Genomic DNA, 144,179 nt, shown 5'->3' with positions numbered 1-144,179 from the left:
CTAATTCTCCGATATCTATTTTCTAGAAATATAGCAACCCATTCAGTCACTCTTTTTCTAGTCAAATTGCAGACATTGTTTTCAGTAGTCTCCCATGATCCACCCTATCAAATGCTTTAGACAGGTCAATCGCGATACAGTCCATTTGACCTCCTGAATCCAAGATATCTGCTATACCTTGCTGGATTCCTACAAGTTCAGCTTCAGTGGAATAACCTGTCCTAAACCCGAACTGCCCTCCAACGAACCAGTTTTTAATTTTGCAATCATGCCTAATATAATCAGAACGAATGCTTTCCAAAAGCTTACATGCAATGCATGTCAAACTTACTGGCCTGTAATTGTCAGCTTTATGTCTATCACCCTTCCCTTTGTATACTTTTTTTTGCATTAGTCTCCTCCTCTATCTGGACATTATCCTTGTTACCAACAATCTTTACATACAGCTGACTGAATACTTCTGCCTTTTGAAGATCCTCACATACACACTCCTCTTGTTCAGTAATGATTCCTGGAATACCCTCATTGGAACCGGTTTCTGCCTTTAAATATCTATACGAGCCCTTTCATTTTTCACTGAAATTTGGATGACTGCCAATTATGCTTGCCGCCATGTTAATCTTAGCTGATTTCTTTGCTAGATTATATTTCCTAGTAAGTTCGTTCTATTTCTCCTTACTTCCACAACTATTTCTGTCTGTACCGCCTACATAGTCTCTTTATTTCTCTATTATAATAAGGTGGGTCATTATCATTTCTTACCACATTTAAATGTATAAACCTGTTTTAACATTCCTCAACAATTTCTTTAAACTCATCCCAGAATGTGTTTACATTTTTATTTACCGTTTTCCACCGATCATAGTTACTTTTTAAAATCTCCCTCATGCCTTCTTCATCAGCCATTCCATTCCTTCCTTTCTATCACATTTGTTTTTAACTATAATAAACAGCTTCATGATCACTAATACCATCTATTACTTCAGTTTCTCTATAGATCTCATCTGGTTTTACCAGCACCGCTTCCAGTATATTCTTTCCTATAGTTGGTTCAGTCACATTCTGAATCAGCTTCCCCTCCCATATTAACTTATTTGCCATTTTTTGTTCAAGCTTCCTGTCGCATTACGTTCCCAATTGGCATTAGGTAAATTAAGATCTCCCGCTACAATCACATGCCTTTCCATGTCGTTTCCCACATGGCTGATTATCTTATCAAATATTTCTGAATCAGCATCAGGGCTACCCTTTCTCGATCTGCACACACCAAAGACATCTAGTAGCCTATTATCTTTAGAAATGAGCCTTACACCTAGAATGTCATTTTGTCATCTTTAACTTTTTCGTAGCTTACAAATTCTTCTTTCGCCTAAATGAATACTCTCCCTCATACCATTCCTATCCTATCTCTACGATACACACTCTAGTTCCGTAAGAAAATTTCTGCATCCTTTATATCATTTCTCAGCCATAAATCAACTCCTGTTACAATATCTGGTAAGTATATAGAGTTAAATTACTTAATTCTATTCCTTTCTTTACAATACTTATACAGTTCAGCACTGACATTTTCATGTCATTCCTGCTTGACTTTCAGATCACCGCTCCCTAGACCACCCCGTTTCTGTGAATATACCTCCCATTCAAAGGCATATCTAAAGAAGAAAACCGCGAGGAAAGACAGTGTGCAGAAATATTGACACAATAATAAACTCACAGTAGACTTTAGGTAGAGATGAAAACCATCCAGAATGTAGAAAATAAATAAAATATCTTGTAATAATGATAATTAGGGCTCGGGATTTGAGGAAAAGTTCTTTTCTTCTGGAGTATTCGAAGAGATACCCAGCATAATACTTCTTCATTCTGGGTCATTGTAGGTAAGAAAACGGTGAGTTTTATTTATCCCTTTTTTACCTTTTTCGCCGTTTTTTGTAACTTTCTTCGACTATATTTGTACTGCCCATTCTCAATTATAATCATCATTAATTCATCCATTACCCTTTATTCATATTTTATCTAGTAATAGAGGATGCGAAATACTGTAAAAATAAAATGAAACTCACGCTGGAAAGAATCCAATGATGTGCAAGATAAATAAAATATTGAAAGGCGGAAATTTTGATTTGAGTGCTTTTGAAGAGGAAGATCTCACTTGCTTCAAGTATGAAACATTAACATCCGTCAATGTGCAGAAAATTTTCTGGATATTTTTCAACATGCTGTCTGAAAACAGACGATATATTACACCTAAAAAGGTGGAGATGATTATTGTGATATACTGCAAAGCCATCTAAGTTGTTTCCGAATTCCAATTTCTGTAACCCTAGTGTGGTTGAGCTAAATATGATTCCAGTTTTACTCATTTTAATTTCTTTCTTCAGATGTCCGTTGCGGGTGCGCTGAATTCATTCTAGGCGTAAAAAAATATTTGTCATTCTAAATTCTGCAAGTAATTTTCCAAAACGCTATTTCATTTTTAAATTATGTTAATCTAAAGACATATAATGTCCGAAATAAGAAGCATTTCACTCATATATTTTATACTATATCGTCGTTGCCGGGACGAAACCTCCTATGTGATAATATTTTTGGAGATATACTGACCCGCAGCACATACGTTAGGAAGAGCGAGAATGCCTTGGCAGTATTCACACAGTATTGCACCTTAGATGACAGACCTTACCGGTCAAAGTTCTAAGCTAAAATATTTCACATAGGAGGTTTTGTCCCGACAGCGACGATATGTTCCGTAACACCAGAATTTTGCTTTTAAAAATATTACATTCCTTCATTAAATAATTAAAACTAAAGTGAGTAGTTTTCATCATATTTTATGTCTTTTTTCAGTTTTAAGTCCTTTTTATGGATAATTTGAAGTCTTTTATGGCTCTCTTTTAGTCAATTTTTATGTCTTCCATTTCCGAACCGTACTGATAATAATGGAGTCCACTTTTTCATTGAGACCAATTTCCAGATAAAACAAAAATACGTTGTTGGATAGTGAATGGAACAAAGTAGCAATTAAAAGTATGGCTTGTATGTATCATGTCCGTGTGCTGGCTTTAGGTCTAAGACTTCGCAAAATAGAACAACTGTCATCCATACAGCTCATCAAACGCTAGCAAAATTGCATTAATTTACATCTTACTTTTAATTGCTTAGTTTTCATGAGCGGTTTCACTGCCTGTCATATGATACAAATCCTCTGTAAACCTCGCGCGACTGAGAAAAATCTCTTCCCAACTATTTTTAGTTTTTCTGTTGTTGCACTGACTCAGGTAGGTCTTATGGCGACGAGAAGGACAGAGAAGGGGGTGACCGAGTCTTTAAGTATGATACAGCTCCTGGTGTGAAAATGATAAACCAATTAAAACCATCTCCAAGACTGACGACAGTGGGTTTTAGAACCCACTATCCCCCGAGAGCAAGATCACAGCTCATGGCCCAAACAACGTATCAAACTTGCTCGATTGTCTCAATACTCACGCCGTGAAATAATACTCCTCGACGAGACAGGAATCAAACCCGATTACAGAAAACACCAACAACGAGAATAAGAACATAATGCAATCTAACATACAACTTTCCAACGTAAATACTGTATTACCATTATTTCTTGAATAGTTCTAGTTCCACCGTGATGAGTGGCTGAGTGAGTCCCAAGTTCGCATCTTGTCGGTGTTCAAATACGCCAGCTACATCTTCATAGATTTATAAGCTCGTAAAATAGAACAAAATTCGAGCACTCGCTGTCTTAGTAAATCGTAAAAGTAGCTACTGGGACATAAAACCTATGTCCTTAAAATATCTCTAGTTCTATGAACATATTCTAAAAACATGGCGTTTGGGGATCGTATGAACATAGAGGTAGGTGGTGTGTCCATAAAGTCAGGCTGAATATAAATATGGTGCATATGATATGTGGGCCAACTACGTTATATATGGGTAGCGTGACTGACTCTTACCATAAGGCTCCGGGTTCGATTCTAGTCACTCTAGTTAATTCAGGGATTCTAATTCTGGACTGAGGGTTCAAATGGGTTTCGATCGGCCTCGTAATACATTAAGAAGAAGGGAGGAGTCAATCTACCAAGGCGAGGCTGGCATATTAAGCAACTTCAAATACCAGCGGACTGAGCCTAGTTCGAACCCGCCACGTTTTGCACAGAAGGCCAGCGCTCTACTGCCGGAGCTACTCATCCCATGTCGTCACATAAAACTGACTTGCAGTCCGATATGAGTAGAAGCAGAGCAGAGATGAGGATGTCATCATAGTGTCTTCGTGAACTCGAATATCCGCGTGCCTTGTATCTGGGCAGCAGTCGTCTTGGTAGTCTAAGTCACTTATTGGGTTGTTGCACCATGGAATTTCCTTGTTTTGTTTTGTTTTGTTCTTTTGGTTTTGTTTTGTTTTGTTTTGTTTTGTTTTTTTGGTTTTGTTTTGTTTTGTTTTGTTTTGTTTTGTTTTGTTTTGTTTTGTTTTGTTTTGTTTTGTTTTGTTTTGTTTTGTTTTGTTTTGTTTTGTTTTGTTTTGTTTTGTTTTGTTTTGTTTTGTTTTGTTTTGTTTTGTTTTGTTTTGTTTTGTTTTGTTTTGTTTTGTTTTGTTTTGTTTTGTTTTGTTTTGTTTTGTTTTGTTTTGTTTTGTTTTGTTTTGTTTTGTTTTGTTTTGTTTTGTTTTGTTTTGTTTTGTTTTGTTTTGTTTTGTTTTGTTTTGTTTTGTTTTGTTTTGTTTTGTTTTGTTTTGTTTTGTTTTGTTTTGTTTTGTTTTGTTTTGTTTTGTTTTGTTTTGTTTTGTTTTGTTTTGTTTTGTTTTGTTTTGTTTTGTTTTGTTTTGTTTTGTTTTGTTTTGTTTTGTTTTGTTTTGTTTTGTTTTGTTTTGTTTTGTTTTGTTTTGTTTTGTTTTGTTTTGTTTTGTTTTGTTTTGTTTTGTTTTGTTTTGTTTTGTTTTGTTTTGTTTTGTTTTGTTTTGTTTTGTTTTGTTTTGTTTTGTTTTGTTTTGTTTTGAATGCCAGGTATGGACAGAGATATTTGAAGTCGACGAGTCAATCTCTTAAATTCGATCGTTAATGCCATGATACTAATTAGGACTTTATTGTAATTAACGTTTGATTTACTTCATTCACTAGGATTGAAATATATGTTTCCTAGAATATATCTTTGCTTGTCTTCAGTTGAAGCATTTTATGTACGTAACTGCTTCCCCAAACTCACCAACATAACCCGTCAGTAGCTACTTCAATAATTACTAGATTATGCAATAAAGTTCAGATATCGAATATAATCACACAATTAATTTCCACAATTTGCAGTTGGGCGAAGTTTGCAGACAGAGGACCGTATTTCCTGGTTGACGCTAAGCAGCGGTCGCTGTGTTTTGTACTAAGTAATGAGAACTTACAGTGTCTCCAGCCGCAGACGGGTTACGGAGGGGTACTTTATCGTTGTTCTTGCTGCAGCTCTCAAGTGAGTTCGAAGTCTCGAGAGGTTAAATCCCAAGAATCCAACAGGGCGTGGGAAGACACTATCGTTTATTTGGTACATATTGCAAGATTAAGGAAATCAGAAAGCATGACTTCCGCTTTCCCCTCACTGCAGAGAAACCGGCAGGTAAAACACATGAAATGTTTGACTACTCCAACAAAATTTAATTCTTCAATGAAAACTTAATCATCTACTCTAACTTTTCTATATTCATGAAGGTACAATATCCTAAATTACACCTCTGTTCCATACCGCTATAAACTTAAATTGTTATTTTTTAATATGTCTATACCTAGAAAGACAAGGTCTACATACTTTTTCTATTTTCAAAATGCTAGGATTGTTAATTCGATAAATAATAATATTTTGAAGAAACTTCAGTTCGCTTTCCCATAATTAGAGGCTACCCACATTGGCTAAGTTCACAATAAAATTTAGTTCAGTATTTTAATCATGTTTTAAAAGCACAAACAGTAGTTGAAAATAAAAAACGTAAAATTACACGCTTAAAATAATAATTGATCATTATTTAGATGATACCAAAATCATATAATTATAAACTAAAATACTTTCCTTTAAATATCGTATGACTTTAGTTATCGCGTTTCCTACATGGACATCAAATATGTCACCAGAAATATTTTATATGGAGTGCTGAATGGACCTCCTTCCATCATTCAAAAATTAGAATACTTCTGTCAGACTGGACCAGCGATCTTGGGATGAAGAGAACAACATTCTACCACAAATCCACCATGGGAGCTAGTCTATAAGTAAGGAATTCCGTGAATAGTATGTGTTTATGAATTCAGATTTAAGTGCTTTGGTTCTAGTACATTAATAGTAAAAATACAATTAATAAGTAGGCCCTACATGTGATGAAATCTGCGACATAAAGAAATGTTTGCGCGTGGGGACAACATGGAAAACCTTTGAAAATGCTATAAATGTTGTCTTCACTGGATCTGCTGAGAATTTAAATTCTCTCTATTAGACAAAAGGATTCGAGTTTTGGTACTGTTAATCTAAGCCGTTGAAAAGTGAAAGATTATTAATACACCCGATTCCATCGAAAATTTAGGGCTTTATAATAGGCCTACACCTCCATGGGCGTAATGGACTTACTATTGGACTGCACCATCTAGGAAGGTTTTCATTTTCCTGTCGTTATTAACTGCTCCTTTATTTTCCGATAAGTTTATTCTTCGGAGGACCGAGTGAGTTAGCCGTGCGCTTAGGGTTGCGCAACTGTCAGCTTGCGTTCGGTACATAGTGCGTTCGAACCCCAATGTTGTCTTTCCGTAGTATTCTATTTTCACATCAGGTAAATGGTGAGGCTGTACCTTATCTAAGGCCATGGGCGCTTCCTTCTCACACCTAGCTCTTTCCTATTCCATCGTTAACGTATGACCTGTCTGTGTCGGTGCGACGTAAAGCAAATCGTAAAAAGAAAATTCTTCACTGGATCAGACCCGATCGTCTTTCTGACGCAACTAGTGTCGAGGGTAGTTCATTATCTTTTTTATTTCCCTTTAGGACAATAACCTCTCGACTCAGAGCATTAGTTTTGTCAGACCTAAGACATCTTTCGTTCTACTTTTTTCATGACCCGCTTTTTCATAACAGATATATTTTTTTCTTCTGGGAAACGGAACTGTCGTTTCGTCTCCTAAAATTATTGTTGGGAGTAGAACATAATACCATTGTTGTGTCTCTAATAATATTAATAATGATAATGAAGCGTTATTTGACAAAAAAGCGCTAGTTATGTGATATAATTTGGACAATCAACTGTCTACGCAACACATGTTTAAAATTTGTCTCTTTTCGGCGCTAGTAATCTTTGGTAAATTATTACATTCTGCTATTGGACCTTGTATTCGCGGCCTAGTGCCTGTAAATTGAGCTGAGACTGGAATTCTACACTAGTTGAAGTATTGGATGACTAAACCTTGTATCTGGTGGACTCTGGTAATTTAGTGCAGGAGCGCTTTGATCTGTTAGCCTACTGGTCATCTACTCAGTCTATACGTGGCTATTGTGACTTTTCGTCACATAGTTATTCTGTGTGTTATTACCTCTAAGGGTATAATTGTATTGTGGACAGCTACACGGACTATACGCCATCTATGAGAGTACATAGTAACTACAGTGTGTGTTTTGGTGGTCTCCGCCAGAGCGTGTAGCGGTGTTAGACGGTGTCGCTCCATGTGGCGAAGTGCGGAGTGTAGCTTTCGGCTGTTGGAACTGCTCGAGTGTAGACGCTGATGGCCATGTCTAACGGCTGTGCTGCTCTTAATATAATTATGACTGAATCGTTCGGTATTGGGTAATTAAGGAGGGTATACCTCGCCGAGCGAGGAGGACAAAATGTGTTTTAAAGTATCTTAGTTACATTGGAGTTAATTCTGTAAAGTTTTTTCTAAATTCTTACTTGTGAGTGCCGTAGTAATTAGGTGAAACACGAGGGGGTTACCTGGGAATAATTGGTCACCATGAAGGTACGCCTTTAGGATTTATTACTGTAAATATTATTGTCTTAGTACGTGTTACTGTATTCTATGAGTGTATTTATCATAATCATCATCTGTTTACCCTCCAGGTTCGGCTTTTCCCTCGGACTCAGCGAGGGATCCCACCTCTACCGCCTCAAGGGCAGCGTCCTGGAGCTTCAGACTCTTGGTCGGGGATACAACTGGGGAGAATGACCAGTACCTCGCCCAGGCGGCCTCACCTGCTATGCTGAACAGGGGCCTTGTGGAGGGATGGGAAGATTGGAAGGGATAGACAAGGAAGAGGGAAGGAAGCGGCCGTGGCCTTATTGTAGGTACCATCCCGGCATTCGCCTGGAGGAGAAGTGGGAAACCACGGAAAACCACTTCCAGGATGGCTGAGGTGGGAATCGAACCCACCTGTACTCAGTTGACCTCTCGAGGCTGAGTGGACCCCGTTCCAGCCCTCATACCAGTTTTCAAATTTGCGTGGCAGAGCCGGGAATCGAATCCGGGCCTCCGGGGGTGGCAGCTAATCATGCTAACCACTACACCACAGAGGCGGTGAGTGTATTTATTTTAGCTGAAATTATGTCACTGTTTGGTGATGGTTTTCAAACTTGAAGTGAGTATTGTGTATAACGGCGAGTGCATTATTGTGTTCAGGTAACTTGAAATTCTCCATTGTCTTTGTTTAAATTTTGTTTCCCGTTGATTTATTCTAATTTTTGGTGTATCTGCGTGTATTTTCCTTCAGTATTTTGATACGTGTGCGGTTACTATTGGTAAATTTCGTATTCATTGCTGTTATTGCTGTGTTAATTTGGTGTACATTATTGTGTTTTCTTTGATATTGTGATTCTCATATTATTTTTTTGTGCATCATTTCGTGCGTTTCGATATCCTGTTACCCGTGTTCCAACCTAAGTACTACATTTGTACTAAACACCACCCTTTTAAAAATATTATAATTATTATTATTATTATTATTATTATTATTATTATTATTATTATTATTATTATTATTATTATTATTATTATTATTATTATGATATTTCGTAGATTTTATTATTTGCTTGGTACGTATAGTTAGGGATTAGGATTGTATATGTCAGTATTTCTGTGGGTGGTTTTATTAGATTATTGTCTTTATTAAATTGGGTATACCTGCATTAATTTCAAAGATGTAGTTCCTTAATAATGTAAATTTTGGGTTTTAATTGAGGATTTGGGCACCCCTAGTGTGGAGCGATCGTCGCTGGGGCCGTATCTACTCTTCTGATTGTTATTTGCTTATCTTATCGTCATGTGGCAGTTACTGAAATTGGGCATTATTGTCTCTTCTGGATTAGCGTCCACTGGTGTGTGCCGCTGTGAATATAATTATGAATTGTTTGGTGGTATTGAGGCGAGATCGTGTATCTTCTTTCTTGTGGTTGCTTGTTCTGCCTCATTATATTATTTACATCGGGTTGTGTATTTGTTAATTTCCTTGTCTCCTATATTGGGTGATTTAATTCATTATTTATTTGAGTTGATGTTATTTTAATTTCGGTGCGGTATGGTGTTTATCATATTGGTCCGTTTGGCGTGGGGTTGCAATTTTTGGTGATGCGTTGTTTGATCTACTTTATGTGGGTTTCACGGGGAATGATCCTTCCACAAGGGTGTGTCGGAAGCCCTCTCTTAAGCAATTTTTGTTACTTTAATTAAAATTTTAAATTTGTTTAAGGATATTTACTAGTAACTTGTGAGGTTTTAAGCAATCCGGTGCACCAGGATTTTCTTTTAAAATGAAAAAATGATTTTATTTTAATGAATATTATTTTAAATTATATCTAAAGTATTTATGTGCAAACCCTTAAGTATGCTATTATCATTTACATTCTTTCAAATTTATATTGTAGTGTAAATATTATTTATTAATTATATTTTTATTTTAAAAATTATGAATGTTGGTGTCGTTTTGGTGAATTCCTTCGCAATTCCTAGTGATCCCCACCTCTAATTTTATTTTATGTGTAGCTTCTTGCTCTCTTCCTTGCTTCCTTGCTTCCCTATATATATATATGATGTGTTATTATCTGATTTATTTTGAATTATTTCCTCTTTTTAGGTTGTCTTCGTGCGCACTTCCCTATGACCTTCTCTTCAGAACGTCATTCTTCATCATCGTTAGTGGGTGTTGCAATAATAATAATAATAACAATGCCAAACTGCGACACAACATCATAACCATTTTATGCAACTGAAATGCTGGCATTGTGCAAGAGAGCATGCATACAGTAGGAGAAGGAGGAAACAAGAATCTTGAGACATATATGGGACAAGGTGAAATCTGGGTACACATATCAAGGCAGGAACTATAAGAGAGTATAGAACCAATCTCGAGTGTGATAACGAACAGAAGGTTAGGATTTGTTGGATATCTCATGAGGATAGATGACAGTAGGCTGACGAAAAAGGTATGGAATGCAACCTACCTTACTGGAAATAAGTGGATGAAGGGAGTCAGAGAAGATTGGGAGACTATTGGCATAAAGGAAAAATATCCAGTAATGACAGTACGGGATAGGTCCAAATACAGAAAGCTCGTTGAAGGTCGAAGATGGACGGACACCAGGATCCAGATTCAGTACACGGAAAGAGCAGGAGTGAGAGAACGAAGAGGTATTGGGAAAAAAGAAGACGTGCCAAAAAAGCCACTCGTGATCCTCAGAGGTCGTAACGAACTGAATAGAATAATAACAAGTTTGAAACAGAATTCCGACTCACTCAAAACTTAAACAACAAAAACTCCATCTCTCGAAATGCAAAAATACGTCATTGTCGAACTGTAATTAGACCATATACACCAGAATGTTTAATACTTCGAACGCACAGCCTGCTTGAAAAACTGTCGAGAAAAGGAGGATTAACCGAAAATTTCTTGGTCGCAATCTCAGAGATAGTGTTTACATACTTTGGAGTAACATAGAAATATACACCCACACCTAAAATATATCAATGGTAATCCGGAAAAGAAGGATAACCTTTTACGCTCGCCTCTTCAGATTGCCACCTGAAACAATATGTAGACATTTGTTATACCACTTCAGAAGTCTGAAAACGACTTCTCCTTGGTTGGTGGAGATCGATAATGATATTCTAAAGTATGGAATCTCATAAACATATATTCCAATACGAGCATCACTCAAACACAAATTTTGGCAGGTTCATCAAGAAGAAGTCCCAACTCGACTGAAGCATGTCCATTCTGATGCATGGAGAAAGCACACTCCGAAAGGATGAAAACCTGGTGGGCCCATAAGAAGACAAACAGTTGAGTTCTAACAGTCCTTAGTGGCCCTGAAGATGAATAATAGTAATGATGATGATAATAATAATAATAATAATAATAATAATAATAATCATCATAATAATAATAATAATAATAGCCTGTGGTCTGAAGAAGCTTGGTGCAAGTCTTCGTAGTTGAACCGCGTGTTTGTGAGGATGGGACCCTTCCTGTGATGAATTCTAACCCTCTAATCCATGATTGTTTTTCTTTGCGTTTGGTGACGAAAATTTCAAGCTTTAACGTTCAAATTTACAGTAGTGCAATGTCAACATTTACTAACAATTCTTAATTGGAGCTGTTACGGAGTTATCTGTGGAATGCAGAGGTGAAAGAAGGTGCGGGCTGGAATGGGTAAAACTACAAGTCCGAAAGATGAATTAAAATTTCAATAAAGGTTGTATTTTCAATAGACAACAAGATTTAACAAATTTTCACTAGGTGAAATAACAATGAAAAATCAGGTACAATTATAACTTTACAAACGAAAGCACAAGTTAAGGGATCTTTACAAATTCTGGGCTTCGAGCCCCAAGTTTATAATTCCTGAGCCCTCAGCTCACAACCACAAATTACCAATGGGCAGAAAACACCTCATTACATTGAGCACTTGCTCCCACCTAGTAATGTCAAGCCTCCTAGAGGCACCTTTCAAAACACCATAAAGAGCTGACCCGCTCGCAATCTTTCAATCCTATTAAAGGCAATACAATGCTTTACAATCATTTGCCATCGAGGCGCAACTTACAAGAATTAAACAGGGGTACCTTGTACCCAGCCTACAGGACCTTACAAGAAAAATAATAGGTTAATTAAATGCCCCAGAATACCAATATGAATGGAGGCGTAGCTTGCGCTCCTACATGAAACCTTATAAAACCTAAGGGGCACTAGGCCGATGACACAGGGGCTATTCCCAAACTAGGGAGGTGACTTGTATAAGAAAATTTTAATACATTAAGAGTAGAAAATCGGTTATGAAAACGTAGTCACCTAAACTCAAAATGAAGGGGAGCTCGAGAGGGTAAAGCACTCTCTATCCCCGATTTACAGTTAAAGTAACAAGAAACATTTACATAAGACGGCACTAAGTTACATTTTTAGAAAGGTAGGTTACATTGAAAAGGTTTCGGACCTTCCCCGAGGGCTAAACTGCTGAGCTAGCAAGAAATAAAGATGTTAAAAGGCCATTACCTTGTAGAAGAGCTGCTGGCGGATGAAAGAGGCGCTTCCCGCCTCCTGCTATACTTCCATACACTAAGCTAGATGTTGTACGAGTGGTGGAGAGCCAGGAAAATCAGCAGTTTTATACTGTCGGGGAAGATTCGAGATCTTTCATGAATGATAAAGACACACCCACAGTCGTTTATTGGGTAGCTTACAGTTACACAGCAACATTGGGGAAGAAAGACGCCATTGGCTGAAAATTAATGACAGAAATTTACGGTTGGCTAATTTCAAAACTGGCAGAAAGAAAGATTAATATTGCCAACCGACAAATGAAAGAACAACATTTAGTAAAGAACAAACTTATGAATACAAAATATCTTCAAGAAAAGTTCCTTCACTTCGCACCAGGGTGCATGATCATAGTTTTTGGTAGAGACATCTGTGAGAGAATGTCCACACAGCTCGATAATTAGTAAACAAAAACGATTCGAAATTAACACAGTGACACCTTCTGATAAACGGTTGAATTAATTTTGTTTTAAAGTTCAAAGTTTCAACTGTAGAGGAGTACTTTAAGGCGGAAAATTCAAATGTGCGGCGTATAGGTGTACCAATCGATACAGGAGCTAATACGTCAACACGATTTTCTGCGATTACTACGCTACGATTTTAACATTCGAAGACCGATCATTTCTGTCTACTGGCCATGGGTGTATATTGCAAGGCGCAAGCACGCTTGCACGACCGTAGGTGGTGGTGGTGGTGTGGTGGTGGTGGTGGTGGTGGTGGTGATTATTGTTTTAAGAGGAAGTACAACTAGGCAGCCAACCTCTATATAACACTAATTAGAGAGAAAATATGGAAGGGATCCGACACTTCGAAAAATGAATATATCGGCTAAAGGAAGGCAAGGGCCAAGAAGGGCGTGAAAATGAAAGACTCCCTAGCTCTCACAAACCTAATAGCGTCGGAGTTGGAAAGGAACAAGATTTGACCAAGAGAGGTCGGATAGGATAGATGAAAGTGAGGAGCCTGACACAAGTAAGTGGAAGCAATGCCAGGACTCAGCAAAGGGCCCCGTGGTCGCCAACCCACGCTCCAAATTTCAGAGCCCCTGGGCCCCTTTTAGTCGCCTCTTACGACAGGCAGGCGATACCGTGGGTGTTATTCTACCGCCCCCACCCACAGGGGGACACGACCGTAGGTCGGTTATGTCTTTGAGGTTGAGCCGGAGGTACTCCTGTAGCCTCTGGTAATATAATAGGGAAGTCCCACGGAAGATAAACGGTTGTTGGTACGAGGGGAAGGAGTACTTTTTGTTGTTGGACTGTTTTGTCGTCTGTTAGGTAAGAAAAGGCATCACTGGCATATATCGCTGTTGCCTGGCCAGAAGCTCCTATTTGATAATATACACAGACTGACAGAGCAAATGCAACACCAAGAAGGAGTGTTTCGAAAGGGATGAAAGTTGGGGGAAAAACAGAGACGGCACGGACGAATAATTGATGTTTATTTCAAACCGATATGCAGGTTACACAATGCGCACGGCATCGACTCAGTAGGATGTAGGACCACCGCGAGCGGCGATGCACGCAGAAACACGTCGAGGTACAGAGTCAATAAGAGGGCGGATGGTGTCCTGAGGGATGGTTCTCCATTCTCTGTCAACCATTTGCCACAGTTGGTCGTCCGTACGAGGCTGGGGCAGAGTTTGCAAACGGCGTCCAATGAGATCCCACACGTGTTCGATTGGTGAGAGATCCGGAGAGTACGCTGGCCACGGAAGCATCTGTACACCTCGTAGAGCCTGTTGGGAGATGCGAGCAGTGTGTGGGCGGGCATTATCCTGCTGAAACAGAGCATTGGGCAGCCCCTGAAGGTACGGGAGTGCCACCGGCCGCAGCACATGCTGCACGTAGCGGTGGGCATTTAACGTGCCTTGAATACGCACTAGAGGTGACGTGGAATCATACGCAATAGCGCCCCAAACCATGATGCCGCGTTGTCTAGCGGTAGGGCGCTCCACAGTTACTGCCGGATTTGACCTTTCTCCACGCCGACCCACACTCGTCTGCGGTGACTATCACTGACAGAACAGAAGCGTGACTCATCGGAGAACACGACGTTCCGCCATTCCCTCATCCAAGTCGCTCTAGCCCGGCACCATGCCAGGCGTGCACGTCTATGCTGTGGAGTCAATGGTAGTCTTCTGAGCGGACGCCGGGAGTGCAGGCCTCCTTCAACCAATCGACGGGAAATTGTTCTGGTCGATATTGGAACAGCCAGGGTGTCTTGCACATGCTGAAGAATGGCGGTTGACGTGGCGTGCAGGGCTGCCACCGCTTGGCGGCGGATGCGCCGATCCTCGCGTGCTGACGTCACTCGGGCTGCGCCTGGACCCCTCGCACGTGCCACATGTCCCTGCGCCAACCATCTTCGCCACAGGCGCTGCACCGTGGACACATCCCTATGGGTATCGGCTGCGATTTGACGAAGCGACCAACCTGCCCTTCTCAGCCCGATTACCATACCCCTCGTAAAGTCGTCTGTCTGCTGGAAATGCCTCCGTTGACGGCGGCCTGGCATTCTTAGCTATACACGTGTCCTGTGGCACACGACAACACGTTCTACAATGACTGTCGGCTGAGAAATCACGGTAAGAAGTGGGCCATTCGCCAACGCCGTGTCCCATTTATCGTTCGCTACGTGAGCAGCACAGCGGCGCATTTCACATCATGAGCATACCTCAGTGACGTCAGTCTACCCTGCAATTGGCATAAAGTTCTGACCACTCCTTCTTGGTGTTGCATTTGCTCTGTCAGTCAGTGTATTTGGAGATATACTGACCCGCAGCACATACCTTATGAAGAGCGAAAATGCCTTGAAAATATTCACTAATATTGCACCTTACATCACAGAACCTTACTGGTCAAAGTTCTAAGACAAAATCTTTCACATAGGAGGTTTTGCCCCGGCAGCGACATTGACTTTTGTAAGTCGAATAGGTGATAGGAAAAATGTACTATTAAGAATAAAACTAATAAATAATGCATAAGAATGATGTCCTCATGCACAACAGTGCTAATGTAGAAGACGGCACACACACGCAGTCACCGATCCATTGGAATTAACCAATGGAAGTTAAAATCCCTGACTCTGCCAGGAATCGAACACGCGACCTAAGGACCAACGTCCAGCACGCTTACCATTTAGCCATAGAGCTGGTCACAATAATAATGATTATATCAAAATTAAGCTCCTACTTGAAGCAAAATCGTCTACGGTATTTTACTTTGAGCCTGAACACTGCACAGATTATCTCCCACAAAACAGCTGAGTCCTGCTCAAATACAGCACAACTTGGAGAAATAGCCTGATTACCATAGCAAAGAAATTCAGAAGTAGAGCAGCGCAGCTGGCGAACGCAGACACAATAAAGTGCGTCTCGGTGAGACACGCACTAAATATTTGATGCTGTATACATATTTACTGCCCTCCGTTTATTTTTAAATCATGAACACTTGTACGTAGAGCATTGTCTTCGTGTCTTAGCTTAAATTTCTTCATGAACCAAATTATCCAGCCTCTGTTCCCAGCTGATAGGAAATCTGATTTATCATTACTGTAATCCCCGTGTTTATACGGGGTCGGCACAACTGTTTATAATTATTTCCCCCTTGGTGGTGGTATTGATGATTCTTAATTGGCAACAACCCTTAACAATGATTAGGAGAAGATATCGAAGACATCCGAAACGCTGAAAAACTCTTTTGTCAAAAGGTGGCGAAAAGCTACAGATGGTATGAAATGTAGGACTGGATAGGTCTCAGAAACCCAACATCTTCGAGGTCGAAAATCAAGTCGATTATAACGTGTATTATCGATTACTGGACAGATTCCTCTGAAAAGACTAAAACACCGCCAAATAAGAGAACCAGAGTTGATTAAGGTAGATCGAATCGGGAAATAGAAAATATAATTCTGCTGTAAGTACAGTAAGTTCAAACTAAAAGTACCACGCTCGCCAACCCTAATTAGAAAGATACAAGTGTCATTGGGGCACTTTAAGTAACCTTTTACATCTGCACATGGTCTATAGACACTGAAATTATGGACAATACTTCTTAAAGCCAGTCACTAGGCTAACAATTCTAGGAACTAATACCCTGAAGTATTACAAAGCACCCAGATAGTCGTAAAATTCCCATTCATTAGTCCAACAGAGATTATTAAGAAGGAAACTTTGTACGAGTGCCACAATTATCCGATTTTTCAAATTAATGATGAAGTTCCAAGACTTCAGACCCTGTACTTATATTTCGTACACATTTCTTTTTAAACACAGAAATGTCTTGGTTTCAATTTTTTGTTCTATATCCGGATACAGACAAGTAGGTTTTAACAGGAAAATCCATGCAATTTATATTTATATTATACTTTTAATTTGACCGCAAGCTCCGGTCGGTCAGGTTTATCTATCTCTCTCTCCAAAAGTAGTTACTTTCCTCCTCTTTTAGCATCAGTAAGCACAACGTTTTACTCATTATTTTTATCCTCGTGAAAATGAATGACTTCGCCTTAGAGCACGCAATTTACTTAATCTAAGCAGTTTTTCTTCTCTTCTTCAGATGTGTCCTACAAAATGACAAGAAGGAAACTGCTTCAAATTATCTGGGAGGCAAAGAGAGACATAGCAGTCCAAAAATATTATTTTCCTTGAGACAAAACTGAAGTTGAAAGGAAAGTTTGCCAGGTTTTGAAGGTCCCTGAACTGGTGGACTGGTAGGAGATACCGAGAAAGTATTCTGCCACACCGCAACAAAGACATGAACAAAGACATGTAATAAACAGACTATCAGTCTAGACATGTAATAAACAGTCTATTAAACAGATATTTCACAAACCAGGCATACATTGCTTGTGTGTGTGTGTGTGTGTGCTGTGCGTTCAAAGTTATGACACTTGTCACATACTAACGTGCACGAAAATACCGAAGTCAGGCACAAAGGGAGTTTTCCATCATGTCTTCTTGTCCTGGGATTCTTATTTGTCCTGATTCCTATTTTGTCACGCAGATCTCCGATTACTTTGTCCTTCCAACTTAGCTTGGTTATTTCTCTCCCCTCCTTTGAGCGTCATTTATCTCCTCACTGTCATATTTACTGTTCGTCTCTCTTTCTATATGGCTAATCCAACTCAGTCTTTGTTCCTGAATCCCATTGCTCAAGGATCGCACTCTCACTGTACCTTACATGTAGTAACTTACCTCATCATACAGCTTCTTAAAATAAAGTTGCTTATGACAAATATATGAAAGGTATACCTCCTTACAGGGAAAGTGGATGGAAAAATATCTATAAGTATATTAGGACAAGGAAAGGAGCCAGGCACGATGTGTCAATGATAATGTCCAGAGAAGTCGAGGTAATTACTGACATCTATTAATAGCTAACGAATCAAATCATTGGTACTGGAACATGTTTAATGAGCAGAATAGCTTTGTGATAGACATTATCGATAACACTGGTCGTTCTCTCTTCCAAATTAGTGGTAGATGAATTCAGAAAATAATTAAGTCGAAAGGGCCTGGTAATATTGCTGGTAAGGTTCTCAAACTGGGAGGTAGGGATATTCCACGGTATCTAGAAATACTATTTAATGTGTGTCTCAACAACACACAAATTCCGGATGACTGGAGGAAACAACTGTAGTCCCGATTTTCAAAGGCACCAACAGGCTACTAGTGGACAACTACAGACCCATTAACCTTACGTCCGCTGTATGGAAACAAATGGAACACCTCACTTCAGAATATCTAAGGGAACAATGGGAGGAAGGTTCGTGAAATAATGACCGTCAACATCGTTCTAGAAAAGATTTTGTCCTGCGAGGGCCATGTGCTTTAGCCCTTTCAAGATATTAGCGAGTCATTTGACAAAGGCGTGCAACTTGATACTATTGTAATTGATTTTGTTAAAACATTTGATGCAGCCCCACATGACATTCTGATCCGAAAATTGGTGGAAATAAACATTGATAAAGGGTGGTTTGTGGATCCGAAAATGTTTGACAGACCGCACGCAGAGGGTAAATGTGAGAATGTATTACTCCGACAAGTTTCCATTACATCGGAAGTACTACAGGGTAGTGTCATAGGGCCACTCCTATTTTCGGCGTTTATCGACGATATGCCGGATTAAATTCGAAGTGAATGCAGATTGTTTTCGGATAACTTCATAATATATAGAAAAACACAGAATGCTGGCGATAATAGGTTATTACAAGCCGATCTAAATATATAAGTGGGCACTCGATAACAAAATGAAAATAAATTCTCGAAAATGCAGTCTCATAAGAATGGGAAAGAAACATAGGCAAGGGGACTTTCAATATTGTATTGGATCGGACGCTCTTGTAGAGAGTGATTCATGAAGTACCTAGGAATCCACATAAGGAGGCATCTAAAATGGGACACCCACTTAGGAATTGTAATTACTAAAACGTAAAAGTTTTTTCACTTCGTGATGAGGGTGCTAAAGGGCAGCAGTTGCCAGGCGAAGGCACAGGGCTCTATATCACTCATTAGGCTAGTCCTGGAATATGGGATCCATACCAAATAGGACTCATTAAGAACTTGAGATGGTACAGTGAAAGGCTGCAATATTCGTGACAAGTACGATAGAAAAACGTGGGTGGGAGACACTGGGGACTAGAAGGAAACGAACACGGTGATGTGCCATGTATAAGCCAGCTTGGGGAGATTTGAGCAGCCGATTAGAAAAGCCCTGTTATATAAGTATGGTAGATCATCAGCATAAAATAAGAGGTAGATGGCAGAAAACTAACTGTGGTAAATATTCGTTTGTAAATGAGGAACTGATGATTGAAATTCATTACCTCTAGCTGTCTTGGAGTCTTTTACCAAAAATTTAAGATGTTTCAAGAATAGAATAATGAAAATTGTGTGTAAATTTCTAGGTCAGTGTTATGTTTTAATGCAATGTACAACCCACTGTAAATTGTAGTATTAAGGCACGTGAATGATTTAAGGTATGTTTGTATTTGTATACTAACGTGCTGTATTTACAATTCTAAGACAATAGTTAGTATTTGGACCACTGAATCTACTGTAACTCATAATGTAAAATTTGTAAATATTTAAGGTACTTGTGAATTCGTATATGACGATGTTGTAATGTTAAGCTCAACCTATAGTAATGTAAGCCGTAGTGTTAAGCACTGGAAATACTTAAGTTGTGTGTGAATTTGTGTACGACGATGCTGGATTTAGAATGTTAAACTAGTTGTATTTCTTGTAATATTTTATTTCAATGCAATTGCTTGTTGTACTCTTCATATTGTTGTTGTTGTTGTTCTTATTGGGTTGTTATGTTTAAATTTACTTTATTATCACACAACTGTATGTGGTCATTGCCACCGGGATATTTCCCAGTTGTGATATATTTCTTAATACTACTACTACTACTACTACTAATAATAATAATAATAATAATAATAATAATAATAATAATAATTGTACCTGCAGGTACACCTCTACGCCGCACATTTAAATCTTGCGCCTAAAAGAACTCCTCTACAAGAGGAACAGTCAGCTTTAAACTAGACCTACTTAAACATTTCCTCAGAAGATGTCACTACCGTAATTTTTTTATGGTGAAGTTCCCTGAACTGTGTGAATTTCTACTTGTTTTTGTTTTCCATTCATCAAGAAGATTGGACTTTCTGCAACAGATGTCACTACAAAAACCCTGATGCGAAGTGGAAGAACCCTTCTTGAAGACATTTTGTATTCTTAAGTTTTATCTTTACTAAATTTCGTTCATTCATTTTTTTTTGGTTGGCAATATTGATCTTTCCTTTTCGCCAGTTTTGAATTCAGCCAGTCCCTAATTTCTGTAATTAATTTTCGGCCTATCACTGGCTTCTTTTTCGATTTGGTTTGTAACTTTAAGCTAGCCAATAAAAGTGAGAGGGTGTGGCTTGATTATTCATGAAAGGTCTCGAACTTTCCCCGAGGGTTTATGAACTGCAGATTTTCACGTCTCTTGGCTATTTGGTCAACATCTAACTTAGTGTGTGTGTCAAGCAGGAGGCGAGAGCCGCCTCTTTCATGAGGCCGCAGGTCTTCAGCAAGGTAATGGCCGTTTAACATCTTTATTTCTTACTAGCTGCGCAGTTTAACCCGAGGGATAGGTCCGAAACTTTTACCATGTAACCTACTTTTCTAAAAATGTAATTTTCTGCCGGCTTATGTAAAAATTTCATAAAATCTGTAACTGTAATTCGGGGACAGAGACTGATTTACCCTCTCGAGCTCCCCTTCATATTGGTTTGACGTGACTACGTTTTGTAACTGGTTTTCTTCCTTTTCGTAATGTCTTAAATTATTATTATACGAGTCACCTCCATAGTTCGGGAATAGCCCCTGTGTCATCGGCCTAGTGCCCTTTTAGGTTTTAAGAAGTCACATCGAGGAGTGTAAGCATTCGCCTCCTTTCATTTTATGTTCGGGCCATTTATTTAACTGTTATTTCTTTTACACGAAGGCCCTGTAGGTTGGGTACGAGATACCCCTGGTGCATTTTTGTAAGTTGTGCCTTGATGGTAAGTAATTGTAAGGTTCTGATATTGCCTTGAATAGGCTTGAAAAAACTGAGAGCGTGTCAGCTCTTTTCCAGTGTTGTAAAAGTGCCTCTGGGAGGCTTGATGTTTAAAATTAGGAGCAAGTGCTCCATGTATTGAGGGGTGTTCTGCCCTTGCATAAAATGGTGATCTTTGTAAAGCTAAGTGTGTAGCTCAGGAATTGTTAAGTGAGGACTTGAAGCCCAAGTTCTGTTTATACCACCAATCTTGTCTTTACTAGACTTGTTTTTGCTACCGGTACCTGTGACATTGTTACTTGTTGGTTTTGTTTTGAAACAGGAAAAAAATATAACCTTTGTTACAGTTTTAAATTAATTTTGAATTTGTAGTTAGACCTATTCACCCCGGCACCTTCTTTAACCTCTTTCTGCTCCACGGGTATCTCCGGAACAATAATAATAATAATAATAATAATAATAATAATAATAATAATAATAATAATAATAATAATAATAATTGTACCGGGCGGTACACCTCCACGCCGCTAATTTAAAATTTGCGCCAGTTGAAACTCCTCTGCTGGAGGAAGTCTGAACTTTATCGACGGTATTAATTTTCAAGTTTCTCAGAAGATGTCACTACCTGGGAATTTTGGAGTTTTTGAACTGTGTCACTTTTGATGTATTTTTGTTTTACCGGTAGTAAGAAGTGTGAACTTTCTCTTCTAGAGGACACTACTGAAAAACTACAATGGTGCACCCTAGTGCGATGTGAAAGAACTGGTTTTTTTTTTTTTTGGAGAAAATTTTATTTCAAAAGTTTGTTTCTTGTTAAATTTCTTTCTGTTATTGTTTAAGTTGGCTGTATACCCCTCTCTTTCCCCTTGTTTTTTATTTAGCCAATCCCGAATTTCTTTAATTAATTTCTGACCAATCTGATGTATCTTCCCCCAACTTGAATATGCTGCTTATCCCTAACCAATAAAGTGATTGTGGGCGGGTGTTTTCTTTCCAAAAACGCCTCGAACTTTCCGCGAGAGTATATAAAGTGATGATTTTTGGGTCTCTGCGCCACTTCTGTTCCATCTTTTAGTGTGTAAAGTACATAGCAGGGGGCGGGAAGCGCCTCTTTCTTCGGGCAGCAGCTCAATAACCAGGTAATGGCCTTTTAATATCTTCTTTTCTTGCTAGCTCAGCAGTTTAACTCTCGGGGCGGGTCCGAAGAGTTTCCACCATGTAACCCTTTTCCTAATATGTAACTACTCTTAGCGTCTATTCTCCTTTAAAGCTACATATTGGGATAGAGAGTGCTTAACCCTCTCGAGCTCCCACTCATATTGCTTTGAGGTGAACTTATTTCTCACAACCGATTCTTCCTTAACGTAATGTAAATTGTTCTTTTCTAAAGTCACCTCTGTAGTATGGGATTAGCCTTTGCATCAGTGGCCTAGAGCCAAATTAGGTTTTGAAACAAATACATTAGGAGTGCAGATCGCCTCCTCTCAAATTGTTATTTTAGAGGTCATGTAATTAATCCTTTTCTCACTTAATAGACCTCAGTAGGTTGGGTATTTTACCCCTGTGTCTATGTCCTGAGAGGACAACTTGAAGGTGGAGTTTGGTGTGGCCTTTGAGAGGCTTAAAGTTTGAGAGCGAGTAGCTCTTTCTTGAAAATTGAGTGTTGTATGCCTCGAGGAGGCTTTTCTGTGTAATTTGGAGCAAGTGCTCCTGAGCATGGATGGGGTTTTCTGCCCCTTTGTTAAAACTTATTTTGGAGTAAGGTTGGGCTGATTGCCCAAGAATTGTGAATTCGGGGCTCGAAGCCCAAATACTGTAAATATTGTAACTATACTTTGTTGCCTTGCTACTCTGTACCTGCCATGCTTGTCATTTCTTAGTTTTGAAAAGAAAATATAACCTTGTTTAATTTTACATTAACTTTAATTTCGTAGCTTGAGTCCCGTTCACACCCGCACCTTCTTTCACCTCTAACTACCGCAAAAACATGGTAACAATAATAATAATAATAATAATAATAATAATAATAATAATAATAATAATAATAATAATAATAATAATAATAATAATAATTGTACAGGAAGGGAGCAGTGGCCAAATGGTCATCGTACTTGTCTACGAACCGCGACGACGTGAGTTCGAGTCGCGCCATAGGAACACTGTTAGCCGGCCCCGTGGTGTAGGTCTAGCGTGCCTGCCTCTTACCTGGAGGCCGCGGGTTCGATTCTCGGCCAGGTCAGGGATTTTTACCTGGACCTGAGGGCTGTATCGAGGTCCACTCAGCCTACGTGATTAGAATTGAGGAGCCATCTGACGGTGAGATAGCGGCCCCGGTCTAGAAAGCCAAGAATAACGGCCGAGAGGATTCGTTGTGCTGACCACACGACACCTCGTAATCTGCAGGCCTTCGGTCTGAGCAGCGGTCGCTTGGCAGGCCAAGGCCCTTCAGGGGCTGTAGCGCCATTGGGTTTGTTTTGTTTGGTTTGTACCGGAAGATATATCTCAACCCCGTAAATTCAAATGAAGCGCCTTGAAGAACGCTAGCTAACACATAAAGCTGCAACTACAATTTCAAGAAGTTGGGACTTTTCTCCATAGATGTCTCTATAAAAAAACTGATGTCATGCACTCTGGTGCAAAGTGGAATAACAACAAATTTAAATAAATTTTGTATTTACAGGTTTCCTGAACTGAATTGACTTCTTTGTTTTAGATACTTCAAGGTTTGCAACTCTTCTTACTTATCCCTCCAACTTTGGAGTCTGTCCAATCAAACATTTTGTGTATTTATTTTTCTGTCAATCATCGGCTTCTTGTAACTTTTTGACTGTCGAATAAAAATGAAAGGGTGTGTCTGGTCTTAGTCCAGAACCTTCCCGAACCTTCCTCTCGGGTATAAAAGCTGACGCCTTTTCTAGCTAACTTGTCTTACTGATCATCGTGTTACTGAGTGTGTGTGTTATAAGAGGAGGCGGAGGCCTTATCCATCGGCAGGTAGAACATCAGCTAAGGTAATGGCCACCATCTTTCTAACTCAGTAGTTACGTGCGCAAGCTGACTAGAGAGGAAGGTTTCCTGTCTTTAATAATGTATCCGTAAATTTTCTAAATTTTCTTCTTATGTAAAAGCTCGAGTGAATCAATTGTACTTAACTGAAAATCGGGAATAGGGAGTGTGACACCCTATCAACTTGTATTTGAGGTGACTATATTTTTGTAACTGTTTTCTGTCTGTAGCCTTGTAACTTAAATTTCCTCCACCTAGTACCTCAGTAGTATGGAATTAGCCCCTGTTCCGTCGGGCAGTGAGCCCTAACTGGGTTTTAAACTTCTAAGTATCCGCATCAAGGTGTGCCAGTGTCTGCCTCCACATCATTTTGATTTTTGGGGCAGTAACTTTAACGTGGTTTTTTTTTTCTTCCCACCAAGGCCCGGTAAAATGAATATTTCTATACTCCTGTAAATACTTTTCTGTTGAGTGGTTAAACTGTTTAGTGTTGAAGACAGTGATGTCCGTTTGAACTATTAAAAAAAAGTTGTGCCTCGAGAGGCCTGAAAGTGTAAAATTTATTGAACAAAGACGCTGCAGTCAATAATATAAACTTAAAGGTTGCCTTGATTAGGCTGTAAGGGTTTGGGAGCGCAGTCTCCTTGGTAGAATTGTAGAGTATGGAGGCTCTTTCTGTAATTTGTGTAAATATCGAGAGGTGCATTTGGAAGGCCGTAACCTGTAACTGCTGGAGCAACATGCTCTGGGAAATTGTGGTTTATCCTGTAAAATAAATTGAGAAATTCGTCTCCTTGACTGTCTCTCTAAACGCAACATTAGTGATGTAGGGACTTCTGTAAATAGGGAGCTCAAATTGTAACTAATCGTTTCTACGTTTTTCTGTTTTTTCTTCAGGTTGCACCAAACAAGTTCTGTACCCGGAATCTTATTGTTTGTTAAAATTGAATATCTGACAGGAAATATAACCTTAATTGTTAAAGTTTTAAATTAATCTCTTGACTGTCGTAGATAGACCCATTCAAACCAGCACTGTCTTCCACCTCTTTGTCCCACGGAAACACGATAATAATAATAATAATAATAATAATAATAATAATAATAATAATAATAATAATAATAATATAATAATATAATGATGTGTTTCAGCTTAGAACTCTGACCACAAAGGATCCGTCATCTAAGGTTCAGTATTCCTTTAACTCCATCAAGGAATGTTCGTTAGTATTTCTCCTCTCAACATTGTCACATAGCCGTTTTTCGAGGCGCAACGACGATATAATCCATCTTAGCATTCTCATTTTTATCACTTTCATCTTCCTATCTTGGTAAATGTTTGCGATTTGATGTCCAATTCTCTCAGTCAAGTTCTTGACTTCTCGGACGACCTGCAAGAAGTGATGATGGTCGTTTTAAGGGGATATACAACGAGATAGCCATCTCCAACACCACGAATAGGATGGTTTATTCCCGACGTGAGGCAAAAACATTCGACGTAATTCGAGTTGTAATGAACAGCGATAGTCATGGGAACATTATCGACTGATGGTTGTTTACTCCTCACTAGAGATCGCTCTGGTATTGATCACAGTTCAGAGAGATAATTGCGCGATGCTCGCCATGTAAACAATCAGAGGCAAGCAAATAAAACTGTTTGAGGTCAGTTGTACTCGTCACTCCGCTACACGTACAAATCACAGTACATGTTAGGCCTACCTGCTTAGTCCTTGGCGCTGCAGCTATGTGGGACAGTGACCGTACAGTACCGTACTTACCAGTACTTATTAGACTTGCTCAACATCATCCTGCAAACTAACATTCGGTCTCCCCCTCGGATGGCATCCTTTACTTTTTACAGCACTCTTTTCTGACATCTTCTCCACACGGCCAAGCCAACTCACTCCTTTCTTCTAACTGCCCTTATATCAATTGGTTGAGATCTGTACTATACACGGGTTTCTCCCAGTTTTATGGCCGTATGACCTTCGTGACGCCAACCCTACGTGCAGGGACGTATTCAGTATTACGTATCTTTGTGGTGGATGACAGTGTAGTATTTTGTGTGTATGTAAGGGGGGATTGTATTAAGGTGAACATAAACAACCCTTCCCTGAACTAGAGGAATTAATCAGACACTACTAACATCCGCAGAGCGACCGCGAATCGAACTCAGGACTCTCTGTTCCGAATACTATGGAGGCGGGTGGTCCCTTCCTCTTAAATTCTGAGACAATACCTTGTGTCTTATGTAGGTATTTCGACGCTGGATTAGTCCTAATTCACCTGTATCCATAAAGTTACTATACCCTTCTTCATCCTCCGTCTCCTAGAAGCTCCTCATCCATTCTGGTCTCTGTAGAAGTTACTACCTGTCTCAGTTTTGTAGTACTGATAATCAGTTGCAGATTTCCACTGAGGCTACGTAATTTGAATACTTTCTGCCTCAATATACTTTCATGTTATTATAAATATAAACCAGAAATGGAATATTACTGGGTTAAATTTTAGTGTTAATAGACCATGGAGGAAAGTAGGCTGGCGTTTCATGGACATATTGAACCCGAGTGACTTAGGCCCATAATCAATCATGATTTGATCGGTAAAATAATATGAGACATTTATTGAAATACAGAGGAGTGTATTTGAAAATATTTCGTTTATGTAATGTTGAAATCAGAGCGAAGGAAGGACGACAGACTGGAGCCTGACGGATTAGCTCAACACGACAACTTTTAGCTACTTCACAGCAGGGAATATCATTAGTTGGCGTACAAGGAAATACAGAGTCCACAAATAAGTCTTGGTCAGAAAGAGGAAGGGGGAGAGTCATACAAAGAAAACTCACCACATGAGTAAGACCTTGGGATATTTTTGGTAGGACGGAAATTCCATGACCTCATGGAAAATTACAGCGGCTGAGTGTACGTTCGCTAGCCTAAGTTCGAGCAGGTGGAGATTTAAATCACGTGACCGCTTGCCGGTCAATAGTAAAAATTTGATGGGAGACTCAGTGATACCATCTTAAGGAATGATGGATGAGATATTTTCGTAACTACAAAAGTATTCAGTAATAAATTAATATGAGTACGCGGATGAATGTAATGAATTTATTAGGGGTCATGCATGGAAAAATAATCAATACTTATTGGCAAATTAATTAAATTGAAGGCTGGATTTCTTGGAAACCGGACAGCTTGAATCTCATTGGCTGAAAGAAGACCACGTTGTCAGGGACGCTTACAAAGGCGCGAAATGTGAGGAGCTAAATCCACCCATATCTCCTAAATCTGTGATCACCTGGAGTTCATATTTTATCCAGCAGATATGCTAGCGGAGTGGATTAATTTGATGTAAATTTTAACTTCCAATTCGGAGTGCAAGTACCGATATTAAAAATCCACCCCCTCCCTAAGGGGCATGACGTCAACGAATCCGCGGGAAAAAGGCTTCATCCATATATACGGAGCTGAATTGACGGTCGACAGCACACTTGTCTTGAATCGTTGGAGCTGAATTGTCGGTCGCCAGCACACGTGAATTGAATATCGGGAGCTGAACTGTTGGTCGCCGGTAACTTAGAATTCTACGGACGTACAGTCATTTAATGGCGCGAGCATCCGCCAGTGTTTGTAAAGTGTGATCGCGCTCAAGCAACATGTTAAATCTGGAAATAGTTAACGTAGGATAGTGTTTGTTATTTATGAATAATCAGTGACGTAAAGTAATTACCTTGCAAGAGAGTAGTATAAAATATATCACCATAAGTACGTACATAATAGACTGTGTGACGAACAGTACTTTAAGGAAGTAGTAGCCTGTACTTAGCTATACCGAACCGATGTCATGAACACGTCAAGAATGCCGTATAAATCGGGCGTATCGCGACGGGCGAAATAGTTGACACCTCGTCGTACGTGTCCAGGTCCATTGTGCGGTAGGTGGACGAAGATTAAATAGTGTAAATATATTAAATTCTTGGGTCTAGGATAGAAATTTGTTGTATCCAAATTAAAGTATACAGTGTTAACGTAGTAAATGGTGAAGGTTTGTGGTAATCAAGATATGAGTGTAAAATAATAATAATGTGCCAGGAAATCTTTTGTGAAACTACGCCATCAAGGATGGAGGGGTAAAACGCAGAGAGGGGCCGAATGAAGCCTCTCGTCTGCAAAGCTGCAATGGAATACCGATAACTAAGATGAGTATTAAACTGTAAAATATATTTGGGAAATGTTATCGTGATGGGAAAAATGGGAATAATTTGATTATACTTGGTTACCTTCTGTAACAAGATGGGTCGCTTAACGACCCCATCCTAAATTTGTAGCACGGACAGTAGTAAATCATAATAATGTAAATAATCGGGTCTTTTATGTATTCAGTTTGTTGGAGATGTAAATTTGTATATATAGTGTAGTACGTTAAGTCATGCATGCATTCATAGTTTCTTTGTAGTCGATAATTTTCTTTACATTTGATTTTGATTATGCTAGTTAAATAAGACCCGATATGTGCTTTTATGTTTTGTCATTTTAACGAGCCATTTAATGACATGGAAGGAAAATCCAGCTTCGCCATACCAAGTGTGTTTTGTTGTAATTAATATGGTCATATTTTCAAAGTGAAGTTGTTAAATTTGTGAGATGCGATTAATATAATATTTCCAAGTAAATCATGTCTGGAGTGATTAGTGCCAGAATAAATTGAATTTGTAAAAGGGGTTATGCGTTAAACATAATAAGAGTGGACTACCGAGTTACAGGCGAAAATATTATTTTTTTTATAATAATAATAATAAATAAATAATATAACTATTTTTTTTGTGAAGATATTTTTTTATATGATTTGGAGATAATAATAATTTATGTGATCAAGTGTTGAGTTTATTGGGAATCATTTAATGACGGGAGGTCGTTTTTAACTCGGAATTAAAGTGCGTGGTAATTTAATTTGATCGAATAATAATATTGAAATGTAGATCGGTGCTAATAATCCGTACATGTTAATGAACGTGTGGTTTAAATTACGGTCCAATTTTTTTTTACGTATAAATGTCGCGTTTTGAAGTTGCGATTCATTAGCCGGAACATGTAATGCTAATATTACGAGACCATGATTGTCAAATTTTGGTAAATATAATTTCAAGATGTTACGATTATTTGTGGAGAATGAACTAAGGCATAGATCCAAATGAGATAGAAAATGTGAAAGAATTTGCAGTCAGATAATAAAAGGTCGTACGATGTCCGAAATGAATAAATAAGTCCGTTGATAATTCTGTGAGGAATAAATAAATGAATCGAGGAATATTGAGATAGAGAGGAAAATAAATTCCGTACGAGAGACACTTAGGATATTGATATGAGTGTAAAATGTACGGGCAGTGTCACAGAGAAATACTGAGTTACGCAGCGGGTAGAATTCGAACCCGTGACAGCATGTACGAAATAAATAGACTGCACAGTTATTCGTTGAGATACAACGGATCTAAGGATAATGAGAGTTCAGATTCCACAGAAATGGTCGTATATTGTATTCATGGTAATAACGAGTGAGGACAATCATGATGTCGTGATAATAATAATAATAAATATTGCAGATAAAGGATTGGACCGCCTTAATTAATTGAGCGTTGATAAGGATGTTAAACGGGAATCTAAATGATAATATGCAACCGATAATAATAATAACAATGTAAGGACGATGTTGAATCATCGCGGTCAGATTAATAATAATTGTCATAATAATAACTGTAATGATGTCGTTGGTTGATCAGTGAAATGTTTGTAATTGCACCGATATCTTAATATATATGTTTTGGCGTAAGTGACCGGTTCATTAATGATAATAACCTTTTTAAGTGACGTGAATAATAATAATATCTTGGGTCACCTATTCATTAATAATAATAATAACCACGAGAGGGATATAATAATAATAATAACAGTAATAACCACTTGGTGTTTGCATCCCGCATAATAATGACGATATTAATCAACGTGACAGTGCCAGGAACCGTTGAGGGATAATAATAATAATAATAATAATAATAATAATAATAATAATAATAATAATTTCGAGGATGATAATATCGTGAATTAAATTATTTGGTGACGATATCCCTCTATTCGTATGTTTGAATAATGAGAGTGATAATATTAGAATCATTTTTTTTACCGCGTTATTGTACGGTTTCCGTACGGGACGATGTTACAGTCATATTTGCGTGTTTGTTTACTTCGCTCGCGATGCGAGGGGGGCCATGGCCACGGTATTTCCCACCGCTTCTCGTTATCTCATCTGTGGCAGTAGTCTACTGAGGCTAACTGGTGACAATTCAGATCACATGTAAATAAAAGGCAAATGCTAATTCATTGGTATGGCATCAGCTGGATATCGTAAGATAGGAACTGTCCGTGGAATCCAGTTTTCGCAATTCACGAGAAACATTACCCAGTCCGAGTACCGGTCTCGGAAAAATGTATATAGCCGGAGTACGTCATCTTAGTTAAATCGGGAAGCCGACCGTAACATGGGTTATGCTCGGGCTCCCGATAGAAGGAAGCTATATCTTTGAGTGACGGTTCGATTCAAATAGAATCGATCCGTAAATTATACCTCCAAAATGTCATTTTATTTCAGAAGCAACGCAGCAAGATATTGATACCACTTGCGGTATGGCAAGTGATTTATATATGTAACATGTGTGTAAATTCAAATATTGTTGCCACGTGTATCAAAGTTTTATACGTCAAATGGCGTAATAAACCGCTCCTTCTGGCAAATTATTTCAAAGGAAACCACTCTCATAATCTTTTTATTGTAGTTAGATAATGCCCTTTTTAAAGTAATAGTCACTTCCTAGTCCTATCATGGAGTCCTTAAATTCAAGTTACAATCGAGCCTTCCCCCTTTTAATTTTAAGTTGCTCCGTTCATCCCCGTGTTCTATTATGCCGTTATATTTATATTTGATGATTTAAATAATGAACCGACACCCCTGAGATAAATGCTAGTCTGGGACTCGGGAGGTGGACGGGTGCAATATGTACAGAATGAACACAAAGAGATATACCAAATATATATTTGATTACTTCTGGAGAGAAAAAGACCGTTACAGCATGGATTAAGGAAACGAAGAAGGATATGGAAAGGTTAAGCATCTTGGAATACCAGCTCTTAGAAAGTAATACGTTTAGGAACACACTGAAGAATTTGGAAGGTGTTCAATCCGCAGGAAGAACCAAGAAGACCGGAAGAGCCTGGACAGATGAATGACGAAAGCAGGCCAGCGAACGCATGAAGGAGTATTGGACACAGAGAAAACTCCGCACGAAGAGAAAAAATGAAGTTGCTCATCCTTAGTGGTCCATTACGTATTAAAAAAACAAGCGAAACAGCCCAATCACATTCCTCAAATTAAAGAGTCAAAATATACTAAGTAGGAATGTTTAATCATTCAAAAATGAGGGCATATTTCTCACATTCAATATTTAATCGGACTAAATTATTATCAAAGTATAATTCGCCTCCCAAAAGACACACATCATGCAGATGCGTGCAGTAGACGTTATATATCGCTCATTAAATACAACAACGTCATAACTCAAAAACAGCATATTTTGTGTTATGCATACCAGTATAGGTGTTGTCGCATGTACTGGCAGAACGTCATAATCTGGAGTTCAATGACGCGGCCAGGGAGAGCAGTTGTGTCGTTATTCCCCCTTCTTGCTTTGGTCCATGAGCGTGCAGCAATAACGTACCATTTGAGTTGCGACCTTGGCGCTGTGTGGAAGGCATACGCTTGTTTTTGTGTAAGAGTGACATATTTGGAGTTGTGACATCCTATCTGTGAGGAAGGTTAATATATTACGTTATATAATTTCCCGTGTATAACGTATTATTTAAACTTAATGCAGTATGCACTGCAAATCAACCCAGGTTATGTGTGTATAATAAGGAAATATGACCATATTGCTCCGAGAAATAGTTATTTTATTTGTACTATTTCAACTTGTGACATTATTGCTACAAATCAAAGACATCATTTCGGGTGGAAATAAAGGTACTAAATGCTATTATGTCGTTCCTGCTACGAAGAGTGTCTCTTTTTTAAGAAACAATATCCGATTATTTTCAGTTATGCCGTTATTGTTAGAATAAGCTTTAACCAGTGCTCAGATAGGTCAATGTTATTCTTTATAATCTCCACTGAAGTACTTCTTTTTCCCATCTCTGTAGAGCATGACTTCTCGCGGTAAAGTGCTCGTTCAGCTAGCCCTCGCTGATATGCAATGTACTGAAACAAAGGAGGCAATTACGAACGGACTGGATGGGACAAAGCTGTGTTTAATGCATAATGAGCCTGTCGTTTCGACGTCCTTAGCAGAACCAGGTATACACTGTTCTTAATAAGCACTATCTTTGTAGTTATAGTGCAGTGTTATCAATGTAGAATTTTTTAATTAGTAAAGTTTTCAAAAAATTTAAGTAATACAGTTATTCTTTTCTCTGTTTTGATCCAGGAACTTCGAGTTGTCCTATTCCTGCATCCGAAGCTTCGACAAGATACGTTCTCGCACTAGATCTTCATCGTCCTGTACTTCGTCATCAAATACATCATCAAGTAGCACATCTTCTGAAGAATGCGATGACGTGTTTAATGACAAAGCGAATTCTCCCAAGGATGATGGTGGACATGATAGTGAGGACAGTTTTGATACTGCTATTTCTGGTGTGTCCGAAATCCCTGGAAATCCCAGCTGAAATATCTCCAGTAACAAACACTACGTCCTCTTCCACTGACATCGACCACCATATTAGCGAGTCCTTCAAAGAAAGGTGTGAAACGGCAGAGAAATATTGCGAAGTGTACGAGGAACCTTTTGAAGGAAGCAATAAATACTGGGCAGGCATATAAAATCCATACAGAAAGTAAAAAGGTACGATCCCAGAGACAGATGAAGGCCGGGTGTAATGAAAATTGTAAGCTTCATCGCTCATTTAAGTACAGCTCAGTAATGATCGCCGACTGCAACTATTTTCGGCCTACTGTCATTAGGTGATGAAGATCTCCAGCGGCAATTCATTGCCAGTTCAATGAAACCTATTGTTCCTAGGTATCGCTATACTCGTGTTGGAGGCAGCAGACTTCCACGGTAACATAAATGTGCATTTTATATTTGCCTGAATGATGAAGAAGTTCGTGTTTGTAAAACATTTTTAAGAACACCCCAGATATTAATGGTCAGCCTATCAGAACAGTTCTGGAGAAAGTTAATAAGGTTTGGGAGACTCTTCTCGGGGCAGATAAAAGAAGAAAACATGGCAAACAGAAAACACTGGATCCATGTATACATGCTTTTATTCAGCAGTATATTGAAGATATATCTAAAACACTTAAAGGCAATTTATAGATGGAAGCAGGTCACTTGCTGATATTCACAGATATTATGTTGCCGTCTGCGAAACAAAAAATGAACCTCATGCAAACTATGCAGTGTTTCATCATGTGTTCACTCAAGAGTACAATTTATCTTCTTTTATGCCTAACAAGGATTTATGTGTAACATGTGTTGCCTACGAAAACTGTGATGATCAAGAAAAGGAACAACTGAGAGCGAAATATGATGAACATTCGGTAGAGAAAAATTTATCCATGGCAGAAAATAAATATTACAAAGACTTCAGGCCGTTGTACAGTTGCCAAAGTGTGATGTTTCCACATTTTATTATACACTGACTGACAGAGCAAATGCAACACCAAGAAGGAGTGGTTCGAAAGGGATGAAAGTTGGGGAAAAAACAGAGACGGCACGGACGAATAATTGATGTTTATTTCAAACCGATATGCAGGTTACACAATGCGTACGGCATCGACTCAGTAGGATGTAGGACCACCGCGAGCGGCGATGCACGCAGAAACACGTCGAGGTACAGAGTCAATAAGAGTGCGGATGGTGTCCTGAGGGATGGTTCTCCATTCTCTGTCAACCATTTGCCACAGTTGGTCGTCCGTACGAGGCTGGGGCAGAGTTTGCAAACGGCGTCCAATGAGATCCCACACGTGTTCGATTGGTGAGAGATCCGGAGAGTACGCTGGCCACGGAAGCATCTGTACACCTCGTAGAGCCTGTTGGGAGATGCGAGCAGTGTGTGGGCGGGCATTATCCTGCTGAAACAGAGCACTGGGCAGCCCCTGAAGGTACGGGAGTGCCACCGGCTGCAGCACATGCTGCACGTAGCGGTGGGCATTTAACGTGCCTTGAATACGCACTAGAGGTGACGTGGAATCATACGCAATAGCGCCCCAAACCATGATGCCGCGTTGTCTAGCGGTAGGGCGCTCCACAGTTACTGCCGGATTTGACCTTTCTCCACGCCGACGCCACACTCGTCTGCGGTGACTATCACTGACAGAACAGAAGCGTGGCTCATCGGAGAACACGACGTTCCGCCATTCCCTCATCCAAGTCGCTCTAGCCCGGCACCATGCCAGGCGTGCACGTCTATGCTGTGGAGTCAATGGTAGTCTTCTGAGCGGCCGCCGGGAGTGCAGGCCTCCTTCAACCAATCGACGGGAAATTGTTCTGGTCGATATTGGAACAGCCAGGGTGTCTTGCACATGCTGAAGAATGGCGGTTGACGTGGCGTGCGGGGCTGCAATCGCTTGGCGGCGGATGCGCCGATCCTCGCGTGCTGACGTCACTCGGGCTGCGCCTGGACCCCTCGCACGTGCCACATGTCTCTGCGCCAACCATCTTCGCCACAGGCGCTGCACCGTGAACACATCCCTATGGGTATCGGCTGCGATTTGACGAAGCGACCAACCTGCCCTTCTCAGCCCGATCACCATACCCCTCGTAAAGTCGTCTGTCTGCTGGAAATGCCCCCGTTGACGGCGGCCTGGCATTCTTAGCTATACACGTGTCCTGTGGCACACGACAACACGTTCTACAATGACTGTCGGCTGAGAAATCACGGTACGAAGTGGGCCATTCGCCAACGCCGTGTCCCATTTATCGTTCGCTAAGTGCGCAGCACAGTGGTGCATTTCACATCATGAGCATACCTCAGTGACGTCAGTCTACCCTGCAATTGGCATAAAGTTCTGACCACTCCTTCTTGGTGTTGCATTTGCTCTGTCAGTCAGTGTACATCAGAAAGAACTGGATAAAGAGTGCAAGTGTAGGAACTCAAGGTGTGGCGAGGAATTGAGGTGTATGAGGGAGGAGTTTGGAGAGTTTGAGGGCGATAATTGGGATTCTCACAGAAGACAGAAATGAAGGTAGGACTCCCTCATACAATGTACAGGTTACAGCAGGTGTAAAAGAGGGATGGGAAGGAAAGGGGGGTACTGTAGAAGACAGGTGGTCTAATGTTATAAGGGGAATGAGATTGCAGGCTAATAGCTCTATTCAAGATCAGAATTCAGGACAGGTCTCTGTGAGAATTCGGTACGAGCCACTCCAAATAGAGCAACAGAGGGAAAATGAAGAACAGTGAACTGTTGCTGAGATGTGTGGAAGTAGGAGGAAGGGAAAGGGTAGGAAAGGGAAATGTAGAGTAGAGGATAGGAAAAGACAGGTGGAAGAGGGTCATGGGAGGGAGAAAAGGGAGGAGGAAGTAGCTTCTGGAGCTATCAGGAAAGATAGGGCTGACCAGGAGGGAAGGGGATCAAATGAGGTGGGTAGTGTTGAGGCTCTAGTCATGGGGAATTCCATCGTTAGACACGCGGGGAAAGTGTGTGGAATAAAGGGAACCAGAGTAGAGTGTTATCCAGGAATTAGGTTGAGGCAGATGCTGAGAAAAGTAGATGAGAAGGAGGAGGGGAAGTAGAAGGTGGTAGTGTTTCACGTTGGTACCAACAACGTAAGGCAAGCTAATCTAAGTACCAACATAGTTGAGGATGTACGGGATCTGGTAAATGCAGCACGGGTGAAGTTTAAGCGGAGATTGTTATCAATGGAATACTGTGTAGGAGGGATACTGACTGGAGGGTTATTGGAGATTTAAATGAGACTATGGAATGGGTATGTGGGAAACTGGGAGTGAAATTTCTAGACCCTAGTGGGTGGGTAGGAGATAGGGATCAGCACTCAGATGGCCTTCACTTAAACCGAAGTGGTACGTATAAGTTAGGAAATTTGTTTAGAAGGGTAATAGGGGGGTACATTCAGGGAAACGGGGTTGTCTAAGGTGCGATGATGAGGGTACCTGGAAGTCAAGTAGGGATGACATAAAAATGTTATCTGCCTTAAGGAATTCAAAAGAAGGCTGAAGTGACTTTGTAGAAATTGGTTCAGTACAATAATTTGTTATACGCAGAATACTGCTGGCTAGAATGGGCTGCATTTATTACATTTTATGAATTTTATGAAAGGAAAGAAAAATTAAGATATGTAATTCCTGGAAATTATACGTTCTGATTCTCTCAACCGCGTGGACAATAACGATTTATTTTAACCGCTCACTTTCAAGTTACCATTTCAATGTTACAGTACACAGACGGATAAAATCTGAATGTGGAAACACGTAGAGCACGAAACATTCTCCACGACACAGCATCAAACGCAATTTTATCAAGAGGTGGACGTTATATGTTTTGACGGGTTTTTCCTCATACGGAAATTAAAGCAAGAGGTTTCTTTGTGGTTTTCCTAGATTATGTTTCGAATCTGGACATAAAATGTATTTAGCGAAATATATAACTAAGACTTGCAGGAGCCTCTATGGCTCAGGCGGCAGCGCGCTGGCCTCTCAGTGGTGGTGATTATTGTTTTAAGAGGAAGTACAACTAGGCAACCATCCTCTATATAACACTAATCAGAGAGAAAAAAGAGAAGGGGTCCGATACCTCGAAAAATGAGGGCATCGGCCAAAGGACGACAAGGGCCACGAAGGGCATGAAAATGAAAGACTCCCTAGGCCTCCATACGTAATACCGTCGGGCTCTGAAAAGAATGAGAATTTACCAAGGGACGCCGGCCTCTCACCGCTGGGTTCCGTGGTTCAAATCGCGGTCACTCCATGTGATATTTATGCTCCACAAAGCGGAGGCGGGACAGGTTTTTCTCCGGGTACTCCGGTTTTCCCTGTCACATTTCATTCCAGCAACACTCTCCAACATCATTTAATTTCACGTGTCATTCATTGATCATTGCCTCAGAGGAGTGCGACAGGCTTCGGCGGCCGACACAGTTCCTATCCACGCCGCTAGATGGGGGCTACATTCGTTCCATTCCTGGCCCGGTCGAATGACTGGCAACAGGCTTTTGATTTTCATTTTCATTACTAAGACCTTATTATATCATTACACATTGAATCTAATTAGGTTTAATTCTTGAACAATACGCTTATGAATAACCAATATATTTAATTGAAGTGCCGTAAAAAAAATATAAAATATGACTCATTATTCCCTCTTTTGCATGATGGCTGCTTTTCTTTTGCCTGTGTTTACAAACTATCCCACCAGAGGTCAAGTGTTTATTTCTATCTGAATTCGAAGATATAAAAAAGGGGAACACTCCCTAAGGCTATTTGACAGCACAGTTCAATAATTACAAAGAGTTTAAATCGATGTCCTCATTGGTGGAAATGGTGAACGGAAGGGTTAGGTGCCCATTCACGTGCTTTGTTCTGTCACACGAGTTCAATGTACCAGATATCCGGCTCCATGGCTAAATGGTTAGCATGCTGGCCTTTGGTCACAGGGGTCCCGAGTTCGATTCCCGGCATTATCAGGAATTTTAACCATCATTGGTTAATTTCGCTGGCACGGAGGCTGGGTGTATGTGTCGTCTTCATCATCATTTCATCCTCATCACGACGCACAGGTAGCTTACGGGTGTCAAATCGAAAGATCTGCACCTGGCGAGCCGAACATGTCCTCGGACACTCCCGGCACTAAAAACCATACGCCATTTCATTTCATTTCAATGTACAAAATGTGTTTAGAAAGATAATGTCCCCAATTAATGAAAAATCCACAGTTCTAGACCTTCAGGCAAAGAACTCAATGTTAAAAACATCCTAGGGATATGAACTACGAACAAATTATGAGAATATATTGTCCATTCCCAAAAATTACAATCCTTTTCTTAATCATCGTTATCCGGTCGACTAGATTTACAGTTTTAATTTTTCTACCACTATGAGCGCTAATGTGAGTTTCACATAAGCCCTTATAACTACTTCGATGTGGCCATTTTTCAAAAATAAAAAAAAAACACCTGACGGTATTGAATCCAGGAACGCATTACAGAAAGAATTATGTAAATAACTTATTTTAACCAGGATTTGAATAGGAATGAATAGAAATAAGCGATTTTAAGTAGTTTTTCCGGAACTACACTTAGGCCGGAAGTGATTTACGAAATTTCTTATTTATAGTTTGATGGAGCTATCCAGAACTCAAAATTTGAAATCTCCCGGGCCCTTTAGCCCTTCAACATTCGCCACAATTGTGTAAATTAGTTTTACGTTTTTCGTAGTATGATGACCCTACTCTGTTTCCTAAGAATTTGTTCAACATTAAAAATGTTCAATGCTTGCGCCCTCATACTGTATCACTTCTGAGCCTCAGCGGTGTTTCAGGAGATATGTGGTTTTCACGTCCTCCGATACCAAGTATTCAGATTGCCAGGAAATATATAATTAATTCGTATGATTTTTGTACCTACATTTATACTCGCTACAATATTCGACTTCTTTTTTAATTGTGTAAAATATTTCTTTCGTACAAGCTTTATCATCAAAGTCATAACAGCACTGTTAATTCTGCTTTAACTTCATTCAACTAGACTAGTTCCGGCTGACAGAGAACATCCTGTTTCCACATCCGCCTTTCCTCGTACCATGCGGGTAGTATTGATATCGATAATGGATTCCCGACAAAAATAACGTTTAAGGAGACTGGGTTATTTACCTCGATAATCACTCTCATTCTTTTTTGTATAAATTTCATATTATTTCTAGCATAAAGTCAGTGCCGTAGTCTCCATGCCGGGCGTTCACTGATAATGTAAACAAAATTTTGCGTAGTTATCCAGACTTGGCCGTACGTGTAACACAAATTGAATAATTAGTTTGTGTTCTCCTCAGCATATCTATTTTCAATTACTCAAGCCATGCGTTTGACGGTTTGATCTAGAATTTTAGAGAGTGACGATGATTATGCCGAGTCAGAAAGTGAACTGGACTTCGTAATAGTGTTGAAAAAACTTCTAGTGAGTTTATAGTCAGTGAAATTTATTCTGAAAACGATTATGTAAGTGGAACACCACTAATCGCTTTGGTTAGAGATCATTCGGAAAGTAGCGAAGAATTACACGGTAATATCAGTATTTTAACAATATCACGACATTGCCATTGTTCAGTGAAGTTACCAGTGATAGTAATTTACCATACCAACCATCTCACCCTTTACTCGAGGTACCTGGACCAAAACATGCTCATGATGCTGAACCTACAGCTTCCATTTTGATTTTATGACACATTATCACTTCAAACTACATACTTTTATCCACAACGACAGTCAGGAGGGTGTACTACACGAATGTCAACAGTTACTGTGTCATAATGATTTTTAGAACTACATATTTGCTTTAAAATGTGGATATTCATTAATTGAATTTTATATTTTAAAATTCACGATTAATTTCAATTTTAATTATAAGTATTCCTCGATAAAAAGTATCATTAATTCAAAGTGGCATTCCTTTCATATAATAGAAAAATATTTCACTGAAAATGTGTAAAATTTGACAGAGTATTTTTTTTTTTTTTTTTTTTTTCCCAGAGAGTTGCAAATCAGAGTAAAATTGGGTAGCAACTCTTGGCTAGTACCTAACAAGTACACACGGCTCTGAGAGGGCTAAACTATCTATGCGATCAATTAGATCAGGGCCTCTCAAACGCCCAAAATCTCACGCGTGCAAATCGAGGCGCAAGAGCTCCGTGCACTGTGCATCGTCCCCGCTCGGCTCGACTCGGACCAACGCTTCGTCTCTGGGCTACTCGCCTAAGCTCGCCTAAGCTCGGCTCTATTCGGCGCAACTCAGCTCGGATTTGGAGCGCTACGTAGCAAGTGTGGAAGAGGGAGAGAGGGGGAGCGAGCGAAATAGGCGTGAGGAAAGAGAGAGTAAGCGCTATTGCTTCAAATCGAGGAGTGAGGGGTCTGCACTCTGGTCAACCAAGCGAAGTCGTCTTTTGCACCGTGCACCGTGCATGCACCAGGCGCATGCACTCTGAGAGGCCCTGAATTAGATCATTTTTTGCAAATACGTTGTTGCATAAGTCCGCCATTACTCTTGACGTGTGTGCGTGATGTGCAGACATGACATTCACATTTTTAAATATTCGTCACACGAAAATAAAAAAATTTGTGCGGCTTCTAGTGGTAAATTCGATAACTTAACACCTTCCTTGATAATAATACACTGATATGTGCTCGCATCTAACGGAAAAGGAAGAAATACGACTTCTAAGAGAGTCTGCATGAGGAAAAAAGTTCACAGACGAATGAAAAATCAACCCTTGGCGCTCAAAGAGTTTAATAATCTTGTAGTGTGATCTGATCTCTGTGACACTGTCGGTAAGTCACTGGTCACCTGTTCCCAAAGTAGTCCTACTCTGACCCAGGTTGGTATCATTTGGTGGTGTATCGTTGGCTACTGACACGCTTATGGGGAGGGGTCGAAACTGCATCTTCAATTTAAAATCTCTCTTTACACAATATACATTTATGATGATGATTATAATGATGTTTATTGCTCAAAGGGGCCTAAGAGCTTGGTCATCGGCCATTGCTGCTACAAGGTGCAACGAAATGAAACGATAACGATAATTAAAACTTCAAAATGTATCCGCTGACTATAATCTAAAACAGACTTCATCACGTAGTTGCTCCGCTCGGGACGGGTGTTTGTCACGTGATAAGAGAGCAGCAGTCAGGCGGGTTGCATACCGTGGCCGTACTGTACTTGCGCCACTGGCCTTCAGTACATACTACGTCATGAACTTCCCCTACTTGCTCGCTAAGCTGCTCTCGATTGACGATGGATGACATAAAACGAATGATGATGGATTCAAAACAATCAGTGCATCCAATGCAATGCCTTATTTTCTGAGATGATGCTTGTTGTCAAAAGGGGTTCAAAATACAGGTTACCGGCCCTTCGTAATTGTACTAAGCAATGGTAAAGTAGACCCATATAGTGGTACTAATCACACGTAATGTAGACTCCTGGTTTTCCATACATAGTGGCACTAGACCTGTCGCATTTCTCATATAATGGTACTAATCACAGATAATGCAGACCCATGGTGTTCCTCACCTAATGGCACTACTCACAGGTAACGCGGACCCATGGTATTCTCATATAATGGTACTAATCTGTGGCAACGCAGACCAATGGTATTCCTCACATAGTGGTACTACTCTGAGGCAACGCAGACCAATGGTGTTCCTCACGTAGTGGTACTACTCTGAGGCAACGCAGACCAATGGTGTTCCTCACGTAGTGGTACTACTCTGAGGCAACGCAGACCAATGGTGTTCCTCACGTAGTGGTACTACTCTGAGGCAACGCAGACCAATGGTGTTCCTCACGTAGTGGTACTACTCTGAGGTAACGCAGACCAATGGTGTTCCTCACGTAGTGGTACTACTCTGAGGCAACGCAGACCAATGGTGTTCCTCACATAGTGGTACTACTCTGAGGCAACGCAGACCAATGGTGTTCCTCACATAGTGGTACTACTCTGAGGCAACGCAGACCAATGGTGTTCCTCACATAGTGGTACTACTCTGAGGCAACGCAGACCAATGGTGTTCCTCACATAGTGGTACTACTCTGAGGCAACGCAGACCAATGGTGTTCCTCACATAGTGGTACTACTCTGAGGCAACGCAGACCAATGGTGTTCCTCACGTAGTGGTACTAAGCACAGACAACGCCCAGACTCATGGTGTTCCTCATATAGCGGTACTAATCATATGTAATTTATTGTGAAGCCATGGCGCTCCTCACCGATTGACACTAATCACGGGCACATGGTGTTCCTCGCATAGTGGCACTAATTGCAAGTATCGTCGACCCATAGTAACTTACTAATAACAGGTAATCTCATGCTTCCAAATCCATCATCCCTTGATCGCCCCTTTTCGTCGCTTCTTACGAAAGGCAGGAGATACCGTGGGCGTAGGCCTATGCTTCGTCTGCGTCCACCATCCACAGGGCGTATATACAGTTCTCTATAATTTAGTGAGATCAAATAAGTGTTTATACTACTTCAAGTACATGATTTTAAATGTACACTTAAGAGGCTAACCAGGTCGAGGCGGTAAAGGCGTGACCAGTTTACCCGGAAGGACGCGGGTTCGATTCCCCGTCAGGAAGCAGGAAAGTCCAAACGAGAATTGCATATGGCCTTGGGGTTCACCCAGCCAACCGCAGAAATGAGTACCTGGTTAATTCCTGGAGACAAAGGTGGCCGCACAGGGAACCAACCAGTCTACCTCAACAAATATCAAGGTTACTGATAGTGGAAGCCTTTGAGTCACATAGAACTAGACGCAGGTATGTTAGTGCACGTTTCAGTAATTTCCTTGATTATCCTAATTTACTCCAGTTACTACCAATCCATGCTCCTTCCTGTAACACCCGACAGGCTGTCACCACCCAGATGCAGAGATGAATCACACAGAAATTCTTGGTTTATGTGGGCATTAAGATCACTGAATGAAATTAGCAGATTTGTGGATGCATTCCACTCGTCAGCTAGTGAAATTCGTAGACATCTTATGGACGCCTCATACAGTTCATTGTATCCTTTCCTGCGTATTTGGTAACTGAAAATTATATTATTTTCTTCTTTTATATTTCGGTCATTTCAAATGTACAAACTATTTTCTGTCTGAAGTGACAATAATCGAGAGCTTTGAAAAAAGAATCAGCAATCCATAAGGGAGTGAGGCAAGGCTGAGGTTTGTGCCACCTCCTTTTCAATGTTTTTATACAACAGTGAATAAGGGATATCAAAGGGAAATTTGGAAAGGAAATCAAAACTCTGAGATTTTCCAATGATATTGTTATTTTATCTGAGAATGTAGTAGATCAAGAGAAATTGCTACATGGTATGGACAGAGTCTTGAGGAAGGAGTACAAGATGAAAATAAATAAGTCCAAAACCAAAGTAATGGAGTGCAGTCGAAGAGAATCAGGTCATGCAGGAAATATTAGATTAGGAAATGAAGTCTTAAATAAAGTCGATGAATATTGTTACTTGGGTAGTAAAGTAACTAATGATGGTAAAATCATGGAGGACTTAAATGCAGACTAGCACAAGCAAGGAAGGACTTTCTTAAGGAAATACATTTGCTCACTTCGAACATTGATATGAAAATTTAAAAAGGTATTTTTCAAGATTATCGTCTTGAGCATGATATTGTATGGAATTCGGACATGGATGATAACTAGCTCACAAAGAAAGTGAATAGAAGCTTTTGAAATGATGGTGTTACAAGAATGCTGAAGGTGAGGTTTGTAGATCGAATCACGAATGAAGAGAAACTCAATCGCATTTGTGAGAGGAGATCTATTTCGAAACATTTGACCAGAAGAAGTCGTAGGATGATAGAACATATCTTAATAGAACCAGAACATGTTCAGTTGGTTTTTGAGGGAAGTGTATGTGGTAGGAACGGTAGGAGTACAGCAAGGTATGAATATGAAGAACAGATTAGATTTGTAAGATTTAAGAAGTTACGTAGAAATGAAAAGGTTAGCACAGCATGGGGTGGCATGGAGATCTGATTCATGCCAGTCTATGGCTTGATGACTCAAACAACAACAACAACAACAACAAACAATTTTCTGTTTTCATCTTTTATTTTTCCCTATGAGTTTTGAAAGTATGTATCTATTTCACTAGCAGGTGCCCGCAGCTTCGCCCGCGTTTATTAATTCAACCGCGTTAGAAGTTTCTGAACCGTTTAATTAAATGCAAAAGAAAAACTATATTTATTAACATACGTCGTTTTCTATTATTTTAATATTTCACCCCATTTCTACCCCCCGCCGGTAGGAGTGCCTTACCATATATGCCTTTTCACGAGAGATTAATCCTGATGTAAACATAGTATGTCCACGCCTCCGCCAAAGAAAGAGTTGTGATTCCCTGAGCGTGTAGTACCGACCTGCACCGCGTCAACGTCTCGTGTTTGGACGTACAGGGCTGCGCATTACATACGACAACAGTGCGATGATCTGAACTTCCTAATAAACGACTAAACCTGGATTCTGATCACCTAATTTATTGAACACATTCACAATGCACTGCCTATGGTCACTTCTGAGCGGTTTTGAGCTTCACTACACGCGGTGGTCCTACCTCTTGCTCCATTTCTCTCATTATGAATACTGACACTGACTGCTGGAAGATGCCAGAACCTATCTCCACACTGTACAGCTTGGAACTTCCCCCCACTACGAGAAGACTTCCTGTATTACACCACTCCTTTTGCCTTCATTTCTCGTTATTTAATCACTATTTTGTAATTAAAAACCGGTATCATCACACCATGTTTAAATTTGATTACGTACTCTTCTTCCAAACTTTCTAAATGTAATAAACTAAAATAAAATAAAATTAATGCCACGTACTACTTTTCTTCGAGCTCGCATACAGTCGAGGGAGTGCGACGGTTGCTTCTCCAATCAACTACGTCCATGTTCACGTGCAAAGGCAACGTGCTCCGCCTATTTGCTTACATCAGGTTTAAGCTCTCGTGAAAAGACATATCGATGGCTTACTTCTAAAACCTCGTATCTCCCAATGCACTTCCTATCCATTTTCTTCCTTAAGACTGGTCACGCCTCCCAGCCACATATGCATGTACAGTCCATCAGAACAATTTTCGTTGTGTTCATTTTCCTATGCTGATGTGTAAAGGAAAATGAATCCTAAATATATTAAACTGTAGGAGTGTTTAAATTCAGCATTAAAACAACGCCCCTACAATAAGGTATGATAAGGTCCATTTTCCTTTTCTCGGTTGCACAGAAAAATGAACACTCCGAAAGAGGTTCTGATGGACTGCATATAAATATGTGACTGGGAGGCGTGACCAATCTTAGGGAATATAATTGGTAGGAATGGGTAGGTTTTAGAAGTAAGCCGACGATATACAGTTTTCTTTCCCAAACAGTGACTCATATGAGTATCATATTTGGTTGAGAGCTATTTTGGAACATACTCACCTAGATCCATGATCTCGGTCATTTTGGACATTCCTTTCACCTCTTCTAACCCCAATCCCGATTGGGATTGAACTTTGGCTCAAACGGCATCCAGAGTGTCGCGGTTCATCTCAGCTACCCAAAAGACTATGAACTCTTAACCAATATCGGAAATTTTTCGGATTTTTACATTTTACCCCTTCCTTTAGGGCTGCTAGGAGTTTCTTACCCCTACAGATATTACAGTAAGTTATATGTGTACCTAGTTTGGTTGAGAGCTATGCTAAAACATTCACACACATTCACCCGTAATCTCTGTCACATTCGACATTTTCTTTCTTCATTTCCTTCTTACCCCCTATGCCATGGGGACCTTTCACTTTTATATACCGTTTATGGCAGAAGAAAAAGAAGATCAGGGGCCTGTTGCACGAACGAACTTTGCAACTTTTCACTTTGCACTTTGCACTTTGTACTTTTCAGTTCAGATTTTGTTCCACCAACACTTTTCAGATTTAGCTTGCAAAGTGAAAAGTGAAAAGTTAGGAATCTTTTCACTTTTCAAGCCTGTTATGTTCCCCGATTGGTTCAGAAATGCAAAGTGCAAAGAACTGAAGTGAAAAGTTTAGATAAATCTTGCAAGGACATGGTTCCCTTTTCATATGTTAATTAAGAAGTATGTGCACTAGTTTCTCCGCGTAGAATTTGGTTTAGTGATATCAACACGTTACGACGTGAGCTTTTGTTAGCACCAAGTGGGTACAGTGATGAAGAATCCAATGAGAGAACGTACAAAAACAGGATTAATTTTCATTACCTCACTTCGACGTAATTTCGCGAGTGATTTCGTATTACCCCAGCACAGGCTGACTATGTGGATTCGAGCGCCACTGTCGGGACTATATTCTTGAAATGATCTATCATTTATTGAAACATGCAACGAAAGGAAGTCAATTCCTTTCCAAAAAAGAACAAATACTTATATGCTTACACTGGTTGTAAATGGTGCCCAGCTGCACGGTGTAGCAGCAATGCATGGGACATCAAAATCAATTATTTGCAGAACTGTTACCAAAGTCGTAGATGTTATAGTAAATGTAATATTTCCTAACAGTACGTTGCCCTGATAATCCGCTTAATATAGGGACGGGATTTCTAATTAAGGGTGAATTTCCTTATGTATGTGGATGTGTTGACGGTACTCTCGTTAACATTGATGTGTGTCATCATTTGAGAGGTTATTTTTAATGTTGCCAAAAAGGATGTCACGTTTCTCCTTGACAACTTTCAGCACAGCCAGCTTCTTGTAATAACCTTTCTTTCCCATGATAAAAACTTTAACGGTATGACAATTATACCGCGAAGTTCGCCGCGAAAAGTAAAACGTTATAGTCATATGTAGAGTATTAGGCCTATACAGTTTGCTCATGGAATAAACTCGATCGGATCACTCATTTGCAAAGACTTTTCACTTTGCGAAGAAATTGAAAAGTACAACCTAGTTCATGGTGGAAAAGAAAGACTTTGCACTTTCCAAGAATGGAGAAGTAAAAAGTGCAAAGTTGAAAAGTTGCAAAGTTCGCTCGTTGAACAGGCCCCAGTTTTAAGAAACATATCTTAAATCATCGCATACTGTTGGTTAGGCAACCCGCTGATGAGACTTGTCATGCGGTTTGTTTACATTCCCCTATTTTCTTTTTTTCGCCCTTCTCACCCCCTGTGACGAACTGCTCATCAGATTTCGTTCAAACCACTTCCTAAACCCTACCCAGGAGTAATAAGTACAGACTGTGAAATTTTCAGCCAGATCATTCTAATAGTTTTTGAGTCCATTCGAGACATACATACAAACAAACATTCATATATATATATATATATATATATATATATATATATACTGCTTAGTTATTATTAGTTTGTTGTTAGTAGTCTATTGTTTGAATTTATCATATATAGTGTATCATCTGTAATTGGAACAGTAGTGAATTTGGATAAGTAAACACATCATATCAAATCAAATGTAATCAAATTTACCCTCCAAACATCTAATGAGCTCCAATGACCTGTACAGAGATGACTTGACTTTTATATAACCTCCTCTAGCCCACATAAAATTGGGCGGCAAAGACATACATTTCTTTTACATTCTCGAAGCGCGAGTAACTCGTAAACTGTGGACAGCCGATGATCGAAGAGATGATACTCGGAATCCTATCCCTGAACAATATGTTCATCCTATTTCAAAAAGGTTTTTAAAAGAAATTGCCACCGGGCTCAGTGGCTCAGACGGTTGATGCGATGACCTTCTGACCAGAACCTGGCAGGCTCGATCTTGGCTTAGTCCGGTGGTATTTGAAGGTGCTTAAATACGTCAGCCCCGTGTCGGTAGATTTACTAGCACGTAAAACAACTCTTTAGGGACTAAATTCCGGCACCTCGGTGTCTCCAAAAACCTCAAAAATGTAGTTAGTAGGAAGTGAAGCTAATAACATTTAAAGAATTAAAAGAAAGTTACTTTCGGCGACAGCCAGTTTTTCTGCATTTGAGTGAGAATAAAAATAATTTGTGTGTTAACATTTACTCACAAGACCCCTCCAAAAGTCTGACCTGATGGATAGACTTTACTAAAACATTGGTATATAAAATCAAAAAGATGTAAATATATTTTAATCTAAACTCGTATTTCAAAGAACTATCCTTATATAACATCAAAGAACAGCTAATAGGCTACTCTCTCCTCAGTTTCTGCCAATACGAAAGTTGCAATGGATTAATTTGATCACAGTTTCTTGATGCAAGCATTTTATAATAATCCTTTTAATAAGTTAGAAATTTCTATTAGATCTTAATAGTCCTTAATATATATCCATTTTATATTACCGGCATATAATTGTTTTTATGTCCAAGATGTTTATCACTGTTATTTGTGATATTATATACCTCCATCTCACAATCTACAACGTGGATCATATTTAAATCTTCATCAATATTTTCAAGTAACTTACAGATTCCGTTGAACCAAAATCACTACAAAGAGTGTCCAGGTACAGGAATTAGACACATTTCATAAAGCATTTGTTCCTATAAAAGTTCCTATAAGTAGGTACGAACAAATAAATCTACTTAAAATCACAACGAACACCTCAGTCTACTTTCATGAACTTACAGAACTGTTGTAACACATCTAAATATCTGAAAGGTCAAGATGGAGAGACTTCAATTATATACATGCATAGGGACATAAATATGGAAATGTCAACACAGGACAGTTAGCACTTTTCAACGTCCCAAGAGTTGGAACAAAGTTTCAAAATTATGAAATTATTATTATTATTATTATTATTATTATTATTATTATTATTATTATTATTATTATTGTTACCGTGTTTTAGCGGTAGTTATGCGTAAAAGAAGGTGCGGGTGTGAATGGGTTTCAAGCTACGAAATTATAGTGCATGTAAAATTAATTTAAAATTTAACAAGGTTATATTTTCTTTTCAAAAACAAAGCAATAACAGACATGGCAGGTACAATGTAGCAAAACAAGGGGAGTTACAATATTTACAGGTTTTGGGCTTCACGCCCTGACTTCAGCGATCAGCTCAGTTTTACCACAAACACAAGTTTTAACAGAGGGGCAGAAAACCCCATTCATCCCTAGGAGCCCCTGGCTCCGAATTACACAGAAAAGCCTCCACGAGGCATATGACACTCCATTTTCAAAAGAGCGATCCGCTCTTAAAATTTAAGCCTCTCAAAGGCCACACCAAACTCTACCTTCAAGCTGTCCTTTAAGGACGTATTCACAGGGGTAAAATACCCAACCTACAGAGGTCTATTACATGAAAAGAAGGTTGATTACATGACCTCTAAAATAACAATTTGAGAGGAGGCGATCTTGCACTCCTAATACACTTTGTTTTTTTTTTAAAACCTAATCTGGCTCTGGGCCGCTAACGCAAGGGCTAATCCCATACTACAGAGGTGACTTAGAGAAGAACACTTTACATTACATAAACGAAGAATAGTTTGAGAAAATAAGTTCACCTCAAAACAAATATGAGTGGGAGCTCGAGAGGGTTAGCACTCTCTATCCCAATATGTAGCCTTATAAGAAAAAGATGAAAAGAGTAATTACATTTTAGGAAAAGGTTACATGATGGAAATGCTTCGAACCCGCCGCGAGTGTTAAACTGCCGACCTAGCAAGAAAAGAAGTTATTAATAGGCCATTACCTGGTGTTGAACGGCTGAAGAAGAAAGAGGCGCTTCCCGCCTCCTGCTATGTACTTAATACACTGAAAGATGGAACAGAAGTGGCCCGGAGACCCCAAAATCAGCAGTTTATAACCTCTCGCGGAAGATTCTAGGCGTTAGGGGAAATAAAACACCCTCCCTCAAAGTTTTTATTGGCTAGGGAAAAGAAACCCCTACATAGAGGAAAAAGAAACACATTATTGGTGGAAAATTAATTAAAGAAATTCGGGATTGGCTAGATCCAAAATAAGGGGAAAAAGAGGGGTATACAGCCAACTTAAACCATGACAGAAAGAAATTTAACAAAGAACAAACTCTTGAAATAAAAATTTCTCCAACAAAATAGTTCTTTGATTTCGCACTAGGTCGCACTATTGTAATTCTTCAGTAGTGTCCTCTAGAAGAGAAAGTTCACACTTCTTACTTCAAGCGAAACAAAAACACATCAAAAATGACACAGTTCACAAACTCAAAAATTTCCAGGTAGTGACATCTTCTGAGAAATTAGTAGATTAATAGTGTAGATAAAGTTCAGACTTCCTCCAGAAGAGGAGTTTCAACTGGCGCAACTTTTAAATAAACAGAGTAGAGGTGTACCGCCCGGTACAGACCTCCCCCCCCAGAAGTTCCTCCAGGGGTGACACATGAAATCAGTTTGAAACAAGTTCCAAGTTATAAAGTGAATATGAAAATAGATTACAAGATTTTCAGAATGTTGTGTGATTCAGTTTCACAATTTGTTGTTGCAGGTGAAGTAAAGTCTTTCTGTTTTTAGAAGTTGAATTTCTGAAGATAAACTTTTAATACTTGAAGGTGATGAAAAATTTGGCAATGTCCACCAAATACGGTGTTGAATTCCCAAGTGTAATCATTACTTATGGTGACTGTCCATGTAGTTGATGTAGATTGAGTCGGATGGCCAGACCGGCCGTTGCAGCTTGCGTCCAACGGAGGCCGCTCGGACCCCTCAAGTACCCTGAGATACCGCTCGCCCGCACTATGAGGGGAGCAGAGGTGTTGAAGTACGCCGCGCCCGCGGTGAACAGATACAGGCTGCGGGCATGTAGCAGGTCGTGCGCCGCACATCAGCCTTGGCCGGGAGGAGAGTTCCGGCTCGCCGTGCACATGTCGTCCTCGCTGGAGAGGAGGGGGCCCATCCCCCTCCCCAGTCGCTGCACGGCGCTGCGCGGCTGCGGGGGCGCTGAAACATTAAAGCTAGGCGGCAGAATTGTGTTGGACAATCATTTTCTTTGAGGGTACAGGCTTGTAGAGAGAGTGAGGGGCCAGCGGCGTGCAGATATTCATGGTATTCATTAAGCCACTGTGTAGAGTGGAGCAGGAGACGGGAGCGTGGTAATGGCCGTGGCAAAGACAGGATGGCAGTTTAATGGGTCGGGGCAGGTTTCACAAACATGCTTACATAAGAAACAAAATCCTATAGAAGGGGCAGAATGCCTTAAAAGTGAAACTCAAAAAAAAAATATAACCTTCATATCCTTTCAAAATAATATGAAGCAAGTTAACACAGAAATTACACCGGTTTCACCTGGGACAGGTGAACCCTAAATATCCTCTCGGTGGCTGGATTACTTAGCAATAAGGTAACCGGCGTAAGAAAATCGAGAATGATACAAGGCCCATGAAATCTGGGGGCAAGCTTGCCCGCGGGAACAAAATTTTTGACCATAACCTGGTCACCTACCTTCAAGGTGGTGGGTCTCCGTCCACGATCATACCTTTCCCTAACCTTTTCATGAGATACTTTAAGATTAGCTTTAGCCTTCTTCCAAAGATCTTTAATGTTGTCCGGATCTATTGTCTCGGGCAGAATGTCATTCAGAGACCAGAGGTTAGAGAGCGGCGAGTTGGGAACGAACTTAAACATCAAAGAAGCTGGAGTAAATTTGTGAGATTCATGAACCGCCGAATTCAAAGCAAAAGCTAACCAATGCAGGGACGTGTCCCACCTAGAATGATCTTCATGATGATAGGCAATAAGTGCGGACCTGAGATTACGGTTAACCCGTTCAGCCAGAGATGGTTGAGGGTAATAAGCAGATGTAGTTACATGAGAGATGGACAAGTCAAAACAGAATTTACGAAACAGATTTGATGTAAAAGCTTTAGCATTATCAGATACAATGTATTGGCACGGACCAAAAGAAGCAAAAATAGAATTTAGGCAAGTAATGGTGGACTGAGCGGTAGCCAGCTTAGTCGGAAATAACCAGGAAAATCTTGTAAAACCATCTACACACACAAAGATGAACTTGTTGGCATTACCCTTTGACTGGGGGAAGGGTCCCACATAATCGATATACAGGCGTTCCATGGGGCGCGACGCTTGATGAGAAGACAAAAGGCCTACTTTAGTGGACATGGTGGGTTTACTGATCAAACAAGATTTACAAGCTTTTACAAGTTCCCGAATTTCACCGTCCATACCTTTCCATATGAACATTTCACGAATCTTTTCACGAGTTTTAAAGATACCCAGGTGCCCCCCCAATGGGGTCTCATGATAGTATTTGAAGATCATAGGTACAAGAACCGCTGGAACAACAACTTTCATCAACTTATCATGCCTCGAAGGGCAACATAGAACACCATTCCTTAGAACATAAGGGACAGCATGTTCCCCAGAAGAAAGGGTTTCCATTATCGGAGCCAGCGTCGGATCTTCACGTTGGTATTTCTCAATATCCCTAAAAAGCATGGGAGCATCTGTTAAGATGGCATTAACACCAGATAGTATGGACTCGGAAGGTGATGAACTGTCGACCGGTTCGTGGGTCTCTACGTCGTTATGAAACATACGGCTGAGTCCATCGGCAACAACATTTTCAGTACCTCTGATATGCCGTACATCGAATTGGAAGGCAGAAATACGGATGGCCCAACGGGCTATACGACCTGTACGACGCGGCCTACCTAAGACCCAGCTTAAGGCTTGATTATCTGTCTCCAGATCGAATTTGACGTGTTCCAGATAGAGACGGAACTTTTCTAAGGCGGATAAGACTGCCAAACCTTCAAGCTCATATATGGAGTACTTTGCTTCTTGAGCTGACAATGTCCTAGACGCATAGGCGATGGGTCGCCTCCCTAGTTCAGTCTCTTGAAGAAGAACTGCAGCTACTGCTGACGACGATGCGTCGGTTTGGACGATGAATTTCTTCGAGAAATCAGGCATAGCAAGAACAGGGGCATTACAGAGAGCTAATTTCAGATCTTCAAAAGCGGCTTGTTGAGAAGGTCCCCACTCGAATTTGATGCCTTTCCTACGAAGAAGGTTTAAGGGCGCCGCTCTATTAGCAAAGTTAGGAATGAACTTCCTGAAGAAATTCACCATACCAATGAACCTGGCGATACCTTTGATGTCCTTGGGAGGTTTAAAATCACGGATGGCCTGTGTTCTAGAATGATCGACTGCTACTCCATCGGGTGACACAATATGCCCTAGGAATGACATAGAGGGCTTAGCAAAGGCAACCTTGGACAACTTAACAGTTAACCCAGCCTTACGAAGGCGATCGAGAACTTCTCGCAGATGATCCAGATGTTCTTCAAAGGTCTCTGAAAATACGACGACATCATCTAAGTAGTGATATAAGTACTCAAATTTGATGTCGGAAAAGACCCTATCTAGTAGCCTAGTGAGCACAGCTGCCCCCGTGGGGAGCCCGAAAGGCACGCGGTTGTATTCGTATAAATTCCAGTCCGTGGCAAACGCTGTAAGGTGTTTAGACTCTTCGGCAAGGGGAATTTGATTATAGGCCTGATTTAAGTCCAAGATGGTGAAGAACTTGGCCTTACGAAACCATGAAAAACAAGAATGAAGGTCGGGAAGGGGCACAGATTGTAACACCACCTTCCGATTGAGAGCCCTGTAATCAATGACAGGCCTGAAACCTCCTTGAGGTTTCGGTACTAGAAAAATAGGCGAAGAATACGCAGACTTAGAGGGCCTAATAATACCGTCCTTCAACATCTGATCGATGATTTCTTTCAGAGCCTTCATTTTAGGTGGAGATAGCCTATACGGTGGAAAGGGAACAGGAATCGAATCCGTGACCTCAATTTTGTATTCAATAAGGTCAGTAACACCAAGAGTATCAGAGAACACCTCGGGAAACGACTGACACAGTTTCCGAATACTATCAGCCTGCTCCTCAGGTAGATGTCTAAGGTCTAACAACATCTCATCCTGGGTAGGCGAAATAGATGAACATGATACAGAATTACACTTTAACAAGGGAATTCTACAATTGGACGCAAATTTGAATGTGCACGACCTACTCTGGAGATCGAGCACAAGACCAGTGTGAGACATGAAGTCCGCTCCCAGTATGATGGGGCAAGACAAATGCTTGGCCACAAACAATTTGATTTTCCATGTAAATTTAAAAACACGAATTTTGACATGTAAGGAACCTAGAATTTCTAATGGAGATGAATTAGCCGAAACATATTTAACAGGAGATGAGTCATAGTCAGGGAGTTTACAAACAGATTTCAATTTAGAATACCAATCAGCCGAAATAATGGAACAAACGCTGCCTGAATCTAAGAGAGCTGTTATAGGCTCGTTATTCAACTCAATCCTAAGAAAAGGAACCGGTGCGGGGGTATCCGCCGCAATCCTAAGACACTCTCTGGGGCATTCAAAAAAAGAATTTGAAGATTGCTCATTCCCTGAATTCTCGACCCTTTTGCCCGGGGCTGAGCCTTGGAAAGCAGAATTAGTCGACTCAGCCGAAGCCGCTAGTCACTTTTGATTATTGGCATGGGTGGAATTTGCACCAGAGCAGGAGGGGGTGCTATTTGAGTTTGGGCAATTCTTGGCGATATGTGAGAAAGCCCCACATTTAAAGCAGCCTTGTGATGAACCAGCTCCATTCCTAGTCCCACTTGGCTTGATCAGTGGACACTTGTTGCGCAGATGGTCAGGCGACCCGCAAGCATAACATTTACGGAGATTGACTGGTCGGCGAGGTGGAGGCCGAGTGTTACTAAAGGAAGGCGGGGGTTCTTTCGCGACACGCAAAGAATCGGCGTATCTAACTCCTTCCGCTGAGACGGCCAATGCTTCAAGTTCAGAGAAGGTTTGCGGACACGCCGCGAAACACAAATATGACCTGTAGGATGGCGAAATACCTTCTACAATAGCCTGCACAATCTGATCTTCAGGAAAGTGCAGAGCAAACACCCTAGTGTAGAATTTGATATCTTGAATGAAATCAGCCAAGTTTTCATCCAAGCGCTGTACACGGTAATAGTACTTCTGAATCAGGGAGGACCTGGCCCTAGCCGGGATGAAGTTAGCTAGCAAATGGGCATGGAAATCCTCAATAGATGATTGCTCGGCAATGGCTCTTACGATTTTATCAGAGAGAATACCAATAGCATACGGATAGATAATTTGCAAAATTTGACATGGCGAAAGAGAAAAAACAAGAGCATGATCCTGAAATTCCACTAGAAATCTTAAAAATGAAATTACGTCACTGGTGGTATTAACGGAAAACTTGGATATACCTCTGAGCAACATTGCCAATGGATGAGGCAAGCTGCTAAACCCGGGCGACATAGTAGGTAAAGGTTTCAATGGCAAGGAAGTTAATTCAGCACGTACATTGTTCAACGATGTGCGGCGTTCAGACTCGTTGTCCAATGGGGCAGAGATAGTTTGAGCAGCAACGGTTATCCTATTGCCTTCTCCCTTAGCAGGTTCTTCCTCACTACTTACATTCACAACGGTGGGCTGATCAGATTTGGGAGGAACTTCCCCAGTTAACAATTGAGTGACTTTACTAGACAATTCAGAGATAGTTTCAAGGAGCGTATTAGCTTGCTTCCTCTGAACGTCATTCACCTTCAGAGACAACAGATCATTAACTCTATTTGAAAAGTGATATAGCCTGCCTTGCACACGCTTAATTTGATTAGGAGACGGATCGTTTTCATCAAAAAAGCTGACTACAGATGCTAGCCCAGTAATATTCTCGACGATCGTGGAAAGAGACTCATCAATTTCTTTCTCTCCCAAATTGGGGATGGAAATGGGCAAATCAAGGGACTCTCTAAGCTTGTTGGTGTCGATTGCAACCGTGCCTCCAGATTGCACATTTCTGATAGTTAACTCGTATATCAACTCCTCTTTGCGCAAATAGTTAAGGAGGAGAACATCGCGAGGGCCGGGCATGATGACAGAACAATTTCGAAAAACTCAAAAAATTCCAGCAACTGAGACAATTGTTAGAGTTCGAATCAAAGCAATGTTTAGCCGTCAAAAGGGGCTAAATTGAGACCCATCAACCACGCTCTGCTACCACTTGTTACCGTGTTTTAGCGGTAGTTATGCGTAAAAGAAGGTGCGGGTGTGAATGGGTTTCAAGCTACGAAATTATAGTGCATGTAAAATTAATTTAAAATTTAACAAGGTTATATTTTCTTTTCAAAAACAAAGCAATAACAGACATGGCAGGTACAATGTAGCAAAACAAGGGGAGTTACAATATTTACAGGTTTTGGGCTTCACGCCCTGACTTCAGCGATCAGCTCAGTTTTACCACAAACACAAGTTTTAACAGAGGGGCAGAAAACCCCATTCATCCCTAGGAGCCCCTGGCTCCGAATTACACAGAAAAGCCTCCACGAGGCATATGACACTCCATTTTCAAAAGAGCGATCCGCTCTTAAAATTTAAGCCTCTCAAAGGCCACACCAAACTCTACCTTCAAGCTGTCCTTTAAGGACGTATTCACAGGGGTAAAATACCCAACCTACAGAGGTCTATTACATGAAAAGAAGGTTGATTACATGACCTCTAAAATAACAATTTGAGAGGAGGCGATCTTGCACTCCTAATACACTTTGTTTTTTTTTTTAAAACCTAATCTGGCTCTGGGCCGCTAACGCAAGGGCTAATCCCATACTACAGAGGTGACTTAGAGAAGAACACTTTACATTACATAAACGAAGAATAGTTTGAGAAAATAAGTTCACCTCAAAACAAATATGAGTGGGAGCTCGAGAGGGTTAGCACTCTCTATCCCAATATGTAGCCTTACAAGAAAAAGATGAAAAGAGTAATTACATTTTAGGAAAAGGTTACATGATGGAAATGCTTCGAACCCGCCGCGAGTGTTAAACTGCCGACCTAGCAAGAAAAGAAGTTATTAATAGGCCATTACCTGGTGTTGAACGGCTGAAGAAGAAAGAGGCGCTTCCCGCCTCCTGCTATGTACTTAATACACTGAAAGATGGAACAGAAGTGGCCCGGAGACCCCAAAATCAGCAGTTTATAACCTCTCGCGGAAGATTCTAGGCGTTAGGGGAAATAAAACACCCTCCCTCAAAGTTTTTATTGGCTAGGGAAAAGAAACCCCTACATAGAGGAAAAAGAAACACATTATTGGTGGAAAATTAATTAAAGAAATTCGGGATTGGCTAGATCCAAAATAAGGGGGAAAAGAGGGGTATACAGCCAACTTAAACCATGACAGAAAGAAATTTAACAAAGAACAAACTCTTGAAATAAAAATTTCTCCAACAAAATAGTTCTTTGATTTCGCACTAGGTCGCACTATTGTAATTCTTCAGTAGTGTCCTCTAGAAGAGAAAGTTCACACTTCTTACTTCAAGCGAAACAAAAACACATCAAAAATGACACAGTTCACAAACTCAAAAATTTCCAGGTAGTGACATCTTCTGAGAAATTAGTAGATTAATAGTGTAGATAAAGTTCAGACTTCCTCCAGAAGAGGAGTTTCAACTGGCGCAACCTTTAAATAAACAGAGTAGAGGTGTACCGCCCGGTACAATTATTATTATTCTTTTGCCATTAGTTTGGCCTGTCTCTGAGTTTTTACTGCCACCGTCTCTCCGACTGTGGTGCTATCAACTAAGAACATAAATTGATTACATGTGTCTAGTGCTACCTCGTATTATGTACTGCAACTAACTAATTAAGAATGTTTATGTCTGTTATTGTGTAGCTGTCACCTCTGTTCTTAGGTTTATTAGTTAATTAGAATCTGTCTCATGATATTAGATTCCACCAATAGGGAAACGCATTACATCATTGTTCCAGAACTCTCACCTTGCATCACTATAAATACTGTGAATTTTGGAACTAATGATGTCAATCTTCATCGCGACCGTAAAGAGTGCAACGTAACTCCCTCGAGAAATGCTGAAGCTAAGGCTAGAGTAAAGAGCTGGCATAAGGTAAAGGCAGAAACTAACCATGTGAAGTTATTCTACGTTTAATAAAGGGAAGATGTCAGCGTTCTCCCTTAGCATGTACCGGTTAGGTCGATCTGCGTTTACTTGGATTTTAATTTACTGTAGGGTTTTCTTGGATTTAATACATTTAATTGGTCCGTTATTGTAAAATTTAATATGTAGATTTTCTTGGCTGTCTTCTGACTTTCAGTTTCGCCCCTAATGGGGACCTTGTGAAATGTAAGGGCGGACGAGTATGTATCCCCGTTTCCATTTCTTCGTCTTGTTTGATGGTGGCTAAGTTTTAAAAATTTGAATTATCCTGGTCCCCATTTTGTATTTCATTCGTTGTTCTTAGTCACCAACTAGTACGGCTTATCCGCTGCGTCTTTGGGCCATGTGCCCTGTTAGGTGTTATTTTCGGTATTGTACTCGGAGTGCTTAGTGCATTCAGCCTCCAGTGTTACCTTTCCTTTTATTTCCTGTTTATGGCCGCATAGTATGGGCTACGGCTCCTGTTAAAAACTAATATAATCGCCTGAACCCATAACGGGCGTTTTAACATATAAATTGCAAACTGTGCTTCAGGGTTCGAGACACGTCCTATGTAACCTTTTTCCGGAAGCTACAGCTTCTTTCTCTGTTCTGAATTGACTTTATTTTCGCTCTGCTATTGTGAAGGCTAGCCTATTTCCGAAAATTGTATTTTTTAGACTTACTGGTCTGAATTCTCTGACTGACTTGTATGAAATGGGAGTCCGTTCTCCTCATATTGTATATTTCTTGTCAAGGTTTCCCGTCTTGTCTAATCTTTGTTTTTATTTTTAAAAAGATAAGAAAAGAAAGAAAATTAAATGTTTCAGTAGATCTTGCTATCAAAACTTAAACTGCGGTTCATAATGTGTCCATCCTTTAACCCCTCGCGCTTCTTTACTTCTTTGCTCCGCGGAAATCATCGTAAATTATTATGTCATTACTTCTTTCTTTCTTTCTTTCTTTCTTTCTTAATCTCTTTAGACTCCAGGGTCGGGTTTTCGCTCGGACTCAGCGAGGGATCCTACATCTACCGCCTCAAGGACAGTGTCTTGGAGCGTGAGACATTCGGTCGGGGGAAACAACTGTGGAGGAGGACCAGTACAGCTCCCAAGCAGCCTCACCTGCTATACTGAACAGGGGCCTTGTGCGGAGATGGGAATTGGAAGGGAAAGAAGTGGCCGTGGCCTTAAGGTAGGTACCATCCCGGCATTTGCCTGAAGGAGAAGTGGGATACCACAGAAAACCACTTCTGGGATGGCAGAGCCGAGAATCGAACGCGGGCCTCCGAGGGTGGCAACTTAATCACACTAACCACTACACCATAGAGGCGGACACATTAATATTGTTATCATAATTATCTGTCTATCTGAGGGAGATAACGACATTCTTTATTCACCTAAAAGGCAGGATTCCACTTTCAAACCTCAGGGAACAGAATAACTCAACCTGGGCTGGACAAATGTTCGAACACGTTCGACGATCATATTGAAAAATAAGAGAGAGTTGACGGATACAGCAAAACTCTTCACTTTGATGCCTCTTTTACCTGTTCACTTACAAAAAATGATTAAGGAGACTTACTTTCTGACTTACCCTCGTTCAGGTAAAAAGAAATACTGTCATAGACGAGCGTACGTCTTTCCCCAGGATATCGAGTTTCATTGAACCATAAGCAAGGAGAGACGGAGGCGCTCTATACGATCAGATTCCTGCGCGCACACCATATATCTCAGGAGTGGCGTCGCCTAATAGATGTTCCCAACTTGTTCTCGACACATCGCAGTAAAAGTACTGTAGTAAAGGGAAGTAAAATTCAAAACACAACTTGTAGTAGAGGCATCCGCAATAAATTTTGATACCAGACCTTAAGTATAGAAATGGTATTTTTCATGATAGTGTCGGTGTGTTTCTGGCTTCATTTCGTATGCGCTGCGTGCGTGAATATTAGTTCATCATTCAAAAACTGTCATATTATACAGTTCCTTGCCGCTCTGTTTATTCCGTTTTATTCAAATATTTTCAGTATAACCATTGATTTTTCTGAACTTCGTTCCATGCCCATCATTTGGCCGCTCCCTGTTTACATTTTGTTCATGTATTATTATTATTATTATTATTATTATTATTATTATTATTATTATTATTATTATTATTACTATTATTATTATTATTATGCCGCCTCTGTGGTGTAGTGGTTAGCGTGATTAGCTGCCACCCCCGGAGGTCCGGGTTCGATTCCCGGCTCTGCCACGAAAATTTGAAAAGTGGTACGAGGGCTGGAACGGGGTCCACTCAGCCTCGGGAGGTCAACTGAGTAGAGGTGGGTTCGATTCCCACCTCACCCATCCTCGAAGTGGTTTTCCGTGGTTTCCCACTTCTCCTCCAGGCGAATGCCGGGATGGTACCTAACTTAAGACCACGGCCGCTTCCTTCCCTCTTCCTTGCCTATCCCTTCCAATCTTCCCATCCCTCCACAAGGCCCCTGTTCAGCATAGCAGGTGAGGCCGCCTGGGCGATGTACTGGTCATAATCCCCAGTTGTATCCCCCGACCAAGAGTCTGAAGCTCCAGGACACTGCCCTTGAGGCGGTAGAGGTGGGATCCCTCGCTAAGTCCGAGGGAAAAACCGAACCTGGAGGGTAAACAGATGATGATGATGATTCTTTCATTATTTCACTGTGTTTCTTTTTCCTGTCTTCAGTCCACTTTGTGCCTGTTTTCTTTTCCTTCCTCCCTTGGAATCCTTCCATTTGTAAGACTTTCTTCCTAAAAATCTTTCTTTCCAATAATTCTTCTTCTCGTATGTTGTTCCTTTCCAGATCTTTCTTGACTTCTTGAATCCCAAAGGTACTTGAAGGTTCGTTTAGTTAGTCTATTGTCATCCATTCTATAAATGTGTCCAAGAACTAGCAATCTCCTTCTTTTTATTGTTTCTGATATGTTTTCTACGTTCTGGTAAATTTCATTGTTACTTCTTACTTTGTAAAACTCTCCAATTCTTAGAGGACCTAACATTTTCCTTATAATTCTTCTTTCTAATATTTCTAATTTAAGTTATCAAGCTTGTAGTTCAGTGCTAGACATTCGCCGGCATTAAGGCATTTTGGTTTCACTACTGTGTTGTAGTGCTTTATTTTAAGTTTTCTTGATAAGCACTTTTTGTTGCAAGTATTCTTAGTTATACCGTACGCTCTTTCCATCTTTTGTATCCTCTCCTCTATAGCAGATTTTTCTAAACCATTTTCTTGAATTGTCTCACCCAAATATTTGAGTTTCTTTACCTTTTCTATTTGACCAATATCCGTTACTAAAAACTTTGGGGCACTTTTTATATTCGTCAAAAATTTTATAATTATTATTATTATTATTATTATTATTATTATTATTATTATTATTATTATTATTATTATGCCTTTATTTACATGGCGTAACTCATGCTATAAAGCCTGTCTTATCTTATTCTTCTTCGCGGATGGGTCACCTAGAACCAAGGGGAGTCAACAGTTTTCGCCCTTCTTTTTGTTCCAGTATTTCGTCATCTTCAATGACTGTGCACGTCTCCGGTCCTCCAACCATGCCGATCATGTGGGCCTCCTTTCATGTTCCTCAAATCTACGTGTTTGAATGATGATTTGTATTTCCTTTCAATATTGTAGGTTTGGCGATCCTATTTCGGTGAGGTCTTTTCTCTCATAATTTGTACCACTTTGGTCTAGTGGCCTTGTTTTGTATAAATTTGTAAATTTCATCTGAAAGCTTGTAAGAGTTAATTCGTTCCAAATTCCCTGCAAATTAGATTCGTTGCATTCGAATTGTATCTGTAATTTTGGAAATGTGTTTGCATATTTCAGTATTAGGTTTAGAGTAATGAGTTTCGTTTATAGTTCTTGGTCCTAAGATTCTTCTCATGATTTCTCGTTCTTTAATTTCTAATTGTTCCTTTAATCATTTTTGTAGCTGTCTCTGTGGATCAGTGGTAGAGTGTCGACCTCCGGATCCCAAGATAGCGGGTTCAAACCCGGCAGAGGTAGTCGGATTTTTGAAGGGCGGGAAAAAGTCCATTCGACACTCCATGTCGTGCGATGTCGGCATGTAAAAGATCTCTGGTGACACATTTGGTGTTTACCCGACAAAATTCATTAAATCTCAGCCATAGACGCCCAAGAGAGTTTTGGTTTACTCGGTCTGCCATCTAGTGGGCCTAGAGTAAAACAGAACGTCGAAATTAACGAGCAGACAGCCAGATGGCGTCAAAATGAAATGTCTGCACACGGTAGCTGAGGCTATACGATGATGATGATGATTATTATTAGTATTATTATTATTATTATTATTATTATTATTATTATTATTATTATTATTATTATTATTATTATTATTATTATTATCATCATCATCATTTTTGTTGTAGATTGAGAGTTTCCGCAACGTAGACTGCTTCTGTTTTAACTACTGTATTGTAAGGTCGTATCTTGTTGTTCCATGAAAGGCATTGTCTTATAATGTATATACAGTTTAACATATAATACACATAACGTATTACACACACGTACGCACACTATAGTACTAAACTTGATTACTAATTACTAAACTTTGCACATGCTTATAAAACACATTAAAGGAGAGACGAAAGAAAAGTACATTTAAAAGAATAAAGAAAATTGTCCTAATGCACCAATAAAAACAAATAACAAAACAGGAAAACAGAATTCTTCTATTTACACTCAGCTTGATGCGACGAATTACCGCTGACAACATTTATTTTTAAATACCGATTTAGATAGTATGACCCCTAAGACATTGGGCAACGAATTCCATGTCCGAATTGTACTGACAACAAAAGAATTATTGTAGAGGGTGGATCTGTGATTTGGTATTTTGAGCGTTAGGTCAGCCGAAGCTCTGGTCGACACGTTTTGAATGGATAAGAGCAACTGAAAAGAATCTCTTAGATAAGAAGGTGTCTGCCTCTATGTTGTTTTGTGAAGTAGAAGCACCAAATGATAGCTAAGACACAGGTTTAGTTTAGGCCAATTTAACTCATTGTATGAAGGAGCTGTATGATGAAATTTTGGAATGTTCAGTATGAGGTGGATTGTTGTATCTTTGAACAGTCCGACTCATTGGCTGATGGTTAGGGTTGAGACCTTCGGTTCAAAGTGTCCCGGGTTCGATTCCCGGCCGGGTCGGGGATTTCAATCGCGTGTGATTAATTATTCTGGCCCGGAGAACGGGTGTTTGTGTTTGTCCTAACACTTTCCTCTTCATATTCAGACAACACACTACACTACCAACCACCACAGAACACCCCCCTCCCCCCACATGGCACTACAGCACTTGAAGTGCCTTGGTCTATCCAGCAACTGCTGTTCAGGCTGAAGGCCTGCAGAATACGAGGTGTCGTGTGGTCAGCACGACGAATCCTCTCGGCCGTTATTCTTGACTTTCTAGACAGGGCTCACTATCTCACCGTCAGATAGCTCCTCAATTCTAATCACGTAGGCTGAGTGGACCTCGAACCAGCCCTCAGGTCCAGATAAAAATTCCTGACCTGGCCGGGAATCGAACCCGGGGCCTCCGAGTAAAAGGCACGCACGCTAACCCTACACCATGAGGCCGGCACCTCCGAAACACGCAATAGTAATTACATTCCTCTATATACGGTTGGCATTTTTGTATTTTGTTTCATATATATTTAATAATATAACGTGTATTGCTGTGTATTTTGTTCCATGGATATATTTTTCGTTAATAATGCAATGTAGGTTGCTATAAAAGTGGTATTGTGTTTCATGGATATGCTTTCCTTTATTAATACAGCTTATTTTGTTATAGAAGCTAGTATTTTGTTTCATAGATGTATTTTTCTTACACAATGCAATGTGATTTGCAAGAAAAACTGGTATTTCGTATTATGACTATGTTTCTCTTTCAAGATCCAATGCGTTTTGCTACAAAAACCAGATATTTTATACTCTCCGGTCAAATCGACCGTGCGCGACCCATCACGTAATTTTTGACGGGACCCCTCGCGGGTTAATTAAAGTTGGGGTCGCTTACTTTCCACTCTTAGTCCTTTGCTATCCCATCGTTGCCATAAGACCTGTCTGTGTCGGTGTGACGTAAAGCATTTTCACTTCAAATGCACCTCTGATTGATTGAATTCCGATTCACTTAACAACTGCATCACTTACTGGTTCAAATTTTCTCTCGTGTATTCCCTTTCTGAACTTCCCTCCATGTTTATCATTTGTTCACGTACTGTTGTATCGATTGTGTTGGTCGCAGCCAACTCGATCATGCAGGATTTGGGTGGCGACGTATCAAAATGATTTACAATAAAATATTTAATTCATAATAAGTAAATTCGCCACCGTATGGAATCTTCTTTTCTTTTGCTAGGGGCTTTACGTCGCACCGACACAGATAGGTCTTATGGCGACGATGGGATAGGAAAGGCCTAGGAGTTGGAAGGAAGCGGCCGTGGCCTTAATTAAGGTAGAGCCCCAGCATTTGCCTGGTGTGAAAATGGGAAACCACGGAAAACCATTTTCAGGGCTGCCGATAGTGGGATTCGAACGTACTATCTCCCGGACGAGACCGTATGGAATCAAATATTGTACACAACATAGAAGGATGTAATTACTATTGCGTGTTTCTGTGGTGGTGTGTAGCCTTTTGTGTTGTCTGAATTTGAAGAGGAGAGTGCTGGAACAAATACAAACACCCAGTCCTCAAGCCAGATAAATTAATCACAAGCGATTAAAATTCCCGACCCGGCCGGGAATCGATCCCGGGACCATCTGAACCGAAGGCCTCAACGCAGACCATTCAGCCAAGGAGTCGGAAAAATTAAAAAATAGCGGATTCTAAGCTATAAAAATTTATTGCCGATGGTTAGAAACCATTTGTACTTTCTGACCTAAAAAGCCGTTATAGGGTTTCCTTTCTCCAATAAAATCCGAAAAAGAAAATTCGCTTGATAGATGAAAATTTTAATTTTGAGTTTCAACTCAAATCCCTCTTATACCTAAACAAGAGATCAAAGAAATATTGTTCATATGAAACTGATTAGCATGCTGATCGGTTCGATTCTGTAATAGGGGCACCTTTCAGGTGGATTACCTTTTTTAACTTTCCAATAAATGTGAATATTTATGTTTGAAGTGCGCAAATTTCTTCAGAAAGCCCTTCTTTAGTACTACAGAATTTCTTCCAATGTCCCTACGTTTATTCAAAAATCAAAGAGATATCCCGAATTATCTTCAGTTTCTTTCAGATAGACAGTAGTAGTAGTAGTAGTAGTAGTAGAGTAGTAGTAGTAGTAGTAGTAGTGCCAGGCTGAGTGGCTTGAGGATCTGGCCTTGTAACCCGAACTTGGGAGGTTCGATCCTGGCTCAGTCCGGTGGTATTTGAACGTGCTCAAATACGTCAGCCTCGTATCGGAAAATTTACTGGCACGTAAGACACTTCCGCAGGACTAAATTCCTACACCTCGGCATCACCGAAAACCGTAACAGTTGTTAGTTGGACTTAAAAAAGGAATAACTTTATTATTATTAGTAGTACAAAAGTTATTTCAAGTAACATTTTTCAATTATACCTGGCTAGATTTCTAAACATCTTGCAGATCACTTGTGTGATACATTGCACACATGCTACAAAAATTGATTTTCTGACACGAGATTCATATAACTGAAAAGGAAAAGTCAAAGAGGTGATATTCAATCTAAATGATGTCCTAAATAAACCGTGACTGTTGATACAGGTATCATAGTCACGTATCTATACTTTTACACGGAGTCCAAACCAGGAGGACATCCCTTTAATTTCAAAAATCCCACATACATTGGGCTGTATTCGATTCGTGGCCACCCAGCTGACAACCAAGCAAGAATGTCGTTCGGATATCACGCCCTCACAAAGTAGTTCATCGAGGGGATCGAATGACAGTTGTTGGTATCGGAGTGGTACCCACGAGTACCTCGCAAACAACAGTATCACTTAGAAAAAGTGAAATATGTGAGTACAGTGCGTAGCTGAGGCTATAAAGGACTACTTAGTTCACACGGAAGGATGTGGATTCGATCCACCGTCAGGAAGAGGAGAAATTTTAAACATATTTTAATTTCCTGAGAGGCACGTCATACTGGAGTCAACTCAGCCTACAGCAGAATTGAGCACTAGATTTAATTTCTAGACGGAATAGTGACAGGGCATACAGTTAACTACTCCATTCTACTTAGTTCCGAGGTTACGAATAGAAGAAGATTTTACTTTCCATTCCTTCATAGACCTTCGTGTCTTTGAATTGCTTTGCTTTATCTCCAGCATTTCGACGAGGCTGAGTGTTCCTTCATCACTAGTAAGCCAACCAACAGAGAACAACCTAATGCCGCGAAAACCAAGCATCATATTATTATTATTATTATTAATCTGCTTACCCTCCAGGGTTGGTTTCTCCCTCGGACTCAGCGAGGGATCCTACCTCTACCGCCTCAAGGGGAGTGTCCTGGAGCGTGAGACATTGGGTCGGGGGATACAACTGGGGAGGAGTACCAGTACCTCGCCCAGGATGCCTCACCTGCTATTCTGAACAAGGGCCTTGTGGGGGCACGGGAATATTGGAAGGGATAAACAAGGAAGAGGGAGGAAGCGGCCGTGGCCTTAAGTTAGGTACCATCCCGGCATTTGCCTGGAGGAGTGGGAAACCATGGAAAGCCATTTCGAGGATGGCTGAGATGGGAATCGAACACACCTCTACTCAGTTGACCTCCCGAGGCTGAGTGGACCCCGTTCCAGCCCTTGTACCAATTTTCAAATTTCGTGGCAGAGCCAGGAATCGAACCCGGGCCTCCGGAGGTAGCAGCTAATCACACTAATCACTACACCACAGATCCGGACATTATTATTATTATTATTATTATTATTATTATTATTATTATTATTATTATTATTATTATTATTATTATTAAACGGCACAGGTGCTGCTCTAGAACTCATTATCCCATGGTAAACTGACCAAGGGCTGTATTTCCTGGGAATGAAATTAAACACTGTGTAGCAACTTTGACGGGTCATCAGGACAAGGTGGTAAAGCCGTGCTCGGTTCACTCGGAAAGACGCGGGTTCGAGTCGCCGTCAAGAAGATGAACATTTTAAGAAACGAGGTTTCCATTTCCGGAAGTGCTCATGGTCCTGAGTTTCACTCAGCCTACACCAAAAATGAATACCAGGTTAATTATTCCTAGGGGAAAAGGTGGCCGGGTGTAAAGCTAACCAGTCTATCCCTCCAAGTACCAAGGGTATGGACAGTGGAAGCCTTTATCTTCGACCACTCCAAAGGCCTTCATGACCTGTACAGAGATAACTTTGAGTTTTTCTTTATTACGTCAGTTTGATTTTTATTTTTGTAATTTAAGACAAGAATATGGACCAAGACAATTTTCAAATAGGGATTTGGATACCGGTGCGGATTGTTGGTGTATATTTTTACAAATATCTGTAAGAGTAGCCTGAATGATAATTCAGGAAAAAGAGGTAAATAAATCAGGTGCTTCAATACAATATTTATGGATAATTGAAAATGTGACACTATTTTCATATCCAATTTTCAATTTTTTTAGATGTTGAAGTAGCAGGTGTGGTAATTTCTTGCTAGCTTTTCATGAAGGTGGGTATAGTTCCAACCCTGATCTATGAGAATAAGAATTTTTGTCCTCGTCCTGAGGTGCTACAGCTCATTTCAGGCGCACCACCACAACAGGAGATGACCTGCAAGTATCAATATAACCGCATATCAGTCGTCCTACCAATCTTACATTTCATACAATACCGGGAATTGAACCGGGGACGTAAGGCAGATTTATTGAAAATTGCCACCCCAGTACTTTGTTTTCGTCATCAAGCTGTACATCTAACTTAAAATCAGAGACCATGTTAAAGTCCGGGCCTGTTTTCTATTAATATCTAGTATTTTACTAATTGGTTTCGTCATCACGTTGTTCGATATTCAAGTTTTCAATATCCCTTCTGAATTGTCCACTGTTGGAAGAAAACTAGGACTGCCAGCATGTTGCTTACCACGCCAAATAAACCGAGAGAAATCAAGAGGCAAATCTTGGGAATTGTAATCGACTTCTGCTTGGAGCAGAAGCACCTTCAATTAGCATGATTGCATTGTAATGTCTGTACATTAGGCTACCAGCTCCAAATGTCGCTGTGTTGCTAACGGAGACAGGGTAAATACACTGTGCTTAGAGTACAATGGAATCACGGAGAGTCTTGAGCAATGTACTCGCCTTTCGAGAAGGTACAACAGATGGCGGTATGAAAAAAATAGAAGATAACGGTGGCAATTGGATGAATTTTTTTTGGAGATATATTATTCTTCATTATTATCGGGACTAAAGAACAGAACTTGTTATCGACCTCGGGACTCGAGCTCTGCTATCGATTCATTAAAAGACAAAACTGCCTCTCGCAACAGCCCATGAACGGTCTTGACCTGCGAAGAAAAATGCTGCCCATCGAAATGGCCTGCAGATACTGTACTTTCCGTGGCCAGCGTAACGGCATCCTCAGTCTCATTGCTTGTTTTCCGTGAAGGAATCCACTGCCTCTCGTACGAAACAGTCCTTCTGTCGGTCTCATGAACCTAGAAGAGTGAAACCCGTTCGAGACCTCAGACAAGAATGAAAACCCTTGGATGCCCCGCTAACGCGACACCAAGGCGCTGTCAGTACGTACGCTACAAAGCACAACATATCAATTATTCGTGTATACTGTGTTAGGTCAACAACTACAGTCTCATTTTCCTAGCTCTAAAGTCAGGACTGTGCGAGATGTGTTCTCTTAGGACTAGCTCAAAGTTCAAGAGTGAGAGAGGGAATATCTTATTCAAGACACATAAGGACGAGCCATTGCATTGCGACGCGGGAACATTCAGCGTGCCAGAAGGCTAACACTCAAAGCGAAGATTGGAATTATTTGCCCTTGCGATAAGGATCAGCAAGTACCGTATTGTCTCATAAGAAACAATACCGCGTTTATCGCAATGCTCCTCCTGTCTACTGTTTTCCTGAAGACTGGTCACGCCTCCTAACCCCGTATGGATATGCAGTCCATTGTTTGTTATGTTCCTATACCGTGGTGTAAAGGAAATTGAACCCTACCGTAGCGTACTGTACCGTATGTTTGAATGACGTACTTGCGCATTTCTACAGTATGATGTGTTAGCTGTTACCCGCATCTTCGCTCGCGTGGATTTCGTAGTTTGATAAAACAAATTCATTCCTTGTTTCCGCACTAAGTCATTATCTGAAAATCCCCAAAGTAGAAAAACTCACCGAAAAATTGAGTTTCATTTACTCCAGTACATATTTGTAAACCACGTTTGTGGTACTGCCTTTGGGGCTACTGGCAGAGCTAAATCTGGTACATTCAATATAGAACGGTATATATGAGAAACAGCCTTCTCTCTACTTGGAAAGAAACAAATACGAGTATATTTATTTTTAAAGGAGATTCCAAATACAATTTTCCACGTCTGAAAAAATTGTCAGTTTTTGAGATATAAGTACCCCCATAGAAAACATTCGGCCCCTTTTGCAGTCCTCCTCCCCCACACCCCACCTATGTGGAATTTCTGAAAACAAAAATACTTTCTTTATTTTTAAAGGTGATTCAATACACCAATTTTTCGCGCCTGGAACATCTTCAGATTTTGGGATATGAGTATCCTCATAAAAAGGATTCAACCCCTTTTTCACATATTTTAACCCCCTTCAAGTGGATTTTCCGGAAACAAAACATCACGTGTTTCTTTAGTTTTAAAATATATTCCAATACCAATTTTTACCTACGTTTGAGATATAACTTACTCAATTTAAAATTTCAATCCCTTTTTCACTTATTTTCACTCTCCTTTGAGTGGATTTTCCGAAAACAAAAAATACGTGTTTCATTATTTTCAAAAGAGATTCTAAATACCAATTTTACGTATTCATGCATTATATTTTGATCTCTTTGGCGATGGAATATCCAAGAACCCTCCCTCAGTGAGCATCTGCACTATAATATAATGGTATCCCCAAAATTTCATTTCTTTATATCCAGTAGTTTTGGCTCGGCGTTGATTAATCTGTCAGTCAGTCAGGAAACGTTATCTATATAAATAAAGTTATAAGGGGTCCGCTGTCTAATTTTTTTTTTGCCAATTTTTAGATATTTATCTGTTTTAGGTCGTATCAAGGCCCATATCCCTGGTTTTTATTTTTCGTGTCTGTCTGTTAGTGTGTTTGTCTGTTCCAGCATCACGGCGAAACGGCTCAACAGATCTCAACCAAACTTCACATTTAGAATATACTCATCCCGAGGAAGGTTTCGATGTCCACACGACTTAAAAACATCTCTACAGGAACAGTTTTCTTCCATTTTCTCTTTCACTATTGATTTTCTGTAAAATCCGTAGACTATGTGAAACGTCCGTTCATTATAAACAACTTATGTTATGTCATAATTTCGCTTACTCTTCAAATGAAATGAAATGAAATGGCGTATGGATTTTAGTGTCGGGAGTGTCCAAGGTTGCGAAGTGAGCCTGCCGTTATAGTAGAAACTCCCGGACTCGATTGTGATGGGAGTAGGGAGTGTGGCCTGCCATTATCGTCAAAACTAAACCAATGCCCACCTTACATCGGAAACACTGAATGGCGTCCTCCCTGTTTTATTTTTCGGATAGCGCTAAGAGACATGCATTTTAATATAATCTTACTCAATTTGCAGTAATTTACGGAGAAATTCGTGTGCAGTGTAGAATAGCGTAGCGAAGCACGGGTACATTTGCTAGTTAAAATTAAATTAAGTACACTTCCACTCAAACAAAGTTAATATATCGTTCACCGGATTCATTCACAAATTCCAAATAATGTTTATGCATAAAAAATCATAAAATACTTAATTTAAAAATAACTAGTCATTTCTACTGAACCCTTGAACTTACCATTCCATCGTTGGCCGGCCACGGCTGCTACAGTAGAACAATATAGAACTCTTAAATCATGGGTCGTTGCGGGAATAAATTCGGTCACGATCTTAACCAAACGATGGGGTTCAGAAGAGAGCCTAACTACTTGAAATGAGGAGCAAATATGTGCTTACTAACTTTTATTAAAATCCAAATGACACAACAACATTGTTATTTTAATATAAATCCTTGAGAGAAAAAAATTATAAATTATTTATTATTGAATGTTTCAAACGCAGTCACATTGCATAGCGTTGATTTATTTCTCACAATATCGAAGAGTTGCTTCGGAGAAATTAGTACATTAGTGGACAGCGAAACTGAAAAACTGAAAAAGGAAAGACCTGAAAACCGGGCACCTATTACTCCAAACGAGAACTGAGAATTAATCCACACAATCCGTGGAAAATCTGACTTTCAACAAGTAGAACGCCTGATTTCCTCTCAATTAAGGTTATCCACCAGTCGAATACCCTTTACGGATACGGAACACCCGCCGAATGGACCCTTAATCGAACCAAATTGACTATCAGTTGCTTTGGATAGGTTGCGAAATATTATGGGAAAGCATGGTGTTCACTACAAGTTAACATCATCATTCACAATTGAAATAAAATTCCACCATGTATTTGTCATTCATGACACCCTTAAGTGATAAGGTAATCCCGATGCTAAATGTGCATCACCCAAACAGCTGTTCGGAAGGAACCAACAACAACATGATCCGCGAGGATCTTACGTTACGTCGTTCTAAAGGAACAAAACTGCGAAATGCAGGAAACACTTATTCATCACGCATTTAGAAGAAATGCCAAACACTGAAGTTAATTAAAAAGTGGTAAATCACTTGAAAAGTATTATTATCAAACCGATTTTCAGGTTAGAAACGGTTATGTTACGCTTAATGAAATTACCAGTCCACATTGAAAAATATTACAACTTTAAGGAATTCTTTCCTTAAAAAAAACAATGACTACCTTTACAGATCTATCTACTTATTGTCTGTCCCAACACACTACCTATAAAATGATTACTTAATCGAATTCAACTACGAATAAAATGAAAGTACGACAAATATTGAAAATAAAATAATATTACTGGCTGACGAATCGAAACCGCATTCGCAACTCAAGTCTCACACTAATACACTGAGTGTCAATATGCACACTATCAAAACGAAACGGACGCCAGAACGACAAAACAATTAAGTCCGTGAAATAAAATAACATATCGAAGTCATTAAAACTCAACACGCATGGAGAATTACAGTAAAAATATTTAATCTCCATCAGGTCGATATCCAATATTTGGGCAACCCTCATTCACCGATAGCGGCCCCGTTATCTCAAGGAACACCCTTCAGCTGTTGGAGTTACGCACTAGTTGGCCTCATTATTGTCGATCTAACCCTCTTCATATTTCATGTTTTACTGTAGAGGCTACCTTCGCCCAAGTCACTTCGCGAAAACAAAAGAAACATCTAATCTGAGACTTGAGTATGTACAGCTGACATCCCAGACCTATCGTCGGGCTCACTTAAAATCTGTACATCCTAACACTAATCTCTATGTACACGATACCTTCCAAATTCTATCGTCGGGCGTGAACTAGGACATCTCATCATCAATAACTCCAAGGATAACATGTGACGTCCTAAATATATGGTCGAGCGTCAAACTGGATCGTACTACGTATCCCCTAGCATATCAGGCGAACTAACAATTTCAAAACAACTCTGACATTTCAATACACATGGGACCACGTCTCTTACTATTAAACGAATGCAAGTCGAAAAATGCAGTAAGTCTCCATCTCGTTACAATACGTGAACTCGAAAATAAATATACGTGACGAACAATTCTCCAACTCAAACACAATCTCAGCCTGTGCCATGAAGTTTTTAGGGAAGCAATGATAACTCCCAACACACGTCTACCATTTAGTGGATGTATTCAAAATAATAATCATCACTACCGCATTAGAAACTCTCAAATCGCCTACCGCCAATTCCAAATATTTATTTCAATGACATATCCAGTGAAACGAAATTCAATACAGCACCAACCATGTATTTGTAAATGCTCTTTTATCCTTGAGGACACATTATCTTAATGTTCATACGGGCTTTACGTAACTAGTCACTTGACTTTTACTACCAAGATTTTTAACCTTCACTAGTGTCGTTTTCACTTGGGATCTTACTAGAAACCTACGGTGCTTCACACAGTAGTCGTCTCAAATTTCGGATTGGTAGCGGAATACTCTACAGCCTGTCACAATACAGTCTGTTTCACAAATACTTCCTCGGCAAACATAGCCTGTCTCAAACTCATTCTCCTCGCCTTATCCCAGCGGTATCACTTAAAATCCAGGCTTCATTTCATCTTCAATATTCCTATCCCTCTCATCTCCACATATATAAATTCTTCGCTCTCAATCCATTTTTTTAATATTTCCAAGACCCTTTTCCTTTTTCAATCCTCTAGTGAAAACAACAGCCATTATGAAATACACCTCTTTATTTTACTATTACTACGACTTTCGGACCTCGAGAATCCAAGAACACACCGAGACTTTCCGTATCACTGATATACACAATGTCCCAAAATTTTTACTTCCCATGAATAAATATAACTCTATCGAATTCTAAGTGCCTGTGATCCTTGTAAAATATACAGGTTAAATGCACTTTTAACATAGACAAATTTCTTTATCCCGCGATAGATATTATTATTATTATTATTATTATTATTATTATTATTATTATTATTATTATTATTATTATTATTATTATCGACAAACATTTCTGAATTCAACTGATATTTGAAATTAAGACACTCTTCATGACTATTTTACAATTACAGCTTTCCTAAATTTTCTCGCTTTGGACAATATCTCATAGAACATTAACACCAGATTTAAACGTCGCATTTTTACAGTTTCTTGACGTGAAATTTTTCAAAGTAAAATTTTCACACACTGACCAAAATTATAACACTTTCGCCTGATAATTACAAATATCAACCCGACAATCATCTTGAAAAATTTGTTGGGACAGAACAAAAAATCTAACTACAACGTAATACAAATATAGACAGACCTGCAAAATGGCGCCATCCTCAGTATTCTGGCTACATTGTCGCCAGATGACCTCGTGCCTTTAGCCGTACATTTGCACAAATAACATCATCATTTCCAACATATCACTCTTACAAACACTGCCTTTTTCGCACGATATTAAATTACAACACAAATCACGCACTTTCCTCGTTATAATGTGTACCACGAACCTCCCTCGTTCTGCAGTCAACTGCTACTGTCTGCTTTCGTCCCAGAGTTGTCTCTCTCTGTCACCCACACCACGACAGGTGTTCAACAGATAGCGAAATCAGAACTACTCTGACTAGCTTCCCCAACTCTCTTACCACTTTCAAACGCACATGAGGTGATACAGTAACATTTGCTGTGTACTTTAACAGACGCCTATACTTTCACAGTTTGTTGGTAATAGTTCAGAAATTTTCTGTCACCTTCCCTTTCTAACCGACTGGGTGGACCTCAGCCACGAACATGTACTAAGTTGTTTGTAGATCAATCTGGTACAATTTTCTGCTGACGACGGGCGTAAGCTACCGCCGCTTCAAGAACCAGATCGACACTGCAAAATATGGAATGGGGGGTTCCTCTTATAGTCTTAGGAGGGACGCTACACACACTACTAAGCTTGATTGCGTAATCTGCTAATTTCGCGTCCAATAGACCGATTTTTATGAGACTTGTCCCAGACTTCCGGACAGACTTGTAATTAATTTAGATGTTAATCTCATAATTTTACCACACTCACAACAGGTGAAATAAATTATTTCTGCCCGGACGTTTCGCGCGTTTTCTTCATCCATTGACCTTGGCACGTGGAGCTAGTTCACTGATCTGACGCTGACTTGTACTTAGGCTTAATTGCATTTATAATTTACCCTGGGGGATCTGTCTTCACGTAGGGTTTAAGAATAATTTAGATGATTTATTTCTTTATTTACTGTATTGCCAAAATCCCTCGTTACGCAGAATTCCGTGAATTTAAAGAATTATCGGGCACTCGAAGTCCACCGAGGTGTCACGGTATTTCACGAGCCTTCCGCGGGTGAGATCCTTCCCACGCGACATCGAGGCTCTTAGGAGCGCAACATGGCTGCCCTCAAAAATAAAAGTAGCTTGTTGATTTGAAAATAAAAATAAATAAATAAATAAATAAAAAATTCTCATCGTGGAATTATGGGTTCAATACTCCGTTTAATAGAAGGAGGGTTTCTCCACTACTGGCTAACAGCTGGAGGGGAAGGACTGGCGTGTGAGTGCACGTGAGTGCACGTGAGTGCACGTGTTCCCTAGGTAAGGGGACCTGACCTACTCGTGAGATGATTGTGCTAGGTCCGGAGTGGTAAGATAGGCGTCCTCGCTGGTGGATATCTGCGGGGGGGGGAGGGGGATCATCTCTCTACTGGGCATCCGTGGAGAGAGGCAAGGATGATTGCTTTTGCTACAGTGTCTCCGTGGTTAGGGTAGTTATAATGAGGGAAGCACATGGGGCCACACACCCAGTAAGAATCTTTTTAGATGTAGTCCACCTTTTTTTTGCTACTGGCTTTACGTCGCACTGGCACAGATGGGTCTTATGGCGACGATGGGAAAGGAAAGGCCTAGGAGTTGGAAGGAAGCAGCCCCAACATGTTCCTGGTGTGAAAATGGGAAACCAAGGAAAACCATCTTCAGGGCTTCCGACAGTGGGATTCGAACCCACTATCTCCCAAATGCAAGCTCACAGCCGCGCGCACCTAACCGCACGGCCAACTCGCCCGGTAGTCCACATTTTATTTGTTTTTCTATTGCTATTTTCATTTTTATTTTCTACGTATAGTTCTACTGGGGTTTATACTGTACAGATCTAGAGAAAATTAAGGTTATTCATTCATTCATTCATTCATCATTCACCCACCCATTAATACAGTCGAGGTCCGAAGGAGACTAAAGTTAACCACGGGTGATCGGATAGAAAATACGAAAACCAGCAGCCTGGTACAATTCCAAGGAATGTTAGACTCAGCTTGGACCTCGTAATCGCAATCCAAACTCCAAAGTTGAGAGCCCCTGAGGTGCCCAGTTCAGATTCCCTTCAGCTCCGACTGTGTTAGATGTGCGAGGTCTTGCTAGGTAATTTTTGCGCGCCTTCCTCGACAGATTCCTTTCTTTGGATGATAACGTTCCTTCGTTCTTGAAGGGATAGATCTCTCCCAAAATGGCCTTATCACGACAATTTTGAGAGATTAAATCTATGCGAGTAAAACAATTTTTTTAGAACAGAACCATTTCTAAGGAAACATCTCATTCTATTCTTGACACTGCGTACATTGTTCGGAATTTTACTCGGTGCTTGCTTGTTGTTTTAAGGGGCCTAACATCGAAGGTCATCGGAACCAATTTTACTCGGAGAATACGATCAATTAGTCTGGATGGTAGCGGCCATTACTCTTTTAGGAACAAGTGCAACTCATACTTTGAAAGGAGTGAACTGATACTTCAGGGGATATAAGCTCACCGGACAAAATCAGTCACCCTAGTTCGCAAGCACAGATGGATCTTTAAACTTGTACAGATGGTGCAGCGAACGAGTCGCGTGCTCAACCGCAAGCGCCTGCCTCTACGTGAGCATTAGGCTGTAGCGATCAGTGAGACATTGATGTTTCAAGTGGACAGTGTACGTCAACATGAGCAAATGTAAGGATATGACAGAGTGGCAAAAGGGGGCAATAGTGTTTGGTTGTTGCTGGATTTGTGGTTGTTTTGCAGCGGACTGTACAGCGTGTGTACAAGCAGTGGTGCACTACACGTGGCCACGAAACACATCACAATTATGGTCGGAAAATTCTCCAGACTGAGAGGGACCGGAGAAGCGTTTTACGGCTTGTGAATCACAATCGCTTCCAAACCCGATAGGAATTGCTGCGGTCAGTGAATGAAGGTCCATCCCAACCTGTTAGCGAGAGAACATTGCGACGGGAACTGCATTCAATAAACATTTGGAGTCGGTCACCTCGCAAGAGGCCATTGCTCACACAGGCTCATAAAGCTGCACGTCTTCATTGGGATAGAAATCACAGAACATGGACAGTAGCTGACTTACGGAACGTAATGTGGTCTGATGAATCACTCTTTTGCCTGTATTCCAATGACGCACGTCATCGAGTGCACGGAAGGCCAAATAAAGCATTTCATCCTGCATGTGTGCAAGATCAGATTCAAGCCGGAGGGAGGTCTGTGATGTTTTGAGGGCGTTTCTCGTATCATTGATTGTTCTCACTCACTGAAGTGACCACTCACATGAACTAGCAGTTTATGGATGATCAGTTGTTGCTGCCTTTCAGTCAACAACTGCATCTGCTATTGATATCCCGATTTTTCAAGATGACAACAGTAAAGTTCATCGGGCTATTATATCTCGACTGGCCTTCAAAATCACCTTAATTGAACCCAATGAAAATATGTGGGACATGTTGGAGCAGTGGGTGAAACGCCGACGTTAACATTCCCGCAGTTTGATAAAAATGCGCGATCAAATCCTCAGTGAGGGGTTTAACCTGGATGCGACACACCAGCACAATCTGGTGGACTCACTCCCTAACTGAATCCAGGCGGTTATCAAGTTCATAGGTGGAGTGACACTGCATTAAATTATGCTTGTCATGATTTCTCCACGGGTGATTCATTTTTTGTCCGGTGAGCTTTTTATGAAGCTTATTCTCAAATGTTTGGGTGTAAATACTGCTCACATTCGAGAGAAAATAATTCCGCTCCAGATGGAGACGTACTATAGAACCAATGAGGTTTTGTTGCACACGGTGACATTTCCCTGTTTTGTAGTCATAAACACAATATCAAATGAGTCATTCACTATACCGATGGCAGACAAAGCCAGAACACATAACACTACGCTGTTCCCTGTGCGGTCCGTGCTCGGCTTATACAAAGAAGTGCGTTAGGATTTCAGGGAACCTTTACGCCAGGTAAGTATGCCCCGTTTGGGATATACCAATATCTCTACAGGCCGTGAGCCTCTGCTTTCCGGTACGCTCTTACATGCGGACACCAATTTCCCCCACTACAATGCGGTGAGTCTCTGCCTTCTGGTATGCTCTTATGCGGCCACCAATTCCCTCTATACAGGCCGTGAGCCATTGCCTTCAGGGGCGTTCGGGTCTTCGGGTACGCTCTTTTACGGCAAACTCACAATACCGGAGACGATATTATCTGGATGATCGCCACGGGTGCAGGGCGAGGAGGGGCCCACACCACAACACTGTGATATCAACAGTGTGTCAGCCAACCTCGAGACTATTCTTGCATTACATAGCTATCCTCTTAGAATCGTCTCTCAAGAATGGCTGTCAGTCTGATGATATCTCAAATATACATATGTATATATAGATTTCATTTTTAATTTACCTTTATACTTAGGAATAGGGAAATGAGAACAACAGAAATTGCTGTGATGGGCTACACATTAATATGTGGCTGGGTGGTGCGACTGGGCCTAACGGACATAAATGATAGGAAAAGCAGTGTGGGTTACGCGGCATTATTCCTTAAGGGACGATACTCAAAGAGAACATTAGAATTATGTTTCCTGATGATCAAGATCAGCAATTGCCGTCTGCTACAAATAATACTCCAAGGCAAGATTAGAATTACTTACGCTCATGTTACTAACCATCAATGATGCTTCATGCAATACTACATGGAAGGATTACAATTATTTTATTGCATAACATGGACTAAAAACTACTATCTTCTGAAAATACGGTAATGCTCCAAGTGAAGATTAGCATATTTCATCCTTGCAATTCTGAACTCTATATAATATCTACTGGAAGTTACACTTAATAATCCTAGACATCAAAAATGAGGTTGCCCTCGAACAATACTGAACAATACTGATGTGATTTGGACCTAAATATTCCCTAGTTATTTAGAACGGCAACTGAAAGGAAATAATTTAACTTTATACTCGTGATACCAAACGATCTTTTAGAACAAGAAAATATGCAATGCCAGATCAGGAAATGAAATCATCAAATCATCGTCAAATATTCATTCAAGAATGATAAATTAGTCTGACACACTAATAAACAAAGGCTTCAATACTTCGTCGTACAGAAAAAATTGTTTTGAGTCTCTTACTTTAGGTCACAAATTAAGAGAATCTACGTTAAGTGTGGTTCGAATATTGACGAGAAAAATAACTTTATCAGACGTTATAAAACTTGAACATTGTACACTGTGTGTAGGAAAGGACTTAGTATGAATTTGACAGCTTTAATTAAATTCAGGTTGCAATGTAATGATGAAAAGTTTAGGTGAACATGTCTTTATCAAACCAGTCTACGGAGTGAGGATTCAAAGAATAAGCTGCAGAAATTTTCAACGTAATGTGAAAGAGGTTGACTGACAGCTTTACATACAGATATACTATTTCCTTCCAAACGATGAAATACAAAACATTCAAATTCAACTCCAGGCTACAAAACTTGTTCTATTCTACGGTTTTCCATTAAGCTGATAATGACTTATTGACCATCAGCTGCATGTATGTATTATGTGACATATGCATGGATATTCATTCTGAATTAGTTAGCGTAGCTGTATTGTTTGGAGCCAAGATTGGACGAGACGGGCTGAAATGAGAAAAGGATCTCTTCCTATAAAACTCGTGTGATGGATAAAGACAAACACTCGTTGAAAATAACTCTGAACACTTTTATCTATCCGAGTCCAGTCAACGCACTTCTCACTGATCTCCTTATATAATACACAGTTAAGTGTTATGTGACTATATAGGTAAGAGTTTGATACTTAAACATAACACAAGTGTTTTAAAACATAAAAAGGTACTAAATTCAAAAATCAATATGTTGCCGAGTTTGATATTGCCCTAAATACTTGAAATGGCACCAATAATAATAATAATAATAATAATAATAATAATAATAATAATAATAATAATAATAATAATAATAATAATTTACTATTTACGACATAATGTGCCATATTATAGGAAATTTTATTTGAGACAATTTAGGTGTCCTGCATGTCAATTTCGAAGTACTGTTTTAATTCACCAGAAGGCTGAAAAAATGGGACTCTGTGGTGTGATCTATGAATGAGTATGGATGTTGTCCCCAATGCTCCTCCTACCCATTATATTCCTTAAGACCCCGTCACGCCTCCCACCCATATCCTTATATGCAGTCCATCGGAGTAATTTTCGTTGTGTTCACTTTGCTATGCTAATGTGTAAAGGACCTGCCCCGTGGTGTTGGGTTAGCGTGCCTGCCTCTTACCCGGAGACCTTGGGTTCGATTCCCGTTCAGGTCAGGGGTTTGGTTCGAGGTCCAATCAGCCTACGAGATTAGAATTGAGGAACAGTCTGACGGTGAGATAGCGGCACCGATCTAAAAAGCCAAGAATAACGGTCGAGAGGATTCGGCGAGTTAACCACACGACACCTCGTAATCTGCAGGCCTTCAGGGTGAGCAGCGGTCGATTGGTAAGCCAAGGCCCTTCAGAGCTGTAGTGCCATGGAGGGGGGGAAGGTGTGCGTAAAGGAAAATGGACCTTACCATACCGTTTTGTAGCGATGTTGTTTGCATGGTGAATTTTCGCACTCATACAATATAACGTATTTGAAGTTTATTTTCCTTTACACATTGGCATAGGAAAATGAACACAACGAAAATTATGTAGATGCAATGCATATAAATATGTGGCTGGGAGGCGTGACCAGGCATAGGAATATAATGAGTAGCAGGAGCATTCAGCCATACAAGGTTTTAAAAGAAAGCCATCGAAATGCGTCACCAAGATATTTTCCAAGCCCACATCGTACAATATGGGAGTGCCCAATCGGCTTCTATTAATCCTTCAAAACACCGACTATCTATACTGGCGTAGAACTTGTGATCTTGTCGTTTGGTGGACGACTGACACCACTCATTCACAGAGGAAGTTAACGCAGTGAAACTTACTGAATATGGCTTCCAAGGCATTAGACATAGTTTAATGTTACTTTCCTCATAAAAACTTAACTTTTGATATAACTCACGATTAAGGTTAGTCTCCTATGCAATATACCACAACTCTACATTGAGAAAATGGGTCATGTTGCTTCTTTTCCAGAACGAGGAGTAAGTCAAGGAAGAATTCATAATTCTCTCAACACCAGTGGTATAGATGGTGACGGCGTGCACTCACCTGAAAATAAATAAAACAGAGTATAAGTATACACAAACGAGATACGTTAATTTTTCAATGTTAAATGTTTGTCAAAATATAAGTGCACAAAATAGGATGGTACATTGAAGTGTACTATAACCTCTACTGTCTATAATTTATTTAATGGAGGCAGCAAAAGCATTTTTTGTATATTATTGTTTAGTTAGGTATTAATAATTTAGTTATTAATTTCATGCTCAATAATTCTTCTTTTTCTTAATCTGTTTAACCTCCAGGGTCGGTTTTTTCCTCGGACTCAGCGAGGGATCCCACCTCTACCACCTCAAGAGTCAGTGTCCTGGAGCTTCACACTCTGGGTCGGGGGATACAACTGGGGAGAATGACAAGTAACTCGCCCAGGCGGCTTCACCTGCTAATCTGAACAGGGGCCTTGGTGGGGGATGGAAAGATTGGAAGGGATAGACAAGGAAGAGGGAAGGAAGCGGCCGTGTCCTTAAGTTAGGTACCATCCCAGCATTTGCCTGGAGAAGAAGTGGGAAACCACGGAAAACCACTTCCAGGATGGCTGAGGTGGGAATCGAACCCACCTCTACTCAGTTGACCTCCCGAGGCTGAGCGAACTCCGTTCCAGCCCTCGTACCACTTCTGAAATTTCATGGCAGAGCCGGGAATCGAACCCGGGCTTCCGGGGGTGGCAGCTAATCACACTAACCACTAAACCACAGAGGCGGACTCTGTTGTTCCTTTTCATTGTATTTTTGCTCTCCTCCATGGCGGGTTCATTACCCGGATATGTCGTGAAATTCTTACCGTGAGCGGTTAAATTCCTTGGCAGGGAGAACGGGGTGTTTGTAGCTGTCTACTCTAAACATTCGTTCAACTCACGGACAACACGCAACATTGCCCTCCACCACAACCGGCTGCCGAAGCCTGAATGACAGACGAAATGAAAGGATATCGGAGTGTGTTGCTGGAAAACAGGGAAAACAGGAGTATCCGGAGAGAAACCTGTCCCTCCTCAAGGCAAATGCTGGGATGGTACGTAACTTAAGGCCACGGCCGCTTCCTTCCCTCTTCCTTGTCTATTCCTTCCAGTCTTCCCCATCCCCTCACAAGGCCCCTGTTCATCATAGCAGGTGAGGCTGCCTGGGCGAGGTAATGGTCCTCCTCCCCAGTTGTATGCCCCGACCCAAAGTCTCAAGCTCCGGGACACTGCCCTTGAGGCGGTAGAGGTGGGATCCCTCGCTGAGTCCTAGGGAAAACCAACCCTGGAGGGTAAGCAGATTAAGTAAGTAAGTAAGTAAGGAACAACAGAAATAAGAAGCAAGTGTAAAGTTATTTTCAAGTACGTGCTCAAGAAAGTAATGATAAGTTTAAAGTTTCCTATCACAGGGTCATAATTTTCTATGAAACAATATTATAACTGTAAAGACTGAAGAAAAGTATTACATACACATTATTGCATATGATGCTATGGATTTATATAGCGCTTGAACTACAAACAGTACTAACATACAAAATTATGAGGGGGGGGGGGGGGAAGGAAAAAATAAAATTCAAAATTATTTATAAATTGTTGGGTCACTGGAGTAGCAAGCAAGAAATCCAGAAATTTTCCAGAGCAGGAAGACAGTTGTATCATAATGAAAATCTGAACTCTGATTGGCGGAGAACCTGTATCATAATGAAAGTTGAAATATATAGAGCCTCATTAAGATTCAATTTTCTGGCATATAATATTTATATTTCGGCATCGTCAAGCATAAAGTACCTTATGATAGTCCTTAATCAAGAGGAATTACATTAATCTAACAGGTGGGCAATATGCCTGATAGTTAATCTGAGTAATCCACATTTTCATGCATTGGATTTTCTCATACTTGTACAATAGGTCAGCACATCTACCGTGATTTTTATTTATGTTATTAATGACTTTCTGTACATGGCAGGGCTCAGGGTATGAAGTCTGCTATTATGCGAAACCCACATAAACGTAATATACTGTACTGAGAATTATAACGACTTAAAACTGAAATTAAATTTAACATAATGTAAAGTTAACGCAAAATGTACTTAAACTTAAATTTAAATTATTATATGAAAATAATTTTGAAATTGTCAAAGTAACGTAGAGTATTTACTATGATAAAAATTAAATTTTGAAAAATGTAAACTCTAGTGTTACTAAACTTTCATTTACATAATATCTATGAAATAATGTATTTATTTATTTATTTGCTGTGCTTCAGGCAGGTATAAAGCTAATGATGTGTAATAAATATTTATAAATTTATTAAATGAAAACTAATATCAACTTGAAATTACATTATCTCCTATGAAAGTTCTTGTGCTCGTAATGTATGCAATAACAATACACTTTTCTTCAGTAGCATATCATTACAAATATTCATTTATATATGCACACAGTGTAACAACCTATTTCAAATATTAAAATTGAAATTACTTAATAACTGCTTTAAACTTGTATTAGTACGGTACTGAATTTATACAAGATGGTAGTGGTGTTATAGAAGATCATAATGATGATGAGGTACCGGTAGACAGTATTACCAGAAACTAGAAAGTGAACTAAAACTCTGAACTTAACAATAAGAGTCAGCAAAGTGGGATTTTAATTTAGAAAAGAAAACAATTAAGTTATTTGTTTACATTGTTTTACTAACTTTTGAAGGAGAAAATCCATAAAGAATAGCTTACCAAGGGTACCGTATGGTAACAGTATCAAAATAATAACAATGTACATAATGCCATTCCAATTTTCACACTATTTATCTTAGGATAAAGTGAGCTTAGTAATATTTTAATTTTGATATTCCCCTGTTGTGCGTCTAAATCTTACAAGTATTAATTTATTTTTCTTTGCATGTACCGTAAAAATGGTGATTTACTATTGACAGTGAATTACGTAAAACACCTAAAGAAATATCTTTTAATATCAGGGTAAATGCAACTTCCAGCACTTTCTTCTGAATAGCTTTTGTCTGATCCTGTTAGGTGTAGACAACGTTCTGTGAGGTAAATTCATAGTATCACGTTAGTCTCCGGGAAACCTGTGGAGCAGTGGAGGAGGGTTGCTAATCAATTCTTGCTTCCAGAACAAATTGATGTGGAAGTTAGTATCTGCCAGGTGTTCAGCTGTCCAGATTGGAGGATTTCCAGAACGGAGTCTATTCATTTCAGTGTCTGCGATATCCTCATGGATAAGCAGGTTATAGTTAGAAGCTCGAGTATATTTCCTTCGGAGCTGAGGTGGACGAATATGACTTAGAGATGAAAGCCAAAACGTTTGAATGAATATCAGTGTATCTGTAATAATGCACATGTTTTCCAAACAGGGGAAGAGTACTCCACTGTATATTGGACAAAGCCAAGGGCTAATTATCCTAAATTGGAAGCAGCAGAATCTCATGTGGTACCAAAAAGCTTTTGAATGGCGTTATTCATTGATTTCACTTAAGCTTCAAGGGACAATTCTGTCAAGGGTGGCCCCTAAATACTTCGGATGCTCATTATGAACTAGAGCAATAGACGATTATCATCAAACTGAATATTCAGCTCTCAGATGGAGGACTTGATTCAGAGATGAAAGCATGCACTTCAGTTTTATTAGGGTTAGGATTAAGACTTAATTTTAGAAATATTTTCTCAAAACAGCTAGGTCCTCCGTTAAGGTATTTTCGGTGAACTTCATGAATTTATTCTGTGGTGCTGTCGCCCAGTCACCTGATTACCCATAATTCTTGAAGGCGTTTCTGGAATATGCCTAAGTACAATCTAAAGTAGTAGTTAGGGCCGAAGACTTAGATGCTAGGCCCCTTTAAACAACAAGCTTCTTTTAAAGTGGTGTTTATTCGTGACTGGGAGAGAGACCTTTTGATTTATATCCAAGTATTAATTCAGCTCATTCATTCATTCATCCATTCATCCACATTTAATGTTCTCACCTCATCTGTTGGAGTTCTGGATAGGTAGGCTGAAGCCATTCAAGTCATTCAATAACGAAAGCTCTCTCCCCAGTTGGTGACTATCCTTGACTGTGAGAGAAGAGTGTTTATTTACTCATTCATACATGAATACAAACCAATCTTGAAATCCCTTCGTTCATTAATTAATTTATACATACAGACATTCATTCAATTTATTTATTTAGCTTATGGCTAGTACATAACACTACATACAAATATTCAAAAATATAACAAACAATATAACACCTTAAACAACCAACCAATCTCTAAAACAGTTCATAAACTTAAATCCAAGCTGTTCAACCATTGTACAACCCCGTCAGAAGCACACACAAACTCCTTCAGCTGACCGGAGTGTGACCTCCTAGGACATTCGGTGACAATATGACGGATGGTCTGTTTCTTCTCACCACAGTCGCACTCAGGGGAGGAGCGCATACCCCACATATGCGACAATGACCCACATCGTCCATGATTGGTACGGACTCTGTTGAGAAGAACCCAAGTTCTTCTGGGGAGATTAAAACCAGGTGGTGGGTGTTGGCGACTAAAGAGGGTCTGCCATTCATCTGGAGCTGAGTTGGTCCACTCCAATTGCCATTCATCAGAACCGTTAAAGTTCCTATTGATGAGTTCCCTTGCAGTCTGAATGGGCGGAGATCTTGACTTCAGACGTCCATACCTAACAACCATGTCTTCATGAATGGGAAGACTTTGGTTCATTGTTATCTTCCTGAACTCGCGAATTAGGTTATTTTGGCTGCGAATCCTTGGAGGTGTTATGTGACTCAAGACTGGCAACCAGAAAAGAGGAGTAGATCTGACTGCGCCGCTGACAATGCGCATCGTCTGATTCAGAACAACATCAATATTCTTAACATAAGGGCTATTCAGCCAAACAGAAGAACAATACTCGGATGTAGCGTATACCAGTCCCAGTGCTGACGACCTATGAGTGGATGCTGATGCTCCCCATGTAGAACCTGCAAGTTTCTGAATGATATTGTTCCTGGTCTTCAGTTTAGCAGCAGTATTCATTAAATGTTTCCTGAAGGATAGTGTCCGATCAAGAGTTACTCCAAGGTACTTGGGGTTAGAACTGTGTGGTAGGGGAGAGTTGTCGAGGGAAACATTCAAAGTAATGTTTGCCTGCCTGTTATTAAAGTGAAAGAGACAGGTTTCCGTTTTGCTGGTGCTAGGTATCAAACACCACTTATCAAAGTACTCGCTCAAAATGACAAGGTCTCTGTTCAGAATTGCTTCTATTTCATTCACATTGGATTGCTGAGTAACTATTGCTAGGTCATCCGCGTAAGCGAATTGGCGTGATGTATTACAAGCTAAGGATAACTCTGTTCAGACTCATGACATAAATAAATACTTGCACTAATACAAATTAATAAAGATAAGATACATATTGTCCCATAACATTTAACACTATTAACGTCTAGGATACAACTAAATACAATTTAAAATACTACAATTCATAGATTGGTTGTAAATAGTAAAAATAATATGGATTGCAATAAACGATTACTCTCTTCCCAGTACCCAGCGATCCGGAGCTAGAGGATGGGAGTATTCTACAAACTAAAGAGCAGAGGAGTAAGTACTGAACCTTGCGGGAGAATATTATCTTCAGATCACAGCAAAGTGCTTGTCAAGAAAGTGCGTGTTTTAAGTAATGATGGAGGCAAACTTTTACATATTTAACACTCAATTCTACGTATAAGCCTAGTAATGATCGATCTCTTTTATTCCTTGCTTCCCACCTGCTGTTCTGAAAGTAATATCTAGATGCTACACTTTATATAACAAAACTTGTTATTTTATTTATAGTTGTGCATTACGCTCCTCCCTGCAGATATCGGAGTTAATTAACTAGGATATCACAGCTGGAATCATACGTGTCCATTGAATGGAGATAGGAATCACTTTAGAATGGTTGCTCTGTGAACAGCCGGAGTATACTCTACCATTATTATAAAAATCTGGTGAAATGAATTTAATTAGTTCCACTTATTTAATAACTTGATTCAGTGGAGCAGATTGTTTTAAAAGCTGTCTCTTTGATGCAGTACCAATGCATTTATAACCGTGCATTATTGAGCATGACGGAATTTATTTTTTTGTGACTTTCGTTGATCAACTGTAATTCACAAATAGACAACTCGAGCTGAAGCCTTGTTTTATGCAGCACTCTGGAATCCTCACTTTTCTGCGCTAGTATTGGTTATCGCATTTTGGTTGAAATGAAAGGGCTCGTGTGTTTCTACTACTCTGGAATCCCTCCTGTGCTTCTGCTTTTGTTCCTGTCCACGTTAATTACGAGTTTGTGCAGTACACAGCACACAGTGTGGACATACAATCACTCTCCTTTCCTTGACACACATGTGAGGGATGGAAGAGAGATTACACAGTGTCTGAATAAGATGTTTGCTTCGTGTTAACACCTTGCCGTCCTTTGACAATGGATACTCGACATAAAAGATGTGTGCACTTTTGTACATTTCTCTTTGCTTCCAGTTCATTATCCAGTCACAATACGCACGCTGCATTTTTCTTCTTTTTTTTTTAGATTACATTCCTTCTCTCCGAGAGTGGTGCTTAAAATTCCTGTCATCTCGAGCGAAAATGCGTCAATGAAGTTCGTAATGAGCTTGAAGAAAAATATTAGTTGATTGAATGAATGAAAATTGCATTAATGCTAGCAAGATGAAGGCTAGTTCTTACATGTAACTTATAGCAAGCTGTATGTAATTAAATGTACACAATGAACCTCATGATAATTGCTGATTGACTTACAAATCATCAAAAATTGACTACTAAGATGATTTTGATGATGATGATGATGATATTTGTTTTTAAAGGGACTAACAGCAAGGTAATCGGCCCATAATGGCACGAGGTGCAGGAAAATCAAACGATAATTAGAACTTGAAAATGTATTCACTGACTAAAATATGAAATGCATGACGAATTACCATGAATCCAAAACAATCAGGGGATCAAATTCGCAATGCCTTCTTTTCTGAGATGATGTTTGTCAAAAAAAACAAAGGACCTGGTCACCTGCCCCTCATAATAGTACTAATCACTGGTAAAGCAGAACCATGGTGTTCCTCCTATAGTGGTACTAATCACAGGTAACGTAGACTAATAGTGTTCCTCGAATAGTACTAATCACTGGTAAAGCTGAACCATGGTGCTCCCCCTATAGTGGTACTAATCACAGGTAACGTAGGCTCATAGTGTTCCTCGAATAGTACTAATCACTGGTAAAGCAGAACCATGGTGCTCCCCCTATAGTGGTACTAATCACAGGTAACGTAGGCTCATAGTGTTCCTCGAATAGTACTAATCACTGGTAAAGCAGAACCATGGTGTTCCTCCTATAGTGGTACTAATCACAGGTAACGTAGGCACATAGTGTTCCTCGAGTAGTACTAATCACTGGTAAAGCTGAACGATCACAAATCTCAAGCAACGTAGACCCATGGCGTTCCTCACGTAGTGCAACTAATCACAGGCCACGTAAACTCTTGGTGCCGCTCACTTGGTGGTACTAATCATCAGCAATGCAAACCCTCGAAGTATCACGCATTATGACACAACACACAGGCAACACATACCAATGGTGTTCCTCATAATGGTACTAATCAGAGGCAACGTGGAACCGTGTTGTTCTTCGTATAATGGTACTACTTATAGGTAACGCAGGAGAACCGACATTCCAGCGCAATATGCGGCAGCTCTCCTTGCATGGACATTAGTCCGAGCAGCCAAGTCGGTGGAATACGATGGTACTCACCACAGACAACGCCCAGACCCGTGGTGTACCTCACTAAATGGTACTACTCGTAGGTAACGTCGATCCATGATGTTCGTTACGTAATGGTGTCAATCACAAGTAGTCTCGTGGTTCTAATATCATCATCCCTTGGTCGCCCCTTTTGGTCGCCTCTTACGACAGGCAGGGGATACCGTAGGTGTAGTCAATATATCAATCAATACTGATCTGCATTTAGGGCAGGCGTCCAGGGGCAGATTCCCTATCTGTTGTTTTCCTACCCTTTTCTTAAACAATTTCAAAGATTTTGGAAATTTATTGAACATCTCCCTTGGCAAGTTATTCCAATCCCTAACTCTCCTTCCTATAAATGAATATTTGCCCCAATTTGTCCTCTTGAATTCCAACTTTATCTTCATATTGTGATCTTTCCTACTTTTAAAGACGCCACTCAAACTTATTCGTCTACTAATGTCATTCCACGCCATCTCTCCGCTGACAGATCGGAACATACCACTTAGTCGAGCAGCTCGTCTTCTTTCTCCCAATTCTTCCCAGCCAAAATTTTGAAACATTTTTGTAACGCTACTCTTTTGTCGGAAATCACCCAGAACAAATCGAGCTGCTTTTCTTTGGATTTTTTCCAGTTCTTGAATCATGAAATCCTGGTGAGTGTCCCATACACTGGAACCATACTCTAGTTGGGGTCTCACCAGAAACAAATATGCACTCTGCTTTACATCCTTACTACAACTCCTAAACACCCTCATAACCATGTGCAGAGATCTGTACCCTTTATTTACAATCCCATTTATGTGATTACCTCAATGAAGTTCTTTCCTTATATTAACACCTAGATACTTACAACGATCCCCAAAAGGAACTTTCACCCCATCAACGCAGTAATTAAAACTGAGAGGACTTTTCCTATTTGTGAAACTCACCACCTGACATTTAACCCCGTTTATCAACATACGATTGCCTGCTGTCCATCTCACAACATTATCGAGGTCACCTTGCAGTTGCTCACAATCTTGTAAATTATTTATTACTCTATACAGAATAACATCACCTGCAAAAAGCCTTACCCCTGATTCTACTTCTTTACTCATACCATTTATATATTAAGAAAACATAAAGGTCCAATAATACTGCCCTGAAGAATTCCCCTCTTAATTATTACAAGGTCAGATAAAGCTTCGCCTACTCTAATTCTCTGAGATCTATTTTCTAGAAATATAACAACCCATTCAGTCACTCATTTGTCTAGTCCAATCGCACTCATTTTTGCCAGTAGTCTCCCATGATCCACCCTATCAATTGCTTTAGACAGATCAATCGCAATACAGTCCATTTGACCTCCTGAATTCAAGATATTTGCTATATCTTGCTGGAATTCTACAAGTTGAGCTTCAGTGGAATAAAATATCCTAAAACCGAACTGCCTTCTATCGAACCAGTTATTAATTTCACAAACATGCCTAAAATAATCAGAAAGAGTGCCTTCCCAAAGCTTACATGCAACGCATGTCAAACTGAGTGGCCTGTAATTTTCAGCTTTATGTCTATCACCCTTTCCTTTATATACAGGGTCTACTATTGCAACTCTCCATTCATTTGGTGTCAGACTCGTTGGCTGAATGGTCAGCGTACTGGCCTTCGGTTCAGAGGGTCCCGGGTTCAATTCCCGGCCGGGTGGGGGATTTTAACCTTCAGAGGTTAATTCCAATGGCTCGGGAGCTGGGTGTTTGTGCTGTCTCCAACATCCCTGCAACTCACACACCACACATAACACTATCCTCCACCACAATAACACGCAGTTACCTACACATGGCAGATGCCTCCTACCCTCATCGTAGGGTCTGCCTTACAAGGGCTGCCCTCGGCTAGAAATAGCCACACGAAATTAATTAAATTCATTTGGTATATCTCCTTCAACCAAACAACAATCAAATAAGTACTCCAGTTATGGAACTATATCCCAACCCATTGTCTTTGGTATATCCCCAGAAATCTTATCAATTCCAGATGCTTTTCTAGTTTTCAACTTTTGTATCTTCTTGTAAATATCATTGTTATCATATGTAACTTTGAATACTTCTTTAGCCTTAGTCTCCTCCCATATCTCGACAATATCCTTGTAACCAACAATCTTTACATACTGCTGACTGAATACTTCTGCCTTTTGAAGATCCTCACATACACACTCTCCTTGTTCATTAATTATTCCTGGAATATTTTTGAACCTTTTTCTGCCTTAAAATACCTATACATACCCTTCCATTTATGACTAAAATATTTATGATTGTCAATTATGCTTGCCATCATGTTATCCTTAGCTTCCTTCTTTGCTAGATTCAATTTCCTAGTAAGTTCCTTCAATTTCTCCTCATTTCCACAGCCATTTCTGACTCTATTTCTTTCCAATCTGCACCCCCTTCTTAGTCTCTTTATTTCTCTATTATAATAAGGTGGATCTTTACCATTTCTCACTACCTTTAAAGGTACAAACCTGTATTCACATTCCTCAAAAATTTCCTTAAACACATCCCAGAGTCTGTTTTTACATTTTATTTACCGTTTTCCACCGATCATATTTACTTTTTTTTAAATTCCCTCATGCCTGCTTTATCAGCCATATGGTACTGTCTAATAGTCCTAATTTTAAGAACTTCCTTTCTATCACATTTATTTTTAACTACGACAGAAACAGCTTCGTCTGCGTCTGCGTCTGCGTCCCCCACCCACAGGTATTTGACTACTAAGAGAAAATTATATTTTTCATTTTTCAGTACTCAGTTAACAATGATTTTACGTTATTAATAAATAATAAAAATTCATTTTTTTATAACGCCAGAACATGTTTCGGTTCCCGATGGACCATCATCAGGTGGCTAACAAATAAATTTGTAATAAGCATTCTAAAACATTACTAGAAAAGCGTGATACACAAAGGAGACGGTGTAATGTGAAAAATGTAATTTCATTAAAGTATAGCGTGATGATTTAAAACAGTCCACTTGTTGTGAGTATTAATGCTATATGCACAGTGTGTTGTTACTTAATGTAAAAACGAAATGAGGTTCTTCAATTTTTGTTATGTTAAAAGGAATTGTTCTTTTTCATTTGGTGAAATGGACCGATATGCAAGTTAATGTGGAAACTCCTTTTGCTTCATCTGTGGTGGACTCTTATTTAGCGCAGGACGGAGCAGATATGGTAGTGTCTAATGCGGAAAAATCACTCGTTCAGAGTGACTCGTTGTTTCTATTGTCTGTAGGAGTCTAAAATGAAATAAAAAATTAATAAATTACTGAAAAAACAAGGGGCGATCTGTAATAAAATCGTCGCTGCCGGGTCAAAACCTCCTATGTGAAGTATTTTATCTTAGAACTTTGGCCGGTAAGTTATCTAAGGTGAAATATTGTGTAAATATTGTCGAGGCATTCTCGCTCTTCATAATGTCTGTGCTGCGGGTCAGTATATCTCGAAATATATTATCACATAGGAGGTTTTGTCCCGGCAACGACGAAATAAAAAGAAATTAATTCTCCAACCCCCGTGATTATGGTGTAGAGAGCTACTTCATATGGCATTAGAAGTGAAATGGCAGTTGATCAGGAAAGAATGACTCATCATCAGTATGTGAAATGAGTAGTAGAATCTCTTGCCATATCCTTTACGACCACCATTAAAAATATAATATTCCAGCACGATAATGCACGAGCATACAGTGGAAATCAGACCGGAAAAGCCTTAAGGAATACGTGATCCCAGATTCGTCTGCCGTTCGTCCTGATTTGGTTGTCATGGAGCATTTTTGAGATGGATCAGAATGCGTTTGTTGTCGTACCAACCACTAGCTTCAAATCCGCGAGATCAGTCACAACACGTGCTTCAGGAATGACAAACGTCCCTCAAGATAATATTCGAAGACTTTTTGATTTATCAAATAAAGGTGTACCGGTATCAAGGTGATCACACCACTTATTAAAATTGGCCGATAACTTGGATGGATGCTTTCCGGAAGGGACGAATTTCCATTCATTTAATACGTGTTCTTATATGCAAGAAGTATTGGCTAAGGTTTAGTCTGTAGAGTAGGTGAGAAATTCGACATCTAGCAGAAAGAATGGGTGATTATTTTGCATGGGTCATGAAGAATAATTGGATGAGAAGCAGCATTGCCTCGGTGAACGAAGTAAAGCAGAGTCTGGAAATAAGGAATGTTAATTTGAACTATAAGACTCCAAGGACAACAACTAAGAGTAAACTATGTGTTTTGAGAAATGTGACACTTCAATGCACTTCCATTTTCAGGTATCAAACATTTATATAATATTTCATTTTGTTACACTGTGTGCTTTTTCCTTCAAATTTCTCTATTTATTAAATGTCTCGTTTCACGTCACTGCCTCCCATAACAGTTTTCTTTAAACGAATAGATACTGAGTGCTTTTATTGTGAAAATCCCTCGCAGGTAACATACACAGCTTACAGCTGAACTACCGTTCAGCTCAAAGAGATCGAAGTGTGACCCTCTTCCCTCCACTTGCAAGAACAGCAGCTTATCAAATTGGCTTCTTTATTCGTTATCCTCGGCTGTGGAATGAAACCACACCACAGAAACTCCTACTGTAAAACTGTGTAAAGAGATCAAACGAATGTGTTTTTAACAAAATCTTCTGTAGATAACGTAATTCTTTTATTTGTGTGAATGCTCAGTATGAGTGGGAGTATGGTTTCCGAGTTATTAGACTATACGTAAGTGTAAATCAGTCAGGTTAGTTGGATTATATCTGGGGATTCACATGTGTATAAGTAGACCCTAAATGATATGTAAATAATGCGTCAATGTAGGTCTACAGTAAATAATTGTAATTGTAATTATTTGATATTGACACTGTTATTTAAAGTGGGGGATAGAGGCACTTTTATATATATGAGGACATGCAATTTCTCGATAATTTGAGTAAAATAAATAAATAAATAAATAAATAAATAAATAAATAAATAAATAAATAAATAAATAAATAAATAAATAAATAAATAAATAAATAAATAAATAAATAAATAAATAAATAAATAAATAAATAAATCATAACTATAATATATAAACCGTCGTTTGGAATGTAACGTATTAAAACCTACAAGTAGTTCCTTATAATTTACAGTGATTTTTTTCTTTCTTTACTAATCCGTCTGCCCTCCAGGGTTGGTTTCTCACTCGGAGTCAGCGAGGGATCCCATCTCTACCGCCTCAAGGTCAGTGTCCTGGAGCGTGAGACTTTGGGTCGAGGGGATAAAACTGGGAAGGAGGAGCAGTGCCTCGCCCAGGCGGCCTCACCTGCTATGCCGAATAGGAGCCTCAGTGCTGGGTAGGAAGTTTGGAAGGGATATACAAGGAAGAGGGATGGAAGCAGCCGTGGACTTAAGTTAGGTATCATATCGGCATTTGCCTGGAGATATGGGTAACCACGGAAATCCATATTGAGGATGGCTGAGGTGGAAATCGAATCCCCGCTCTACTCAATTGACTTTAATACGCTGAGTGGACCCCGTTACAGCCATCGTACAACTTTTCAAATTTCGTGTACAGAATCGGGAATCGAACCTGAGCCTCCGGGAGTGGCAGCTAATCACACTAACTACTACACCACCGAGGCGGTCTAAAGTGATTTTATACCAAATGAAATTGAGCTTAGTGTATAAAGTAGGTTTAAAACAAATACAGTATGCTATGTTATCCCCCCCACAGCAATTAAAGCCCTTGAAAGGGCCTTGGCCTGCCCAGCGCCCGCTGCTCAGCCCGAAGGCCTGCAGATTACGAGGAGTAGTGTGGTCAGCACGACGCATCATCTCGGCCGTTATTCTGAGCTTTCGAGACCGGAGTACACTATGCTACATAATAATAATTTAGTGGTCGTGAAAATCTACGTATTAAGATATCGTCGTTGCCGGGACAAAACCTCCTATGTGATAATATTTTTGGGGATATACTGACCCGCAGCACATACATTATGAAGGGCGAGTTTGCCTTGACAATAATCACACAATATTGCACCCTAGATGACATAACCTTACCGGCCAAAGTTCTAAGCAAAAACATTTCACATAGGAGGTTTTTTCCCTGCAGCGACGATATGCTATGTTAATTTACTGCTTATTTGTTAACTCATTATCTATTCGACTGATATCAAACTGTCCTTTTGAACTTGAGTTCTATAATTTCAGTATACCTCCTGGGGTCCATGATCATTAAGGCGTCAAGTCTATACGGTCTGACATCGTGGTTAGCCTGTTAGAGTCCAATTGGCTGGGAAAAGTTCACCATCCGAATGTTAGCCGGCAGGGTACGAGAGGTGGTGAAAAAGAATGAAATGGCGTATGGCTTTTAGTGCCGGGAGTGTCCGAGGATAAGTTCGGCTCGCCAGATGCAGGTCTTTTGATTTGACTCCCGTAGACGACCTGCGCGTCATGATGAGGATGAAATGATGATGAAGACGACACATATACCCAGTCTCCGTGTCCGCGAAATTAACCAATTATGCTCAAAATTCCCTACCCTGCCGGGAATCGAACACGGAACCCCTGTATTATTATTACTATTATTATTATTATTATTATTATTATTATTATTATCATTGTATACATTATCATTTTAGACTGCTATGCTTTACAGCGTTCAGTCTGCAAGCCTCTGTGATTGTTTTTTGCTAGGGGCTTTACGTCGCACCGACACAGATAGGTCTTATAGCGACGATGGGATAGGAAAGGCCTAGGAGTTGGAAGGAAGCGGCCGTGGCCTTAATTAGCATTTGCCTGGTGTGAAAATGGGAAAGTACGGAAAACCATCTTCAGGGCTGCCGATAGTGGGATTCGAACCTACTATCTCCCGGATGCAAGCTCACAGCCGCGCGACTCTACGTGCACGGCCAACTCGCCCTGTCCTCTGTGAATTTACTATACGTCGCCACAATACTCTATTTTCAACTAGTGCTGTGGCCTCATTTAGTTCTACACCTCTTATCTTTAAATCGTTAGAAACTGAGTTTAACCATCGTCGTCTTGGTCTCTCTATACTTCTTTTACCCTCCGTAACAGAGTCCATTATTCTCCTAGGTAACCTATTCTCCTCCATTCGCCTCACATGACCCCAGCGCCGAAGCCAGTTTATCCATACAGCTTCAGCCATCGAGTTCAATCCTAATTTAGCCTTTATCTACTCATTCCGAGTGCACTCCTACCGTTGTTCCCACCTGTTTTTACCAGCAATCATTTTTGCTACTTTCATGTCTGTTACATCTTACTTATGAATATGATATCCTGATTCTACCCAGCTCTCGCTCCCGTAAAGAAAAGTTGGTCTGAGAACTGACCGATGTAATGATAATTTCATCCGGGAGCTGGCTTCCTTCTTACAGAATACTGTTGGTCGCAACTGCGAACTCACTGCATTAGCTTTACTGCACCTTGTTTCAATCTCACTTACTATATTACCATCCTGGTAGAACACACACCCTAAATACTTGAAATTATCTACCTTATTATTATTATTATTATTATTATTATTATTATTATTATTATTATTATTATTATTGTTTTCGAATAGGTCTACTATGGACCACGTTAAGCATCATTCATTTACGGTTCTTCCTCTTTCGATCGGCCCAGTACTTCTTCATCCTTTCGGAGTGGGCTTCTTTACGTTCTCGTGACCAGTTGTTGCCGGTCCGTTTTTTGCTACTTTGATCTTGGAATCCCTTAATTTTGTTGATTATTTTTCTGTATTCCTGTCTGTTGTATACTGCCTGCTGTGATATATTATTTTCCTCCATATCCTCCTTGACCCCTTTAAGCCAGCTAGTTTGTGTCTTCCTGTTCTCCATGTATTCCAGAATTCGCTTGGCTGTTCTCTCTGGTGGCATTCTTTTAATGTGTCCGTAGAAGCAGAGTCTTCTCTTCTTGAAGGATGTTGTGATTTTTTCGGTCCTTTTGTATAGTTCCTCATTTGGTCGCAGTCTAAATTCTTGACCCACTTTCCTGGGCCCTAGTATCTTCCTCAAGATCTTCCTTTCTGTCTTTTCAATGTTTTCTAGTAAGCCCTTCCTGTTCAGTGGAATACATTCGATCGCATATAGACTTTCTGGTTTGATGACAGTGTTGTAATGTCTGATTTTTGCAGTGAATGAAACTGATTTTTTATTGTAGACATTTCGACATAACTGGTATGCTGCTTCCATCTTTCTTGCCCTTTCCTGTAATGCTATTCCTGGTAGTCCTGTTGGGGTTATCCATTCCCCTAGATATTTAAACTTCTGTACTCTTTTAATTGTTCCATATTTGGTGACAATATTTTGTGTCGGATCCTTTTTGTCCTGAATCATTAGTTCCGTCTTTTCGAAGGATATCTGAAGTCCCGTCTTTACAGCAGTCTCTTGAAGTGTTTCAATTTGTACCTTGGCTGTTTCAGTGTCTTCTGCCAGTATTGCCATATCATCTGCGAATGCTAGACAGTCAATTTTGATTCCAGATCTTCCCAGTGATATTCCATTTTTCACCCCTAATTCCATCAGTCTCTTCCTCCACTCTCTGACCACTTTTTCAAGTATAACATTAAACAGAAGTGGTGACATCCCGTCCCCTTGTCGGACACCTGTTTCGATCTTGAATGGTTTTGACAACATTATTATTATTATTATTATTATTATTATTATTATTATTATTATTATTATTATTATTATTATTATTATTATTATTATTATTATTATTATTATTATTGTAGAGCGAGTTGGCCGTGTGGTTAGGGGCACCCAGCTGTGAGCTTACATTCGGGAGATGGTGAGTTCAAACCCTACTGTTGGCAGCCCTGAAGATGGTTTTCCGTGCTTACCTAATTTCACACCAGGCAAATGCTGGGGCTGAACCTTAATTGTGATCAGGTCTGCTTCCTTCCGACTCCTAGCCCTTTCCTGTCTAATCGTCTCCATAAGACCTATCTGTGTCGGTGCGACGTACAGTCAGTTGTAAAAATATATTATTATTATTATTATTATTATTATTATTATTATTATTATTATTATTATTATTATTATTATTATCATTATTATTATTTATAATTAACACAAAGTACTATTATACAATTATGCAATACAGTGAACTTATTTTAATAATGATAATGTTATTTGCTTTACGTCCCACTAACTACTTTTTAAGGTCTTCGGAGACGCCGAGGTGCCGGAATTTAGTCCCGCAGGAGTTCTTTTACGTGCCAGTAAATCTACCAACACGGGGCTGTCGTATTTGAGCACCTTCAAATACCACCGGACTGAGCCAGGATCGAACCTGCCAAGTTGGGGTTAGAAGGCCAGCGCCTTAACCGTCTGAGCCACTCAGCCCGGCTGAACTTATTTTACTGTGAATAGACTAAGTTAAATAAACCTAAGAAAAACCTGTGAAGGGCCACAAAAGTATCTTACAATGGGCCCCAAAATGTCATAACTTGGCCTTGATTGTAGTTTAGAGATTAAACTTTCAGCTGACATCTTCTATCATCAGGAACAATTCATGAGAAATTTCCAGGATAATACAAGTAATAAGGTATTCGATGAGAAGCCCGCCTCTTTATTGGAAGGGATATACCAGTACCTAAATAACCTTTAAACTGTTCGTGTGTATAGTACATGGTTAAGCACGATGAAGGTTCTCCAATAAAGAAAACCTCTGAGGAACACAAACAATCTGCAGACACTCGATCGATAGGTGTAATTATAAATTAGGGAGAATGGCCTCAGGACAAACAACAACGTTCATTGCCAGGCTAATGCATTTACCCCGTAATTACGAAAGTTATTCCCTGTTGGAGAAAAGACAAATGTTCGTGCGACGTAAAACAAAACACGAAATCTCACTCAGGTCTGCATCCGTTAACAGCCAAACTACTCAAACCAGGCTGTGTATTCATCAGTTGTTGGCCACTAATTACGCCACATAGAGCACTACTACGTTTAACGAATGATGAGTGTAACCCTCAGAAGCATATGAGGCTTGGTGGTCCATCATTTTAGAGCCCCTGGATATCCTCACAAAGAGCATCTTGAATTTACTGCTGAGAAGTTCCTATAATCTGTAAATTGGATTAATGTTTTGCCTGCTCATTGTGAAAATAATGTTGTTTTTTTAATATTTTTTTCCGTGTCATATAAAGACCAAGTTCTTCGTGCATGTATGAATGTACCTAGGTATGCAAGTATCAGCGGCGTAATTATGTTGAAACACAGGATCACGAGAAATCTCCGAAATTAAAGGAAGTTAGGCGTGGTCCCTGCTTGAATGGGTAGCACACGTGAGTAGAAGAGCAAAGGGAAAACCTGACCACCTTACGGCATGTAAACTTCGACTGAGAATGCCTCATCAGTAGCCAATAGCCTACAGGAGTTCGAACCATGTGAGTGGGGGCGGTAGAATAACACCCACGGTATCCTTTGCCTGTCGTAAGAGGCGACTAAAAGGCGCCCCAGGAGCTCTGTACTTCGGAGCGTGGGTTGGCAACTACGGGGCCCTCAGCTGAGTCCTGGCATTATTTCCACTTACATGTGTCAGGCTCTTTACTTTCAACTATCCTATCCGACCTCTCTTGGTCAACTCTTGTTCTTTTCCGACCCCGACGGTATTACGTATGGAGGCCTAGGGAGTCTTTCATTCACATGCCCTTCGTGGCCCTTGTCTTCCTTTCGCCGATACCTTCATTTTTCGAAGTGTCGGTCCCCTTCCATTTTTTCTCTCTGATTACTGTTATATAGAGGATGGCTGCCTAGTCGTTCTTCCTCTTAAAACAATAATCACCACCACCACCACTACAGGGGGTCGAAGACAAGGTTTAGAGAAGATAGTTATTATTCCTTTTCTTGATTCGTTGTGCACAACTACGAATCGCGTTTGAACTTCTTACCACTTTCTTGGTTTTTATTCTTCTCTTCCCATTATTATTATTATTATTATTATTATTATTATTATTATTATTATTATTATTATTATTATTATTATTATTATTATTATTATTATTTTACGTCACGCCGACATGGCGATGATGGGATAGGAAAAGGCTACGAGTGGGGAGAAAGCGACCGTGATAATTAAGGTACTGCCCCGGCATTTACCTGGTGTGAAAATGGGAAACCATGAAAAATCATTTATTTATTTATTTATTTATTTATTTATTTATTTATTTATTTATTTATTTATTTATTTATTTATTTATTTATTTATCGTTCAACTAAGGACCACGATGAGTTTCATAATACAATCTGGCGTTCATTCAACTTTCAGTTGATCTAGTACGTTTCATGAGCTTGCTGTGTCGATCACGGCGTTCATCTGACCACTTCGCGAACCTGTTGTCCACTTCTCATCTCGGAAAGTCTCAAAAGTCACAAAGCTTGTTTAGAAAAGGTCTCGTTTGTGCACGTTATCTGGTTGTAGACACATTTCTTCGAAGTTTGCTCTGCCCCTTTTGCTACCACTCATCTCCATTGTTAAAAAACTAACCTAAGGATACAACAGCTATTATGTACATTCATGTTCATAAAAAAACAGAACACTTTTAAGGACTGAAGATAGGATGTTCAAATTCACATGGCATGTGCATTAGTATGTCCTGAAGAAATGATTAGCATTTAAACTATGTCGGCCCTCAGATTCAAGGTCCACAGCGATATCTCGGCGCACCACCAACGACTGTTAAAATGTGCCGGCTGCTCTCGTTGTCGTTATAAACCGAAGGTAATGGATCAGTGTGACTTAAGCAGACGTTCAGGATGTCTCACAGACTATACGGGAACCGTACCGTCAAATGAGTGACTTTGCAAGAGGGCGCATTATTGCTATAAGAGAACGTGATGCATCCATACGAGAAATTGCTGCTCGTGTGGGCCGAAGTGTCTCAGCGGTGCGATGGGTGTGTACAGAATGGTTCACAGAAGGCCGTAGAACACGGCGAGATGGGTCTTGTCGCACTACCGAGACCATCCCCAGAGAAGGTCGACACCTCATCCAAATGATATTGCAGGACAGATCTGCGTCCTCCTCGGCTCTGGCGCAACAGTGGGAACAGTGAAACACATCGTATCAGGAGTGACGATCCGTCGCCGTTTATTACCTTCTGGGTTACCGGCACCTCATCCTCTTCACAGCCGACCTTTGACTAATGTGCATACATATTCTAGACTGCAATGATGTATGGAAAGACTTCACTGGGGACAGGAATGGCAGCAGATGGTGTTTTCAAACGAATCCAGGTTCTGTTTGTTTGAAAACGATGACAGCATTTTGGTTTGCCGCAAACAGGGGGAGAGGCATCACACTGACTGCGTTCGCACAAGACATACAGCACCAACTCAAGGCCTGATGTTGTGGGGTGCTATTGGCTACAACCACAAATCGCAGTTGGTGCGTGTCCAGGGCACTGTGACCAGTGAATGACATCCTGCGACCCGTAGCCATACCCTTTCTGCACGACACCCCAGGCGCAGGACAATGCGCAACCACATGTTGCTGCACGAACACGCACCTTCTTGTTGTCACAGGATGTCAGACTGTTGTCCTAGCCAGCCCGATCATCAGACTTGTCGCCAATCGAAAATGTGTGGGATATGGTGAAACGACGGGTGCAGCACTGTAACCCATTGCCAACCACCAAAGATGAACTATGGAACCAGGTGAATGAAGCATGGATGGCTATACCACAGGACACCATTCGCCCCTTATACGCGTCCATGCCATCACCCATGGAACAAGTTTTCAGTGCCCATGGAGTACCCAGTGCCCCCTAGGCAACAGGACACATGCTGAGCCTCGGTGAATGAAATGCTAATCGTTTCTGCACGACATACTAAATAACATGTCCTGTGAGAATGAACTTCCTATCTCTAGTCTTTCAAGGTGTTCTTTTTCTTTTAATGAACACCAGTTTTCCTTTCGTTTTGAACCCATTATGTGTTTAATATTTTTCTCAATACAGAATAGAACATACCAACCAGACTGAAGGCTGACATGGTAACCACCGGACCATGAAGGTTGCTCTACTTATTCTATGTCAGTACACAAAGGTTACATTGAATGAAAAACTACATTTCGACTAACACATATATTTCCGTTTCGGTGAATAGAAATGGTATTCAGAATACTGTGTCTCTGATTTAGCCACGTTTGAGCAGTCAAAGAATTATCGCTGAAGCGAGTGTATGAAGAATAGCCTCGTTTCAACCATTTCGAGGGCACAATGGATAAAACGAATGGCTTGCTGAATGCCCAAGTGAATTCCAAGATATATCTGCAGGTCACATCTTGGAAATATAACACGTAATAATTCTTAATATGACTTGCAATATTCTTGAGTTTTTCTTGTGCAGTATAAGAAACCTGAAGTGATTCATAATTTCCGTTGCTTGATGAACACCCGCGTGCTGAAAGCATTGAAAAATAGGCGTTGTATGAAGTATTTCTTGATATCATGTTTAAAAAACATCACCCTCTTCATCTCCTATTATTTACTAAAATTTTCTACCACAGGGTGTACGATATCTGAAAGAAATTGTCGCTAACTTCTGACAAAGGAAGCGAGTTTCAAAAGGAAGTCAATGAATATGGGATTTTTAAAATGATAAATCAAGTACGAGAGATTCTTTACCATGCGAAATTGGATTGTCTGTACCAAGGCTATTTTCACAATATCTACAGCCACTTAAATCTATAAACATTTTTTAAAGAATTATCGTCACATCGCACCGACACATATAGGCCTTACGGCGACAATTGGGATAGTAAAGGCCTAGGAATGGGAACGAAGCGGCCACGGCCTTAATTAAGGTACAAACCCAGCATTTGCCTGGTGTGAAAATGGGAAACCACGGAAAGCCATCTTCAGGGCTGCCAAAAATGGGGCTCGAAACCAGTATCTTCCGGATGCTAGCCAGCTCCGTCGTGTAGGCGTAGCGTGCATGCCTCTTACCCGAAGGCCCCGGGTTCGATTCCCGGCCAGGTCAGGTATTTTTAGCTGGACCTGAGGGCTGGTTCGAGTTCCACTCAACCTACGTGGTTAGAATTGAGGAGCTATCTGACGAAGAGATAGCGGCCCCGGTCTAGAAAGCCAACAATAACGGCCGAGAGGATTCGTCGTTCTGACCACACGACACCTCATAATCTGCAGGCCTTCGGGATGAGCAGCGGTCGCTTGGTAGGCCCAGGCCCTTCATGAGCTGTAGTACCATGGGGTTTGTTTGGTTTGGTTTTTTGCAAGCTCACAGGTGCGTGACCCTGACCGCACGGCCAATTCGCCCGGTAAACTATAAACCTGATCACTTTCTATCCCTTTGGTGTTCAGAAGGAGTCCGGCTCCATGGCTAAATGGTTAGCGTGCTGGCCTTTGGTCATATGGTCCCGGCTTCGATTCCCGGCAGTGTCGGGAATTTTAACCATTATTGGTTAATTTCGCTGACACGGGGGCTGGGTGTGTGTCGTCTTCATCATCATTTCATACTCATCACGACGCGCAGGTCGCCTACGGATGTCAAATCTTAAGACCTGCATATGGCGAGCCGAGCTTGTCCTCGGACACTCCCGGCACTAAAAGCCACACGCCATTTCCTTTCATTTCATTTCAACCATAAAGAGCCAGTAGGATAAATAATAAGAGGCACACAGGTTACAATAGATTATATTGCTTCCATGTATTATTAATTTTCTTTCTTCGAACGGGCCAAATAAGGACCACGATGTTCGACTTTTCTGCTTGGAGAGGCAATACTCGCGCATTCTCTGGCTACGCTTCTCTCCTTTTACCTTTGTCCAAAGGGCGCCTCTATTTTTACATAATGGCCTGTCTGGAAACCTCTTTTGTTTGATTATTATTTGATTCGTTATGCCCAAGCGTTGAACTTATTAGCACTTTCTTAGTTTCTCTTCTTCTCTTCATCCATTCGCTGTGTTACTTTTTAAGTTGTTCAGTCCATCCTGTATTTAGTCGGGTGGGCATTACAGAAAATTTGTGTTTGTGAATTAAAATACCGATCTTTCTTCATTAATGCCAATTTCATTTAGGTCTTCACTCATTTCTTTTAGCCAATGATTGCGATTTTTCATTTACGAACCTAAGTTGTCTTTGTGAGCCTGTTACTATCCATTCTATACAAGTGACCATAAAATTATAATCGTCGTTTCCTGATTATATCTGTGATTTTTTTTCTCTAACTTGATTTCTCTTTCATTCAAATTCTATTTTCGCACTATGGTCCTAAGATTTCTCTGAGAATTTTTCTTTCTTGATTTTCTACAATCCATAGTTTCAAATGGTTTTAACTGATATTTTATTCCTATGTGTGTCAATTCTGGGGGTTCTACAACAAATATGGATCCAGAACAGTACACGTTGTGTTTCCTAAATTTTTGAACAAATTGCCCTCAGAATTGACATACTTGAGAACAAAATATCAGTTAAAAACATGTGAAACTATAGATTATATAAAAATAAGATTACAGTTTAAACATTTTTCTCATGAATGAAAAATGTACCGCCGACTTATCTATTTTGAATGATACGTTCAGGGATTGATAGAAACCCACACCAGAGGACAAATGACCACGCTAATATACAAACCTTATTAATGTTGTAACAGCAAGGATTGCAACAATGTAAAAAATATGTATCACGTTCACCGGCAGATAAGCACATTAAGTGTTTTCAGGTGTAAATATTTGCAAAGGTAATGTATAATATCCTAGTACACATTTGCAAATGTATTTTAGATCCATCCATCCATCCATCCATTATCTAAAGGCTAAGCCTTGTCGCTGCAGCCACATTCCACGGTCTTCAGCAGTCCATTTTATCGTGACATAGGAAGCAAAACCCAGCTGAGTGATTATGTTCCTGAGGTATGAGAGACGTGGTCTTCCTCTCAACTTCTCCCCAGGATCTTTCCTACGAAAACATTCTTGAGAAAGGTGTCATGTCGTAGGACGTGTCCAAGAAATTTAGCTTTCCTTTGCTCTATTGAAAAAATTAAGCATCGTTTCTCATTAACTTCATTCAAGATTTGGATATTAGTCTTTTTTTTCTGCCCAACTCGTCCCTGTCAGTCTTCTCCAGAACCACATTTCAGCAGCTTCTAGTGTTCATCGTGCTTGTTTTCCCAAAGTCCAGGTCTCACAACAGTAAGTTAGCAGTATTTTAGATAAGTTATAAATTATTATTATTATTGTTATTATTATTATTATTATGACTATTATTATTATTATTATTATTATTATTATTATTATTATTATTATTATTATTATTATTATTATTATTATTATTATTATTATTATTATTATTATTATTATTATTATTATTATTATTATTATTATTATTATTATAAGGACGTCTTGCCTGCCTCTCACTCGGCCAAGATTGTAATTCTGGACTCAAGTCTCCATGAGATTCACTCAACATCTAGAGTCCTGAGTATGCTTTCGTGTAACGCCTGCATTATCAAAGGTCATGTCACCGAAAACCTCCAGATTTTAGCGCGACGTTAAAATAAATAATTTATTATCGTTTTCATTATGAAAAACGTTTTGATACAAGATTTCCTAATAGTCAGGTTTGCTCCCCTCGGGTAGTATCCATTGCATTTCAGGTGCGGTGCCTATGCCACAGAGATATGAAGGAACTTCCCCAGAAACGTATGTGTATCTGATAATATGAAGTGTTTCTTAAAACGTTCAGTGATCATTTTTACTACATATGATCGTTAACACCGTATTTATCCAAGTTTATGTTCTCCATTTCTGTTCGAACCCCACTGCCGGCAGCCCTGAAAATGGTTTTCCGTGGTTTCCCATTTTCACACCAGGCAAATGCTGAGGCTGTACCTTAATTAAGGCCACGGCCGCTTCCTTCCCACTCCTACCCCTTTCCTGTCCCATCGTCGCCATAAGACCTATCTGTGTCGGTGCGACGTAAAACAACTAGCAAAAAAAATTCTCTATTTCTACCTATTCCGTAAATACACTCGAAACATAACTGAATCATCTTTCACCTATTCCAAGATTATTTTATTTTTAACACCAGATAGATTTTTTCAGAAGTTTTAACCACTTCAGGCTCAGAAATGCCACATTTCAAGCAGGGAAATTTACTGCATCATCAACAGACGTCGAATACTCTAAATAATTCAACTATCCCCTCAGGGTCAAGTCCAGTGGGTCTAAATAAGAAGAGCGTGGGGGCCAAACAATTAGTCCACCTCTACCCATCCAGTGCTCATGATAACGAGAATTAATGTGCCTGCGAGCACAAAGACAGACATGTGTGGGGCACAAGTATATGTGAAACGTAGAGCTGGAATCATAATTTAATTAAGAAATTTCCTGTGAATTGAATGAGAACATTTATTCATTCATTAATTCATTAATTCATTCATTCATTCATTCAATCATTCAATCAATTACTCGTTCATTAGCGTTTCAAAAATGTTGCATTGAGCTGGGAAGACTTTAAAGAAAGGAAACGAGCTGCTCGACTAACTGGTATGTTCCGAGCTCTCAGTGGAGAGGTGGCGTGGAATGACACCACTAGACGAATAAGTTTGAGTGGTGTCTTTAAAAGTAGGAAACATCACAATATCAAGATAAAGTTGGAATTCAAGAGGAAAAATTGGAGCAAATATTAATTTATAGGAAGGGGAGTTAGGGATTGGAATAACTTACCAAGGGAGATGTTCAATAGATTTCCAATTGCTTTGCAGTCATTTAAGAAAAGGCTAAGAAAACAACAGATAGGGAATATTCCACCTGGACGACTGCCCTAGATGCAGATCAGTAGTGACTGAAACCGGATGGTAAACGGATTAAGAAAGAAAGAAAGAATGAAAGAAAGAAAGAAAGAAAAAAAGAAAGAAAAAAAGAAAAAAAGAAATTACAATTCAAAAATGAGTGAAATGTTTAATGTGGTAATAGATAAACAAATAGTAATAAGAAAAAGAATTCATTTATCAAAATACATTTTGTATTACAATAAATGATTACTCGCTCTCCAATTTCAGGTGATCCGAAACTGCGGGTGGGACTATTATATTCCACAGCTGCCATTATAGGAATCATTTGTGCAATTAAAGACGTATTCACTTCGACATCGATATATCCAGAACGTGGTTACACATATAACACATGTAAGAAGTATGTCGGATGGAAATCAGGCAATTAAGATGTGTTCGATTGCACTATAGTTGGGAGATCAGAAGGATGCACATGCCAGATGAGGCACGGGGCGAAGGGGTTTTCACCAGCAGAGCCAGTGATGCAATGGTTACCATAGCAACTGCGCTACTACCCAGGCGACTTTATATTATCTTCTACTGGCAGCTTTTCGCTCTTGTCAGTTGTAATCCAGCAAACTGCAAAGTGTGATTCAATGTTCTAGTGTAGCAGATAAGAGCAGATAAGAGCCGATCTGTCTGGGTAGAACAGGAAGTTCGTGCTTGCAGGCCACATTCCTCATTCTTGCATTCTTCTCATCTCTACACAGTACCTCTAATAGAAACCTATAACTCTGCGATTATGCATTTTCAGACCCATATTATTATAGAATCATTTTCTCCTGGACGGAAATATTTGAATTAGTCCCGGATTGAACAGGCAAGGACTGTACTCAAGATAATGAACACACTTCTTTGTAACAGGGCGCTTAAAAATCTTTCTCCATCTCCGTTTACTTCGGTGTTATGTATTTTCTGTCTTACTTTATGGTGTCGAAACTTGGAGCCTAACAGAGAACACCACCAAAAAACGTATATCCTTTGAGATGCGGTGATACTGAGGTCTGCTCAGAATATCACGGGTTAACGTAATACGTAACACTGAAATACTCCAACGCCTGAACAGCTAGAGGACACGCGCAACATCAAAAAGAAGAGACGTGTGTTCTTCGAAGTAATAAATATAGACTCCTCCGTTTGTCTTACAAAGTAAAATTGGAGTAATGAAAAGTAGGGGAAGTATGAGAATATCCAGGCTACAGAATCTACGAGAATGGTATGGGCTAGTACCCGACTCCTTCCGAGTTGCTGAGATCCAGAGCACCCTGATGACAGCCGACATCCAATGAGGAAAACTTACACCTGTCCTGACTTTAAAAACCTTCCGATTCTCTCAATACTGAGTAATCCACGAACCATGCGTCTGAAATCCAGGAAGCCCATTTGGTATGATATCATTATCAAGCAGCCAGGGCCTTTCAACATCAACAATGTCTGAAAGGAAAGGTTGAGAAATTTCTCATCATCTCGTCAAATCCAATTAGATGATCCTTCCCAGCATGTTCCAGGAACTGATCTACCAAGAGATACGTGGTGCCAACTAAACCCCGTACGAACTGGTCATGGTATGTGCAAAGCAACGCTGCACAAATGGGGATGGCTAGATTCACCTGTTTGCGACTGCGGAGCTCAAGAACAGACGATGAACCACATCATTCGCGAGTGTCCACAGCGCAGATTCACAGGTGTTTGGGAAGAGTTCATGAAAGCATCAGCTCCAGCGCATTCCTGGCTGAAGAGTCTTGATATTCATTTTTAATTTATTACGGAAATACACTGACTGACAGAGCAAATGCAACACCAAGAAGGAGTGGTCAGAACTTTATGCCAATTGCAGGGTAGACTGACGTCACTGAGGTATGCTCATGATGTGAAATGCGCCGCTGTGCTGCGCACGTAGCGAACGATAAATGGGACACGGCGTTGGCGAATGGCCCACTTCGTACCGTGATTTCTCAGCCGAGAGTCATTGTAGAACGTGTTGTCGTGTGCCACAGGACACGTGTATAGCTCAGAATGCCAGGCCGCCGTCAACGGAGGCATTTCCAGCAGACAGACGACTTTACGAGGGGTATGGTGATCGGGCTGAGAAGGGCAGGTTGGTCGATTTGTCAAATGCAGCCGATACCCATAGGGATGTGTCCTCGGTGCAGCGCCTGTGGCGAAGATGGTTGGCGCAGGGACATGTGGCACGTGCGAGGGGTCCAGGCGCAGCCCGAGTGACGTCAGCAAGCGAGGATCGGCGCATCCGCCGCCAAGCGGTGGCAGCCCCGCACGCCACGTCAACCGCCATTCTTCAGCATGTGCAAGACACCCTGGCTGTTCCAATATCGACCAGAACAATTTCCCGTCGATTGGTTGAAGGAGGCCTGCACTCCCGGCGTCCGCTCACAAGACTACCATTGACTCCACAGCATAGACGTGCACGCCTGGCATGGTGCCGGGTTAGAGCGACTTGGATGAGGGAATGGCGGAACGTGGTGTTCTCCGATGAGTCACGCTTCTGTTCTGTCAGTGATAGTCACCGCAGACGAGTGTGGCGTCGGCGTGGAGAAAGATCAAATCCGGCAGTAACTGTGGAGCGCCCTACCGCTAGACAACGCGGCATCATGGTTTGGGGCGCTATTGCGTATGATTCCACGTCACCTCTAGTGCGTATTCAAGGTACGTTAAATGCCCACCGCTACGTGCAGCATGTGCAGCATGTGCTGCGGCCGGTGGCACTCCCGTACCTTCAGGGGCTGCCCAATGCTCTGTTTCAGCAGGATAATGCCCGCCCACACACTGCTCGCATCTCCCAACAGGCTCTACGAGGTGTACAGATGCTTCCGTGGCCAGCGTACTCTCCGGATCTCTCACCAATCGAACACGTGTGGGATCTCATTGAACGCCGTTTGCAAACTCTACCCCAGCCTCGTACGGACGACCAACTGTGGCAAATGGTTGACAGAGAATGGAGAACCATCCCTCAGGACACCATCCGCACTCTTATTGACTCTGTACCTCGACGTGTTTCTGCGTGCATCGCCGCTCGCGGTGGTCCTACATCCTACTGAGTCGATGCCGTGCGCATTGTGTAACCTGCATATCGGTTTGAAATAAACATCAGTTATTCTTCCGTGCCGACTCTGTTTTTTCCCCAACTTTCATCCCTTTCGAACCACTCCTCCTTGGTGTTGCATTTGCTCTGTCAGTCAGTGTATTTGTGTTAAATAATGTAGATCATTTGTTGCATACGAAATATATACCAGCAGAAGAAGAAAAAGAAGAAGAAGAAGGAGGAGGAGGAAAGAATAACCAGTGCGTATAACATACAAGAACAGAATATTTTCGAGCGTCTCTCTTCCCGCGTCATAAGGAGAATCGTCCATTTCTTATGAGCACACCACCGGCTTGACACTTCAGAAGGCTTCAAAAAGGAAGATGAACACCGCCAAATATGGCAACACTTGGTTGAGAATACTGTGTGAAGTCAAATGGAGTCACGACGCTGAAATTTTGGCTATGGGATTTCATAACACTCGTGTTTATGTGTTTATGTAGTGGTGATCCTCTCACCTGCATTACCATTCTTTAAGATTATAGGCGTAAATGCAGTCTCCTTTAATAGATGTATATCGTATTTATAACTCATTACTAAGCAGTCCTAATAAAAAATCTTTCTGGCAGCAGTGTTCAAAGAAAAGGAAAGGCATCTTTGGATTCTTCTAACTGCAGTTGCAAATTGCATCACCTTCTTCTTCTTCAACCACATTTCTCACACCTTTCGGGTCGAGAACTGTGTCGCACATGTTGATTTGGCAATGTTTTACGGCCGGTTGCCCTTCCTGACGACAACCCTACCTGGAGGGATGTAATCACTATTGCGTGTTTCAAGTGTGGGGTTAGAATTGTAGTGTGTTGTCTGAATATGAAGAGGAGAGTGGTGGGTCAAAAACAAATGCCCAGTCTCCGGGCCAGAAGAATTAATCATACACGATTAAAATCCTCGATCCGGCCGGGAATCGAACTCGGGATCCTCCGCACCGAAGGCCTCAAAGCTGATCATCAGCCAAGGAGTCGGATTCCAGTTGCAACTTCCATTTTTGCACGAAATATGTGGAATGTTTGACATAGTTTGCAATAAATGAGTAGGAAATGAGGTTGAAGCTATTAAATTAGTACTGTAATTATGGTACCCAATGTTAACTAAAAAAGGGAGTGCATACTAATGTGCAGAGGCCAGGGCAGCCAAGTTTTCAATATAAAATGTTCCATTAAAAATTTACATTCTTAATCTCCATGCAAATGAACAATGTTCTCATCCAATCTTCGACCGGTCTCTTTTACTGTGCTCCATTCTGTTGGTTAGGATAGGATATGTATATCCGTAAGTGGTATGCAAGTTTCAATGAAATATAACGGGTTCGACCCCGTTTGATGCCGGTGATATTTATTTATTTATTTATTTATTTATTTATTTATTTATTTATTTATTTATTTATTTATTTATTTATTTATTTATTTATTTATTTATTTATTTAATCTGCTTACACAAAAGGATTTGTTTTCCCTAGGTCTTAGCAAGGAATCCTACCTGTACCATCTCAAGGACAGTAGCGTAAATCATTTGCTGAGAGATACAACTGGGAAAGAGGGCCAGTCCCTCGCCCAGCTGACCTCGCCTGCTATGCTCAATAGAGGCCTTGTGGGGGATAGAGAGATTGGAAGGGATAGGCAAGAAATAGGGAAGGAAGCGGGCGTGGTCTTAAGTTAGATACTATGCCGGCACATGCCTGGACGAGAGGTGGGAAAACACAGAAAACAATTTCGAGGATTTCTGAGGAAGGAATCGAACCCCCTTCTTCTCAGTTGACCTTGTGAGGCTGAGTGGACCCCGTTCCAGCCCTCGTACTACTTTCAAAATTTCGTGGCAGAGCCACGAATCGAACCCGAGACTCCAGTCGTGGCAGCTAATCACACTAACCACTACATAGGCGGGCGGTGATAGTTACGGACGGTCGACAACTCACTGTGCTTGAAGAACTACTGAGGTCACAGTGCTGACATCCCGACGAATCGGAAAGCAATAGCGATTCAAAATACCTTAATCAAATAAGATCATTAGGTATCATTGTTTTAAAGGTAGAAAAACCTTGGCTGAATGATCGTCGTACTGGTCTTTGGTTCGGAGGAACCTGAGGTCGATTCCCGATTGGTCCGTGAATTTTAACTGTATCAGGTTGATTCCCGTAGCTCACTAACTGGGTATTTGTGTTCGTATTAATACGCTCCTCTTCTTCATCCACAGACAACAAGCCATGTTACCAAACAGCACAGAAACACGCACTAGTAAAACCATCCCTTGGCGATAGGAAGCGCGTCCGCCCATAAAATCGAGCCAAATCAACATCAAATGCTGACTCCAGTACTGTAAACTGAAATAAGGGTCAAAAAGCAGAAACAGATCTCTTCACCGTAGGAGCGGTATCAGGTACACAAATAAACTAGCATGGTCTTGGAAGTTTTACCCGAGAGGAAGAAAAGGCCAACCGTGCGCGTTGGATACGTGACTCAGTCACGTAGCTGTGAGCTTCGAGCACCAACATTGGCTGTTCTGTAGCTAGTTTCCCCAGTATTTCCATTGTCACATTAGACTGACACGGAGGGATTACAGTAATTTTAATTCAGGCTACTGATGCTACCTTCTCAGCACTATTCATTTACTGTACCTATAATAAAGTGGCATTATGTAGCACTAAAAGTGCCTCCGTGGCTCAGACGGCAACGCGCCGGCTTCTCAACGCTGCATTCCGTGGTTTAAATACCGGCTACTCCATGTGAGATTTGTACTGAACAAAACGGAGGCGGGGCAGGTTTTTCTCCGGGTACTCCGGTTTTCCCTGTCATCTTTCATTCCAGAAATACTCTCCAATATCATTTCATTTTATCTGTCAGTCATTAATCATTGCCCCAGAGGAACAGGCTTCGTCAGTCGGCAGGATATCTATCCTCACCGCTAGATGGGGCTTCATTCATTCCATTCCTGACTCGGTCGAAAGACCGGAAACATGGTGAGGATTTTCAGTTTTATTAAGTAGCACTGAAGAAATAGCCACTGTGTCCGACTCCTTGGCTGAATGGTCCGCGTTGAGGCCTTCCGTTCAAAGGATCCCGGATTCGATTCCCGGCCGGATCGGGGATTTTTAATAGTGTCTGATTAATTTGTCTAGGTTGGCGACTGGGTGTTTCTGTTTGTCCCAACACTTTCGTCTTCATATTCATACAACACACCACACTACCAACCACCACAGAAACACGCAATAGTTATTACTTCCCTCCACACAGGGTTGCCGTCTGGAAGGGCATCCGGCCTTAAAACATGGCCAAATTAACATATGTGGCAAAGTTCGCACCCGCGACCCTACAGGTGAGGGAAAATCGGAAGAGAAGAAGAAGAAGCCACTCTGAACCTCCGTATAGCAGGAGGCTGAACTTCCCTACCAAATAAAGCATACTGTGAGTGAGTGAGTTGCAATGATATAATGCGCGAAACATTCCATACAGTACAGGGCAAGGTCAACTTTTATCTGTGAGTGGCAGTAATTCGAGGAGGTTTTAGTCTACCTTTCTCATAGGTTTCTTAGCCCGTCCAGTAGCCATTAATGTTAAGCCGTTGAGACTATGTTGTCCGACACCGTGGTCAGCTGGTTCGAGTCCCGGTGTAGAATTTTTTATTTTTGTAAGTTTTGTATTTCGGTTTTAACGACCATTTAGCCAGCAACAATTTTGTGTGTTTATGATTATTAATTATAAATCGACTGTGATGAATTGAACTTATACATTTAAGACGAACACAAAAACACAGTTTTCCTGCCGGAGAAGTTAACCATACGAAGTTAAAATTCCCGACTCGCTCGGGAATCGAATCCGGGACCCCAGTGACCAAAGACCAGCACGTTAGCCATTTAGCCATGGAGCTAAAAAAATGTTCAACATCAGAATGTTGGCCGGCAGAGTAGGAAAGGTGGAGGCATACAATTCATAATCACTAGATTGCGTGCCGAACGCGGGGATTTAGTTCCACAGTTCTCCGCCGTGTTCATAATCGAGGTTTGTATAACGCTGTTGATGGTGATTCGTCCGTCGGATGGTAACGTTGAACCTTCAGCAGATCCCTCAGTATTATTCGACGACAGTAGGCTATGTTGCAACACCGGGTTTCACCCAGTCCCTACCTCATTATCAGTGATTTAGTTGGAACGAAATATTTACAGGAACTCACCTTAGCAATTTACAAATGGACTCGTATTGGGTGTCAAAATCAGCGGCCTCATGTTTCCGACAAGTTGTTTCATCAGCTAAACGTCTCCCCTTTCGTAGCCATGACTTGACATATGTATGTGGGTTAAATATATGCACAGGAGGTCCAACACTGCTTATGAAAATAAGTCCGCTTGATCTTGCATCCAGCAGCCTATTTCTCTTTTTGGTGAGGATCTCATTCATGGTACTGAAAGCTCCTTCAGCTTCTGTTGAAGAGATGGGAATGGTCTCTACAGTCTTGATTAAAGGCATCAGCTCCACTGGAATTTCCTTGGTCTCGACATACTTTCTAAAAACATTAATGTAGCTCGTCTTGTCTTACACGTGGAAAAATTCACAAAGGTTGCCAACACTCTCATCACCATGGTAGATATCCAAAGTAGAAGTGGAGGGCCAGTTATTTTTGTATAGTACCTTTGAATCACTGATAACTTTTTTCATTCTCTAATGTCTCTGCTGACTAGAGCTGGAACCAAGATGAGATGATGTGGACACATTTTCCATAAGCCAGTTATTTAAATTGTTCATAAGACTTCTGAAAAACTGCTTTCTGTCAATTTTTAGAACTTTTTTTTTAGAATCATGTAATCCTATGTTTCTAAACATTTTGTTTCCTGCTGCTTTAAGAACCTGTTCTGTAGTATTCTCCAGGAGCTGAGTTACCCATAGATTCAAACACTTTTCTAGTGTGCATGATTGCATTTTGAGCCTCTGTCAGACTTGTTTCACTTTTCTGCAACTCTAATGACAAATCAGCTAACTCAACAAAAGCATCATACATAATTGCAATATTTTCTAATAATTCTACACATGTTAACATATTTTCTAGTCCTTGGAATTTTGCCCTTTCTTTGGAGTCTCTCCGGTGGTCATTTTTGGGCTCACAAAAACGTTTTACTACTGCACTATAGTTTTCCCAGACAGCTTTTACAGTTCTCTGGCTCGATGCTACCCATCTTATTGTAAATATTTTGATTCACTTGGATTCACACAAACATAACAAGTGGAAGAAGGTTGTTGTGCTCACTTCCCGCTCTCCGAATCCAATAGCAGCGTAGCGACCATTAGAGAACCAGAAAACCACCCAGGAGTGTAAAATCGACCGTATCTTATGAACATAAAACAGTAAGTTTCTATATTAGTCCGCTAGAGTACACCCATGACGTTTCAGTGCTATGTAGAGATTATAATATTTTCTTACTGAATGTAAAAATTTTACGTCATTGTAAAGCGTGAAAATATTTTCCGGAACGGCGTTCCTGCCCGTTCCGGTCCAACTAAACCACTGCTCATTATTCATCAATAGTCCACATCCTGACGCTTAGGTCTCCATGTGTGTCAAACAGAAAGACCTGCTCCAGACAAGCCGCACATGTCCTAATGTTCTAATTGACTAATCAATTCCACCTGTTTTCTGTTCTCTCTTTGCTATACGACATCTGCTTGCTGAAATTTTTCTGCGGCTCGTCTCTCACGCTGGTCTCCACACTTTCTGTCCTCCAAATCGTGGATTCCAGATGGTGGGTACATGTGCCTAATTGTTGAAGTCTCTCAGCAGCTCCAGTTAAGATACTTGCTATAGCCACTTCGCCCTATATTTCCAGTCCTTACTTCTTTATTCCCTCCCCTAAAATACCGCTCAATATCTTTATCTCTGAAAAATATTCAGTGTTTCTGTCTCTTCGAGTTAAGGACCATATCTGTGAGCCGTATAGAAGAACTAGAATGATGCACAGTACCGTGCCTATGATACTATGATGTCTGCTTTGACACAACGTCCGATTCACATGCACAATATTACCTGCTAAAGGATAATTCTGTCCTGAGTAGAATAGAATAATTACCTTTGACTGGTGCAAAGGTTAACCTTGTGCGCAGGAGAATGATAAAATGATCGACTGTTGGAGGGAGACGCAATAGTTTCAGTTGTAAACGAGGTATTTATTTCACATTATTATAAAATATCGTCAATATATATACTGTAAGGAAAAGACCGAGAGTGAGTTATCGGTCTTCCTTTAGCGAAAGATGTGAGCTTAAACACTTATATTTTCAAAATTTTAGGTTTTCATGTCATAGAATAATTTTTTAAAATTCTTGATTAAATTAATATATGATTTCTTTTTTAAATCTGTTCTAGAAAGTAGCTTACAGTCATTACTATGTTATATTTAAACCTTAGCTCCATCTATAAACCAGCTGGGAAAGTATAAGCATCAGCATCCAGATTCCTACCGCATGCAGCAAAATAAATGAGGTTGAAATGCTATTTAATTGCGTTGGTACAGTATGCCGTGGCGTGGCGGTTAGTGTGATTAGCTGCCACCCCCGGAGGCCCGGTTTCGATTCCCGGCTTTGCCACAGAATTTGAAAAGTTGTACGAGGGCTGAAACGGGGTCAACTCAGCCTCGGTAGGTCAACTGAGTAGATGTGGGTTGGATTCCCACTTCAGCCATCCTGAAAGTGGTTTTCCGTGGTTTCCCACCGACCCTGGAGAGTAAACAGGTAAAGAAGAAGAAGAAAAAGGTACGAACCACCACGTGCTACACACTGATCATAACCTTTCTAAAGATAATTAAACATAATGACGAACAAAGGTCACGTAATTCGGGAATAATTTTAGGTGGCTCATGTGCCTTCAAAATTCATTCTCTTAACATGCCCAATATGTAGGCATGCGGGGCCACGAGTGGAGCTCCAAGAGAAATTAAGCGATCCTCAAACGTCGCTGCAGAAGTGTAAGCGACTCCCCAGTAACGTACGCTGTACGTCAATCTTATTGCCTCCATTGTCATTGGAGAAATTTCTGGCGAGAATATTTTTCTTTTTCCAGTGGTTTAACGTCGCACTAACATATTATTCTAACCGTATCGGTAAGAGTGAAAACTAGTTGACCTAACATTTCTCGTCGTTCATTCAATATCAAAGGATTTTGGAGACTCGAGGGGGATAAAGGGCTAGGATTGGGAAGAGAACGGCCTTGACCTTAACTAGGATCCAGCGCCTGTGACTGATGAAATTAAATGGCGTATGGCTTTTGGTTCCGGGAATATCCGAGGACATGATCGGCTCGCCAGGTGCAGGACTTTCGATTTGACGCAAGTAGGCGACCTGTGCGTTGTGATGAGGATAAAATGAGGATGATGACGACACATACACCCGGTCCCCATGCCAAAGAAATTAACCAATAATGGTTAACATTCCCGAACATGCCACGAATCGAACCGGGGACGCCTGTGACCAAAGGCCAGCACGCTAACCATTTAGCCACGGACCCGGACCCTGCGACTGGTGTGAAAATGTAAAACACCGAGCGAATTGGTCGTGCGATTAGCGTCGCACAGCTGTGAGCTAGCATTCTGGAGATAGTGGGTCGAACCCCACTGCTGGCAGCACTGAAGATGGTTTTGTGTGGTTGTTCCATTTTCTAAGTCTCATCTGCACAGGTAGGTCGTAAGGATGGTGGAAGGTGATGCAACACATTAGGCCTACCCGGGACAGGCCAAAAAGAAGACACTGTTAAGGCAACTGACTTTATTCACCGTTTCTTGTAAAATACATAAAATAAACATCATTCTCTCAAAAATGAGAGCCGGTTAATACATATACGCTTTATTTTAAGGTTCAGTGAGACAAAAACATAAAGAAATCATATTCTCTTCACCATTACATTCTTTTCAAAAGTAATCGACGATCTTGATGCTCCACCGAGTGAACGGCTGTGATGAAGATTATTATTATTATTATTATTATTATTATTATGATTATTATTATTATTATTATTATTATTATTATTATTATTATTATTATTATTATTATTATTATTGACCGCCTCTGTGGTGTAGTGGTTAGCGTGATTAGCTGCCACCCCCGGAGGTCCGGGTTCGATTCCCGGCTCTGCCACAAAATTTGAAAAGTGGTACGAGGGCTGGAACGGGGTCCACTCAGCCTCGGGAAGTCAACTGAGTAGAGGTGGGTTCGATTCCCACCTCAGCCATCCTGGAAGTGGTTTTCCGTGGTTTCCCACTTCTCCTCCAGGCAAATGCCGGGATGGTACCTAACTTAAGGTCACGGCCGCTTCCTTCCCTATTCCTTGTTTATCCCTTCCAATCTTCCCCATCCCTCACAAGGCCCCTGTTCAGCATAGCAGGTGAGGTTGCCTAGGCGAGGTACTGGTCATTCTCCCCAGTTTCATCCCCCGACCAAGAATCTGAAGCTCCAGGACACTGCCCTTGAGGCGGTAGAGGTGGGATCCCTCGCTGAGTCCGAGGAAAAAACCGAACCTGGAGGGTAAGCAGATGATGATGATGATGATGATGATTATTATTATTATTATTATTATTATTATTATTATTATTATTATTATTATTATTATTATTATTATTATTATTATTATTATTATTATTATTGGTTTTGTTTAGCGAAGTAACCCTCGTTACAAGTAACAAGCTTTGAAAGCTCCATCATGGATCTCATCCCTACTTCAGCATCGGTGAGAACTTATTTTCGCGTCGGCCCAACAACAAAGGAAACCCTATCGAATCACAATCTAAGACCCACTTTCACCACCCGCTTCAACCTCGAATCTAAAAGCGAATCAACTTTTGAATTGAAATATCACAGAATGATTTCTAGAAAGATTATAAATAGACATTTATAGGTAATTTAATTTTGAAAACATTTCTTAGCAGCCAAAGTATTTATTCCCATATGATGAAAAACGTTTAGGAGCTAAAGGTCCAGGAATGGTTTAAAATTGTGAGTCTTGGATAGCTCTATCAAACTTAAAAATGAATTTCGAAAATCACTCCGATCTAAAAAAGTGCCTAAAATAGCTTCTTTCTTTACTCGTTTTCTTTCCGTAAATATTTACATAGTCCGCCTCTGTGGTGTAGTGGTTAGTGTGATTAGCTGCCACCTCCGGAGGCCCGGGTTCGATCCCCGGCTCTGCCACGAAATTTGAAAAGTGATACGAGGGCTGGAACGGGGTCTAGTCAGCCTCAGAAGGTCAACTGAGTAGAGGTGGGTTCGATTCCGACCTCAGCCATCCTGGAAGTGGTTTTCCGTAGTTTCCCACTTCTCCTCCAGGCAAATGCCGGGATGGTACCTAACTTAAGGCCACGGCCGCTTCCTTCCCTCTTCCTTGTCTATCCCTTCCAATCATCCCATCCCCCACCAAAGCCCCTGTTCAGCATAGCAGGTGAGGCCGCCTGGGCGACGCACTGTTCTTCCTCCCCAGTTGTATCCCTTGACCCAATGTCTCACACTTCAGGACACTGCCCTTGAGGCGGCAGAGGTGGGATCCCTAGTCGAGTCCGAGGGAAAAGCCAACCCTGGATGATAAACATTAAGAAAGGAAGCAAGTCATGCTGAATTTTCATGCCAGGGGTGTCCAGTTTCCGAATAGTTTATGAATAGCAAATCCAATCATAGAGTTTCAAGCCCAGGGTGATTTCTGAAGGAAATGTTTTGCATTTGGTGTTTTAATATTTCAGAATATAATGTATTATCAAATAATTTCTTATTATGTAATATGTTCTACCATTACATATTTTTACAGTAACATTAAGCTGCCTCTGTGGATCAGTGGTAGAGTGTCGACCTCCGGATACCAAGCTAGAAGGTTCGACCCCTGCAGAGGTAGTCGAATTTTTGAAGGATGGAAGAAAGTGCATTCGACACTCCATGTCGTACGATCTCGGCATGTACAAGATCTATGGTGACACATTTAGTGTTCACCCGACAAAATTCATTAAATCTTAGCCGCAGACGCCAGAGAGAGTTTCGGTTTAATCGGTCTACCATCTAGCAGGACTAGAGTAAAAAGGAACGTAGAAATTGACAAGCAGACAGCCAAATGGCGTCAAATTGAAATGTCTGCACTCGATAGCTGAGGCCATACGATTATTATTATTATTATTATTATTATTATTATTATTATTATTATTATTATTATTATTATTATTATTAAATATTTAGAATTGTTAAGTACGTCTGTAAAATGTAGTACAAGTGTTTAATTTATAATTTTACGTGTTATATATATAAACAATGTCCGCCTCTGTGTTGTAGTTTTTAGTGTGATTAACTGCCACCCCCGGAGGCCCCGGTTCGATTTCCGACTCTGCCAAGAAATTTGATAAATGGTACGAGGGCTGAAACGGGGTCCACTCAGCCTCGGGAAGTCAGTTAGTAGAGGTGGATTCGATTCCCACCTCAGCCATCCTCCAAGTGGCTTTCCGTGGTTTCCCACTTCTCTTCCAGGCAAATGTCGCGATTGTACCTAACTTAAGGCCACGGCCGCTTCCTTCCCTCTTCCTTGTCTATCCCTTCCACTTTCCATCTCCCCACAAGGCCCCTGTTCAGCATAGCAGGTGCGGCCACCTGGGCGAAGTGCTGGTCCTTCTCCCGAGGACACTGCCCTTGAAGCGGTAGAGCTGGGATCCCCCACTGAGTCTGAGGGAAAAAACAACCCTGGAGAGTAAAGATATTAAGAAGAAGAAGAATATATGAACCATTTAAAATATTAAAATAATTACAACTGTTTGTTGCTTATATTTTAGAACCATATTTTTTAAAAATATACATGGGTCATTGTAAATATCACAAACTATGTATTATGAATAAATAAATAAATAAATAAATAAATAAAATACAGAATAAAAGAAAAAGGAATAAAAGAACAAATACGATTAGCCAATAGTCCAAACGCCTCCCATCTCCTTATTTCCACACATCCATTACCCATCTCCTAAATCCCTCACTTCAGCTTTAACCCGCCTGAATCTCCTGGCCAGAAGGCGTTACGTTCTAGGTGGCCAGCCTCCCCCTTCAGAGGAGGAATATATATATATATATATATATATTTTGCTAGTCGCTTTACGTCGCACCGACACAGATAGGTCTTATGGCGACGATGGGACAGGAAAGGGTTAGGAGTGGGAAGGAAGCGGCCGTGGCCTTAATTAAGGTACAACCCAGCATTTGCCTGGTGTGAAAATGGGAAACCACGGAAAACCATTTTCAGGGCTGCCGACAGTGGGTTTCGAACCTACTGTCTCCAGAATACTGGATACTGGCCGCACTTAAGCGACTGCAGCTATCGAGCTCGGTGGGATGAATATAAACGTGCTGAAAAATGTGAGACTAGGCGCCAGTTCTGCAGGATTAATATCTCTAGCTCTGGGACTGGGTATTTGTGATCGTCTTTATAACGTCTTCATTTTCATTCAACTCATCACCCTAAAAATCACCAGCTGTAGAGGTTCAAAGAGACAAAGAAATTTGGTAGGTTATCTTCAGATTGGGGAGATGGGGCAGTATAAACCCCTTAATAAAGTCATTGTCTCTAATGCCTTATCCGCGAAGTGGAATGGCGTCAGTAGCTACAGAGAGTAATAGCATGACACTATTTATTACCCCCATTACAGTAACACCTGCTTATCCTTTTAGCTGCTTCACCATAAAACCGTCAGAGTGTAATTGCCTTGTAACTTAGTAGGCGATCACTTACACTTAATTTTCAACTATTGAAACACAAAGGAAGTTGTTGCTGACGTGTACCGGGAACGCCTTTAAAGCTTTAGAAGTGATAATCGAGTTATTTTGATCAAAGGTGTTTGCCAGTGATAATATTCGTACCTAGAGGTATGAAGCGGATAACAGCGCAGCGTAGACTCTTTCTTTTCCCATCCATCAAACACGTCGCGTCGCTCAGGCGTGAGATTGCTGTCATAGGCATTGTCTTCCTGCACATCAGTGCTCCATTCATCATAACTGCTCTCGTGATTGAAGTAAAAAAGAAAAGGACAACGCTCATACTGTGCCAGATAGTGGTTCTTAAAGCCTGTGGAACGGTAACTTCGCCTACAAACCTTGTTCTATGGAATACTTGGAAAGCATTACCTGCGCCAGCGATAGATAATTTTACGAAAAATTATAAGCTACTGCCTAGCCTTCTGAGGCTCAGTTCTCGTGTTCGATCCTGACTCAGTGAGATAATATTTGAAGTTGTACAAATACGTCATCCTCGTGTCGGTAAATTTAACGGCGCGTAAATGTACTCCCGCCTTTTACTGTATTATATTTTCTTCCTGTAATTGGTTTTACGTCGCACGGACGCTGATATGTCTTATAGTGAGAATGGGATAGGAAAGGGCTACGAGTGGGAAAAAAAGCGGCCGTGGCCTTAAGTAAAGTACAGCCTCATCATTTGCCTGGTGTGAAAATGGTAAACCACGTAAAACCATGTTCAGGGCTGTTGACAGTGGGGTTCATACCCATTATCCCTCGAATGAAAGGTCACAACTGCGCGACCCTAACCGCATGTCCAACTCGCGCTGTTACTAGAAGATAAGTAATCGCTCTGTATTGATAATATCATTAATTTTTATAGGGTGCTTTCCGGTTATTTTCAACGTTTCTACCAAAAATCATGGCAACCGCAACTACTTGAATTTACTCGTCAATCAATCACTACTGATCTGCATTTAGGGCACTCGCCCAGGTGGCAGATTCCCTATCTGTTGTTTTCCTAGCCTTTTCTTAAATGATCGCAAAGAAATTGGAAAATTATTGAACATTTCCCTTGGTAAGTTATTCCAATCCCTAACTCCCCTACCTATAAACGAATATTTGCCCCAATTTGTCCTCTTGAATTCCAACTTTATCTTCATATTGTGATCATTCCCACTTTTGAAGACACAACTCAAACTTATTCGTCTACTGATGTCCTACCACGCCATCTCTCCGCTGGCAGCTCGGAACATACCATTTAATCGAGCAGCTCGTCTCCTTTCTCCCAAATCTTCCCAGCCCAAACTTCGCAACATTTTTGTTACGCTACTCTTTTGTCGGAAATCACCCAGAACAAATCGAGCTGCTTTTCTTTGGATTTTTTCCAGTTCTTGAATCAAGTAATTTAAAATTTTAAAATCTAATGCTCCCTCATATTTGACCAAGTCCTTTGTCCAGATGAGTCAAGTGCACGACCGGGACAATAGGTTTACAGCTAACACCCTTCAGGTTCCACAGCATCGTACGGTAAAGTGCAGTAAGTCGTTCATTGTCACTGCCTCTCAATTATACAACGATCTTAAACTACATGAAATTCAGCAAAGTAGTGCTGGAACTCAGAAAAAATCTCTTAAATACCGCTACCTTTCCACTTATTAAGCCATGTAAATGAATTTTCACCAAATTAATTAAATAGTACGAAATATCATAATCCCCTAGATACATTTTAGATGCTCAGTTTTACTCTTAATTCATCCTCGGCTTTAAAATTCTTAGGTTTCTGTTTCGTCTTCTGTTACTTGTTAGTATAGTGTATGTTTATGAAATGTTAAAGTATTATTGTAACCTCCTAGATGTTTAGTTTTTAATCTTATTCTTATATCCTCAGTAGGAAAATGTATCTTACGCTTTTTATGTATTCTTTCATTAGATTTTGTATGTTAGGTGATACATTTAAGTTAAAGTGGCAGTTAGTTACAGCCAAAGGGACCTCTGGTCCTACTTGTAATTAACTTTAAATAAATATGTTTCTATTTCTATTTCTAATCCTGGTGAGGGTCCCATACACTGGAACCATACTCTAGTTGGGGTCTTACCAGAGACTTATATGCCCTCTCCTTTACATCCTTACTACAACCCCAACTACAACAACTCGTTTGATCAAATTAGTAATTTTACACGGGAAAGAACCCTACAGACATTTACAGTGAACGTGTTTGAAATTTCCTAACAATTTTCATCAGTTAAGAGGGTTTGAAGTCCGCCTCTGTGGTGTAGTGGTTAGCGTGATTAGCTGCCACCCCCGAAGGCCCGGGTTCGATTCTCGGCTCTTCCACGAAATTTGAAAAGTGGTACGAGGGCTGGAACGGGGTCCACTCAGCCTCGGGAGGTCAACTGAATAGAGGTGGGTTCGATTCCCACCTCAGCCATCCTGGAAGTGGTTTTCCGTGGTTTCCCACTTCTCCTCCAGGCGAATGCCGGGATGGTACCTAACTTAAGGCCAAGGCCGCTTCCTTCCCTCTTCCCTGCCTATCCCTTCCAATCTTCCCATCCCTCCACAAGGCCCCTGTTCAATATAGCAGGTGAGGCCGCCTGGGCGAGGTACTGGTCCTTCTCCCCAGTTGGATCCCCCGACCAAGAGTCTGAAGCTCCAGGACACTGCCCTTGAGGCGGTAGAGGTTGGATTCCTCGCTGAGTCCGAGTAAAAAGCCGAACCTGGAGGGTAAACAGATTATGATGATGATGATAAGAGGGTTCGAACACAAATACTTCCCTCGTAAGAGAGGGGTAAATCCCAAGGTGGTGATAATTCTTGTTTTTAGGGGGTACCAACACTTTGACCGACCAAAAATTCGATTTTTAATTTACTTTTTTTTTTCTTCATTTAATGTTTATCTTTATAATAGTGCAATGTTTTAAATATCTCCAATACTTTCGTAGTTATTACCAAAAAGGTGAAGCCCTGTATCGGTATGTTTGTTGCTCGTTTCCTGTAACTTTTGATTTTCAGAACCTTTTCCCTGATAACTCTGAAAGTTTTTAATATATTAAGATGAAATTTTCCATGCATGTATATTCCATAGAGAAGAAGAAGATTTACTAGAATTATTGAGCTCGCTTCATTGGTAGCCAACGGCCGTAGCCGTGTTGAAACACTAGATCCCGTAAGATCTCCGAAGTTAAGCAACATTGGGCGTGGTCAAGAATTGGATGGGTTGCCACGCGCTGTTGGTGGGGGGTAAGGGAATGGAGGAGCGGAAAGGAACTGGCCATCCTACCGTACGTAAACTCCGGCTCAGGCACACCTCTGCGGAGGTTCGGGCCTGCCTTCGGGCAGAATAACCTTACCTACCTACCTTCATTGGTGATGTTTAAAAATTATTTTAAAAAGAAAATTATTGAAAAAATGACTACTTGAAAACAACTTCATGAAAAATATTACTTGTACTTGATGGACTTCATTGATTCCAGTAAGGGTTGTAGGTATAACATTAAATCACACAAAAATATCAATGTTTTTAGAAAATATCAGAGAAACGGCAAAATACTGGCCATAATTCACCGCGTTTTTAATAATTAATTATATATAATTATATATATTTGCAAAGGGTTATATGATTTCTAAATCTGTAGGCATATTATTGACGAGTAATGTGTTAGTCATACTAAGTTTCCTTTTAGTAAAGTTTTCCATATTGCGAGGAAAAATATTTAATGCACCCCATTTTTCTATGGCTAAAGGTGCAGGTCGCCCCTTAAGAGGAACTACGACTAGGCAACCATCCTCTATATAACACTAATCAGAGAGAAAGATGGAAGAAATCCAACACTTCGAAAAATAAAGGTATCGGCCAAACAAAAACACGGGCCAAGAAGGGCGTGAAAATGAAAGACTTACTAGGATTCGCAACCTAATGCAGTCGGGGTCGAAAAGAACACGAGTTGACCAAGATAGATCGGATAGAATAGATTAAAGTGAGAAACCTGGCACAAGTGGAAACAATGCCAGGACTCAGCTAAGGGCCTCATGGTTGCCAACCCACGCCTCCCCAGTTCAGAGCTCCCGTGGCCCTTTTAGTTCCATTTTACAAGCAGACAGGTGATAGAGTGGCTGTTATTATACCAACCCCACCCACAGGGGGATAAATCCCAAGGAATCTCAGTCTGAGGGTGAGGGTTGGCGATCAGGGGTCTCTAGCTGAGTATGCCATTGCTTAATTTCTTGTGCTAGCTCATCGCTTTCAGCTCTCCTAGCCTACCTCCGTTGGGCGGGTCTTATTCTCGTTTAAACCCAACGACTTTAGGTTTGTGAGGTCAAGAGGCCTTCAATATTATCGCCTTCCTGGCGATTATAATTATAATAACTAAAATCATATACCGGGCAAGTTGGCCTACCGGTTAGGGGCGCGCAGCCATGGCCTTACGTCCGAGAGATAGTGGGTTCCAATCCCACATTCGGCAGATCTGGAGATGCTTTTCCGTGGTTTCCCATTTTCACACCAGGCTGTACCTTAATTAAGGCCAAAGTCACATCACTCCTAGGCCTTTTCCATCCCATCGTCGCCATAAGACCTATCTGTGTCGATGCGAAGTAATAAAAATTGTAATTAATAATAATAATAATAATAATAATAATAATAATAATAATAATAATAATAATAATGTTACTGGCTTTACGTCCCACTAACTACTACTATGGTTTGCGGAGACGCGGAGGTGCCGGAATTTAGTGCCACAGAATTTCTTTCACGTGTCAGTCAATCTTCCGACACGATTTTGACGTATTTGAGCACCTTCAAATACTACCAGACTGAACTAGGATCGAACCTGTCTAGATAGGGTCAGAAGGCCAGCGTCTCAACCGTCTGAGCCACTCAGCCTGGCAGATTAGTGTTTCTATAAAAGACTTCCCCTTAGAACAATAATGACCACTACATTCATTCTTGTTTAGTTGACATAAATATATATGTCTATTTAGGCTGAAGTTCATCTGAAAATTTGCGTCACGAAATGAGCGTTACATAATGTGTTGTTACCTTGCAACCGTGCAGGTTGTGATGTGACGTATTGAGAGATGGCCATGACTGAGAGACATATAGAAGGCTCTTTTTATCAAAGATGCCTCATCCTATCATTCTCTAGGGAAATAATTATTTCGTTCTTGTTAATTTCCTACGCCCTGATACAGTTTCCCCCTTTGTATGCACTGAATCCTGATGGATACAAGCAATCGTATGATTGTAAATGGGATGAAAAGTCAAGTTGTAAGTTTTACTAAGAGGAAAAGTCCTCTCAGTTTGAATTACTGCGTTGAGGTTGTGATAATACCTCACGGGGAACACTGTACGTAGTTAGATATCAATATAAGGAATGATCTTCATCGGGGTAATCATATTAACGAGGTTGTTAAGAAAGGTTACAGATCTCTTCACATGATTATGAGAGTATTTAGGAGTTGTAGTAAGGGTGTAAAGGAGAGGACATACAAGTCTCTGGTAAGAACGCAGTTAGAGTGTGGCTCCAGTGTATCGGACCCACAACAGGATTATTTGATACGAGAACTGGTAAACATTTAAAGGAAGCAGCACGATTTTTTCTGGATGAAATCCGGCAAATGAGTACTGTTACGAAAATGTTGCAAACTTTGGGCTGGGAGGTCTGGGGAGTAAGGAGAAGAGATGCTCGACTATGTGGTATGTTTCAAGCTGTCAGTGGAGAGTTGGGATGGAATGACAAAAGTAGACGAATAAGTTTCAGTGGAACTTGTAACGTAAGAAAGATCATAATATGAAGATAAAGTTGGAATTCAAGGGGACACACTGGGGCAAATATCAATGTGTAGGATGAGAAGTAAAGAATTGGAATAAACTGTCAGGCGAAATATTCTATAAATTTCTAAATTCTTTGAAAATGTTTAAGAAAGTTTTGGTAAACGACTGATAGAGTACCTTTCACATGGATGACAGCGCTAAATGCAGATCATTGATTGATTGATTCATTGATTCATTCATTCATTCATTCATTCATTCATTCATTCATTCATTCATTCATTCATTCATTCATTCCATTTCCCGAAAGCAAAAGTTACTTGCGACTGTAATCCGATAATTAAGCAATCGTGCCTTCATCAAATGTTACTCGTTGTTGTTTGATGCAGCTCCAAGCCACCCTATCCTGTGCTAACCTTTTCATTTCTACGTAACTATTGCATCCTACATCTGCTCTAATCTGCTTGTCATATTCATACCTTGGTCTACCCCTACCGTTCTTACCATCTACACTTCCTTCAAAAACCAACTGAACAAGTCCTGGGTGTCTTAAGATGTGTCCTATCATTCTATCTCTTCTTCTCGTCAAATTTAGCCAAATCGATCTCCTCTCACCAATTCAATTCAGTAGCTCTTCATTCATGATTCGATCTATCCATCTCACCTTCAGCATTCTTCTGTAACACCACATTTCAAAAGCTTCTATTCTCTTTCTTTCTGAGCTAGTTACCGTCCATGTTTCACTTCCATACAATGCCACACTCCACACGAAAGTCTTCAAAAACTTCTTTCTAATTCCGATATCAATATTTGAAGTGAGCAAACTTCTTTTCTTAAGAAAGCTCTTCCTTGCTTGTGCTAGTCTGCATTTTATATCCTCCTTACTTCTGCCATCGTTAGTTATTTTACTACCCAAGTAACAATATTCATCTACTTCCTTTAAGACTTCATTTCCTAATCTACTATTTCCTGAATCACCTGCCTTCGTTCGACTGCACTCCATTACTTTTGTTTTGGACTTATTTATTTTCATCTTGTACTCCTTACCCAAGACCTCATCCATACCATTCAGCAACTTCTCGAGATCTTCTGCAGTCTCAGATAAAATAACAATATCATCGGCAAATCTCAAGGTTTTGATTTCCTCTCCTTGGACTGTGATTCCCTTTTAAAATTTCTCTTTGATTGCCTTTACTGCCTGTTCTATGTTAACATTGAAAAGGAGAGGGGACAAACTGCAGCCTTGCCTCACTCCTTTCTGGATTGCTGCTTCTTTTTCAAAGCCCTCGATTCTTATCACTGCAGACTGATTTTTATACAGATTGTAGATAATTCTTCGTTCTCGGTATCTGATCCCTATCATCTTCAGAATCATAAATAGCTTGGTCCAATCAACATTGTCGAATGCCTTTTCTAGATCTACGAACGCCATGAACGTGGGCTTGTCCTTCTTGATTCGATCCTCTAAGATAAGACGTAAAGTCAGGATTGCTTCACGTGTTCCTACATTTCTTCTGAAGCCAAATTGATCTTCTCCCAACTCAGCTTCAACTTGTTTTTCCATTCTTCTGTAAATAATACGTGTTAAAATTTTGCAGGCATGAGATACTAAACTAATGGTGCGGTAGTTTTCACACCTGTCAGCACCGGCTTTCTTGGGAATAGGTATAACAGCATTCTTCCGAAAATCGGATGGGACTTCTCCTGTCTCATACATCTTACACACTAAATGAAATAACCCTGCCATGCTGGTTTCTCCTAAGGCAGTCAGTAATTCAGAGGAAATATCATCAATTCCAGGTGCCTTGTTCCTATTGAGGTCACTCACAGCTCTGTCAAACTCTGACCTCAAAATTGGGTCTCCCATTTCATCAGCATCAACACCCTCTTCATGTTCCAGAACCAAATTATCTACATCTTTTACTCATGTTATGAAAAATGAAATATCATATGGCTTTTGGTGCCGAGAGTGTCGGAGGACATGTTCGGCTCGCCAGGTGCAGGTCTTCTGATTTGACTCCCGTAGGCGACCTGCGCGTCGTGATGAGGATGAAATGATGATGAAGACAACACATACACCCAGCCCTCGTGCCAGCGAAATTAACCAATGATGGATAAAATTCCCGACCCGGCCGGGAATCGAACCCGGTACCCTGTAACCAATGGCCAGCATCCATGAAGCCGAACACTCATGCTATAAATTCTTGCCACACTACTAAATTTCAATAATGCTTTAATCGTTAGAAATATTATTATATCTCCTTCCCATGGCACTACAGACCTCACGGACTTTGGAATATCAGTCAACCACTACTCAGCCAGAACTCTTGCAGATTACGAGGTAAGGTGTGGTCATCACGACAAATCCTCTCAGCCTATACTCTTTGCTCCCTAGACTGAGGTCCGTATCTCATCGTTAGGTAGCTTCTCAACTGTTATGAGGTAGAGTGGGTGGACCTAGAACTAGCTCTCAGAAGGATCAGACGTCCACTTTTTTCTAATTAATGTTAACAAAAGATCAGTAGCGCCGATTAGGAAAGGCGAGGGGGGGGGGTGGGCGAGTTGACCCCCACTTTGTGGAGAAACATTACATTTTTATTCCATTCTAGCCGTCTGAAAGTAGGAATTAGAATTAAATTCCTTATTTAAAACAGAAAGCCTCCGTGGTGCAGACGGCAGCGCGTCGGCCTCTCACCGCTGGACACCGTGGTTCAAATCCCGGTCATTCCATGTGAGATTTGTGCTGGACAAAGCGGAGGCGGGACAGGTTTTTCTCCGGGTACTCCGGTTTTCCCTGTCATCTTTCATTCCAGCAACACTCTCCATTCTCATTTCGCAGCATCTATAATTCATTAATATATATCACTTCGGGAGTGGCGACCCCACCGTAATAATAGCCTATATATGATTCATTCATTACATGCCTGACCCAGCCACTGACTGGAAAACAGGTTGTAGGTTTTCTTTTTTTAAATTTTCATTAAAAAAGAAATTCTTATCAGCTAATTCTTTCCTTTATTTTCTTTCTTTACCGGCCCCGCTGTTTAGGTGTAGTGTGCCTGCCTTTTACCCGGAGGCCTCGGGTTCGATTCCCGGCCAGGCCAGGGATTTTTGCCTGGATCTGACGGCTGGTTCCAGGTCCACTCAGCCCACGTGATTACAATTGATTATCTACCTCACGCTGAGATGGAGGCTCCGGTCTAGGAAGTCAATAAAAACGGCCGAGTGGTTTCGTCGTGCTGACCACACGCCACCTCAAAAACTGCAGGCCTTTGGGCTGAGTAGTGGTCCCTTGGTAGGCCATGGCCCTTCGGGGCCGTAGCGCTATACGGGGAGATTTTCTTCATTTATAAACAAAATTATTAGCGGAAATACGGACAAAATATCGTTCGCCGCGCCACATAAAGTAGCGGACACTTTGCATCTGCTATGAGGAAGGGTAGCAGGGGAATATATATTTCTTCTTTTTGCCAAGGTGTGCCGCACTCATTCGTCAGTCTTGCAGTCTCTTTAGTGTCTTAGTTTCTTAGTGTGTAATCAAATAATAACTTACTGACTTACTTACTTACTTAATCATTTTACCCACCAGCGCTGTTTTTTCCCTCGGACTCAGCGAGGGATCCCACCTCTATCGCCTCAAGGGCAGTGTCCTGGAGCTTCAGACTCTGGGTCGGAGGGTACAACTGGGGAGAATGACCAGTACCTCGCCCAGGCGGTCTCACCTGCTATGCTGAATAGGGGGCTGGTGTGGGGAAGGGAAGATTGGAAGGATCAGGCAAGGAAGAGGGAAGGAAGCGGCCGTGGCCGTAAGTTAGGTACCATCCCGGCATTTGCCTGGAGGAGAAGTGGGAAACCACGGAAAACCACTTCCAGGATGGCTGAGGTGGGAATAGAACCCACCTCTACTGAGTTGACCTCCCGAGGCTGAGTGGACCCCGTTCCAGCCCTCGTACTACTTTTCAAACTTCGTGGCAGAGCCGGGAATCGAACCCGGACCTCCGGGGGTGGCAGCTAATCACGCTAACCACTACACCACAGAGGCGGACAGTCAAATAATAAATGATTTTTAATTGTATAATCTCGTCGTACTTCCATTTAATTACAAGACATGTGTAATTATTCCTTTGCTGAAAGTTTTATTGTATATTATTGAAGCGAAAGACAAAGACAAAGACACCTCCGTACAGGTCATGAAGGCCTTTGGAGGAGTGGAAGGTAAAGGCTTCCACCATTGTTAACCGTGGCACGTGATGGGGTAGAGTGGTTAGCTCTACGGCCGGCTGCCTTTGCCCCCAGAAATTAACCTGGTACTCATTTTTGGTGTAGGCTGAGTGAACCTCAGGGCCATATGCACCTCCGGAAGTGGAAATTTCGTTTCTTAAATTTTATGACTTCCTGACGGGGATTCAAACCCACGTCCTTCCCGGCGAACCGAGCACGCCTTTACCGCCTCCACCAGGCAGCCCCTATGGAAGCGAAATCTCAAAAAAATATTATTACCTCACTTAAGTTGGTAACTTGTCAACCTTTACCTCTCTGTAGAAATTCGCTCAGAATGCACAAAAAAACATACCAATTTGAAGCTTTCATTTTCAGTTATGATGTTTGTAGCCCCCCATCCCGCCCCCTATATCCCTCAAATCCGGGTAATTTTCCTAGTCTGTACATCCCCCCCCTCCTGCCACTTCCGCAATTACTTCCCCTTAAACCAACCATCACCATTGCCACCAGAGAATTCTTGTCTTGTTGAATTTTCTCTTAATAAAATATAACCACCACCTGAGCACGGGATTTATTACATCGTTGCCCCTGGCCTCTCCATGCAAGTCACAACATTGAGTGAACAAAAATTGTCTCCGCTCGCTGCCGCTGGGAACTGCTCGCAAAAGGGCAGTGCCTGTTGACTGTTAACTGTGTGACCTGGTAGTCATGGTAACCATTAGCTGCAGGGCTGCGCAGCCTCAAGGTCTGCTTACCTAGCACATCCCACTCGCCACCCACCTTGCATCAGGAACTATTGATATGAAATATCCTGGACGGAAATATTAAATTAAATTACTTCACCAGGTTATTTGCCGGACAGACTGGCTCAGGTAATAATTTATTCCAATCCCTTACTCCTCATCCCATAAATGAATATTTGCCCCAGTGTGTCCCCTTAACATTAATTACATGAAAAAAAAAAAGCAACGCGTCTGATCCTGCGAAGAATAAATGTGGTGGTGTGAAATATTCCTTTGGGGAGATAGAGTCAACAAGTTAATCGACAGCCATAAATGATCTGCATTTAGCACTTTCGCCCATGTGGTAGATTCCCTATCAGTTGTTTACATAAAACCTGGAAACTTATCGAATATTTATCTTGATAATTTATTCCAGTCCATTACTCCTGAATATTTTCCCCAGCTTGTCCTCTTGAATTCCAACTTTATCTTCACATTATGATCTTTCCTGTTTTTAAAAGCTCCGCTCAAGGTAATTCGTCTACTGATGTCATTCAACGGCAACACACCACTGACATCTCGGAACATACCACTTAGTCGAGCATGCCTTCTTTCGTTGAATAAATAATTTCGATTCATTTAACAAAATTCCACAAGTTTTTCGGAGAGGATCATTGCCTAGTTGTACCTCCTCGTAAAACCAAAATCACCACCACCACCACCACCACCACCACCACAACCACCACTCAGGTGGTCGTGTGAGACCAACATGGCTCATTCCATCCCGTCTCAGTGCGGTGGTATTTAAAGGCGCACAAACACTGAAGTTTCGTGTCATTAAATTTATCAGCAGGTAAAAACTTTCTGAGGGACAAAATTTCGGTAATCCAACGTCTTCGAAAGACTGTAAAATGTAGTTAATATCACGTAAATTTCAATAAGACTATTATCATTATTATTATTTAGCTACCTCCACGTAAGCCATTAAAAAATCTAGTGACATCGATGCTGACTTACTACCAAGGTTTGCACAATTCGAAATGAAAACCTACAATCTGTTTTCCTATCAGTGACCGGGTCAGGGGTGGAATGAATGAAGCCCTCCCCCATCTTGCGGTGAGGATAGGAACTGTGCCGGCTGCCGGAGCCTGTCGCACTCCTCTGGAGCAATGATTAATGACTGACAGATGAAATTATATTGGAAAGTTTTGTTGGAATGAAAGATGCCAGGGAAAACCGGAGTATCCGGACAAAAACCTGCCCTGCCTCCGCTTTGTCCAGCACAAATCTCACATGCAGTGACCGGGATTTGAACCACGGAACCGAGCGGTGAGCCACGGAGGCTCCTCCACGATTAGAATTGCGGCTAATGCATGTGAGACTTTTTAAATGAAAACTCTGGCCGTTTATGTTCGTATTCCACGTAAGACAGTCGGTCCTATGCCTATGATCACAATATCCACAGTCGCGGAAATCTACGAACTTCATAATTTTTTTCTTTGTCCAATGGCGACGATGGGTTAGGACAGGGCTAGGAGCGGGAAGGAAGTGCGTGTGGACTTAATTAAGGTACAGCCCCAGCATTTGCCTACTGTGAAAATGGGGAAAGCACGGAAAACTATTTGAAGGGCTGCCGGCAGTGGGATTCGAAATCACTCTCAGCGAAACCCTAACCGCACGGTCAACTCCCCCGGTCTACTGGTAGGTGATTAATAACTTTGGGATATTAAGGAAAAGTCATATTTCTTTCCTGAACTCACTTTATCCGAAATCTAAAAAATAGCTGTGAATAATTCGTTCCTGTCCCCCATTAAAGCAATTTTATTTTACATATAAATGTATATTCCGACCATTTTTATTGTTTTGGTCTTATTTTGGCTATTTTAATGATATAAGGTAATATTTGGTTATATACTGAGCATTTTTGTTTAAATTGAGGCGTCGTTTTCAGCAAGTTGTTAGCATCGAGTTTCAAACAAAGGATTTGATAATACTATAGTAGATGCGTTTTCCTTTCTTTTCTCGAAACCGATAGATAGCAGATTTAACGCATGATAATACTTCAATATTGTTCCATCTTTAGGAAAACAGAGTGAGAATTGCGCCCCAGGGCTATGCTAGTGAATGAATGTATAAAATGTTAACGTACCTAGCTAGTGTGTCTCAGTCAGTTTGTATGATTAAATGTGTCTGTTATATTATCGCTAATATACTGTAATACTTGTTACCTAAAGTGATTGAGTCATATTTGAATTCTTTTAGGTCGTATTTATCTAGTTATGAATACATATTTGCTTACATATTTTATACTTCTCTAGGTGATAAACTTACGAATCGTAGTGATACATACATGTTGAAATGAACTGGACTGAGCTCGATAGTTTCAGTCGCTTAAGTGCGGCCAGTATTCAGAATTCGAGAGATAGTGGGTTAGAACTCCACTGTCGGCACCCTGAAGATGGCTTTCAGTGGTTTCCCATTTTCACACCAGGCAAATGCTGGGGCTGTACTCTGATTAAGACCACGACCCCTTCCTTCCCACTCCTGGCACTTTCTTGTCCAATCGTCGCCATAAGACCCATCTGTGTAGGCGCGCCGTAAACCAACTTGTAATTTTTTTAAATAACAAATGAATTGGGGCCAGTACAATTCCTTGGGGAAGATATTTTACATTTATACCGAAGTATTTAATTGCTTTATTCATATAATTATGGTTTTAATAGTAATCATAGCTTAAAATGGTATGACTGATGGTACTAGTTATATGAGAGGAAAGCTTGAATACGATACAATGGTCTCGTTCAAACTTATAATACTTATTCGTCCCTCAACCTCATTTTCTCGCAATAACATGGGCGCATTGATGACGAATAGCTTCAGGAAGGCGGCACTAAACTAGAGATATGTGATCGACCAAGTGGAACAGAGCTAGCTGGACCGAGACCAACCGTGAAGTTTTGAAATGTAATGAAGAGATTTATGACATCATTCGTCATAATGCAGGCTATTTATGTTTTAATCTCTATCACCAGTTGTTTTTCATTTCCCATGTCCGCGTCACATTACGTCACGCGACTGGCCTCAGAAGTGCGTTAACTGAGCTACGATGGGGACAGATCACTCTCCATTCACCAACACATTGTTATGCTTTACACAGTCAGTAAAAATGTAATACATTTTGCAATGTAAATTTGCTACGTGAATTACCAAGTTCATTCCTAGCATATGTTGATAAACCTTCTGGTAAAATATTTTTAGTACATCGGATGTCGCAATGGTAATAATAAATTAATAATAATAATAATAATAATAATAATAATAATAATAATAATAATAATAATAATAATAATAATAATAATAATAATAATAATAATAATAATAATAATAATATGTGCCCGTTCGCATCTCGTAGACCATTTACAAAATGGCGGCGTAGGAAGGTATGGCCCATGCGATCTATTAAGGCAATGAACTTCTTATTAATGCAGCATATAGGAGACCATGCACGTCACGGAACGGACTGATTTGGAAGACACTGCAGAACAGTAGAGGCTCATTTTGAATTGTTTTGAAAAAAATATAGCAGCGGAATGATTGTTTAAAGATATACTCTAAAAATTTCAACTGCAGAAGTAAGACGCAAATACAAGCGAAGCTTTACATCTGAAGAATATCCTAAACTCCTGAGGAAGATGTTGTCTGTTTACAATCGGCGATAACATCCGATAAAATAATTCACCTACGTATGTTATAAAGAGACGAGATATCATAGAAATAAATAATTTGTGGTGAGATACGTCTGACTTGGGTCCGGTGAGCAACCACTCTGCAATTGAATAATAAGGACTCACCATATTTCAGAACCGACAATTTCGTATGAGAAGAAAGTTACCCCTGTGGTTATAAACTTAATATCTATATACGGAGAACTTATTCCAACCGAAGAAAACTTCGTCGTTTACAATAGCAGTAGAACTATGGAATATATCATGACTGATTGCTCCGCAAAAGGAATTTTCTACGCTGACTGCAGATTTGGAATGATGACTGTTTGCTAAATCTACATGATGGACTGAACTGGGGATATGCACCGGCGAGCCAGAGGACCAGCTGATGATGATTGGACCGGCCAGCCAGAGGACAGGATGATGAGGATATGGACCGGCGAGCCAGAGGACCGGATGATGAGGATGAGCACCGGCCAGCCAGAGGACTGGACGATGAGGATGAGCACCGGCCAGCCAGAGGACTGGACGATGAGGATTGGACCGGCAAGCCATGTGACCAGCTGATGATGATTGGACCGGCCAGCCAGAGGACCGGATGATGAGGATGAGCACCGGCCAGCCAGAGGACAGGATGATGAGGATATGGACCGGCGAGCCAGAGGACCAGCTGATGATGATTGGACCGGCCAGCCAGAGGACCGGATGATGAGGATGAGCACCGGCCAGCCAGAGGACTGGACGATGAGGATTGGACCGGCAAGCCATGTGACCAGCTGATGACCAGGAAGACGTTATCCAACCAGAGATCCAGATCCTAACAGAGGGTCTAACCACAACCAAGGAATGGAGCGACAACCAGATCAAACGTAGCATCTGACGAGCTAAGTCCATACATTTTTTTAGTAGAGTGGTTTCATGCAATCTACATCCTCACTCTAACTTCGGCATGTGCTGAATAATTGGTGATATTTATGAATTAATTAAGAACGTGTGTTAAACATAAAGTGAAGTGTGAGATATTTAAGGGTATAAGATAAGATGGCAGTGTAGAATTAGAATTCAATTATATCATATACAGGCTACCGCACTTGCATACATACAGTAGAAACTAGCATGAGTAAATGAAAGAGGTGTTACTTGTGAAGACCTAATAGCAATTAGTCTATATAGCTAGTGAAATTTCGATTAATCTCGTTTACCCGTACAAAGATTACGTCACGAATTTACCTGCGCGACACAGATGAATATAGTTAAGTTACGTATTCCTTTCTTCATAGAAAGAGGGTATTGAACTCAAACTGCTGTTTTTAAGATAAAAGGTTATTAAAATGCGTTTATTACAAGGCAATTCTAAAATGTTTGGCATATAGTTTTGGGTGTTTTCGGCTATATGCGTACGGCAGTATGTATGCCGGTGGTATGATAATGTATATTTGAATGGTGTTGAAATGTGGTTATTTCTTGGAGCATATTAAGGAATACTTGAAATATAGATGTTTGTTTATATTCTGCGGTAAGAGAAAGAATTGCTATTCGCCGAGGAAGCGTTGTGTTAGATTTACATGTGGTGAGTTTCTGTGTCATATGGAAAGAATATGTCAAAGTGTGAACATCGCGCAGATGACCATTTTAAGGTAAGATTGACATGTATTATGGTAGAATTGTGAATCGTGACAGTTTTTATCTGACATTGGTAAATGGCATGTACCGAGTATAAGAGAGCTCTTTAATATACGGTTTACTAGGCTCATGACTAAGTATACATGTGATATTCCTTGGTGTGGTGATGTTTCAATATAATACGTATTAATTTCATTCTGTACTGTCCATACGAGTTGAGTAGCTCGTACGCTTATGAGATAGTGAGTAAGAGCAGTTAGCTAAAGCACATTGAGCCGTTGATGGAGGAGTGTGTGGATCGGAAACTACTTGAACAGTTAGATAGATGTTCATTTCTTTTCACGCAGATATGATTTCAATTGAAGTGTTTTAAATCTAAAGAATAGGATAATGGTTAGTTAGGAGCCATATGTCGTAGGCTCTAGGGAGGTATTGTCTTAGCCCGTAAGTTGTTATTTATGCGTATTCAAGATAAGTGACCAAATAATCAGAGTTCAGATTTATGAATGGAAAATTTGGGGAGCAGTTTTACGATTTCACACTCACGCAAGAGTTTGTTTGGGAAATACATACGTAAAGATATGATCAGATTTACATTCGCAATCTGGCTTTATCCCATTTAATTTTTATTACGTTTCAATTTAGCAAACCATCCATTTTTATCACAGTGAGATGACTTAAATGTGGTGAGAATAATTTATATAATTAGCGTGACAGTATTCACAACGAGTATTTATATGGGGACCGTGATTGCTCAGTGATCTCTTGAATAGAATTGGAGAAAATCAATTACATTTCGGAACATGGCTACGAATATAGAAGTAAATAACTAATATGAATTTGAACATTAAATGAGAAAGAATGTAAAAATTTAAAGCTTAATTATTGTACTTTTATTTGAGCCAGCGCTGACTCTAATTCTTTATGCTTAAATATTATTAAGATAATACTACCCAGAATTCACTTTAACTTACATTGAACATGATTTATTCAATAAATTTTCTTATATTTTTCTTTTAGAAAGTGCCTGTGTTTTGAATTCCTTTTGGGTAATGACTAGTTTGTAAGTTAGTTAATAAGTTTTGTAGATATAAGTAATTTATGAGTTTGACGAAAAGAAAGAGATTCTTTTGGAGGTAATCGGCCACAGGTCCTTACTTGTGCGTATAGGTAGTCCCATGATGTGCATCTCAACAGACCGAGTCTCATCCGAAACCACGTAAAAAACAAACCCATATAAAATCACAGATTTTATGAGCGAAAGATGGAATACCCTGAGAAGAAATTGAGTTACCGGGAGAACTTGGCACTGACCGCTTGATAGACGGGTGCAAGTTAAAATGGCTGCCCAATCGTGGGGCAATTAATGAGAAAGGTACTGGAAATGGTCTCCAAAGTGAAGCAAGTTAAATGTCGCACTAACGGGAGGCGATTAAAGAGAAAGACACCGCGGCAGAGTGAGAAATTGTCCGATAACCCACACTACTTAATCGGCAGTCCAGTGTTGAAGCTCGAAATGTAGGTATCGGGCAAAGAAAAAGAGTCACCAATGTATTGATTAATTTATTTAATTGCTGCCAGATTGTAGGACCTGTTGAAGAGAAAGATACCGTGGGAAAACTATACAGAAGCGAACTATGTATTATGAGCAGTTGATATGGTTGTTTAAGGTGAAACTTATCCAATCATGAGACGTTATAATGAAGAAATGATGTAACAAGGAGAATTTCCAGGAATGTAGCAGTTAATGGACACATGATATGAACGATAATAGGAAAAGAAGGTGGTAGGTGGATATAGATACAAATCTATTAATAGGAATAGATATTGATAAGGAATTATTGTTATTTATTAAATGATTGCTTTCTTTTAACGACAATAATGAAGAATAAGGTGATTTTGAGTATATATGAATTGACACTTAGTTGATTTTAATTATGGTAAAGGCTGATGGCCATACATGTAAATATTGAATGCCGCATAGCGGACTTTTAATTTCTTTCTCTCGTAACATGTTCCGAAATGAGATCAAAATCATAAATCTGAACTCGTGGTCTAGTTGTCGATGGTCTATCTGGTGGGATGGTGCCGATCTCCAGGAAGGTCCATCTATCTTATCAGTCAGTGCATAAGAAAAACTTTACACTAGTGCATAAGGTGCAAACTTTGAACTGCTTTGAACTTAGTAGACTAAGAAGTTGTTGTTTGTGTGATATTATATGTGATATTCTATGAACTTAGAGAACTGTTAGGCAAATTAGAGGAATTTTTAACAAAATAGAGAACTTATTAGAAATTTAGAGAGATCGTAACGAATATATTGAACTCGACAAAAGATGGCAACACAAGGAAGAGTACAGATAAGAAGGGAACAAGAAGAGGAAACGAGAAGAGCACAAGAAAAACAGGATGGAGCTCCATTATGGTTCCTGGAATATTTGAAAAGACAGGAAGAAGAAAGACAGAAGGAGAAACAGGAACGTGAAGAGAAAGAGAGGAAGCTGGAAGAAGAAAGACAGAAGGAGAAACAGGAACGTGAAGAGAAAGAGAAGAAGCTGGAAGAAGAGAAGGAAAGAAGACGGACAGAAAAGGAGCGAAAACAACAAGAATGGTTCAGGTAATTTCAAAAGGAACAAGAGAAGAAACTAGAAGAATGGCAACAGAAGCAAGAGGAGAAAGAACAGGAACGGGAATCAAGATTCCAGAGATGCATCGTTGAAATGAGAGAGGAAAGAAGAGAGGATCAGCTGAAACAGAAAGAATCTTTAGAAGAACTCGTTAGGAAAATAGAAGATGAACACAAAGGGATGATCGAAGAGTTACGCAAGAAACAAGAAGAAGCGAATGAAGAAACTGCGAAAACACGATCGGAAGTATATGAAGTTAAGAACGAAATTCAAAATATGCAGACGAGGTTGACCGAAACCATGGAAAATAAAAATAGAGAGATGCACGAGGAAATAAATAAGATAAATAAGAAGGTAACAGAGAGCCAAGAAATCGTCAGAAAATTGGAAGAGGAGAAGATAAATGATATAACAACTGGCATGCAAGGATTAAATCTAAGGCAACAAGACTTAGATGAGAAATATGACCAAGCTGCAAACAAAGTAGCTCAGAAAATAGAGGAATTGAAACAGAAGATAGAAGACAACAAGGTTGAATCGGAACGGAAAATCGAGAGGACAGAAGAAGAGATGAAACAGATTAGAAGGGAAATACAGGAGATGAAGGTGGAAACACACACGGCAAAATCTATGGCTTCAAGCTCTAGCGATAGGCAAAGAGCAATAGAAGTACAAATTAGTGAGAGAGAGAACGCACCTTCAGGGATAAGCGACCCAACTAGGAGAGATATCGAAATGTTAAACGGAAGTAACCAGAGTGAGGGAAGCACAATAGTTAATATCATTAAAAACTACGATGACCGCCCGAAACATTTCGACAACTCGGCTAAGACCTCACCGAAGCAATTCCTTAGGGACATTGAGGAATATTTTAAAGAAGGAAAGATTAAAGAAGAAAAGAAATTGCGCATTATTGAAAAACATCTGGACGGGAACCCAAACATTTGGTTCCAGGCTTTCAAGTATACCTTCCACAACTATGATGAGTTTAAGGTAGCCTTCCTGAGAAAGTTCTGGTATCCTGAGATCCAGCAACAGCTAAGATTAGAGCTGTACTCGAGGAAGTTCTCGACTGCTGGTCAAACTCGCTACAGCGATTTCTTCTCGTTCCAGTTTCATCGTTTTCAGGACTTGGATTCTCCGCCTAGCGAACTGGAGGCGATTAAAACCATTCAGAGACAATTGCCACTTGAGGTACAGAGATTACTAGCGGCTTCTGACATACAAACTGCCATTGACATGGAGAGACGATTGAGACAGATTGACCTAACGTCAATGTGCTTAATAGAGAGGAACCCCAGAAATCTTAGACAAATAGAGGCAGTTAATACAATTAGTCCCGAAATCACCAACCACGGAGTAGATAAGGGTGATGAGATTAGAGCGGAAAATTGTATCAGAGCCCAAGACAAGGAACCGAGGAGATGTTATTGCCAGTACAGTGGAGAGCAGCATGGAAGATGTGGGCAAATAGGAAATAGAAATAGTTTCCAGTATAGGAATAATACTCGATATGGGAACAATAGAAGTCGACCTTATTACAGGAACAGGAGGCGATACAATGAGAGGAGAGGACCAGCCCAAATATAGTCAAAACGAAGAGAATAGGCGATATGACCAAGAGCTCAGGGAACAGAGACAAAACAGGAGCCGATGGGAGGAAGCCATCAAAAACAAGGATATAAACGGCGACCTCGAAGGCGCAGAAAGTCTCTAGCTTCAAAATTATAACCGAAGGAGACAAGAAGAAGGATGGAAAGAGCATGAGAGCCAAGGGAACACAGACGATTCCCAGCCATCTGAGCAAAAAAAACGCCGTTGGCGAATTAACAAGTCAAGAAACTGTAAATAATGAACCGTTGGAAAATATTGTCAAAATTCGGAGTTGGGTAGTAGCTCACATAGATCACTGGGACATTCAACCCGAGGACTTAATTAGAGAGGATACCTGTCGCGAAACCCAACCTAAATTCAAGTTACCAGTAATAGTCGTGAGAGTGTTCGACACCCGGTTGTACTGTTTAGTGGACTCTGGAGCCAGCATAAGTGTAGTGCCACATATCTTATTCCAAGAGCTAAGCCAGAAAATAGAGATACCGACCATACCTGTATCTGGCGTAAAAATCCGAGGTATCATTCCAGACAAGTCAGTAGAGTGCAAGATACAAGCTTACTTAAGTATAAAAATCGGAAAATACGAATTCGAGCACCCGTTCATGGTTATGAAAAAAATAAAATACAACGTCATATTTGGGATAGACTTCATGATAAGTTCTAGGATGACAATTGACATGGAAAAAGGTGAAGTTCGATTCCCGGTAGTAGAAAATGATGGAAATAGAACCGTAGAAAGAATCCAAATTAGTGACACACTTGAAGAGAACGAGTGGTTGAAGATCGAGGGAAAATAAGTGGATCTATTGGACGGAGAGAGCCAAGGACTAGAAGAAAAGGATCTTAGCACAGAAGTAGAGCCGGAATTGATCATGAGAATTGAGGAAATCATTGCAATTAAAGAGGAAAGCTGCGAAAAACCTGAGATTTGGGAAGCTATTACTCAAGCTGCGGTCCCAGCGGAAGAAAAACGAACACTGTACAATATCATAAATAAATATATTGAAGTTTTTAGCGATAAACCTGGGCAAATTCCTAACTACAAGTACAAATTGATAGTTACTGACTGGACGCCATACAAGGGAAAAATATATGATGTACCAGAGAAATATTTCACTGAAGTTAAGCAAATCACCGAAGAAATGTTAGTTGATGGATTGATCGTGAAGACCACCACTCCATTCCTAAATCCCATAGTTATTGTAAGGAAAAACAACGGAAAACTCCGTTTGTGCCTTGATGCTCGTAGCCTAAACTCCAGACTAATTCCAGAGTATAGTCAGGCTCCCAAGATTAAGGACATTGTGAAGAAATTTCGAGGTCAGAAATACTTCACGAGTATGGACTGCACGGCCTCATTTCACCATATCGTCCTTGAAGAGAAGTCACGGTTGTTAACGGGTTTCATGTTTAATAACCAAACATATGCCTATTGTCGCCTACCCTTTGGGTTAAAAGTCAGCTCGGCAGTATTGATAAGGGCACTAGACAGGAGCCTAACGAGTAAAGTAAAGGAGTTCGTAAATTGCTATGTCGATGATCTGGTCTTTGGGAGCTCTACCTTCGAAGAACACTGTGTCAAACTAGAAAAGCTATTAAGTAACTTGCAGAAAACTGGCTTCAAAATAAATCTGTCAAAATCCAAATTTTTCCAAAGCCAAGTGCTTTTTGTAGGGCACGTGATTGACGAAGAAGGGATAAGACCAAATCCTGTAAAAAATAAAGGCTATATGCGACTTCCCGAGGCCGACAAAGATAAAACATATAAGGCAATTTTTTGGGATGACTGGATTCTTCTCAGACCATTGCGAAGGTTACACAGAGACGGCTGCACCATTATAGAACCTGCTAAAGGTCAACAACAAGTGGAAGTGGAATGATGAAGCCGAACAAGCTTTCATCAACATGAAAGAGCTGATAAAGAAAAGTATCAAACTTGGATATCCTGATTATCAACAGAAATTCATAATTCAAGCTGATGCATCGCACGTTGGTATAGGAGCCTGCCTATATCAAGAAGATAACGAGACCCAAAAGCGAACTTATCTGGCGTTTACCAGTAGGAAACTCAGAAAATACGAGCAACACTATACCACTACTGAGCTCGCTCGAACTACTAGCGATAGTGCACGCATTACAACAATGGAGACGTATAATTTATGGGTACCCAGTAACGATAAGGACAGACCACAAGGCGTTGACTTTCGGGTTGAAAGCCGTTATGATCAGCGAAAGGATAACGC

This window comes from Anabrus simplex, chromosome 1 (assembly GCF_040414725.1).
Source record: "Anabrus simplex isolate iqAnaSimp1 chromosome 1, ASM4041472v1, whole genome shotgun sequence".
Lineage (NCBI taxonomy): Eukaryota > Metazoa > Arthropoda > Insecta > Orthoptera > Tettigoniidae > Anabrus > Anabrus simplex.
The sequence above is the reverse complement of the archived record's forward strand: the minus strand, read 5'-3'. Positions refer to the sequence as shown.